At 36.2% G+C, this 124268-nt stretch overlaps 8 protein-coding genes and 1 long non-coding RNA gene across 19 annotated transcripts; 2 read left to right on the top strand and 7 right to left on the bottom strand.

Moving 5' to 3' along the window:
* Positions 1-5851: 5851 nt before the first annotated feature.
* On the bottom strand, positions 5852-8087 carry LOC113110504 (interleukin-1 beta-like). The gene is made up of 7 exons (XM_026274666.1): positions 8003-8087; positions 7859-7897; positions 7548-7623; positions 7274-7454; positions 6660-6833; positions 6431-6567; positions 5852-6341 (listed from the first exon to the last, which is right to left on the bottom strand). The coding sequence occupies exons 2-7, from the start codon at positions 7894-7896 to the stop codon at positions 6126-6128; spliced, it is 822 nt and encodes a 273-aa protein (XP_026130451.1). The 5' UTR covers position 7897; positions 8003-8087; the 3' UTR covers positions 5852-6125.
* Positions 8088-18861: 10774 nt separating this feature from the next.
* cnnm3 (cyclin and CBS domain divalent metal cation transport mediator 3) lies at positions 18862-32295 on the bottom strand. Of its 3 annotated transcripts, XM_026274457.1 has the most exons (10): positions 28972-32295; positions 27911-28054; positions 27670-27828; positions 26085-26254; positions 25231-25327; positions 24533-24663; positions 23366-23492; positions 23045-23109; positions 22761-22779; positions 18862-21935 (listed from the first exon to the last, which is right to left on the bottom strand). In XM_026274457.1, exons 1-8 carry the CDS (start codon positions 30353-30355, stop codon positions 23060-23062), a joined length of 2262 nt encoding a protein of 753 aa, XP_026130242.1. In that variant the 5' UTR covers positions 30356-32295; the 3' UTR covers positions 18862-21935; positions 22761-22779; positions 23045-23059. The 3 variants fall into 3 exon arrangements, with proteins under 3 accessions (XP_026130242.1, XP_026130241.1, XP_026130240.1); XM_026274456.1 differs by lacking the exon at positions 22761-22779; XM_026274455.1 differs by lacking the exons at positions 22761-22779; positions 23045-23109 and having other exon boundaries at positions 28972-32293.
* Positions 32296-32365: 70 nt separating this feature from the next.
* LOC113110333 (metal transporter CNNM4) lies at positions 32366-54340 on the bottom strand. 4 transcript variants are annotated; one of them, XM_026274454.1, is made up of 9 exons: positions 53959-54073; positions 52950-53389; positions 50010-50153; positions 49727-49861; positions 49466-49635; positions 43668-43764; positions 41061-41150; positions 38359-38534; positions 32366-34354 (listed from the first exon to the last, which is right to left on the bottom strand). In XM_026274454.1, exons 2-9 carry the CDS (start codon positions 53320-53322, stop codon positions 34001-34003), a joined length of 1539 nt encoding a protein of 512 aa, XP_026130239.1. In that variant the 5' UTR covers positions 53323-53389; positions 53959-54073; the 3' UTR covers positions 32366-34000. The 4 variants fall into 4 exon arrangements, with proteins under 4 accessions (XP_026130239.1, XP_026130236.1, XP_026130237.1 ...); XM_026274451.1 differs by having other exon boundaries at positions 52950-54340; XM_026274452.1 differs by lacking the exon at positions 41061-41150 and having other exon boundaries at positions 52950-54340.
* Positions 54341-54989: 649 nt separating this feature from the next.
* sec14l7 (SEC14-like lipid binding 7) lies at positions 54990-62858 on the bottom strand. The gene is made up of 12 exons (XM_026274450.1): positions 62725-62858; positions 62004-62079; positions 61031-61074; positions 60740-60802; positions 60463-60651; positions 59329-59424; positions 57182-57242; positions 57001-57084; positions 56782-56888; positions 56221-56360; positions 55910-56079; positions 54990-55643 (listed from the first exon to the last, which is right to left on the bottom strand). Exons 1-12 carry the CDS (start codon positions 62776-62778, stop codon positions 55540-55542), a joined length of 1188 nt encoding a protein of 395 aa, XP_026130235.1. The 5' UTR covers positions 62779-62858; the 3' UTR covers positions 54990-55539.
* A 704-nt stretch (positions 62859-63562) lies between these two features.
* On the top strand, positions 63563-66190 carry LOC113110331 (tubulin alpha chain-like). The gene has a single exon (XM_026274449.1). The coding sequence runs from the start codon at positions 64670-64672 to the stop codon at positions 65054-65056; it is 387 nt and encodes a 128-aa protein (XP_026130234.1). The 5' UTR covers positions 63563-64669; the 3' UTR covers positions 65057-66190.
* Positions 65111-69830, bottom strand: vps37bb (VPS37B subunit of ESCRT-I b). Its single transcript, XM_026274448.1, has 4 exons — positions 69642-69830; positions 68501-68672; positions 66847-66917; positions 65111-66767 (listed from the first exon to the last, which is right to left on the bottom strand). The coding sequence occupies exons 1-4, from the start codon at positions 69744-69746 to the stop codon at positions 66366-66368; spliced, it is 750 nt and encodes a 249-aa protein (XP_026130233.1). The 5' UTR covers positions 69747-69830; the 3' UTR covers positions 65111-66365.
* Positions 69831-70610: 780 nt separating this feature from the next.
* slc4a5b (solute carrier family 4 member 5b) lies at positions 70611-97569 on the bottom strand. 6 transcript variants are annotated; one of them, XM_026274443.1, is made up of 26 exons: positions 97484-97569; positions 95466-95530; positions 91082-91282; positions 86670-86796; positions 86301-86461; positions 85513-85662; positions 85242-85337; positions 84414-84469; positions 82797-82954; positions 82065-82152; positions 81817-81971; positions 81137-81265; positions 80875-81049; positions 79836-79969; positions 79471-79742; positions 78357-78421; positions 78042-78233; positions 77273-77386; positions 76941-77102; positions 74658-74836; positions 74496-74568; positions 74337-74405; positions 73312-73485; positions 72843-73019; positions 71463-71566; positions 70611-71365 (listed from the first exon to the last, which is right to left on the bottom strand). In XM_026274443.1, exons 2-25 carry the CDS (start codon positions 95527-95529, stop codon positions 71465-71467), a joined length of 3273 nt encoding a protein of 1090 aa, XP_026130228.1. In that variant the 5' UTR covers position 95530; positions 97484-97569; the 3' UTR covers positions 70611-71365; positions 71463-71464. The 6 variants fall into 6 exon arrangements, with proteins under 6 accessions (XP_026130228.1, XP_026130227.1, XP_026130229.1 ...); XM_026274442.1 differs by lacking the exon at positions 77273-77386 and adding an exon at positions 77798-77911 and having other exon boundaries at positions 97484-97568; XM_026274444.1 differs by lacking the exon at positions 77273-77386 and adding an exon at positions 77798-77911 and having other exon boundaries at positions 78357-78385; positions 97484-97568.
* Positions 97570-105754: 8185 nt separating this feature from the next.
* Positions 105755-113929, top strand: tacr1b (tachykinin receptor 1b). The gene is made up of 5 exons (XM_026274441.1): positions 105755-106542; positions 107658-107852; positions 109970-110120; positions 110997-111193; positions 111262-113929. Exons 1-5 carry the CDS (start codon positions 106136-106138, stop codon positions 111548-111550), a joined length of 1239 nt encoding a protein of 412 aa, XP_026130226.1. The 5' UTR covers positions 105755-106135; the 3' UTR covers positions 111551-113929.
* Positions 107766-108793, bottom strand: LOC113110327 (uncharacterized). Its single transcript, XR_003293118.1, has 3 exons — positions 108450-108793; positions 108178-108254; positions 107766-107887 (listed from the first exon to the last, which is right to left on the bottom strand). It is a non-coding gene; the product is annotated as an uncharacterized LOC113110327 (long non-coding RNA).
* Positions 113930-124268: the final 10339 nt, after the last annotated feature.

The raw sequence follows: 124268 nt of genomic DNA, 5'->3' as shown, positions 1-124268 counted from the left end.
ATTCAAGTGAAACGTTTAATGAATGTCACAAATTTCTGACTTTAAATGTCCCAAAAAAATGGAAAATGGTCTTTGTTTACAATTTTGCGCGGTGTTCTGCGCGCAGTCCGCGTGAATCCAAAAACTGAACTGAACAGAGTGCTGAAATTTATGTCATGGGGACATTTGTTAATTTGATTTTTTTTTTAAGCTAAAGAATGTAGCTAAGTGGTTGAAATGGGTACTGCAGTCCAAGTTTTAATTACATTTTCAATGAAAACTCAAGATCTTTCCAATTTACCCTCACAAAGGGTTTTAGATTACCCTGATCAAATTTGGTTCAAAGAACCCAGCAGATGCCGTCTGGCGGCTCCCTCACAAAGAGCAGTAGCTGCTGTATACAGCAATTATGACAGAAGGCAACATGTTCATATAGCATTGTAATCCATATTTATATTAATTTAAACCCAAGGTTCTTCAGAGATGGTCTATCAAAGTACATGTCAAAAATCACCTCAACAACACTGTAATAGCACAGTACGTTTTTATCAGTATCTTACATGTTGGATATCATTATTTGTGGTGTTTAATTCACCCAGTGATGATATAATCAGTAAGTCATCATGGCAACCCATCAAAATAGATGAACCAATTTCAACTTACGTTCTTAAGTCTGTCTAGTGACAATGAAAATACATGCTAAAAGAAAATACTGTTTAAACGTTGCTTATTTAGATTTGCTTTATTGTGAACAAGGCCTTAAAGGGTTAGTTCACCCAGATAGCAAAATTATGTAATTAATAACTTACCCATGTTGTTTCAAACCCGTAAAACCTCCGTTTTATCTTTGGAATACAGTTTAAGATATTTTAGATTTAATCCGAGAGCTCTCAGTCCCTCCATTGAAGCTGTGTGTACGGTATACAGTCCATGTCCAGAAAGGTAAGAAACACATAATCAAAGTAGTCCATTTTGGTCCAAAAATAGCAAAAACGACGACTTTATTCAGCATTGTCTTCTCTTCCGTATCTGTTGTGAGAAAAAGTTCAAATCAAAGCAGTCTGGATATCCGGTTCGCGAACGAAACATTCAGTTCACCAAATCGAACTGAATCGTTTTAAATGGTTCGCATCTCTTATACGCATTAATCCACAAATGACTTAAGCTGTTAACTTTTTTAATGTGGCTGACACTCTCTCTGAGTTCAAACAAACCAATATCCCGGAGTAATGCATGCACTCAAACAGTACACTGACTGAACTGCTGTGAAGAGAGAACTGAAGATGAACACTGAGCCGAGCCAGATAACGAATGAAAGATTCACTGGTTCTTTTGCGCTCGACGTAATGGCGTCATTTGCGATGATTCAAGCCTTCGGTTTACCCGCGCTCATAACACTAGCACAGAATGAGTTCAGAATCAATCACCAAAAGAATCAGTTCAGTTCAGACGCTCTGTGTGTCGGTCTGCTTCACGCTGAATCACACATGCGCAGTATCATCAGCTCCTCAGTTCACGAATTGGACGCGTCTGACAGAAATGGTTCTTGACTCGTGAATAAGTCAATGTTTTGTTGGCAGTGTTGTGCAAGTTACTTCCAAACTGTAATACATTATATATTACTTGTTACTGTCATTTAAAAGTAATTACATACATTACAATATTACTGTCTCAGAATTGTAATGCGTTACATTACCCCTGTATTACCTTTTAGTTACTCTCAGCAAACAGTTTACGGTTTGCAGTTTACCATACCTGTTCATTTATTTATTTATTTATTTATTTTTGCTATTTATTTGTTTTTATGCTATTTAAAAAAGGGAAAAATATACTTGAAATAAAACTCCACACTTCTGTATAGGGCTGGGCGATCTGAGGAAAAATTCATATCTCTCTATTTTTTGTCTGATATATATATTAAAGCAGAAGTTAAAAATGAAAATTATTAAAAAGCACAGACTGAGTAAAAAGGCTATTTTGATTACCCCATTACACTTTACAGTTAGTGCTATCATACAAATACACTTACTTATAGGTTTAAAATTCTACATGTCACATTTAATGTCCAACTATAAATATTTCAGCAAAATGTATACATTAGAATTATTGCGCTCCTGTTTCATGGAGCTCATCTGTTAGGCGCGCATGCGCGGCTGCGCTCGACTAGCGGAGAATCGCTGAAGCAAAAGCTCATGCACTTCTGCAATGTAAGTTAGGCATTAAGGAAAACAGCACATCTCAAACACGTCTCTCAGTCTCTGTCAGCCTCAGGCAGCCTTTCTGTCAGAGCTTCTAACGGGGCGAGCGCGAGCCGCTTTGAACTGAAACTACTAGGAAAGAAATAAAACGCAGAAATTATTTAAATGCAAAACAAACAACACAAGCAGCTATTGACTGACCACGAACAGGAAATATGACTTATTTGCTTCATATTTCGATTCGTTAATGTCTTGCGGTCTTCAGTCTTTTTTTTCTTCTTTTCTTTGAAAAATTAAATTTTGGGCTAAATGTGCATTGTGACGCAAATATTACTGAACATGTACCGAGTAAAATATTACTGAAAATTGATTAGTAATGCCTTACACTACTGCGTTACAGCAAAAAGTAATATTTTACTGTAATGCATTAATTTTGTAATGCGTTACTCCCAACACTGTTTGTTGGTTATCTGGCTCGGCTCGGTGTTCATCTTCAGTTCTCTCTTCACAGCAGTTCAGTCAGTTTACTGTTTGAGTAAATGAATTACTCCGGGATATTGGTTTGTTTGAACTCAGAGGGAGTGTCAGCCACATTAAAAAAGTTAACAGCTTAAGTCATTTGTGGATTAATGCGTATTAGAGATGCGAACCATTTAAAATGATTCAGTTCAATTTGGTGAACTCAATGATTCGTTCGCGAACCGGATATCCAGACTGCTTTGTTTTGAACTCTCTCACAACAGACACGGAAGAGAAGACAATGCTGAATAAAGTCGTCGTTTTTGCTATTTTTTGGCCAAAATGTATTTTTGATGCTTCAAAAAATTCTAACTGACCCTCTGATGTCACATGGACTACTTTGATGATGTTTTTCTTACCTTTCTGGACATGGACAGTATACCGTACACACAGTTTCAATGGAGGGACTGAGAGCTCTCGGATTAAATCTAAAATATCTTAAGCTGTGTTCCAAAGATAAACGGAGGTCTTATGGGTTTGAAACAACATGAGGGTAAGTTTTTAATTACATAAATTTGCTATTTGGGTGAACTAACCCTTTAAGCCTACACGTGACTTGCCAAATATATAATGAAATAAGTTGACATTTGATGTGCTCTATTTGAAAGACAAGTCTGATATCAAGAGTTTACAGATGGGGTGCCGCCATCTTGTAGCAGAACTTCACTTGCGTTAGCATCCCATTGACCTCTCATTCATTTTGGCGTCACTTTGACAGCGAATAACTTTACATCTGAGGCGTTTAAAGACTCCATTTGTCCATAATTTATTTCTAAAAATACACGACAATGTATAAAGGGCTCCATTAACTTCTATGTTACATTATGGCCCCGTAGAAACAGTTTTTGTAAAAATAGGCTAACGATTGCGTCATAACCACTCGACTCTCTGTCGCACAGTAGAGATATTACCTTACAGACAGGAGGAGAAGCTCGCAGGCAATTAACTTAATATGGCGTACTGGCGTTACATTTTAAAATACTATACAAAATAATTAATCAGAATACTTACTCCTGCTCACTCACCCCAAAGAACTCCCCGCTCAAGCTCGCCGTCTCTGCAAGATTAAAGGAGCATTGCGTAGGTTCTGAAATTTCTAGCCGTTACTGACACCAGTGGCTGTTAGAGGAACTGCAGCCAGTCTCATGCTCGTTCTCAATGCGCACGCTCGTACGAGCATGACCACATCAACCAGGGTTGCCGCAGCAAACACTGACGGCTCATCGAGATTCATCAGCATGTTTGAGGTAAGAAAAGTTATAGTACTTAGTATAGTATAGTACTTAGTATAGTATAGTAAGGTTATTGTTTGACAGACCATATTTTAGTAGAATGTTGCAGTGCTACTTTATATTATCAACTAAAGTCTATTTCTAAAAGTATTTTAACACTTTAACACACACACTCCCAACACTCACAGACCTCTTATTTTGACTATTGTAGAGTGACGCTAAATTATATAACTGAGTTGAAGACTTTATGCTTATTTTTAGATGCAGTACAATTACTATTCTAGTTGTACTACTATACTATTTGTAGAATAGCAATACCATGATGGTAAGGTAAAGGAACTCTAACCTTTATGTATGTGCTTGTCATGCTTTATTTTCATTCAGAATACCACATGAAATGTTGCACTAAAAACACTTGTCATTGTAAATAATTAGTTTTTTTCCCCTGTCAGGACAGCTCAGAAGACTTTCAAATTCCCGTGGAGGAGAGTACTGAGGAGAGCAGTGACACTGGAAGGGGGAGGGGGGGAACCAGAGGTAGAGCAAGAGGGAGAGGAAGGGGGCGAGGCAGAGGTGCAAGTAGAGAAAGAGGCAGGGGAAGAGGACGGAGGAGGGGCAGGTTTTTATACCCAGCGCTGACCGGAGCTCCCGCCAAGAATCAAATGCCGCTCCGATGTTGACTCTTGACTTTGCCCGACGCCGGTCTCTCTCTTTTTGAAACACTATATACGTTTTTTTTTTTTTTTTTTTTTTTTTTTTACGAGGAGTGTCCGTGAGTGTCTGAATTGTGCTGCCGGAGGCTGGTCGCTTCTTTCCATCCACAGAGTCCATCTGAAAACACTATTGCCGCTGCTTACTATAATGGCTATACTATAACATGCCGTATGGTTGTAAGCCCAAGTAGATGAGAACGCGCATGACGTCACATTTTGTGAATTTTCGCGCCAATTCGGGCCCGACTCCTCCACACACAATTGGCTGATAGAGGCAACCGTGGTGGACAGTCGAGGTGTCATTCTTTTTTTTACATCATGGTTGGCTCATACATGTACAAATGAAAACTCTATCTTAAAGATTTTTTTAAGTAAAAACCTCCACATAGCTCATTTAATGATGGTATTTTGCAGGCACAGCAACTAGAAGATTTACTTCTGTCAGACAGGTTGCTGACATCATCAAGCGTAGTTTGAGTCTGCGCGTCAGAAACGGAAGTGCTAAAAATAGCTAAAAATGGGCTTCACTTGTCTCAATTGAGTTCCAATGGGGTCGCTGTGTCCATTTCTTTTACTGTCTATGGTCAGGACAAGAGAAAGTACCGCAGAGGGAGTTGTGACCTGATATATAAAACTAACAATTATAACAAAACGTAATTTTTAAGTTTAGCTTAAGTTTTTACTTCTCCATGTTTCAGTGTAAAATTTCTAAGTTTATTTTGTCTCGTTTAATAAACGTAAAAAATGTCTCATTGTTAAATGAAAAAGTTCCAAGTTCAAGATCCATTGAAAAGTAACATTTTACTTATTAAGATTATCAATAAAGTGACGTCAATGCACAAAAATAAATAAATAAACAATCAATGCTTCAAGCATAAATTAATTGCATTTAAGTGTAGGATGAATGCAAGTAAATTATCTATTAACTGTAGAATTTATTAATTAGTGTTTCTGTCAATTGCATTATTTTGGTGTCTCCTTAAAATGCATGAATGCAGTTTATTTAAGCTGATAAGAGTTTGCATTTTCTTTTTGATATTCTGTTGTCACTTTATTTAATAATCTTAATGGCAATCTTGTAACAATAATAATCTTTGTATTATTAGCTAATCAAAGTTAATCAACTACACAACACCAAGTAACATGCATATTATAGGTTAATTTTAATAGAAGATACAATCAATACAGTTTTAAATAATCTTGATTTAAAAATAATTTAAAATAAATATTAAATATAATTAAATTAAGCACATAGGCAAAATTGTTTCCTCATACTTCAGGAAAATTCAACATGAATTTACCGTTCCCAACACAAACCTTATAAATTGCAAATTTTTTTAAAAGATTATAAAAAGCCAGACAGATGCATAAAATCATTCAGGTTTGCAACGTTTGAACAAATCCAGATTATAAACTGTACATGGTACATACTCTCTGGAAATGTGTTTTTGGATCGAATCTGATTCTTAACTCAGGATTGCTTGTTAATCTTCAAGTGTGAAGTTTGTGGTTCGGTCAGTTGGCACCTGGATCATTTCCACCCTCTCCCAGTCATCAAAAGCGGTGGAAATATACCATCCAGGATATTTAACAGATTCAAAAGTATTGTAAGCTGTGCCCGTCTCTTTCCTGAAGAAGAGGAGACTGTCGTACCCGTTCGGGTCACCGACTTTAATGGTGTTCAAGGGGCCACTGACCTCCTAAAAAAATAAAAAGCACTTTAAATTCCTTAATTTTATAATGTGGAAACATTTCTTGGGGAAGGTTAATGTATTTGTGGTGCACGGACCTTCAAGATCAGGATGGGGGAAGACCCATCAGACTCGGTACAAGCAATGTAGAGGTTGCTGTTGGAGATCGCCAGGCACACAGGCTGGCCCTTATTTTGTGGAGCACTGGATAAGTACGTCGACATGCTGAATCGAACTGAAAGGAGCAAAAAATGTGTAGGGGGTAATGTTAAAAGGACATTTCTGAAGTCATGCAGTTACATGTGAAAGCTTGTGTTGAAGATTTACCTTTGTATTGAATGTTTCCTGCACTCAGCGTCACTGCCTTCAAATGAAGATCTTCGTTGTTCAGTTTGTTGCTCTGCACCAGGGTCTTTTTGTACTTATCACAAATGGTGCACTGCAGGGTCCGGCTGGACTTACTGTAAGTCTGTGACACATTAAGCGGCTTCACCAGACGCTCTGTGGAAATAAAAAGACAGTGAAGACCAATCAAAAGAGAGCAAATTCTTAAACGTTATTGTAGTCAGATTTCCTTTTTAAATCAATTAATTTAAAATTTAATTTAATTTAAAACTTAAGTGTCAATTTTTTTTTCGAAATTGAGAATTATACATCATCTGAAAGCTGAATAAATAAGCTTTTTATTAGGATCAGACAATATTTGGCAGAGATGCAACTATTTGAAAATCTGGAATCTGAGAATGCAAAAAAATCCAAACACTGAGAAAATCACATTAGAAGTTGTCCAAATGAATTCTTAGCAATGCATATTACTAATCAAAAATGAAGTTTGGATAAATTTACAGGTTTGTTGCTGGTGCTTCCAGCTTTAATCATCTCGATCAACTATCAAACCACCTGATGTTAGTTTAAGCTGCTTAAAAGTTTGCTAACTGTACCTTCGATCACATTCTCCAAGATGAAGCTGAGCAGCGCATCTTCACAAAACTTGCCAGAAGACATTTCTTTGATGTGCTTCAACCTTTCCACAGCAATGATGATGTTCACCACCTTCTTCATGCTGTGAGGATGAGGAGACGGTTCCAGTTTGATGTCTTCATGCATGTCGCATTGGCACATCTGGAGAAAAACAACAACAAAAAGTAATTTTTAAGAAGCCTTAATATTAATCAGACCATATCCACGAGCATATTTAACAGCCCACCAACTCACCATGCCGTGTAGATCTGGGCAGTCCGGTTCATCAAAGCCAGCACTGTCAGGGTAAGTTATGTCTTTCTTGAGTGCACTGTTTAGGAAATTAACGAAATGTATCATTAAAGGAGTTTTAGGCAGATTATTCCAATGCAAAGCAAAGCTAATTAAAAATATAGAAAGGCATAACTTACAGATTTTATTTTAAATTCATCATCAGACAAGAGCTATTTGATAATACATTAATAAAAAAAAAATTAAAAAAAAATAATATATATATATATATATATATATATATATATAATTATAAAAAACAAGCGGGTACTTACTCTGAATGCAAAATATAGTGTCCAATGCATTCCATCATTCTAAAATAAAGCATAAAACTAGTGAGAAAACAGTGAGAAAAACTTTATCTTTAAATCTGACTTTCAAACAAGAGCCATCTGAAAAGAACATTGTACACTACATACCAGTAATTTAGTTCAGTTCCCTGTCTGGAGTTACTGAGCTGGTTAAATCGTTGTTTCTCTTGGGAGAGTCTTCAGCTGCATGTGTTTCTGACAGTGGAAGTGTGCTTTTTATACACTTCAGCCTGAATTTCCCCTTTTTAAGAATCACGTAATCAACTCCATCAGAGTAAAATTTTTTACGTTTCCACATAACATTTTTATAGTTGCACGTGTTCCTTTGGAATTGTAAAGAATCTTCCCTATTTTCCTTTGTTACATGTCACGATAGAGAACTGTAAAGCTAATTATTTACATTTTATCTTAAGAAAATTAAAGCACGAGCTTGCATGCACTAACGATGGTAAAATTATAATTTAATCCGAATCTAAACATTTATTTCATTGAAGTTTTATGATTCTGCATTCATGAAATTAAGAGTCACTTTGAAATGTTTTGACTGTCTTAAATGATTAGATATTAAAAAGGAAAGTATACAGATACAAAGTTTCTTTAAAAGTTCAAGTTCATTGAAAAATATTGCCATTGGTATTATATTTTATGACTAATTCTTAAAAAAAAAAGCAGAGAAGCATTTGTTTTTTATGATAAAGCTATTAAAAGGCGTTAGTTTGAGGAAGTACCAACAAGAAAACCAAGATAAGCATGACATAATTTTTGTATTTTTGGTAAGTATTTTTGCACAAGGCATCCAGTAACAAAAATGGTTTTGTAAAAATTAACTGTGAAACATTTTTGTGACTTTTTCCTCAGTATCTTGACTACTAAAAATGTATAAGGCTTGTTCAAATGAAAATTATGAAATTAAACAGCCTATTACAGGCTTCAATAAATTTTATTATTTTGTTTGTGTGTTCATATTTTGTGGTTTCCAACTGCTTTTCAATACTATGTGATGCAACTTAAGTTTTCGTTTGTAGGAAGAAATAATCCTAATTTTCAACAGTTTTGAACTACACATGATAAAATTCATGAAACTAAAAACATTAAATTTACTTTTATGTAACCCATGTGAGAACTAGCCCCTGTCTCCACTGGCACCAATTTTTAGCAAAATGTACACACAGCTTGTACACTCATCTTTGAGATGTACCTGTGCTTGAAAGAAATGTAAGAGAGTTTCTTACCTACAACGTTTTCTTGTTGAGTCTCAGTCCTCCATGCAGTCTTACTGTTTGTGTTGTGAGGAGCCGTAAATCTTTTCGGGTGCATACAGTAACTCACTCTAGACTGATCTGAGACATGATCCCTGAAACAGCAGTGACTCGTTCAAGCCCCACTGCAAGGACCAGATAACAGCCCATAATATTACATTCAGGGGTCAGAGAGGTCAACAGCAGGGGCTGCAAAAAGTGTCCACATGAGATCGAGAAAGAAGATGGTTATTTAAGTCATTACTGTGTTTGTGATATTCTTATTCAGTGGGGTGCAAAATTATGTTTCAGTTTGAATACATTGTAAAATTATACCATTTGCGTAACAATTCAAGTGAAACAATTCACTCACTCACTCACTTAATGAATGTCACAAATTTCTGACTTTAAATGTCCCAAAAAAATTGAAAACAGTCTTTGTTTACAATTTTGTTCTGCTCGCAATCTGCATGAATCCAAAAACTGAACTGAACAGAGTGCTGAAATTTATGTCATTGGGACATTTGTTCATTTTAATTTTTTTTAAGCTAAAGAATGTTGCTAAGTGGTTGAAATGGGTACTGCAGTCCAAATTTTAATTACATTTTCAATGAAAACAAGATCTTTCCAATTTACCCTCACAAAGGGCTTAGATTACCCTGATCAAATTTGGAATTAATCTGATTTAATCTCGAAGAGGAGAACATAGCTTGATTGGCACGTCGTTGAAATATTGAAGATGGTGCTATTGAGCCATTTTGCCACACACATTTCAGAAACCCAATTCAGGTGTGAATTTTTCACTTCTGGTGCGTGTGCAAAACTTCACGAGTTTAACAAGCATGGTTAGGCCCTCAAAAATGCAATTCATTCTGGAGAAGAAGATGAAATAGAAACTAGGAAATTCCAATAGGGTCCTCGCACCACCAGTGAGAGTTGTTTCTCATGTGGGTTGCCAGATTGAGGAAACACAGCAGTAACAAGCAAAGTTTACAATGTAAGGTGATTTATCCACATTTTAATATGTCTCTGGTCATAGAAGTTTTCAGATGGCAAGGCTTTTAAAGTTGGTGGCTGGGAAATGGGAAGTCTTGGCCTAGTGGTTAGAGAGCTTGACGCCTAACCCTAAGGTTGTGGGTTCTTATCTCAGGCCAGCAATACTACGACTTAGGTGCCCTTGAGCAAGGCATCGAACCCCCAACTGCTCCTCGGGCACCGCAGCATAAATGGCTGCCCACTGCTCCGGGTGTGTGTTCACGGTGTGTGCTTGTGTTCACTGCTGTGTGTGTGCTTTGGATGTGTTAAATGCAGATCATGAATTCTGAGTATGGGTCACCATACATGGCTGAATGTCACTTCACTTTCATTTTAGTACCCTGTGCTTTTTTTTTGCCAGCTGACAACCTGGGGTGCCATAGTACTATTGAACTTACCAGTGTGTGGAATCACACGGACCAAGTAAAAAAACAGAAAGAAAAATTTGTATGTGAACTTAGTACGTTTCATAAATATCTGCAAACATTTTATGCTATTTCTATGCTTTAGATTAGAGCATTCAAATATATAACATACAGTAACTATACAATGAGATTTTGTCAAGTCACAAAAATACAAAACACCTTTTTCGTTTTTTAAGCACTGCCTAAAAAAAAACAAAAAAAAACAAATAACTATAAATAAATACATAAATAACACCACTGGCTCTGCACCCTTTACCTAAATTCATTACTTCAGACTAAAGTGCCCTCTAGAAGCTTCTGACGTCAAACATAAAAAGTTCTGGATTAATTAATTTCACTATTTCCGTCTATGGAAGAATGTCCACAATTGGGTCATTCTGAAAATAAATTCTTCCACAAAGAGGGTTTTTAGGAGTTTTGTCTAGTTAGGCAATCCCTATTCACCCATTTAAACAAATATTGGGAGAATTTCTGCATTTATGAAACTTCCTCATTTAGCTTCTGCAAAATGCTGATATAAAATGTTAAACTCCGCTGCACTGACACTTTTTGTCAGGAGAACACAAAAAAAAACTGCTCATATGCAGATTTACCATTTTAAGACAATATTATTGTATTCTCATGAGGTTTCTGATAGGTCAAACATACACAATCAGTCAGGATTTAAAGTTTACTGGAAATTGTGACACAAAACAATCCAAACCCTTACTCTTACTATCTTATCCTGCAATCCTGTGACTCAGTCTTTCTAGGTGTGTTCTATAAGGATGTGTGTAAATGTTGTTGCATCATTAGGGATACTATCTTAAATTACAGGTGCATCTCAATAAATAAGAATTTTGTGGAAAAGTTCATTTATTTTAGTAATTCAACTCAAATTGTGAAACTTGTGAATTAAAGAAATTAAATGCACAAAGACTTAAGTAGTTTAAGTCTTTGGTTCTTTTAATTGTGATGATTTGGCTCAGATTTAACAAACAAACAAAAAAACTAAACACTAATTCATTATCTCAACAAATTTGAATATGGTCACATGTCAATCAGCTAATCAACTCAAAACACCTGCAAAGGTTTCCTGATCTTTCAAAATGGTCTCTCAGTTTGGTTCACTAGGTTACACAATCATGGGGAAGACTGTTGATTTGACAGTTGTCCAGAAGACAATCATTGACACCCTTCACAGGGAGGGTAAGCCACAAACATTCACTGGCAAAGAGGCTGGCTGTTCACAGAGTGCTGTATCCAAGCATGTTAACAGAAAGTTGAGTTGAAGGAAAAAGTGTGGAAGAAAAAGATGCACAACCAACTGAGAGAACCAGAGCATTGTGAGGATTGTCAAGCAAAATTGATTGCTTCAATCGAATCGAGACTGGGGTCAAAACATCAAGAGAAGTGTCACCACACAAAGACGTGTTGAGGAATTTGTCTACAGTTGTCGTATTCTTCTTGTTAAGCCACTCCTGAACCACAGACAACATCAGAGGCGTCTTACCTGGGCTAAGGAGAAAAAGAAGTGGTCTTTTGCACATTGGTCCAATGTCCTCTTTTCAGATGAGAGCAAGTTTTGTATTTTATTTGGAAACCAAGGTCCTAGAGTCTAGAGGAAGGGTGGAGAAGCTCATAGGCCAAGTTGCTTGAAGTCCAGTGTTAAGTTTCCACAGTCTGTGATGATTTGGGGTGCAATGTCATCTGCTGGTATTGGTCCATTGGGTTTAAAACAAAACAAAAAAAAAAACCCGGAAAAAAACAAATTCAATGCACTGTGAATTGGTGGGTTTTTGTTAAATGTGACCCAAAATCATTACAATTAAAAGAACCAAAGACTACTTCAGTCTGTGTGCATTGAATTTATTCATTACACGAGTTTCATAATTTGAGGTGAATTACTGAAACGAGTAATAGTGCTGAAAATTCAGCTTTGATTCAGGAATAAATTCACCTACATTTGAAAATATATTAAAATAAGAAACCTTTTAAACTGTAATAATATTTCATAATATTACTGATTTTAGCGTATTTTTGATGATATAAATGAAGCCTTGGTGGACATTTGAATGGTACTGTATGCATGTAGCCTTCACACAGAAGCATGATGTAACCTTGTATGTACTTCCACTTCCAAATATGGTCTTCAGTGTTTTTGTGACATGACGTGACTAATAAAAGGAAATTGGTCATAAGTTTATAAAAAGAAAATACCAAAACTATACTCATATGTAAATAATGAGTATTTAATGAGTATATAGATAAGCTATAATACATCCCTAAAGTAGACAACATTAAAAATGAAAGATTTTAGAAATCTAAGAAAAAATTCAAACAGTCAAATAATCCTGTTGTTTTCATATTATTTCTTTTTATAATTTAATATATATTATGTTTTTGGCTGAATCTGCCTCAAGTACAAGATATTATACTAAGGGGCTGTTGAATGTTTGAATCTGATTGGCTGATGAACATTGCAGGGGTTTCTAACCCTGTTCCTGGAGACCTACCTTCCTGTAGAGTTCAGCTCCAACCCTGATCAAACGCAACTGAACCAAGTAATTAGGATCTGAAGGAGCACTTGATTCCAGACAGGTGTGTTTGATTAGGGTTGGATCTCCAGTAACAGGGTTGGGCACACTGATGCAATTATTTTCAGGGAAACACACAGCAAACGTGGTTCCAGGCAGCTCTGGACCACATTTCATCACTTAGCCAAATTATTTCAGTAATTTCAAAGGTCTTACAACAGCAAAATAACCAAAACCCACAAGAACACTGGCCAAACAAATAAATATGATAAAAATGAAAGATCATTTCAATGGTTTTGGCACAAAATTACGTTTTATTATGTACGGATAGCACATACTCTATTTCTCCTGCTCTAGATTTCCCTATCGTGTGCACACACTTTATGTTTACACTTTTAACATGTACATGACATCACTGATGACGTGCAGAATGCAGCTGGAGGGCAGGAAGTGATTTTGAATCAAATGAATCACTAGCAGAAGTGGTTACGTTACGTTGTTTATGGATGATCAAATCGGCCAAACCAAAAAATTACAAGGAGCTTTTATTGTGTATGAAAATGTGTTGTTCATAAGCGGGAAAAAGTCAAGAAATTGATTGAAAAACGCAGGAAACAGTGGCTTGTAAACCTGCGTCGGGAGGAGCGAAGCTGGATAATACTACTTTGTGTAAATGGTTAATAATACTAATTATATATATATATATATATATATATATATATATATATATATATATATATATCTTTAATCAAAATCTGAACATTTGCTTCTGCTCTGGAATGGAATGGCATTCCTTTTCTTGTGACGTCAGACTGACGGTTTGGGCTGAATATCCAAACATATCAGAATCAGAAAGAGCTTTATTGCCAAGTATTCTTGCGCATACAAGGTGTTTGTTTTAGTGACACAAGCTTCCAGTACACAGAGACAACAACAACATACTGATTTTTATTTTTATATAAATAGACAAATATCGCAAAAAAAAAAAAGAAAAAGGAAATTGTATAAACAGTTGTGGTACAGATGATAATGGAATAGAATAGAGTGAGATGCAGGGATGTACTAGGATGGAGGTGGTTAAAAAATAAATATAAGGATATTGCACATATTTATTGCATAATTGGGAAACATTTACCTGTTCATGATTTAGATTGCCTGGGGGAAGAAACTGTTCTTGTGAACCCTGTTCTGGTATTTGCGGCTCTAAAGTGCCAGCCAGATGGCAAAAGTTCGAAAAGGGGATAACTTGGATAAGAGGGATCCAGAGTGATTTTCTGAGCCCTTTTCCTCACTATGGATGTATACGGTTCTTGAAGTGTGGCCAGGGGAGCACCAATATAATACTTTCCTGGTCAAATAAAGGTGATAATACATATATACATATATGTTAAAACACTCATAAAACAGACAAACCTCCTGGGACTGGGTGGAAACCGGATTATCAGCACACAGGAGTACTGGAAAGTTTGCAGTCTTGCATCTTTTTGTTTGCTGAAATGAGCAAAAGACAGTTCATATAAATAAAAATTTTTGAAGTGACAAAGCACAAATAACTGAAAATCAATTATCAGTAGAATTAAAGCATTCATTCACCCCCCCAAAAAAATTATAATTCTGTCACCATTTACTTGTTTACCTTTGTTGTTCCAAACCCACATGACTTTTATTCATGGATGTCAAGAATAATAAGAAACTTGATTTGGCCGTATGTCTCATACTGCAGATTGTATGGCTGTTCTGTTCTGTTCTGTAGGGCAGTTCTTCATTACCATTTGAGTGTGTGGTCAAAACTAGCTTAGAGCACTATCTGCAGTTAAGCTTACGATCAGAAAACACAAAATTTAACAGTTTGCAACAAGCACAACAAGACTTACCGATGTAAGGTAACTTGTGCAAGAACCAACCAATCGAGGAATCAGCTTCATCCTTTCCCGTGACAACGTTGAAAGGTCAGCCAATATGAAGGAACAGCTGATCATAGCTACATATGTTCTAATTACGTTTTCCACGCGTGTTTAGGTGCGATATGTGAACAAATATTTTTGTTTTAATGATGTGCCTTTTAACGTCATCAAGTCTATTCAAAAACTAAACAAATCGTGCCTAAAAAGTGCACGCATCTAGGCTAATGTAAAGTTACATGATGAAGTCATACTAATGCGTGTGTTCTTTTTGAGTGCATTCTTTCACTGCATTATTCAGTGTATTCAAATGAATTTATGAATACATGTGAATGATCACAACATTCAAGATATGGGTGTTAGAAAATGTATATATTAAGAAGAGTGCCGTTTCAGTTTTTCTCCAAAAATCTGCATGATTAAAATGTGATATTAAGTTACTACAAAAAATAATTTAATTACAGATACAAAATTTTGGAGAATAATGTAATATATGAATGAATAATAGCCTAAAGAACCTTTGTGCCAAAAAGGTTCTTTTTTGTCATTAAAGAACCTTTTTATTATAAAAGTTTCTTTGGAGTTGAGTAAAGAACCCTATGGTTCAAAATAGAACCCCAATGAACCCTTTTTGCTAAGAGTGTGTTGTCATAACGTTCACCTTGGAGATTGAAAATGTTTCTTTTTTGAGACCCCAGGAACCCAAATTCAGACCCAGAACAATAAAACCCACAGAAGAGGTGTGAGTTCAAAGGAGGAATCTTTATATTACCAAATTGTGAACTTCAGATTGTGAATCATTTGAGTCAGTTTGGGAGTTCAGAGCGTGATTCATTTGAGTCAATTTGGGAGTTCAAAGCGTGTTTGCAAATCATTTGAGTCATTTTGAAAGTTCGTAGCGGGATCGCGAATCATTTGAGTCAGTTTGGGAATTCGTAGCGGGATCGCGAATCATTTGAGTCAGTTTGGGGATCGCGAATCATTTGAATCAGTTCGGGAGTTCGGAGCGGGATTGCGAATCTTATGAGTTAATTCGGGAGTTCAAAGTGGGTTCAGGAATCATTTGAGTTAGTACGGGAGTTCGTAGCGGGTTCGCGAATTATTTGAGTCAATTCGGGAGTTCAAAGCGGGTTCGCGAATCACTTGAGTCAGTTTGGGGATCGCGAATCATTTGAATCAGTTTGGGAGCTCGGAGCGGGTTCGCGAATCATTTGAGTCAATTCGGGTGTACAAAGTGGGTTCGCGAATCATTTGAGTCAGTTTGGGGATCGCGAATCATTTGAATCAGTTTGGGAGTTCGTAGCGGGATCGCGAATCATTTGAGTCATTTCTGGAGCTCAAAGCGGGTTCGTGAATCATTTGAGTCAGTTCGGGAGTTCGGAGCGGGTTAGAGAATCATTTGAGTCAGTTTGGGGATTGCGAATCATTTTAGTCAGTTCGGGAGTTCGTAGCGGGTTTGCGAATCATTTGAGTTAGTTTGGGGATCGCAAATTATTTGAATCAGTTCGGGAGTTCAAAGCGGGTTCGCGAATCATTTGAGTCAGTTTGGGGTTGGCGAATCATAGCTGTATATGGATAGACATTAACTAATTTAGTGGATAGTTCTAATTCCATTTTCCAAGCGTGTTTAGGTGTGATATATGGACTTGTATTTTTAGTTTTACTGATGTGCCTTTTAACAGTATTAAGTATATTCAAAAACTAAACAAATCGTGTCTAAAAAGTGCACGCATCTAGGCTAATGTACAGTTACATGATGAAGTCATACTAGTGCGCGTGCTCATTTTGTGCGTTCTTTCACTGAATTATTCGGTTTATTCAAATACATTTATGAATGCATGTGAATGATCACAAAATTCAAGATATGGGGGTTAGAAAATGTATATATTTATATCATTTTATGTAGTTAATCAATATCACACGAAGAGTGCCATTTCAGTTTTTCTCCAAAAATCTGCATGATTAAAATGTGATATTAAGTTACAACAAACAATAATTTAATTACGGATACAAAATGTTGGAGAATAATGTAATATATGAATGAATAATAGCCTAAAGAACCTTTTTGCCAAAAAGGTTATTTTTTGTCATTATAGAACCTTTTTAGCATAAAAGGTTCTTTGGAGTTGAGTAAAGAACCCTATGGTTCTATATAGAACCCCAAGAGTGTGGTGAACAGAGCGGTTCGGATTTTTCAGTGAACCGTCCCATCCCTAGTAAATATAAATGCAATTCTGACCGACCTGCTCACTTACTGGCGAACATGGCTGGGATTTTGCAGCAATTTGCTGCGTCTGTGGCCAGGGCTTTTCTCCTTTTTATTCGTTCCGTCTCTGCTCGATTTTGTGAGATAAAGCCTGCCTTTGGATATAGCCAATTAGGCAGTGCTTCGATGATGCTTGGTCATGTGGTAGTGTCATTTTCACTCCGCGATCGCCTGATCCGTAGATTCATAAAACCGTCAATTAATTTGCAGTTGCATAACAGCCTATTGCACGTCAGCCTTATCAGGCGGCAGGCCAGAATGACCGTCAGGCCACCGGGAAATGTCCCGGTGCTCCCGATGGCCAGTCCGCCCCTGGTTGCACGTTGCAGAAGCATACTATGGTTGTGTTTAGCAGCTATTAATATAGGCTGCAATAAAATGAATTTTCACTGCATGATTCAGTCTATTAAAATACATTCAGAATGATCACAAATTCAAGACATGTGGCAGTCTCATGTCATGCAGTCTCAACAGTTCAATAAACTTCTACCCATATTGCCTGTTTTTGCACAATTTAGACAACATAAATAATTTCAAACAAAGCCCCAGCCACACACTCTATAATAGGCATCAGTGGCCACAGGGCTTTTTACATCTCTGAACAACATGTTGGTGTTTGTTTTCTAAATAAATCAAAAATTTAAAAGGGTCATATGACGTAGCTAAAGAACATTATTTTGTGTATTTGGATTAATACTGTGTGTAAATTAATAAATGTGTCTATGTGGTTTAAGGTTCAAAAAACATTATTTTCCACACACTGTACATAATTGTTTCTCCTCTATGCCCCGCATTCTGACTTCGTCGTTTTTCACAAAGCTCATCGTTCTGAAAAGCGAGGTGTGCTCTGATTGGCCAGCTATCTAGTGCTTTGTGATTGGCACACCCGAGGTGCAATAGCATTATTTTTCGAATAATTCAGCGGCCTGTCGTCAATTATTCCTGACTTAATATTTAAAGGGATTATTTTTTATCAATATCTCGGCACATTCATTATTTTAAATGCTACAGATGTATGGCAACTCCTCTGGTAATATGTTTTAGACAATTATGTCACACATAAATACCCGAGTGTCATGGTATTAGATTAGTTGTCCTTATCTACTTAAAGCAACTAGTAGGAGCCACCTACAGTGCAATTCACTGTCGTTATTACAGTGGATGCACTTGCACATTTCTGCACCTTTTCACAGAATTTCGGACCCACTATGCTCACATAACACACGTTTGGGAAGAAAAGCATTTGCCTTATAAGAAGTCACTATACCATCAGAAAAATTTATGGCCGAGATGTCTGAACTGCCTAAAATGTCTGTTTTTTAGCTTTAATTTCCCTGTTGTATTTATAATGACTGACATGTATTCAACCAATAGCGTGCAGGCACTGTATAATCAACCAATCGTGGCATGCGAGAAGGCGGTATGAACAGATAACTATCAAAACAATGCAAACACGCATGCATATAATGTAGGAGGACTGTAAAAAGCACATCAATAGAAAAACAAAGCAAAAACCTGGACATTTTAAGCAAAATGTAGGCTACTAATGGCTAGCATACTGGTAACATAATACAAAACGAACAACAATCAGTTATGCACTGGGCTGTGTTTATTTCCTGTGAAAGAGTTGATATCAAGAGCATTCAACGGCTCAAGTACAATACAGAGAAGATTAGAATCTCAACCACCAAAAATGGCTGGTCAGAAGTAAAAGCGTGTTTGAATCCCTGGTAATATCTACGTTTGTACCTGAAGAATTGACATCTGCCAGCAACTGTTCCCACTTTACAACCTCAGAAATTAATTTACAGTCATCTCTAACCTACGCAAAAATCTCAGCATTTCTTTTGATAAATAGAGTAAACCAAGATAATTATTTTTAAGTATCTATCTATCTATCTATCTATATATATATATATATTGTACATTCGTTATTTTGTGACAATATAATTTGACTTTTACAACAGAACAAACAGTACAACTTTTTGAACAGCAGAAAAATATTTACTTGGATCACACACTGATCGGTGAAGTCAGTTTTTAGCGGATGGCCTATAATGTCAACATAAATAAGCACACATGTAAATAACTGCTTAAAATTGGTTATATGCATCAATAAAACAGAACAAATGAAGGCTTGAATTTCTTGAACATTAAGGCTATCCTGAAAGTTACTCAAATCACACCTTTGCACATCAAAACCCAAATTACACACTACCGTTCAAAAGTTTGGGGTCATGATTATTTTAAAATAAATTCATATTTTATTCCGAAATAATAAACTCAATCAATCGAAAGTTATAGTAGAGATTTAAGATTGCCATTTCAAATAAATGCTATTCTTGTTTGTGAACTTTTTATTCATCATTAAATACTTGAAAACAATTTATAATGGTTCCACAAAAATATGAAGCAGCACAATTGTTTTGAACATGGATAATATTAGGAATTTTTTCATGAGCAGCAAATCAGCATTAGAATGATTCGATTTCTGAAGGATCACATGACACTGAATGATGCTGAAAATTCAGCTTTGCAACACATTAATTAAATTACATTTTAAAATATATTCAAATGAAAAACTGTTGTTTTAAACTAATATTATTTCACAATTATTTCACAAACTGTAATCAAATAAACATTCTTGGTGTGCATAAGAAACTTGTTTAAAAACACATTCTCCAGACATCTGAATGGTAGTGTATGCTGGCATGCTATAGAAATCGAAAATAAACTTGAAATGTTTAAACCAAGCGTTTTCTCTAGGACAAGCGGATGGAACAGAACACCATGGAATGCCAGAAAATATTTTAGACTCATTAAGGAGTAAGTTTTAGGTTAATTACACAACATTTCTACATTTCAAAATATGATACAATCTCAAAAACACTGGGATTTTCAGAATTGCTAGAATCAAATTGCATGTTAATCCAATGGAACTGGAACTTAGTTTATACTGTTAGCTACACCTGCTACAGTCATGCATTTAGTCACCTAATATGCAATTGTTCTGAGATGCAGAATTGAATGGCAGCCGGATGTAGACATGCAGTGAAAAACTGGGTCAGGATCACGCAGAAGTTGTAACGTCGCTCTCGAATTTATGTTTTTCCAGCAAATAATCAATCTAACAATCTGAAGATTTGGAGGGAAATATATTAGGCAAAGGTAATGATAATTAAATGGACCAATCATAGGAATTTCTAAGACAGAGAAGGACCTATTCCCATACTAATTAGTGATACCTCTGCACTGAAGACCAATTTTAATGTGAAAAATCCAGCTTTTCACTTCTTGCAAGTTTTCTGTAGATAAACTTACATTGGCACTGACTTATCGGGACCTAAAAGGAATATTCTACCTAAGGACTCACCCTTAAACCTGTATTTGGAAAGCATTAATGCGATTATTACTGATTAATCTTTTCCTACACAAAAAAAAAATCAATGTTCCAAAAGGGGTTTTTCGCAATGAATGCAATACACTTTTAAAAATACGTATTTTTTAAACTAGCATTGGTGGTTCCATGTAGAACCTTACCATTGCACAAAAGGTTCTTGATAATGAAAAAAAGTTCTTTAGATTATTAAAATAATTCCTTTAACACACACACACACACTGCAACATTCTAAACGCCCCTTTTGGAATCTTTAATAAATGTAGAAGAGCCTTTTTTTGGCTCCAAAAAGAACCTTTCAATGAACAGTTCTTAAAAAGAAGCGCACTCTTTAAAATCCATGGAACCTTTTCATTCCATTGAAAGATTCTTTATATTTTTCAAACGTTCTTTACACGCACAAAATAGTAATTTTAAGAACTGCTCACTGAAAGGTTCTTTGAGGAACCCAAAAGTGCTTCTTCTATGGCAGGGCTGCCCAATCTACCTTCAGTTCAGCTCCAACCAAACATTTGAATATTCTACAACCTTTTCTAGAAAAGAACCTTTTGTAAAATGGAAAGATTCCATTGATGTTAACGGTTCTTTATGGAACCATAGATGCCAATATAGAACATTTCTTTTTAATAGTGTACTTCCCCAAAGGTCTAAAATCTTATTTGTGTTCAGATTTGATAGCACTTAAGCCATGGAGAATAACATTTGAGTGCTTCAGTGAAGCTGTTACAGAGGGACACTGACAGCTGTAGTCACTATTAATTGGAAAAGACAAGATTATGTGTTTGGAGTGGCATGAGGGTGAGTAAATGCCTATTTTCTGTGGCTCTGAACCCATTTTGGCACAGTAGGGCTGGATGATTCAGGGCTGTAATACTGCTTGTGTGTTAGGACAGGGGTGGTAAGATCTTGGCACAACATTTAATTTAGTAGCACATGCATACAACTTAAGGAAATAAGTGAAGTCGAACAGAGTGCAGAGGAAGTGACATCACAGGGAACAGCTGAATAAGCAGAACAGAGCGAACAGATCCCGTCTGACCAGAAAGACACGTCTTGAACATCACGTCTCTTGTTTTCCTCAACAGTCCTCCATCTGGCTCAATCGCTGCATTCCAGGAGTAAAAGATTCAAGATGACAAAAACAAATGAGTTGTCATAATAACATCCTTGTGAGTTCTGCAGGAAGGCTAGATAGAGGTCAAAACGCTCCTCTCTGGCTGTGAAGCCCCTCGTCTGGCCTGGATTCCTGGCTTTTGCTCGCACCTGCAGAGCCCGGGAAATCAGAATGAAACCATCCGTCAAAAACACTGAAACATGGTTCTCTGGTGACATATTCTCACATCATTCTGTGGACAGTGTCCAAAATGACCAGAAATACATTACAATTCAAGTTGAGGATTGAGACACATCTTCTCAGAATTATGACACCATCAGAATTGTTAGCTTATTAAGTAATTAATCGGTAGACGTGTGGTAAAAATTCATGTAAAGTTGACACACACATATAGCCTGTATTATCAGTATGTACGTATTTTTCTTTTTTTTCTCCTTTTCAATCTTTATTAGATTCTCATCCATTTTATTGTATTTTTAAAAATGGCACAACAAATACAAATACGATGTATACATATTTTAAATATTAAATATGTATATAATACTTGTTTTATTTCTTTATTTTTGCAGTAATGAGCATGACAAGATAATGTACATAATATTATTTCTTATTTATGTCTTTTGATTTTGGGTGAATTATGACCTGGACGTGCTCTTATATTGGTTTTGTGAGATTCAACCATTTACTATTTGTAAATATATATAAAATATTATTTTATAAATAAAATAATAAATAAACAAATATAAAATAATTATAAATAAATATATATATATATATATATATCCTAGTGATATACATTATAATATAGGGGCTATATATTTTGCAATATCAGACTATTATATTATTAAATTAAAGTATTTCTTGATCGAAGTTAATTTATTTATTGGCTGAAATAAATAAATGGAAAAATAACCTAACATTTGTGATAAGTAAGCAGTTTGGTAGAGTAAAGGGAAGTTCATAAGAAGACCTACCTGGACATTTAAATCCTGTCTGAGAGTTTAATGCGGAGGAGCCAACAGACAGCATTAATATAGAAGAGGGTTACTTTGCAAAACGGTGTCAATGAAAAAAATTAAAGGATAAAAGACTGACTTAAGCTGATATCAGTGATGCATTCAAATGTAAGCACTATGCGTATCATTTGACATGCGCTGATGTATCATACCAACCACCTGGTGGCGCTCTGTGAGGCATCGATGCACTGCTGGGATACATGTTTCAAACGTAAGGTACCATGCTTATCACTTGCATTTACCTCATGCAAAGCACACTAACAGAAGTTTTCAATTGTGTCAAAGAATGAAAAGTGGAGCTGAAAGTCTAATGGAAATAAAAACAGGGAGAAAATGGAGGGAAGGAGAGAAAAAGACAAAGAAAGAACACAGTCTTAGTTCAGCAGAAGAGAGCGATGAAGTTTCATAGAAATTCCCGGTCGACCTGTTCTTGCATGTTTAGACTCCACAACATTCCAACGCTAGCAAATTACAAAGAAACGCTAAATCAAAAGCAGAGTCGCACAGAGTATATTGTTATGTATTCGGTGTCATGCATCTGTGCCGGTGTTCATGCATCGTACCTTGAGTAGTGTTTTTCTCGTTCAGGAGTTTGGTTTGACTGTTGGGCAGGATCTTGATTTCAGGCGGCTCGGGGCTCTGGGCCACCCGCGACGCCATCACAGCGTTGAGGTACTGCAGACGGGTCACCTGTGGGACAAGCGCCCATTTTAACAGCAGAAAACACAAAGCTGACCTTTTCTGACGGTCACACAAGTACATTACTCACGTGAGACAAACAAACTCTATGATTATCCAAAAAAATCTTCAATAAGTTCCAAAATAAAAATGTATCACAACAATATAAAAAAAACTTTAAATTGTCGCAAAAATGTTGGAGAGACCAAAAGATACAACACTGTGCACGTCAATTCTTCCTTGAGGGAAATGAAGTTCAATTGTAAAAAACAAACTAAAAAAACCGTACGATATAAAGTTGACTTAGATTGGTCATTGCTCATTATCTATTACAAATAGGAAATAAATACTTATATTTTTCAGTACTTAAAATATAATTGTACATTTTAAGATAACTACAAAATGACAACAACAGCAATATATAAAATATGTAATACATATAGCAAATGATCAATGTTTAAACATTAAATACAATTTAAATATATTTTTTAAATGTTAAAATAATAATAATAATAATAATAATAGTAATACTCAAAATATTTGAATATACATATTTAATATATTTATAAATGTTAAAATAAAAAATATTATAAGGATGAAAAAATAATTATAAATGTTATAATAATACAAATATATAAAAATATTTTAAATGTTAAAATTATAAAACAAATTCATGTTAAAATAATAATAATATTTAATGTATCTTCAAATGTTATCAAATGTGTATTTATGTATAATATATATATATATATATATATATAGCAAACAAAAAGAGAAACAATCACTGACTGAAATTTAAATTTAACCTCAGCTGAAAAATAAAGTTGTTTCAGTTATGGAGCAGATATGTATGTTTTGATCAAAATGAACATGGGAAAAAAATGCATTGAGGAATCATGCACAAAAAGACCAGTCAATTCTGATTCAACAGCAATGATCCATGATCAAATATGAATGCATACATATAAAAAAAGTAATGGCAAAAAGTGTGGGGAAGAACAGAAGAAAAGCAGAGGTTGAGCCGAGAGCTGAGCGTGTTGTTCTGCGCTCACCTTGATGAACTGCAGGTCAGTGAGGGCTCGGACTGTGTAGTCGGGACAGTAGCTGGACGGGCTGGTGGCGTCTCCCAGCTCAAAGGGGTCTCTGGGGGTCTGATGCTGCGTGGACACCGGAGACTGATGGACTAAACACACAAACAATCATCACGGTCAATATACCTGAACACAGACTGCAATCATTCACAGCAATAACACTCTGATCTCAATCAGGCCTTGCGCAATAAAACAACAAGCGATAAATCTTATCTCTTCCTCAGATGTTTATCTAAATCAACCGCTACCGCGTAAAATGATCCGCTATGAGATACGGTGTCATTTGTTTGGATTGTGTGTTTGTTATTTTGCGGCGGGTAGCTCCGCCCACGGCGAAATCTCAGTGGTGTAAACTTACAATCCACTGAACTGTATAGTAAAAATCAAAAAAGTTCTAACTGGATGCAAACTTATCACTTCCTGCAGCATTTTACTCTCAGTGAGGACAGAAAAACTAAAGTTTGCAGCATGTGTGGTCATAAACATCTTAACAACAGCTCCGTATAGTCCTCATGCTCTCAAAACACAAGGCAGTTCACAAGCAGAACTCAAAGGAATGTCTTAGACGAATGACAACATTCACGAGTCGGCTGTGATTAAAATGACTGATTTGGATTGGATCTGGGATTATCATAATATCATATATCGTCAGGACAAACCTGAGGAGGGAGCAGTGAGCGCCGAAACACCATAGTATGTGAACGCACCATTCTCAAACTTCAAACCCTCTTTCCCGATCTCCACTTCCACACGTCCCTACACACACACACACACACACACACGCGATTGAAACATCACAAAAACACCCAAGAAATACACATTTAAAATATACATTTAAATTAATATAAAATATAGATTTACATTTTATAGCACACACACACAGACACACACATATATATATATATATATATATATATATATATACATATACATATACATATACATATATATATATATATATATATATATATATATATATACACACACACACACACATCCATATACACAGACATTTATGAAATAATCAATTTTAGAAATATTTTAAATAGATTTTTAATTTCTTAAAAATAGTTATTGTTAAATTAGCAATGTTAAGATAATGTTAAGTAAATTTAATATATATATATATATATATATATATATATATATATATATATATATATATATATATATATAAAATAATAATAGTCATTAATTGTATGAACTATTACTTGTCTAAATAATATTTATTAAATCAACTTATTAAATTAAATTGAACCAATGCTAAATTATCAAATACAGAACTATATTTGAAACGTTTTAAATATCAATATTTCAATAATGAAGACACTTACACTACGACTACTATCATATTTATCAAAACACTATTCAAACATTCTGATAGATTAATAATAACAAACAATTCAATTAGTTGTTATTATTATTAAGTGATCAATGTTATTACTCCAACTGATAATAATAATATCAGCTTCAGATAGAGTGTACAGTGTTTCTCTGCAGTGTTGACGTGCACCTGCAGCAGCAGGATGAAGTAATCCACCGGATGGTTTCGTGTGTACAGGTAGTGGTCAGGACTGAGCCGGACCGCGGGGTCAAACTTCACTTCTTGGTTGACGCTGGGGTGCCGCAGCAGATGAAACAGGACTCTCTCTGACACACGCTGAGGGCCGAAGTGTTCCACCTCTGAAACAGAGGAGTATGAAATCACATTAACCAGCACATAACGAGCACGAATCGTCCCGCTGCTGACCCGAGAGACGGGGAACGTCCTTTAAAAGTTGAGGCTTGTTCAGACAAACTGAAGTCAGGTGAACAGACATACACTGCTGTTTAGGGTCATGTTTGGAACAAGTCTCTGATGCTCACCCAAGCTGCATTTATTTGATCAAAAAAAAATAGTTGTTATATTTTAAAATGTAATTTAATCTTGTGGTCAAAGCTTACTCCAGTGTCACATGATCCTTCAGAAATATGACCCTGGAGCACAAAACCAGTCTTAAGTCGCCAGCAATAGCTAAAAAACAAACACTGTTTGGGTCAAAATTATCTATTTTTCTTTTATGCCAAAAATCATTAGGGTTTTAAGTAAAGATCATATTCCAGGAAGATATTTCACCTACCGTAAATATATCTAAACTTAATATTTGATTCGTTATATGCATTGCTAAAATTCAGTTGGACAACTTTAAAGGAGATTTTTTTTTTTTGCACTATCAGATTCCAGATTTTCAAATAGTTGCATCTCAGCAAAATATTGTCAGATCCTAATAAACCATACATTAATTGAAATCTTCTTTATTCTGTATAAATCTCAGACACTTAAGACTGGTGTTGTGGTCCAGGGTCACAAATCATTCCTATATGCTGATTTGGAAAGCTGAAAACAGTTGTGCTGCTTAATGTGTTTTTGTGGAAACTGATACTTTTTTTTTTTCAGAATTATTTTGTAACATCATAAATGCCTTTACTGTCACTTTTGATCTTTTCATCCTAGTTGAATAAAAATATTAAATGGAAAAAAAAACTTTTGTACCGACCCCAAACATTTGACCCCAAATATTGGTGTCTTTTATTATAACAATGAAGCCATGCACATGACAAAGAATAGAATAATCATGGTAACAAATAAAGAATTTGTTCTATAATTATAATAAAGTGTGGCCATGGTGAACTAATTTGTTCCCTTGCCCTGATTTACTAAACGAGGGAAGGAATTCTTCATTTCTGGCCGTGACAAATCTATCACGTCATGTACAAGGCTCCATATGTTTTATATGTTTAATCAAACTATTTTTAATTACATTTTACCCTGGAGAAGAATAAGTAACTCTAGACTGAGTACTAGTGATTTTAACATGGGTACAAGAGTTTTAGCATCCAGAAACACATGGGAGGTTCCTTCAGACCAGTGCATTTGCAACGATTATCAATGCTGCTTTTTGTTGTTCAAAAATACTGAATAGGGATTGTAAAAAATCATTTTAAAGAATGCAATTAAGAGAGAAAGAGAAAAACGATTGATTTTTTCAAGGCTGTGTGAACCTCTAGCCCTTAACCCATACTGTAAGACACATTGTTTCACGTTAAAGCAGGCAGACCTCGGGACAGGAATCGATGGGTGGCCAGCAACAGCTGAGGAGAGGTGCGGATCTTGGGTTCGCCCTCTGGAGGTTTGAAGATGGAGAACTCGTCGTGAACGCTGCGTGGCTCCAGAGGGATCTCCACCGGGGCCATCGGACGCTTCACCTTCATGTCCACTGTGGAATGAGACAAAACCCATTATAATTCAGTTCAAATGAGAGAAGCACAACTCAAGAAGCACATCCTGCAGCTGCTCACTGTAGCCATCAGACTCGTCCAGGATCTCAGATTTGATGATCTCCTCGATGACGTCCTCCAGCGTGACCAGACCCAGAACCTCGTAGAACGGATCTCCTTCGCCCTCATTATTCACCTTCTGAACGATGGCCAGGTGGGAGTTTCCTATGAAGACAGAGAGAGAACATGTGCTTTAGAAGAAGAAGCTTTTTAAGAACCTTGTTTGAATCAAATGTACATTCTTAAATCCATTAAAAAAAAATAGTGACTAAACAATCAGAATCATATGCAATAATAAACACTGTTTTAGATTTATTATAACAAAAAAATAAACAATTTGGGAAAAAGTATCAATTACTGAAGTATAAATAAAATAAATAAATAAATAAATAAATAAATATTTATTTATTTATTAAAATAAAAAATGTTTGGTAAAAATAAAATCTCAAATATTTATATACACTTAAAGGCAATAATTGGTCAAATATTGCATTGATAACTAGTTTGAAGCCGTCTGCTTAAAATAACACAATAACTTGATTAAATTAATAATAATGATAATAATTATTATTGCTAAATAATTTAGGATTTTAATTTAATTTAAAATGCTATTATTTTTAAAAAAAGGAGTGAAAAAAAACTAATAATTATGTAATTCAGTATTAGTCTCATCAGGGAAAAAACAATAATTATTCTGACAATAATAACAATAGTAATAGTAGTAATACTAGATTATAAAATACTAAATGTTTAAATATCGAAAGATGTTTCTATTACTTTCATGTTTTAAATTGTAAAAAAAAATAAAAAATAAAAAATAATAATAATATAAAAAAGTTGAAATAAAAGTCAAAATATTATATAAATTAAATTTCATAAACTGGATTTTCTTAGGATCATCAAGTTATGAAAACCCTTCTAACACAGATTAATAGTACAGATGAATTATACTAATATAACAGCCCAAATATTACATGATATTGGCCTAGTCAGGTAAGTAGGAATAACTGCAGATGATTGGTAAAATATCGGTTTAACATCGATACACATCATTTTTAGGCATCTGTTTAGGATTGGCATGCCTTTTTTGAATTCCTCCAGCATTGCATCCAGTTTGGTGTCATTAAAAACATAATGCAGAGGATGGTTGTAGAACTTGGTGATGGTGGTCATGGGAGTGCGGTCCTCCGGGTCAACCAGCGCCAGGTCTTTGACGTACAGGATTTCGATGATATTGGACCTCTCCTCTTCGTACACCGGGACGCGGGTGTAACCGCTCTGCATGATCTCAGACATGGTGTTGAAGTCCAGCACGGCCGTGGAGGGCAGCATGAAGCAGTCTTTCAGGGGCGTCAGGATGTCCTCCACGGTTTTGGTCCTGAGAGCGCCTTTACTGAACTCCACCTTGACGAACTCATTATACGGATCGTTCACACTAGTCCGAATCATTTCCATGGTTTTCTCACGGATGCCGACAGTGCTCACGTCCCGGTGCAGGATCAAGTCCAGCAGGAGGCCGAGAGGACAAGAAAGTGGACACGTCAGGATGAGACAGATCTGGGCCAGCCATATCAAACCCGGTGCCATCTGGAACCCATAACCCGAACATACAATATGAGGAACCAGCTCAGCCAGAAGGAATATGAGGAAGCCACTAGTAAACACTGCGGGCACGATGGACCCCAAGAGACGGTACAACAAGACGCCGAGCCCTGAGTGACCCAAAGCACAAATGAACAAGAGCGAACAAACTAGAACGTTTCCTCTCCTCCGGATGGGCTTGAGGCGCTTGGCTGCCCGCTTTTCATCCTCCGAACCGCAGCTGTGCAGAACATACAGCTCCAGTGGGTCCAGCCACAGCAAACTCAGATTCACACATCTGACCACAATGCAAACCAAAACCAGGAGCACAACCACCAAAATCAGACCCCATAATGGTATGTAATCTGATGGCACATCCGGGTTCTTAATAACCAACTTGTCCGACCCGAAAGACCCCCATGTCTGGCCCTTTAAGACGCAGAAATGATGGAGCACAGGCTCTGCATCTTTATTCTCCGGTTTGGATGCTGCAGATTCGGTTTGGACTTCTATAATCCCGCTGTTTTCGTCATCTGACGGGAACGCTCTTCGTAACCGGAACGCAGAAGAGTTGCGGAGTTCCTCCAGCCCGCACGGGTCAACCGAACCGCCTCCATCCGCGGCGAACGCGACCCACGGCCAGGTCTCATTGGACAGGTAGGACCCAAACAATCTGAGCTTGAAGGTGGTCCCGTGCGGAGCTACGATGACCCGCTCGCGCATGAACACCCGCTCGGTAACGTCCTCCAGGCGCAGTCCGTAAACCTGCGGCTCTTGAAGGCTGCAGGTTCCGAGCCCGAAGAGGAACGACATGATCAACGGGAGACGCAGCTCCGCCAAGCTGACCACCATATTGGAACAGGGCAGCCTGGCTTTATGAATCATGTGACGCTGATGTTGTTGTGTTACGCTACCCTCCTACTTTTTCAGTTGTTTTCATATAAAACGATGAAGGAAACTGCCTCGGTCCGGCCGCCATGTTGGCTCCGAGATTCTTGAGAAACATGCACGGACTTGCTCCCTGACTCTGGAGCCACAATGAACGCAGTTTCTTTCTTTTTTTTTTGCACTGCCGCCTACGTCGAGTCCATAATGGACCAATGATAGAAGAGGAAATCTTCGCTTGACCAATCGGAGAACGGACTGGCTTTGCAAACCACGCCCACAAGGGCACTGAAGAGTGAAGACCTTCAGCTTGTGAGATTAGCATCTTCTCAAGGCTCTTTGGAAAACAAACGGTTTTATCTGACTGAAAGCTGTTTTTTAAACATTCACAGCCTTTATACTAATCTAGCGAGTAGGTTAACAAAGAGAGAGAGTTAAAAACTAACCGTAATGTTTCACACCTTGCAAAAGTTTTACCTAAAGTTTGCAACTGGAATAAAAGCAGTATCACAGAATGAGCCAAAGAGGTGTTTTAATAGAGAAATATTTAGATTTAGCATTTACATCATCAGAACTCGACATAAATACAAAAAATTCTACACAGATTGCTTTAAATACGACCGTGTTCCTGGGAAGTACAGTACATAGGCCTATGCCTTTGCATTTCCCTTTGAAGAAAGCAACTTTAGTGAAAACGAAAAACACAGTTTGTTGTGATGTTTTAAAAAGTAAATATGACAAAAAATAACTAACCCCGCTTACAAACGAATCATAGAATCTTTTTTTTTCTGTATTTCACATGGCTTTTTAATGGAAGACAGTGTGTTTTCACTCTTTATAGTGAATCCAGAACAAAGTGTGCTTACTTAGTATGCAATACAATACCCTGAACTGTTTGAAAGGCCAGTATAGGACATGACCCTGACAAGTAAATAAATAAATGCAGACGCTTCCTGAAAACAGACATTTATAATCTTTAACTGTGGTCTAATGATCAAACAGGAGACCCGCACAGCATCTCTCCCGTTGAGTTCCTCAGAAGAAACTTCCATGAACATTAAAAGCAGATTAGTGAGCTGGATTGAAATCCAAGCGCCTCGCTCAAAGGAATTTAATTAGTTCCTCACAAACAGAGTCCCTGTGCAACACAGAGAGGAACATGGGATTTAAATGGACAAATCAAAGTGCAGAAGGCTTTGGCTGTTGTGTTCACTCACAAATTTAATTCCATGTAGTGTTGCAACTTTGGTCATGATGTAACACGTTACGCCTCAGTATAGTGTTTAAAGCGCAATGCCCACGTTTTGGTTGAAGTTGAAGTAAATACAACTCAAATTTCACATACGATAAATGTCAGTTGAGGTAAAATGCAACTAATTTCTTCTCTCACTGTGCAATTGTACATTAAACATCTTAAAAAAAGACAGACCCATTTATTGCTTCAGGTTTAAATCTCTCATAAAGGCAACAAAACATTTATAAATAACGATTAAATCATCCTACTCTAGTTGGACAAAGTCAAATTCATACTGTTCAATGAAAAAACATAAATAATCAATCAATCTAATGCTATTCTTCTCTGTAGTTATTTCTAATACTCTGTCACTTTAACACTGAAAGCTTCATGCATGCACTGCACGGCGTACTTACAGTATGAATATATCTGAATAAGTTTTAAATATGGTTTCTAATGTCAGCTCAGCATTAAGGGAACACAATGGAAAAATCACTGTGACTTCCGAAACGTGGTCTCTGTACAAAACCGGCTTTATGGTCACTGCAAGTAGATGTAGAATAGCCTATGTTTGGTAAAGGAGCAATTTGCTTGAACCTGAAATTTGCTGGAACAGAAAACAGATTTGGAGGAATGTAGCATTACGTCACTTGCTCAAACCAATGGATCCTTTACAGTGAATGGGTGCCGTCAGAAGAAGAGTCCAAACAGCTGATAAAAACATCATGGTAATCCACACCACTCCAGTCCATCAATTAATGTCTTGTAAAATGAAAAGCAACAGAAACAGTTTGGACTCTCATTCTGATGGCACCCATTCACTGCAAAGGATCCATTGGTTGAGCAAGTGATGCAATGCTAAATTTCTTCAAATCTGTTCTGATGAAGAAACAATGGATTGCTCGAGTAAATTTGACGTTTTTGGATGAACTATTCCTTTAAGTAACCTATAATCTGTTCACTTTCAACTCGCTGAACAGTTCTAACAAACTAAACAGTGCTAGTGACTTTACACTTCAGGAAGAGAAACTGAAGATTCGGTCACGTACAAACAACACAAGAATCAAAACCAGTTCACTCCAGTTTACAGTGAATTGTGTTGAAGCATCTGTTTGCGAGGATGGGAAAACCCAGACATAGCCTTTGAGATCAAGAACTGGGTGAATCTTACAAAACCTCAGCTCATATTTCACCTCAAAATGAAAATCAATATGTAATTAGGACCATTAAGATTTTTTGCATCGTGATATTATTTATAATTTTCATTAGTATAAAGCGATTTTTTAATATTTATATATATTGCGATATATTAGTGTATTTAAAACCTTTTTTATGATTAAAATGAACAAATAATTGTAGTACATTAATACATGTCTACTGAAGATCATGAGAATTATAAATGAGAATTTGTGAAGAAAACAAGCTTAATTCTCATTAAAATAATGCATAATATGATGCAAAAATTCTTAATGTTATAAACAGGATTTATTTTTTAAGATTAAATATTTTGTTGTGAAATATAACTAATATTTTTGTGAGATTCATCCATGGGGATGAATTATAGTTGTCAAAAAATTAAAATAAAATACAAAATATTAATCAAACATATATATATATACTACTTTAGACAAAAAAATAAATATATAAATATATGAATAAATTATTATATAATATTTTGAAATCCTATATCACAGATTTGGATTTGCAGTGGTCAATGCTCAATGCCTTTTTTTTGCTACAAATGTCTCAGTTTTGAGCACAAACTGAGCACGACTGGTTCTCCAAACCCTTCCTGCGTCAGCAAATTTCACGTCTCCAAACTATATTTACAGAGTTTCCCTTCACGTTTGTCACGCAGAGCTACGATTGCGTCACATACAGCTACATCACGTAGCCACACTTACCAAATAATCTTGTCTTGATGCTTTCGACTTCGAAAAAATTGTCAAAATCATACAGCACTACACAGCAGGAAAACTAGACCAGAACATGTGCTAAACGATAGTCCAACAATAGCTTATGAGACTCAAAGTGCTCTTATGCTTAAAATCTCAGGAAAACAGCACGCAGATGTTTGCAGCTGGGTCAGAGATATTATAAAAAGTGCATATCGTACAATAATTCTGTTAGTTACTGATGAAGTGTTGTATAATGCCTTTAAACGGTATTTGAGGCATACCGAACACACTTGTATGCCGAAAGCTTTGAGAGAGTATCTACAGGATCAGCATGCAATAGCAGACACCCAACAGTCTGCACCACGACACACTCGACGTCAGGCCGAACCCGCAGCCCCTAGAATCACAGTGAGATCACGTCCAATGCTGTAGACGACCTTTGTCCTCTGCATCGCTCAGTGTATTTGTGCTTGTGGTCAACTCTGGAGCTCTCGGAGCCCCAGGTCAGTGTGGTCAAATGGTGCTCTCGGTGTGTGCGTGCGTGAAGGTGTGTGTGCGATGCGACTGAGGGTTGGGGAGCGCCAGGCTGCTGTTGGAGTTGGCATTGGTGTTCAGGTGCGACTGGTTCTGAAGGTGGTTGTGGTGTTTGGACAGGCTGTTGTTGTCGTTGAGCAGCGAGGTGGTCTCGTCCGGCCCGTTCTCTCTGGGTGCCGGCGGCGCTGTGGTGTGGTTCGCGGTGGTGGACACGGGAGGGGTCAGGGGTGGAAGAGGGCCAGGATCCAGGCGGATATGGCTGCTCTCTGGGGACTGGGGCGTGCTGTCCAGTTTTGAAGCCAGGAGGCCGTTTTGGTACTGTGAACGAGTGACCTGAAGAAGAAAAAAAAGGTCATTTATCAAACTTACATATGCTACTGCTCAATTTATTTATTTATTTTTTGGAAAGAGATTAATTATTTTTTGAGTAAATATTTTTACGTTGTGAAAGATTCTGTAATAAGAAATGCTGTCATTTCGATTTCTAGTTTCCAAAAAAAACATTAAGCAGCACAACTGTTTTAAAAAAAATAATAATGCAAAATACACAGATATTACATTTGATCCCACTAATTTGGCACACCATTCTTAGTATATGCCTATACTACATTCCACTTCTTCTGAAAAAAAGAGGCAAAAATATTTAAAATGAAGTAAATAAATATTTGATTAAAATTATATATATATATATATATACAGTATTGTTCAAAATAATAGCAGTACAATGTGACTAACCAGAATAATCAAGGTTTTTAGTATATTTTTTATTGCTACGTGGCAAACAAGTTACCAGTAGGTTCAGTAGATTCTCAGAAAACAAACAAGACCCAGCATTCATGATATGCACGCTCTTAAGGCTGTGCAATTGGGCAATTAGTTGAAAGGGGTGTGTTCAAAAAAATAGCAGTGTCTACCTTTGACTGTACAAACTCAAAACTATTTTGTACAAACATTTTTTTTTTCTGGGATTTAGCAATCCTGTGAATCACTAAACTAATATTTAGTTGTATGACCACAGTTTTTTAAAACTGCTTGACATCTGTGTGGCATGGAGTCAACCAACTTGTGGCACCTCTCAGCTGTTATTCCACTCCATGATTCTTTAACAACATTCCACAATTCATTCACATTTCTTGGTTTTGCTTCAGAAACAGCATTTTTGATATCACCCCACAAGTTCTCAATTGGATTAAGGTCTGGAGATTGGGCTGGCCACTCCATAACATTAATTTTGTTGGTTTGGAACCAAGACTTTGCCCGTTTACTAGTGTGTTTTGGGTCGTTGTCTTGTTGAAACAACCATTTCAAGGGCATGTCCTCTTCAGCATAGGGCAACATGACCTCTTCAAGTATTTTAACATATGCAAACTGATCCATGATCCCTGGTATGCGATAAATAGGCCCAACACCATAGTAGGAGAAACATGCCCATATCATGATGCTTGCACCTCCATGCTTCACTGTCTTCACTGTGTACTGTGGCTTGAATTCAGAGTTTGGGGGTCGTCTCACAAACTGCCTGTGGCCCTTGGACCCAAAAAGAACAATTTTACTCTCATCAGTCCACAAAATGTTCCTCCATTTCTCTTTAGGCCAGTTGATGTGTTCTTTGGCAAATTGTAACCTCTTCTGCACATGCCTTTTTTTTAACAGAGGGACTTTGCGGGGGATTCTTGAAAATAGATTAGCTTCACACAGACGTCTTCTAACTGTCACAGTGCTTACAGGTAACTCCAGACTGTCTTTGATCATCCTGGAGGTGATCATTGGCTGAGCCTTTGCCATTCTGGTTATTCTTCTATCCATTTTGATGGTTGTCTTCCGTTTTCTTCCACGTCTCTCTGGTTTTGCTCTCCATTTTAAGGCATTGGAGATCATTTTAGCTGAACAGCCTATCATTTTTTGCACCTCTTTATAGGTTTTCCCCTCTCTAATCAACTTTTTAATCAAAGTACGCTGTTCTTCTGAACAATGTCTTGAACGACCCATTTTCCTCAGCTTTCAAATGCATGTTCAACAAGTGTTGGCTTCATCCTTAAATAGGGGCCACCTGATTCACACCTGTTTCTTCACAAAATTGATGACCTCAGTGATTGAATGCCACACTGCTATTTTTTTGAACACACCCCTTTCAACTAATTCAACTAATTGCCCAATTGCACAGCCTTAAGAGCGTGCATATCATGAATGCTGGGTCTCATTTGTTTTCTGAGAATCTACTGAACCTACTGGTAACTTGTTTGCCACGTAGCAATAAAAAAATATACGAAAATTAACTTGATTATTCTGGTTAGTCACATTGTACTGCTATTATTTTGAACAATACTGTATATATATATATATATATATATATATATATATTAGTGCTGTCAAAATTAGCGCGTTAACGCATTCGATTAATTTGAAATATTTAACGCGTTAAAAAAAAATAACGCAATTAACGCGGTTGCAGTTTTTTTTATTTCCAGTTGTGGCCTATGTGTGTTCAACGTGCAAAGAAATATGGATAAGACCAAGGAAGGACTTTTAGACGGAAAGTTTCAGTATAAAACTCTGCCGGATTACTCTTCAGTCTGCCACAAGAAACATTACTCTTCATTTAGTCTGCCACAAGAAACAGCAACATTAAAATCATGAACTCAAATGTCATTGTTTAAAAAAAAAAAAAAAAAAACAATGACTGTAACAGTGCGTAAATCAGACCTTTCTGTACCGCTAACGTTAATAAGCTTAAAGGAAAATAACGAAATAATTGTGTAGCGGAGTATTTTTTGTACACAGTGCCGCGAACTGTCAATCACTCCTGTACGCGTGCATCACTGTCCTCCTCAGCTGCAGCAACTTGCGCTCTCTCTCTTCATCAAGCTTTAAAACAAAAAGGGGACAAAAAGATCATATTGTCTTTGTGCATAGGCTATAGATTAATTAGATAAATGAATATCTAAATTTGTGCCTTGCCGTCTACGGTATTTTTTTAGAACTTAGAAAAAAGATGCTGCAGCCAATGAGCAGCCAGCGGGGGCTGCAGGACGACTCAACCTCCGCGGACAGTTTTTAATGTTTATCAGACAATAAATACTCAAGATTTTGCTTTAGTATAACTCACAACGAGTTTCACACACCTTCTCCGGCCACGTTGAGTTGTTGACACTTAACAGTGGGAAAAGCGACACATGCGCTATTCACTTTTATAACTTAAGGGTGAATGGGTAATGTAGTTTCTGCTCTGGGTGGGATGAATTAGGAAGCTTGCATTGTGAAGGGCGCTCTGAAAACCGGCAGTGCAGGTAAAAGATTAAAACCTCTATTAAAACAGATGTCCAAATGAGCGCTAAAAGCACGTTCTGGGCGCACGGAGAGGTGGCGGTACGCTCAAGAGCTATATTTGGAAGTGGCGGTACTGAGTACTGGTGTGTACTGGCCCACTTAAAGCACTGGCAATGACTATACTTTGGAATTTTTTTGCAGTCCACTTAGAATTCAACATGGAAATCATTTTTGTTTTTTATTGACATTGATTGTTTTGAAATTCAAATGGTACTTACATGCCTGTGTTTTTATTTCTGTAATAAATATGGCTTTCAAGCCAACAGTTAATTTGGAGGATATTGATGGTTTATTGCAGGTATGTTGTTTACATGAGAAAATCTGTGTTACAAGTTAAACAAAAATTCCAATAAACAATCATATTTTGAATTGAAATAGTTTCTTTGTCTTGAGTTTACATTAATTATTTACATTTTACATTTACATATCCAAAAAGTTTCAGTCTTTTAATTGCGATTAATCGCGATTAATTTTAAAAAATTGTGCGATTAATTAGTTATTTTTTTTTAATCGATTGACAGCACTAATATATATATATATATAGACATGTCAATTAAATATTAAAACAAAATAACAGCAATAATGTTTACATATATAATTTTAATCAAATATTTATTTACTTAAAAAAAAAAAAAAAAAAATATATATATATATATATATATATATATATATATATATATATTTATTAAATTGTTGCATTTGGGAGCATAATAAACCTTAAACTGTCTACTGTAGACACTCACTGTTCAGACATAACTACTGTATATATATATATATATATATATATATATATATATATATAGAGAGAGAGAGAGAGAGAGAGAGAGAGAGAGAGAGAGAGAGAGAGAGAGAGAGAGAGAGAGAGAGAGAGAGAGAGATATCCATCTATCTATCTGAAGTAATGTCAAGCTTCAAAAAGCATCATAAAAACAGCCCATATAACTTGTATTGTATTTTTCAAGTCGTCTGAAGTCATACACACACATGTGTAAAGACCAGACATAACATACCTTCACATACTGCAGGTCAGTGAGGGCCCGCACGTTAAAATCAGGGACGTACTGCGCCGAGGGGCTGGTATTGAGCTGACCGCTGCTGCCGCTGATGGACACCGAGTCGACTCTCTCTGTGCAGCTCAGAGACGCCGAGCGGTTCAGACCACTCACGTGAGACGGGGAGCGAAACTCTGCAACGCACAGGAAAACCATCACCTCATGTCACGGCACACCTGCTTCAAAACACTCACACAGAAACTGAGTAAAGGAGTCCATCGAATACACAGAATGAAAAAAACCACATCACCGATGAGAGGGACAGCACAACAATAAACAAGGAGCAAACAACAACTCATGATCACATTTGAAATGAATGGAAAGATTATTGCAAATGATTGGATGGTCATTTCAGACGTGCACTTACGTGTGTAAGCAGCATTAGTTTGGTTACACCGGAGAAGCACAGATTATAATATAGTGTTCTATTCATTATTATAATACTAGTATGTGACTATACAGACTAGATTATGTATATTTAAAAACCTCTATTACCTATACAATACAGTTCACTCAAAATATTCTAATTTAATACTCTAGCGCCCTCTACAGGTGCATCAGTCACTGCAGGCTCGTGCTTGGGATTTGACCGGTTTTAATGTGACATTATCAGACAATAATAAATGAATGCTGACTGATGTGGACAAAAACGCACAGCTGACTCAGAAGCACGTGATCACTGATACAACCATGAGAGATTTATCTCTGTTTACGAGCGACGCATTGCGATGAACTAGAACTCTCCGTGAAATCATTTACACTGCAAAACATGCAGAGATTGTTGATGATAACAGAAGTGATTCGTATTTTCATGTCGCTAGCGAGATATTAACCAAAAGTGAACGTGATTAAAATTCATGATTTGCTGACGAAACCAATCAATCATCACAGCGATATCAGATCATTTCGATGATATCGGAAAATTGCCTTAGTATTCGACTATACTGCATTGCACTAATGTCAAAAGGTTGGTGAAAATATCTCACAAAATTCGAATTCAAATGGACAACACGTTATTTTATGTAATTAATATTCATGACGCAAACAGGCACGTCGCTGACTGAAAACATATTTCCTGAAAACAAACCATAAAAGAAAACAAAAGGGAATTTTTGTATCTGTTTGTAAATATGTTTTAGCCCCAAACTAAAAAATAAAAAAGTATATACTGCTGTTTCTGAAACGTTTATGGTTTGGTAATTATGAGTGTTTTTGTCGTTTTAATTTTCAAAGTGTCTATTTACTTTTTATTAATTATTTCCGTTTTAATCATTTTCATAAAAATAGAATTCGACAAAAAAAAAAATTGTAACAAAGTTTATAATTCCTATTTTTTGTCTTCCTCTTTAAGTATTTTTTTTTTTTTAGAATTTAGAATTTTAGGGTTAATGATAACAACACTACACTTCAAGTAATATTACCATTTAAGCATATTTAATCTGATTGATAATATATAAATTATAGCAATAACATTTACATTGCATTTTTTCATTGAAACAATAACAACGCTCCTGTTTCATCAAGGCATCACTAACAGATAGCCTCACAAAGCTCATGACACATTTTCTAGTATATTCTGATACTAAGGCAATTTGGAGCAGGACTGAATCTTCAGGGTGGTGTGAATGTTATGTTCAGTTGCAGGAGGTCGGGTGTGATGGGCAGCAGGGTGAGTGTGTTAGTGGTTTAAGTAGAAGAGCTCTTCAAGACTGAGCTCAAGAGGACAACGCCAGAGCCAACCAGTCCAACAAGCTTCCATTTTACTAACATTGTCATTCAAATCTTTTTATATATTAAATATGCCACATCATTTTTAAGTTAATTTCAATTAGAGTTATAATGTTTGCTATAAACACACACACAATAAATACTTTTTTTTTAAAGATCAGACTGTATTCTACTTTTTGGTACTGAATAAATATTTCCTAAAAAACAGAAAAAATACACTTTGCATGTGCATTTTATTTATTCACTATAAATATTTTATGCGGTTATAAAATCTATTTTTTATAGATATTTTGGTTAAAATGTATAGGGTTTGAAACAGAGCTTTGAAAATCATTAAATAAATTATTTTTGTAACTTAGACCGACTTAAAAGAACCATAAACGTTGTATTCCATAGCCATATGCTATATTTCAGCTCTTACAACAATTTTGTGCGAGGGAAAATAATGTCACTATTTATCTAAAATTGTCTTTAAGTCTTATTTATGCTCACACACATTCAAACCAGGGGCCTAAAGACTAGTTGTGTTAACTTTGAAATCAACAATGTCAAAAATTTTTGCTTTTGCAACTCATGGCTAACTGGTATCAGGTTTGAATGTTTTGAATGAGCACAAGCACACATTTAGTGAGAAAATACTGAATATTTATATAAAAATGCATTTGCATTTTTAATCAGCTGGAAATATTTTCTATTGATATTCTATGCAGCACTTGTTTCTATGCATAATAAATGCCTAAAATTGCTGTCTAGGTTTTAAAACAGCTTTTAAATCACTGTAAATAATTAAACAAAATGAGAACTTGCTGGACAACGGATCACAGCGTGATAAAGGTTATTTTTTTCATTTTTAACTAGCTCCTATCCCACACCACCCCATGTTAGCTACCCCTCCATCCCATTAGTTAGCACCCAGCATGCAAGGCATTTACCTGGGAAACGCGAGAACAGAGAAAACCTCTTAAGCGAAAGGCGGCGCGGACGAGGCGACACCATTGAAGGAGAGAGAGGGGGGGTGACAGCTGAAGAGGAGGGGGAGAGCCAGAGCAGAGACAGAGAAGCTCTTTAAACACGCCTCACATCAACATCCTGCCGCTGAAGGTACAAATCGCTCATTATAGGACACTACAGGAACATCAGATTTTCTTTGAAGGGGAAATGCTATGTTACTAACCTTGCTTATGAAAGTAAAACATATTTTGGTCCCACAAATTGTCATTATCACTCCAAACCTGTATGACTTTCTTCCTTCAGTGGTACGTAAAATGTAGATATTTTGCAGAATGTCCAAGCTGTTCTTTTCCATACAAGGGAAGTGGCCTTCATATTGCCAACAGGCTTCAAAAATGAATAAAAAGCATGGTAAAAGTGGTACATATGCCTTACCTGAATCATAATTGTGAGTAAAAGACCAAAAATTAAATCATTTTTCAACAATAGGCTGAATTAGTTCATTCTATTTCCAGAACCAAATTAAATGATTAGGCTTATTGAAAAAGGTAGATTCAAAAGAATGATGTTTTAGGAATTCAGCATCTCCACTTCTCTGCCAAGGAAAGCATGTCAACGTTTTCAGTGAATGACAATATTATAGCAGTTTTTTATCACTTATATAGTGATATTTGCATCTTTCTTGTAATCTTAAAGCACTAAAAAGTAGTATAAAGTACCTTCAGCTCTTCTGGATGCAAGTAATAATTTTATGTGAGGAAAAAAAAACATGAAGTCATTATTCAATAAAAAATTCTCTACCATAGCTCTTAAATCTCAATACACTTGCACACATTCAAACCGGCTGCTTAAAGATCAGTTTGAAGTCGACATCAAATATTGTTGGTTTATACTCAGCTAATTACATCAATAAATCAATTTTATTCTGTGAAATACTGTAAAATGATTCAATGGAAAATTGCCTGTTGTAGCTCTCAAATCTCATTTACACTTGCAAACATTCATATTTGTGACAACTGTTTTTGTTACAAACGTTAACATTTTGTTAGTTCGTGTGAATGTAGGGGTGTGCAATACAGACAAACAATGATATCTCGACTTTTATAGGGATTTTTTTGATTACGATAACTAAATGATATATTGCAGAGTGTGTTTTGTGCTGGTATCTTGGCTGCTTTAGGCCTGTCAGGTGGCAGAAAGTCTCTGTGTTAATGAGTGATTTAATGAATCGTTCATTCAAATGATTCATTCAAAAGAGCCGATTCATCTAGAACTGAAGCAGCGGCTGTCTTTAAGAATGGGTTTTTGAATCATGGACTTCAAAAACAGATTCATTCAGGAATGAAACACCGCAGTGTTGCTCTGAGATGCAAAAATTGAAGCTTCGGTTTTGTTTGTAACTATTTCATTGGCAAAACATAAAAAAAAACAATTATGTCTAAAATGTAACTCACGCAATATTAACTTGATGTTTGTTGAACTGTTGCTTTAAGATAATATCATTCGCGACCATATTCTTTAAAAAAAACGGCACTATTGCTTGTGCGATATTACTTTATGTAAATATAAAAAACAAATCAATGGCTAAATGAATGGCATACTCAATAATGTCAGCTTACATATTATTAAAACAACAATTATGATATCACAGACGATAAATATCGCACACCCCTATTTAAATGTTTTGAATAAATGCAAGCTTAAATTTGATTTGGAAGCTATTTTTAGGTTTGTTCATTACAAACAAATAAACAAAAAAAACTATTAACTGGCTTCAAAAGACTTGTAATATACAGACTTTTAAGATGTATTTTTTAAATGTGCGAATGAATCCCCATCCATTAGGGATGTGTGGGGAAAAAAGCAGCTTGGACATTCTTCTAAGCATCTTCTTTTGGGTTTCAAGATTGAAAGAAAATACGAGCTTTGAGGCCAGTGGATCAGTTACATGAACCCTCGTCTCTTACGCAGTGTTTCTAAAAGCACACGTAGCCACACATTTAGATGCTAAGAACATAAATGTGATGTTTGGTACATGGATGAACTGCAACACAGCTGGAAGTGAAGAACACAGTCAAAGAGCATCATTAAACACAGTGACGCTCAGCCAGCAGATCTCCCTGCAGTCAAATGTGTCCCGTTAAGCCCCCTACCGGCAGCCCCAGTGTTATTATGTAATACAGAAGACTACACTTACAATGACAGATCGTGACAAAGTGCACTGGGAGACTCTAAAAAAACACGGTGTGGACAAGATCCATCACTTAAACTAAGGCTGGGAAGCAAACATATCAACAGACACATCACAAATCAACCTGGTTCAGAAAACAGATTCATTCAGAAATCATATGATTAATTCTATCAGCATTTACTGTGCTCTTTTTCATGCAGTTACAATGACTGAGAAGCTTTCTAGCCTCCATAAAAAGAAAACAGTTTTTGAACAACACACTGGTGAGTAAATGATGACAGAATTTGTATTTTCGGATGGACTGGCCCTTTAAATTAACTGTTCCTTTAAGGTGGGCTTGTTTCATACTCTTTGATTAGAGATAATAAGAGTTAAAAATGCAGGGTGAAACACTCACCCAGGCATGGTGCAGTCAGTGCCATAACTCCATAATAAGAGAAAGGACCCGTCTCAAACTTCATATTCTCATTTCCAGCCTCAACTTCCACCCGCCCCTGAAAGACAGGCGTGAGTTAATTAGTTTCATAAGTTACAAAAGTCAGTTGCGTAGGAGGTTTTATTGAATGTGTTTTAAATAATTTAGGAAACAAGCAGTAAGACAACAACCTAAATGAAAACTGCTCAATAAATCAAATCAAAATACATTGGCAATAAAATCTTTGTGGCTTTACGTGTTGTTCCTTAAGATACTGAAAGTTCTTAAATAACTGAACCACATTTTTAAAAACATTTAAGTCGAATGCATCTTATTTTGAACTCTTAACCACTTGCGTTTCCATAATTAAAGACGAATGACACCAAACCTAACAGAAACTCCCACAAGGAGCGTGAGGTCAGTACTTTTAGTAGTTTGAAACCAGTCTTGTGTTACACCACATTCGAGCGTACACACAAATTTTGCAATGTCTCAGACGTCATATTTGCCCCATTTTCCATCCCAGTGGAGAGTCAGCCTTTCCTCTCATTTTCAGAAAAAGGTAACTGGATCCGCGGCGCTCGGATTGCACGACACACAGATCCTGTAACTCTATCTCCTCTGAGTCTCCTCTGCTCTGGTGTCTATATTCAGGAACACACTCCAAACACAAACAAAGCTTGCCAACACTTTGCTGCTTTCTGCTACGCCAGCAAATCAGAGCTAATCGAGTTTCATAAAACAAAACAAAAGTTATGACACTTTTTTGTATACTAGAGTAAAATGTATTGACTTTACTACTATTACTACTACTAAATAAATCTTTACATTCGTGAAAAAGTAACCTATAAAAACTTATATATATATATATATTTTTTTTTTTTGCTAAACCAGAAAAAAAAAAACATTAAATTAAAATATTAAATGAATAAATTTTGTTCAGGGAATAGATTTAAACTATTTAAAAGTATAAATATGCATTTTCTAATAATTTTAAATGTATTTATTTTAATAATTAATTTTAATAATTTGTAAAAGCTTAATTTACTTAAATTAATAAAAAGTATAAATAAATTATTTTCTATAATTTTATTAAATATGCTTAATTAGAAGTATAAGAAATTATAAAAATAATTTAAATATAAAATGAACAAACAAACAAAAGGTCTTTGCTAGCTATCTACCTTACTGCAAAGTGATATTAACAAGTAAAAAAATCAATTACGAAAACATATTTATTAAAAATATTATTTAAATAAATGTAATATACTGAAAAGTATACAAAAGCAAAGTATATATTTAAGAAATCTATTTTTAATTTATTATACTTTCATTTAGTCTATGACATTATCAAATAAAGTTAAATATAATGCAAACAAAACAATACAATACAATACACCATTATTTGATCACATAGAAAATTCTGTTTAAATTATACATTTAAAATGGTTTTAAAACTCATTAAAATAAAGGAAGATTCAATCTGGAAATTAGTCGATGTAAACGAGTAGATTTAGGCAGCCATGTGGTTTGATGGCCAGCTTGACGTAACATCCCCTGACACATGGCGTTTGTGCTCCGCTGGGATAATTATGACTGCGCTAAACACTCTCACACTGGAAAGGGTTAACCTTGTCCTGGCTGACCCCCCGCGGGTCACACAGCAAATCCAGGATGTGATTTACTGATCCCCGGGGGCCCGAGTGCCACGTCCCTATGACCTGTCACAGCTCGTTCTACCTGGACCATCGTCAATCTTAAGCCGCGTTAAGTAAGCTGCCAAACATATTCAATTCAGATGACTGGAAAGTATGCCAGAGGTTAAAGGTCAGACTATTGTGTTGATCCCTGTACGAGTTCAAATACAAGTCAATATCTATGTATATGTATCATCTGTTTGCTGTAGTGTGGACTTCCAAAAGTCTTTCCATCAATCTCGCCTCTGATTGGACTGTTTCGCCAAAACAAGGGCACGGACATTGCACAGCTTTGATTGGTTGTGTATTCAATTGTGAGTTAGAGTGTGTGTGTGTTGCTGGCAGAAAAGGGGTGGGATTAGAGCTGCTATGCTCAGGATCCCTTTCTTATGTAAGAGGGATAAATTAGTGAAGGGCAGGCCTGTCCGATGCAGGGCCTCTTCTAGCTAAACCTACGCTCCCAACAGACCCGTCTGTGCAACTCTACACCAGGACAGCGGCAGGCGAGGGGCACCAACCAGCCGCCAATCTCAAAATACACCACTAATAAAGCTTGAAAATGTTAAAGGGTTAGTTCACCTAAAAATCAAAATTATGTTATTAATAACTTATCCTCATGTCGTTCCAAACCCGTAAGACCTCCGTTTATCTTCAGAACACAGTTTAAGATATTTTAGATTTAGTCTGAGAGCTCTCAGTCCCTCCATTGAAGCTGTGTGTACGGTATACTGTCCATGTCCAGAAAGGTAAGAAAAACATCATCAAAGTAGTCCATGTGACATCAGAGGGTCAATTAGAATTTGTTGAAGCATTGAAATTACATTTTGGTCCAAAAAAAAGCAAAAATTATGAAACGACTTTATTCAGCATTGTCTTCTCTTCCGTGTCTGTTGTGAGAGAGAGTTCAAAACACTGCAGTTTAGTGATATCCGGTTCGCGAACGAATCACTCGATGTAACCGGAGCTTCTTGATCCTTTTCAACTTTTTTAATGTGGCTGACACTCCCTCTGAAAACAAACCAATATCCCGGAGTAATTCATTTACTCAAACAGTACACTGACTGAACTGCTGTGAGGAGAGAACTGAACACCGACCCGAGCCAGATAATGACCAAAACACTGACTCGTTCTCGAGAGGGAGTGTCAGCCACATTAAAAAAGTGAACAGCTTAAGTAATTTGTGGATTAATGCGTATTAGAGATGCGAACCGTTTAAAATGATTCAGTTCGATTTGGTGAACTGAATGATTCGTTCGCGAACCGGATATTCAGACTGCTTTGTTTTGAACTCTCTCACAACAGACACGGAAGAGAAGACAATGCTGAATAAAGTCGTTTCATAATTTTTGCTATTTTTGGACCAAAATATATTTTCGATGATTCAAAGAAATTCTAACGGACCCTCTGATGTCACATGGACTACTTTGATGATGTTTTTCTTACCTTTCTGGACATGGACAGTATACCGTACACACAGTTTCAATGGAGGGACTGAGAGCTCTCGGAGTAAATCTAAAATATCTTAAACTGTATTCCGAAGATAAAAGAAGGTCTCACTGGTTTGGAACGACATGAGGGTCATGATGAGTCATTAATGACAAAATTTAGATTTTTGGGTGAACTAACCCTTTAACCAGTGGGACATGCTAAGGAAAGCATTGATTTTACTAATGCTCAAACTTCATATCTCTCGTAATAACCATAAAAAATCTGTATGTGTTTCATTATGTGCCACTTGTGCTACAGTCTCGATAAAAAAGGTACAAAGGTTGTCAATGGGGCAGTACCTTTTCAGTACCTTATTTACCACTAAAGGATATCTGTACCTAAAATGTAGATATTAGTACCTAAATGGTACATATTTCTACTTTTTAAAAGGTGCTACACCAATAACAGCTTTTGTACCTTTTTTCCGACAGTGTAAGAATAGGAACGATGTCTAAAATTGTGCAGAGAGTTGCACTGTAACTTCAAGTAATCAGACTGATCATTTTCAAACAATAACATACGAAAAAACAAAAAACAAAAAAACAACTGAATTTAATTAAAGGGGGGACCCAAGTCATATCTAAAGAAAGAAGAAGAAAGTACCTAGCAATGCCCCTAGAAATACCCTAAAAAAATCACAGCATTGGAAATGTAAGTGCTGCAAATTTAATCTTATTATTACTAAATAAAACCTTACTATTTTATTTTTTAGATGATATCAGCCTCATATTTGGAACACATATAATTTAAATATATATATTTTTTACTTCAGCAATAATCTGCCAAGAGTCATCTTACAAAAAGAGACCAAACTTAAGGATTCGCTCTGATGCATTCAAGATTTCTGAGATTTGAAAATTTAATTTTCAGTTCTTTCTTTTCTCAAAAAGTAGTAGTACATGGATCATTACTATTCGATAAATATATTTTAATACCATAAAATCCCTATAAATACAAAATATTTATTTTTTTATATTTAATTTTGTATATTTTAGTTTTGATTAATTTCACTGAAATTAAAATGTTTAATTTTTAACCACAACACGAGCAGGGCCAGAGGGTTAAAACACCCTTCTATGTGGTTGCCAAGGCATTGCTATGTGGTTGTTATGGTGTTCTAGGTTGCTAGGCTAGTTCTAGGCCTTGGTAAGAACCTATGCCCTGACAAAATCTCAAAACATCCTGCATCACAGAAAAGCACCACTCATGTTTTCTTCAGAAAAAAATGTCTCTATTTTTAGACACATCTAATCCTCCACTCAAAATTCTGGAGGAGGAGAGAGCTATTTGTGGAATGTTGTACAACTGGCATCCCTGGAGCAATGTCACGGGAGCGAGTCCCCTGCACAAGGTCAGATGGAGAGGGGTTAGATGGGACACAATGGGTGAATCACAGGGTAGCAGCCCTGAGGAACAGACAACTTCTCTGACCTTTTCTCCTTCTCTCAATCTCCCATACTCTCTGGTGCAGTAAAACCGTACCAGACAGTTCATTATTAAAAAGGTCATATTATTAATGTGAGACATGTCCAGGTCACCACAAGGATGATGAGGAGTTTTAAGGTGGTACTACACAGTTGTTAGGGTGTTCTGTTAATGCTAACTGGCTCAGATCAAAAGAGTACATCCTCAAGTCTCTGTAATTTTTTTTTTTTTACTTAATATGTATATATTATACTTTGATATTTATTTGATATTTAAAGATATAATAATTTTCAATTAATTAATTTAAATACATTATGAAATAAATCTAAAAATAAAATAAACCAGTAATCCTTGCAATTTATTTGATATCTAAAATGAATAAATAAATAAATAAATTACACACATACATACATATATATATTTATATATACAAACTCTGAAACACAGGCAGATTCAATATAAAGGTCTAATATATACTCTACTGTTCCAAAGTCTGGGATTTAATGTTTTTTTTTCAAGGCTGCATTTATTTGATAAAAACTGTAATATTGTGAAATATTATTACAATTTACAATAAAATAAAATGTATTCCTGTGATGTAAAGCTGAATCTCCAGTATCATTAATCCAGTCTTCAGTGTCACATGATCCTTCAGAAATCATTCTAGTATACTGAATAATTATCAATGTTGAAAACAGTTGGCATGCTTATATATATATATATATATACATATATATACACGTATATTACACCGTGTGTGTATATGTATATATATATATATTTTTTTTTTTTTTTTTTTTTACCTGTGATACATTTTTTAATGATTCTTTGATGAATAGAAAATGGAAAAGAACAGCATTTAGTCAAAATCAAAATCATTAACGATGCTGAAAATTCAGCTTTGCCACCACAGGAATAAATTATAAAAACCCATAAAAACATTACAAATCATACTGATCCCAAACTTCTGAATGTAAGTGTATCTTCTGTATCTTAAAATCATAAACCAGATCATTTAGAGAAAGTATTAGGACAGACATCCTCCACAAGCCACATGAACTTCTCAAGCACGACTAACATGACTGTTTTAGCTCTTTTACTGGTAGCTGAAAGCATTTTCAAACCAACCTAAATATTCTGCCGAAGTCTACAGTCTACAGTTTTACTAACCTGAAGGATAAGGACGAAAAAGTCGACAGGTTTCCCGCGCTGATATAAATAGTGCTGTTGCGATCGCTTGTCGTTCTCGTTGAACTTGATCTCCTGAATGACATCCGGGTGCTTGAGGATTCGCAGTAAGACCTTGTCTGAAATCTGGATCGGACTGAAAAGGCTCACCTCTACGGAAAGATGGGACACGACAAAAATCCTCCTTTATTTGCATCAGTAAATGCTCACAGACTGAGGGGTCTTCTGGACGTAACAGCTCACCAGTAGCGAGGAAACGATGCGCTGCCAGCATTAGTTGAGGCGATATCTTGACCTTGGATTCCCTCTCATGTTTGAAAGCAGAAAAGTCCCTCTTGTTTTTGTCGGGATCCACTTTCTTTCTGTTACGATTGTCAGCTAGAAAGCAAATAAATCGGTACTCAACTTGGGCTCAAAGCCTAGATCAATAAATAAATGCAATTGATTGGTCAGTTCTATTGGTTATATCTCATGCCTGGACGGGACATATCGAAGAGAAGTCAGAAAATCACTGGAATGTACATACTATAGAGATCAGACTCGTCCAGGATCTCAGATTTGATGATCTCCTCGATGACGTCCTCCAGCGTGACCAGACCCAGAACCTCGTAGAACGGATCTCCTTCGCCCTCATTATTCACCTTCTGAACGATGGCCAGGTGGGATTTACCTGTGCACAGAAAAACTTGAGTCACAAATCTCCCAATAACCATGGCGAACACTTGGAAAATGTGCTGTAATTGCAAACTGAACAGCTGCTTAACAGTTATTTGACAAAGATTTAGTTCACATCAGGCTAGGAAACCCACTGAGTGGGTGTAATAATTCACATCATATTCGTATGGAAGCACTGCATGGACGAGCATTTTAATGAGCTGTATTATTATCACTGCAGTCTGAAAACCTCATGAATTATTCATCATCTTGCTTTATCCAAGGGGCCGGATCAATCATAAACGTTTAAGCAATATGGGACCATTAGTGCTGCATGTTTAGAGCCAGAAGAGAGTCAGATAAGAAGTGCTACTAAACTTAGAGCTAAAAGAGCTTAGGAGCGGGAATGACCGAGATGTCTGGGGATTAGAAAAAGAAAGGAAAAAGGAAAGGATGGAACAAGACAGGAGCAGATGACAGGTTGATGGTATTTAAAGTATTTAAGAGGGAATCTCAAAATGCTGCTAAATCAACACGAAACTGTATAATAGTGAATTTATGCAACACTTAATGTTCAAATCCGAACCAAAATAAATACCCTAACCCGGAAAGGAATTAATTATTTTTTTTGTTATATGATAATGCATGTATTTTACCAATAAAGCTCTGAACTGTATTTAAAATACAAGTAAAATCAGGTATTTAACATGCATTTTAAAAACTGGCCAATTTAGATTCGTACTTCTATTAAAAAATAAAAAAAAGTTTACAAATGTTTTTTCAAATCACTAACTCTAAACATCAATATCTCTAATTAGTGATCTTAGAGGAAATACACAGATTATTTATATATACTGTATATATAGTACAAGACTAAGCCTTATTTAATAGTACACAAAGCAGCTAATATTTTCTCACCGAGATGCACTCCAGTGTTCTTGAGGGATTGGTATTTAAGGGGGGGGGGGGGGGGGTACAATGGTGTTTCGTGTATTCAGAGTTGTTGAGAGTGTTAAAGAGATGGATTCTCATGCTAAACATGGCCAAAGTTAAAAAAATTAATTGAAGAATGACTGAGAATTTCTGTGCCGAAAATCTTTCTTCTGCGCGCACATTAACGTGCTTCAAAAAGTCGGCAGCACTGCGTTGGATTTGTTCGAGAATGCCTCCAAATAAGTGCGTTTTTGGATGTGAGGGAAAGTTTACCATGTATAGCTTCCCCAAGAACCCAGCGTTACATGAACAGTGGATGCAGTCTGTTTTTCCGGGGCAGCAACGGAGTGTATCAAGTGTGTTTGTGTGTTCGGGTCATTTGAGTGACAAATTTGTCACGTTTGCTATTAAAACATGGACCCATCCCTGTGATAAAAGACCCCATTCATGTAAGTACAACTGCATCAGATTTCTGTATTTTGTTGGAAATCAGCACATAAGTGAATATATGTTAATGGAAACAACACAAAACATCAGTATTATAGCTCCAGGAACTCAGCTTTTTCCGGAAAGAATCGTAAAGCTGTATTTTTATTTTATAAATATGATACAACTAAAGACTTTTTGGATATATGAACGATGTAGTACTACTCTATAGGTACTCAAGATTAACATGAGATTAGGTGAAACTGTGTATGTTATGTACCCTTTAAGTAAACCACCAAAACATTTATTTGTTTGCATACGCATAAGCTTATTTACATGCACTCATTGGAGCTCATTTTAAACAAATACTGAAAACATGATTGAATAGGGTGTAGAGAGTTTCAACAAATTTATCATCAAATGCAATAAAATCTGTGTCCTAAGCTGATGTTTTGGACAATACAGTGCATGTCACATTGCTTTTGTCCCTCTGTGACACCTCTGCAGTGCTGCAGTGACTGGGAGATGAAAAATAGTGTGGGAGGAGCTTCAAACTGCCAATCATTTCAAAACACATCCACACAACTCATCTTTAATCTAACAATACTGCTCTGGGTAAAACTGTTTTCTCAAATGAGCTTCAGCAGCTTTTACAAAAATCATACCAACATAATCGTTATGATTAGTCAATAAAGTGTAGTAAAACATGCATTTTTTTTATTGATATCAATATCATATACACTATATATAATTTTTTTATTTAAAACTTTTTTTTTCATTGTTTTTTTTACTTTAATTTTTTGTCAGTTAACATTTATTTACAGAATTTACAAAAGTTTTACAAAGTATATATATATATATATATATATATATATATATATATATATATATATATATATATATATATAACATACATATAACAATAAGCTATATATTTTTTACACCATTTATTAATGATAAATAAATTACTAAGCTAGTTAACATTAATTCATAAATGCTGTAGAAGTATTGTTCATGGTTTAGTTCATGTTAACTGATGCAAATAAAACCTTTATGGAAAGTTTTACCAGAATCTTAAATTGATTGACTGATCTGAATATTGAAGGGAACATGTCTCCCTAAATTTGTTTGGTGGTTACAGCCCTAAATCTGAGGCTAAAATTGGTAATCACAGTGAGAAATTGAGCAAACTCTGGTGGACAGGATGACATTGTCAATTTTTTATGAGTGTCAGGTGCTTTTGGCAGCATGGGATTCCTCTGCCTTTTCTAGATGAGCTTTATATTGATCGGAAGCTGATACAGGGAGCAGATGGTTATTGATCCAGCTCTCATGGGGGAGTCTGAGCACCCATCATAATCAATAGGAGGATGAAAATAACTGCATGGAGCCAAAGCTTTTGCTTCGTTCTGTTCAAGACTCATGAGGATGCACATAAAACCAAACCACTAACCTTTCTTAAACTCCTCCAGCATGGCATCCAGCTTAGTGTCGTGGAAGACGAAATGCACCGGGTGGTTGTAGAACTTGGTGACCGTTTTAAGCGTGGTGCAGTCGTCGGGGTCGACGAAGGCCAGGTCTTTGACATACAGGATATCCACGATGTTGGAGCGCTCAGTGTCATACACGGGTATCCGCGTATAGCCGCTTTCCATGATCTCAGACATGGTGTTGAAGTCCAACACGGCGTCGGTGTGAATCAAGAAGCAGTTGCTCAGCGGCGTCATCACATCCTCAACCGTCTTGGTTCTGAGTTCCAGAGCACCTTGTATGATGTTCAGCTCTTCCTTGACCAGATCGTTGTAGGGTTCGGTGACCTTCAGCATCTCCACCAGCTTCTCACGGTTGTAGACGGTGCCAATTTCCTGCCCAAGAATGTAGTCCAAAAGCTTACTGACGGGGAACGACAAGGGGAAGGTCAGGAGCATGAAAAATTTGGTTAACATGATAGTGTTGGCGCCTACGGCCAAACCGTGGCGTGAGCACAGAGCTTGTGGCACGATTTCACCAAATATGACAATGCCAACAGTAGATGCCACCACGGCTCCCAACCCGGACCCAATCAAATCATCTAGCAGGATCGTCAAGGTTGTGTTGACCAGCACGTTACCCAACAATAAAGAGCAAAGTAGATAGTTGCCCTTTCTTCGAATGGGTTCAATTTTGCGTGCATATTTCTTTTCCTTATTAGTGCCACAGCTTTGTACAATGCGAAGCTCCATTGGATCCAATGCCATGAGCCCGAGGTTGAGCCCACTGAACATGCCAGACAGCACAAGCAAGCCTGAAACCAGGATGATTTGGAGCCAAAGCGGTAGAAGGGATTCTTTCTCCTCTACGACTAACAATCTACCATCATTTTCACCCAGGTGGACCCATTTGTCTCCTAAACCCTGCCTGACACATAGGCTGTAGGTCTTTTCTCGTTCACTCTTACGCAGTGGCTTCACATACACACTCACCAGACCTGATGTCCCTTTGCTGCTCACGTTCATGAAGGTGCTGATGCTCAAATCTTTGGTGAAATCCTCACAAGTCCTGTTTAACGCGTCGCTGTCCTCTGTGAACCTGATGTGTGATGCTGCGTCTGGGCTCAGGTGCACACCATAAAACCTGAGCAGGACGCTGCTCTCCTCCGTTACCTGGATGAGCCCGTCCTCCGTCGTGCTGGCCGCTTTGTCGCTCCTCTCCAGCCGCATACCCAGGATCTGACTGCTGGAGCCGGGGCTCGCCGTCTCCGTCCGCCCGCCGACAGAGCTCCAGAGGAACACGATGAAAGTTAGAAGACAGCCCTGTCCGCTCCGCTCTGTCGCCATGTTTGTTGCGCTCTCTCCGCAAGGCTGGACCTTACGTCACGTCATCGCTGCCACACGCGGACCCCGCCCCCTCATTTGCATAATGTAAAATTGCGCAACGCCCACTTTCAACATAGTGGAAATAATTCAGAATAATGTTGAATTAAATAAACTTTTATGTGTGTATATAGTGTTTATTTAAAATACAAATTGCTAGGGCTTTAAAGATAAACGCCTCAAGGTAGTAGTTGTTTATGATAAATTGTGGTAATACATTTAAATACACTAAAACCTTTTAACGATTAAAAATTATATTAGCCTATGTATTTTTTTTTTCTGCCGTTTTGATTTATTTTTATTTTTTGCTCGCGGCACTGTGCTATAGCGCGTGGAGCTGTTATGTAATAGCACGAGCCTTGTGCCCTTCCCTTCACCACACACAGTGATGAATTTCTTTAAATTGAAAACCAGTAGAATAAATAATGTCATTGTTTAAACCAAAAGTAATGATAAGTAAATAAATCAATTGCAGTAAGCTGCCATAATGTAATACATCTTTAGGTTTGTTGGTTGTGGAAGCGTGTAAACTCAATGTCATTGTGTTTATTGACCATCACTGCATTTTGTCATCTGTAAAATGCGATGCAAGTGCGTCCTCTAGTGATACAAATAAACATAAACTCATCAACAGTTTTTTCATGAAGTGTTTTCTTAAATGCATTTTATTCTTAAATTAGCGCGTAATTATGTGCACTTTAAAAACATTCTCCAAATTGAATATTACAAAGATTGATATAATCTTTCTATAACTGAAGCATTTACTCATTACAAACACTCACATGGGTAAGCTGCATTATAATTACTGATTCAATGTTATATATATTGAGAGATATTCTCAATAGCCTATATTCACAATTATTTCACATCTACTGATCAAATATTTAATACTTTATGAGTCCACACTGCTTTCATTTGTCATACACAATTATAAAAACAAAATCCTGGAAATGGTTCATACAACACCCTTAAGGAACTCCTTGTGTACAATCACTTTTCATAATTATCTATAGTAATTTGCTGATAGAGAGAATAATTATATAAAAACTTTGAAATAAACAAAAACACTTTATTTTTTCTCTCTCTTGTTGAACATAGTGTGTTCAAAGTCCATGATGTAAGGACTTGGGTAGGCCTAATCTTATCTTATGCTAATGGGTATATGATGTAAAGTCTAATTCCAGTCAAGTTTTATGCCTGTTTTTCTGTTTGTCCTTCAGGTAGAAGCACATCCACAGTGAAGCTGACCTTCTTTGAATGTAGCACACTGTAAGTGTTGTCAAACCAAACCACATCTACAGAGCAAAAGACATTGTTATCAGCATTAATAATAATAAATTATTAGAAAAGCACCAAAAAATAAGCTTGATTATGTAATAAAACCTTTTTATCTCACAAGTCAGATTTTTCTTCTCTTTTTTTCCAGAATTGGGATTTTTTTTCATCTCACAAGTCAGATTTTATATTTCGCAATTCTCAATATTTAGAGAAAAAAAGTCTTAATTGTAAGATAAAAAGACTTCCATGGTGGAAACAAGCTTCAAACTTAAAACAAACGTACAGATTCCCGGCTCCTCGCAGGTGTAGGACCCATCTTCTGGAACGAGGTGGGAATTGTAACGTTCGGTCGGCAGTATTGCCTGCATGGCTTCTACTTTTTTAGTCTCATTCCCTTTCGTCTTCAGGAAAAGTCCAAAACCGATATCAGACCCCTCGCTCGCAAACTGCCATCTAGATTAAGAAAAAACTGTGTGTTAACCACAAAAAAAAAAAAAAAAAAAAATTGAATAGTAGCGTATATATGGAATATATTGCATGCTGTTTTGCTAAACAATTATGCATAACAACTAGCACTTAACATGTGATACTTACCTTAGTACGCAGTTTGGAAAGAGCACCTCATAATCTAGCTGGTATGATGAGCCACGGCTAATAGTGATGCACTGGTCATACTTCATTTTGATAGAGTCGCGCACATAGTAAGACTTCGGCACTACACCACCATAACATAACTGAGAGGAAGATGTCAGACGAGTAAAGGCAACTAACAAAATATTGGTAGTTTGAATAGACTAGCATTCAAAAGTTTGGGGTCGGTAAGACTTTTGAATGTATTTGGAAACTATAATAAAATACAGTAAAAACAATAATATTGGGAAATGTTATTACTATTTAAAATAGCCGTTTTCTACTTGAAAATATTTCAAAATGAAATGTATTCCTATAATGCAAAGCTGAATTTCCAGCATCATTGCTGCACTCTTTAGTGTCAAATGATCCTTCAGAAATCATTCCAATATTCTGATTTGCTGCTTATTATCAATGTGGAAAACTTTTTTTCATGTAAACTATGATACACTTCAACTGTAATCTTACTGAGCCCAAACCAGAACAGTAAGGTATGTTATTCTCCTGTTCACTAGTAAACCGCACCATGGTTTTACAGAGAGGGTCTCCATCAGGATCAGTCATGGATCCCCCATATACCGCAGGTAACTGATCTGCATCCACATAGCTCCTCAGCACCTCTTTCCAGTTGGCTTGAAGGTGGAGAACACAAGAGAAACTGTCATTCATGCAGGTTGGTTACACACCAAAGTCAACAGAACTGTGATGTTATCCTTAACAAAGAGCCCCAATGAGACAACTTACAACCCAGCACAGCAATCTTCTGCCGTGTTTCCTCACGCAAGAAGTGTTTGACCAAGTTATATGCAATAGGGAAGAGTTTAGGGGCTGTAGAAAGAAGAATTTATCATTAAAAGCATTCAAAACTGGTTATTATCGAACAATATTATGCTGATGTGATTTCACTGGTGCAACGATTACTCACCTTTGATTAAAAGCACCTTTTTTAGGCTTTCTGGATAGTTCTCTTCAAACATGGTCAGAATCTGCAGGGGAAAAATACCATAATATAACAATCTTCAATGTCATATTTAAATTGAGATTTGAAGAAGGACTTTAAAAAATATGTTACAAATGAATATTTCACCCCAAAATTAAAACTTGCTGACAGTTTACTCACCCATGAATCATTCAAAATGTAGGTGAGTTTGTTTATTCCTCATATAAGATGTAAAGAAATGTAGCATTACATCACTTGCTCACCAATGGATGCTCTGTAGTGAATGGGTGCCGTCAGAATGAGAGTCACTCATCACAGACATCACAGTTATACACAAGTAATCCACACCACTCCAGTCCATCGATTAATATCTATTGAAGTGAAAGGCTTGCAAATTTATCATTATATAGATCAGTGGTTTTCAACCTGTGGTCCGCATTGCAGGTGGGCCGCCAATTATTTTCTGTTCATTTCCAGTCCATTCTAGGGCTGTGCGATTAAAAGAAAACGTCCTAAAATCACGATTTGAGCGTGCGCCTATGCCTAACTCCAGGTTCACACACTGCATGTGATGCGCCTTTTTTCTGAGCCAATGTTGACGGATCAGAGCGTTCTCACTGCGGTAAAAGGCTAGAAATAAAAACGTGCGAAAATAATTCATGTCTAACACATGAGCATAGAGTGAATTTGTTAGAGAACAGGATGCAGTTTAAGTGAGAGGAGACACGTTTTAAGTGTGCACACTCTCTCCTCGCAAAACAGCGTGTATCTGAGCAAGCAAGACCGGTTTTGTGACAGAGCAAAGGAAATCTGCTGCGAACAGAGAGATTCGCACTCGTGCATTATTTTAATGTGCTTTCGCGTTATATTTATGCACTCTCACTGCTGACCGCATACACATACTGTATACACACTGCAAACACCTGAGGCACCGCTACAATTAATGAGCTCTATGAACAATGCATGGCAAAAAAGAAAAAAAAAGTCCCTGTATACAGGATTTTTTTTATTTTTTATTTTTTTGCCACAAGTCTATACATTTTTTTTACATCTTCACTATAATGATAATTTTGACTTATGTCTGTTCTAGAGATGTTACAACTTTTTGATAAAGCTCTGATTGGTTTTCTTTTGGAAATATGTTTCAAATTAATCCTGAATGCATTTATGACTGTAAAAGCACAATTGTAAAATTGATCAAAAAAATCGCGATAGTTTTTTTTTTTTTTTTTTTTTTTGTCCATATCGCACAGCCCTAGTTTATTCAATAAATATAGTTTAAAATCTAGCTTCTGAGTACTAAGTTATTAACCCAACAATAGCGGGGTCAGTTAATTTTTTTTCAGTGGGCCGCGCAAACATATGTGTTTGGTTGTGTGGGCCGCGAGTTGAAAAAGGTTGGGAACCACTGATATAGATATTTTTTAACTGTAAACCATCAAATCTGGACAAAATATAAGTCCTTCCTCCAGTAAAAAAGTCCCCTGTAGTCCTCTCAGATCAAAATCCACTCTTCATTTGTTGAACTGTTCTGGAACATTTTTGCTTGTAAACTGTGCTTGATCTGTGCATATTTCTCTCCTGATTCAGATGAGATTATATTTTTTTTACTGGAGATAGCAACATTATAAATATCGGACTTGTAATTTAGTCAATAAAACACAGTTTTTCTCTTCGCAAGATGTTAATTGATGTACTGGAGAGGTGTGGATTGCTTGTGGATTATTGTGATGTTTTTATCAGCTGTTTGGACTCTCATTTTGACGGCACCCATTCACTGCAGAGGATCCACTGGTGAGCAAGTGATGAAATGCAACATTTCTCCAAATCTGTTACAATGAATAAACAAATTCAAGTCCATCCTGGATGTGCGAGTGAGTAAAATGTTCATTTTTGGGTGAACTATTTATAAAAGAAAATAACTTGTGATAAATTTCTTATTCATTTATATAATGTATTTACTGACTGGCAAATAAGAAGAAAGATTTAAGCTCACACACCAAAGCTTAATATGTATGAGCAAGTTGCTAGGTCACAGTAAAATACAAACAATTATACAAAATTATATTAAAAGTTGAATTATTATTGGACCTCAAAAGGACTAAGCTGTAGTAAAAGCATCATTTTCCTACCTCACCATACATCTCAACGGCAGGCTTCCAAAGATGCTTCATGCCAAGCCCCTCACAGTCATAAATGATGGTGATTGATTCAATATACTTGCCAAGCTGATGAATAAGATCACCCAAAAACAATAAAGAATAAAAAAACACAGACATGATCCTGAACACTGCAGATGAGAAGCAGATTTGAATGTTCAAATAATAAAATATCACATCACACTCATTACACTTTTAAAAATTAAGGTTCCAAAAGAGCAGCAATGCCATAAAAGAAACGTTTTTGTGAACCTTTCAGTGAACAGTTCTTAAATGAAATATATATATTTATGGATGGTAAATCTTCTTCCCACATGGAAAAAAACCTATATAAACATACAGTATATGTTTCAATATAGGTTTTGATATTGGTTTTTAATATATGTGACATATATAAAATTGGCCGTTTTCCTATATAATATATATATATATATATATATATATATATATATATATATATATATGCACCTATATGTGTATATATATGAATGTATATATGCACCTATATGTTCACCTATAATAGTAAAAATAAAATCCATAGCTGCTAGGCAATATAAATAAAAGTCCAAAATGTAGAAATGTACATTATTTATTTACTCAAGATCAATCAAATAGTACAAAAAATATATATATAGTACAAGAACAAAATAAGACAAAAACCTGCTAGGCAACATAAATAAAAGTCCAAAATATAGAAATGCACATTATGTATTTACAAGAACAATCAAATAGTACAAGAACAAAAATAAGACAAAAAACTGAACAGAAAAAAAAAAACATGATCTTGTTGCTCTTCTCAGCTCTGTGAGCTTTGAATTAATAGATGTGCCTATCTGTATAGGACTTATATGTATAGGGCTTATATGTGGATATGAAGAAGCAATATAGGAGACCTATATTTCCTGTATATGCACATATATGCACTTCACTTTTGCCTATATGTGGCATATATATGCATATAGGTTTCATATATGCGCATATATCCACATATAGGTTCTTTCCATGTGGGTTGATGGATCTACAGATGCCAGAACCTTTATTTTTTAGAGTGCAGAAAACAAAGTCTGTGTATTCTTAGTAATTTGGTCTTTATTTGACAGACTGTACCTTTTTAGACTGCTTCTCACACTCTCGTCGTAGAAGTTCAGCATCTCTGACTTTGGTCCTCAGGCAGTCTTGTTTGCTAGCTGACAGTAAAAGGCCCTTTGGATCAAGAGGGCCAATGATATCGTACCAGATAGGACTTCCTTCACGATCATAGCCACAGAATCCGCCTGCCACATAGCGCTCAATGACCTGGACGGAGAAAAACGACATAAGTTTGATAGCAAGGCAATTTTCACTTTGAGATCATGATAAAAACATGAAAACTGTCCTGACATACCTCAGGTGGCTTCCAGTCGTCAATGATGGTGTCTACTTTCATATGCTTGCGAAACTCCAGATGCTGGAGTACAAAGATGTTGATATATGTAAGGCAAATTCTGGTTTGCTACATGCATTATTCAAAGTGGCTGTATTACAGAAATCCTATCTTATATTATATTAAAAAAAATTCCTAAGTGAAATATTCATGGTAGCTATACAAATACGATAGGATTTTGAGTTAGATGTTTCTGTAATTCAGCCACAGGTGTTTAAAGCGCTTGTAAATTCATTTAAGCTGTGATATTACCTTTCTAATCATCGCCTCAGATTTTGGGACATTGAAGCTTCTAGCTGCGAACAAGATATAAAAGCAAACTTAAAATGCTTTTTATATAATTTACACTAAAACAATTAGAAACTTGTGCTACTTGTAGAAATTACTAGAAAATATCACAAATAATTACAAAGAACACTTTGAAATAAATATGACATTTTGAGCTAGAATGATGTTTATATATATATATATATATATATATATATATATATATATATATATATATAATTTTTCTTTCATTTACAACTTCTAAAAATCTTTTTTAAAGTAAACTGCACTACTCTACAGTCCTGATTCTTTTATTTAAATGCAAAATAGGAAAATGTCAGATTTCTCTGCTGCTCTTTCCCAGATGAATCACAATTAAAGGCTGAATGCAGATGAGGAGGACTTTAGGATATTATACAATAATGTAGTGCAAAGGGTGAGAGCAAATAATTCTGGAACGGTCAAAAATCACAGGTGAAGGGAGATAAACACTGACGCATACATTCACAAGAATGTCACCTTGAACTTCTCTCTCAAAACGTAAAGTCAACAGATGGTTGTGATGTTCTGCCTCAACATACAATATTGATTTCTAGATAAAACTGGTTAAGATGAAGCAATCGGACATGCAAAAGCTAAAAACATCTCAGAAATAACTTTTTTGTTTCGTGGAAGAGTACTTGCATATATTGTCCTCCCTATACACGCAAGTGTTTGCTTAGGATTACTGTAGATCTGGCAGTCTGTTAATCTACACACGGGTTCATGGGGTCAAAAGGTCACCCATAGATAGCCTTGACCATGCAGTCAGAGTCAGAGATAATTTAATGGCAAAAACTTTAGCAGGCTTCCACTACATTCATGCAAAAGTTACCTGAAATCAAATTCCCAGATAAGGACAGTTTCTGAGAACCATACTCTGATGTTTTTATTATTACAATTTTAAATCCATTCTCACCCCTGAGCCACCGGAGCAGATAATGGTCAGTCTGATTGGGCAGTTGATCCAACACATCTGCTATTTTCTCCCGAAACTAATTAAACAAATTGCATTAAAATATATCAACAAATCTTTGACAGGAATATGGTTAACTCTGAAGATTAGTTTTGCATGCTTTATTACATATTAATATAAGGTCATACCACCGTTCAAAGTCTGGGGTCTTTATGTTTTTGAGAAAGAAAAAAAAAGTCTCAGAGCTAAAGTTAAAACAGTGATGTGAAATATTATTATAATTTAACTTTCAGCACCGTTACTCAATCTTAAGTGTCACGTGATCCTTCAGAAATCATTCTAATGTGCTGATTTGCAGCTCAAGTATCATTTATTATTATTAGTTGTGATTCTTGCCATAATATTCTTGAATTCTTTAATGACCAGAACGACCAAAACAACAGCATGTATCTGAAATACAAATCTTATGTAATTTTATTTATATCTTTACTGTCACTTTTGATAAACTGAATAAATTTTTGCTGAATAAAATTATTCATTTCTATAAATAAATAAACTGACTGACCCCAAACCTCAGAACGGTCGTGTGTATCGTATTTTATATTAAAACTGATTTGTTAACAGTTATGAGTCTTAAACGAAACTATGAATGACACTCAGATTACATCAAGATATCCTGAAAAATCAGGAATAAAATAAAAAGAAATGTTCTGCATTTACTTGCCTGTGCTAAAGCCCCAGTTTGTTTGGGACTGAGGTCTCCTACTCGTCCGCTCATGTTGACAGCATCACACACACATCAGCTTGGAGTTCACGCGCTCATGCAGCTGATATTTATACTCGCTCACGAGAGCCGCGCGCGCTGATGTGAAGACCAGGCACGCGTAGCCAAGACAATGAATGAAACATACAGCGTCATTCTGAAACGATGCATGACAACGAATCTTTGATATTGTTCTGTAACCATGTACTACAATAGTTGTTTACATCCGTGAAATATCCTACAGACGATTAACGTACCCCCCTTTCTTTCTTGCATTTTATTTATAAACATATATCTACAATTTGTCAGTACTGGTAAACACATCTGCAAAATATTTCGATTTATATTAATCATAACTTAAATGTCCTTTATATTAGGATTATATTCAAACATTTAATATGTGTACAAATAATAATGCTCCAACAAGTGATTGCATTTACAATTATTTGCATGTCAAAATACCATAGTACAGTTAGTGTAACTATAAATCATAATTAAAATAGTGTAAGAATCGTATTTTTAATGTGTAATGACTAATATCAACTTACGAACGTAAAAGTAATGGTATTTTGAAAGAAACATACAATGAAGATTGATTAATTGACCATGTACTTTATTAATAAATGGTTTGGGTCTTTTTGAAAGACATGGTTGTGCAAATTACTCTATTGTATTAACCATTTTCTTGCTAGGCCTCTGAAAATGTTTCACTTTTCTGGTGACATCATCAAGCCCTCTCATTTTTCATTTTAACACTTCCTGTCATAAAAAAAAAACTCAAACAGAGACCCTTTTCGCCTTCTCAGAAATATTGTTTTATTTTTTATCTATGATTTTATTCCAGCTTTATTTCAGTTAACAAAACATGTATTAATAGTTTTAGTTGTGGACTGTAGCCCTGTGCCATGCGTGTGTGTGTTTTTTTTAGCATTATTTTTTCCCATTCAGATGAGGTTCGATCTGGAACATACAGACAGCTGTTTCACCTAAGATAGGAAAGTTTTCTTGCAATTATGTTTTTACAGATTTATTAATAGTTTGTACCTTTTTTTAAGTTTAGTGTATCCAGTGCACTGGACTACAAGGATTCCTCATCTTCCACAGCTTTGCTGGTGGAACTGGTTCGGGCTTAGCTTCACTGTTGATGGAGAGGCTGTACGTTGACCAAGGCAAGAAAGCCAAGCTTGAGTTTGCTCTCAGCCCTGCACCTCAGATACCACATTTTTATTCAGTTCCCTTCACTTTAAAATCGAGATGAAAAAGAAATAGCGAAATATGTTTTCTTGTGTGTTGTGATCTACAGCTAAGAAGAACTGATCATTGACAAGGGGAACATTTTGGGTGGTTAATTTGCATAATCCATTGGCACATGTGAATGTAAAGGGTGGAGTTCAAGCAAACTAAATGACTGGAAAAGACTGGCAGTACATTGCCAGAGAGAAGTCCGTTATTAGACCTGAGGACTGAGGTATGACAGTTTGATTCAAAGTTACAAGGATGACATTTAAAAAAAAAATCTAGCAAATGCACAAACAAAATTGATTAGAAAATAGATTTTCATGTCATGCTGACGTTAACAAGAATGTTTATAATCACTTGGTCCTTTCTGCTATCGTTCAGTCACTTTATACAGAGACATTTCTCATTTTGAAATCATAAATGAAAGATATTATAAAATGGGAAAGATCTTGGAAGCCACCTGTAACACACTCAAGATCCACTAAATTTCAGTCCAGTGGATTGCGAAAAACATTGCAAGTACTTCAAACTGTTTTCTGTTTTTTCAGGTTTCTACCAGAGTGGTAGAGCCCTACAATTCTATTCTGACCACACACACCACCCTCGAGGCCACCGATAAGGCCATCTATGATATCTGCCAAAATAACCTGGACATAGAGTGGCCTACATGCACCAACCTCATCCACCTCATTGGTCAGATCGTATCATCGATATTTGCCTCCCAGCATTCGACGGAGCTCTCAATGTTGATCTGACAGAGTTCCAAACCAACCGCTTTCGTTCTCAAGTTGGTATCAACTACCAGTTGCCGACTGTGGTTCCAGGAGGCAAGCTGGCCAAAGTTCAAAGGGCAGTCTGCATGTTGAGCAACACCACAGCCATCGCTGAGGCCTGGGCACGTCTGGATCACAAGTTTGATCCAATGGAGAAGGTATGGAGGAGGGTGAGTTTACAGAGGCCCGTGAAGATTAAGTTGCTCCACGAGAAAGATTACGAAGAGGTGGGAGTCGACACTCCCGAAGGAGAAGGTGAAGAGGGAGAAGAAGAAATATGAGATTACTTTTTTAGGTTCTTAATATGGCAATAAATATAGACATTTAACTTTTGGTAGTCTTTTAGGCATTTATTAATCAGCATTAAAAAAAAAAAAAAAGTCACAGAGAGTCACTAATCAAACAGCTACAATGTACAGTACTTTACATAAGGAGTGTTACAGGTTACCAATACTACAGATAAAACAGTTCAGAAGGATTCTGCACCATTAATGTCTTCAGAAACAGAAAGTTGTAGATGGCTTCGAAGATTTATCAAAGCACAGCGACGGTGTGATTAAATGCTTTCTTCATCACTTTTTTTGTTGCTTCTATTGCAAGGCACATTTGATTTCTTTTAACCTGTACTTACATCAGTATACAGTGAGTGACTTTACTCTCTAACTTCACAGATTTGCATAATAACATCCTTCATATAAAAGTGCACAAGAACGGTCACAACTCAGCATGACAGTTCTTACTTCAAAGTACCTGCACTTCTCTGCATCAGTGCCAAAATAGTTTGCTTTACGTATCTGTAATGTTGTAAACAGTGTTCTAATTGTTTTAATAATATATTTTTTTTATATTATTTTGAATATGGTAGCCGTTTAAGGATAGTTTGATTCAGTTTAGGATAATTAAACTGTTTACTAAAGTCTTTCTACAGCAGACTTACTGTCAGGCTGGTCTGTTAATGCCACATTTCATTTCATGTTTAAATGAAATCCAAATGAAGTCCAACAAAGCCACTATATTCAAAACCACTTGACGGAGCGCTCATGGAACAGTTGGAGTGCATCTTTGGTCAGTTTTTAACCCAGAAGTTCAAAATGCCAATATTGTCTGTTGTGGTTACAGGTTTCCACACGGAATATAAAAGTACACAGTAAAGTTGTCTTACATGTGCATAAGGACCTATCTGAACATTTTCAGTTCAACTAGGATATTTACGTAAGAAATGCAATACCCCCCATTGTTTAGAAGTCATTTACATTACTTTTCTGATTAAAACTTTTGATTCTGAATGCTAATCTTGATGCATCTAACAGCACTTTAGGTTATGCAAACAAACGGAAATTAATATGTTGTTAACCGACAGCCAGGTTCACAAGAGCTTTCTGCATTTTCTGCATTGAACATGTGAAAAAAAAAAAGTTCATGCCAAGATACAATACACATAAGTGTCACAGAATGAGCCAAAATCTGCTGAACATCTGAATTCTTCATGGACCTGCAGAAACCCAAACCTGTTACGATCAAAGTGCATCTAAAGAAAAAGGTGGAAAATGACATTTCACATTCTAGTGGAAATGTTGAGGCAGAAGAACATCATTGTATTATAAAACCTGCCCGCGGGGGAAGACCAGCACCGGGCTCTTGAGGAAGTGCTTGTGGGTGTGGACATGAATATGATGGCACCGTGTTGGGCAGAGGAGCACTGGTGCTCTGAGGGTTGTAAGGCATAGCTGATGCTTGAGATGTTGGTGCTGGTCTTACGTGAGCTGGAGATCCATTAGCTAGCCTTTGGAAAGGTGCGCTGGAGTTATGGGTCTCCTGAGGTTGTGAAGGATCAGTAGAGGAACCCTGAGGAAGATGAACCCCCTTCAGCACCATCTCCCGGAGCTTATCGATCTTCACACGCCTCAGATGTGCCAGCGTCCTCTTGCTCTGGTAGTCATCAATAAAGCTGTCCAGGGGCAAGGACCCGTCCAAGAATGAATCGGCCATGTTCTACAAAACACATGGGAGAATCTTAACATTGTGTAAAATGTGTCTTGTGGATTTCTGAAAATACGGAAAATGTTGTTACCTCTGTTTCTTCTTCGATCTTGGCTCCCTCGGTTTGCAAAAGAGCCAACAATGTGTCAAGTGAACTGTTACCTGAAAAAAAGATCCAATTTAAAAAAAAAACAATTACATGCAAAATAACTTCAATGTTTCATCAGCTGTACTACATTAGCAGTTAGAAAGACACGTTAATAGACATTAATTTCTAATTGGACAGTTGATGGGTCATCGAGGATAAGTTAAAGGAACAGTTCACCCAAAAATTTAAATTTGCTGGAAAAGTGCTCACCCTCAGGCCACTGAAGATGTAGATCAGATTGTTTCTTCATCAGAACACATTTGGAGAAATGTAGCATTACTTCACTTGCTCACCAATGGATCCTCTGCAGTGAATGGGTGCCGTCAGAATGAGAGCGAATGAAACATCACAATAATCCACACGACTCCAATCAGTTATTGTCTTAATGATGGAATGAATTTATAATGGATTTGTTTATTACAAATGCAAAGTTTTTTGTTTTACAAGACATCGATGGACTGGAGTGGTGTGGATTACTTGTGGATTATTTTGATGTTTTTATCAGCTGTTTGGACTCTCATTCTGACGGCACCCATTCACTGCAGAGGATCCATTGGTGAGCACGTGATGTACTGTCTGCTACATTTCTCCAAATCTGATAAAGAAACAAACTCATCTACATCTTGATCTTGGATTGTCTGATTGCAAGTAAATCTTATGAAAAGGTACATTTTGGGTGAATTATTTCTTTAAAAATGTGAGACAGTGCTGTGAGCATTTTGCATTGCTTTTATAAAAATGCTGTACCGGACAGTCACCAAACAGAGCCATGAAGAGCATAGGTCTGATAATAGAGGGAGTGTTTTACAGTGTGGATAACTTTACATCAGTGTAGAATTTCTTTGTGAAATTATTCAAGCAGTCTTTGTATCAGTGTAATTCTAAGCTGTCTGCTGTATCCTACTGACCCTGATAAACTCACTTTTAAAATCTAAATCATTACGCTGACAACACAAGATAAAAGGTGTCTTAAAATAAAACTGGATAAATATAGAGCACAAAATACAGCCCTTTAACACTGATATTTGTGTGCAGATTTGACCTGGGATGATCAGTACCAGCTGAAGCTGAAATAAAGAGGAAGCATTATGTGACCAAACAGGTTCACCAGGATGTGTTATTGTTTAGACCAAAGAAGGAAGGCAAAGAAGGTTTAGATAAAAGAAAGATGTGCTTTTTCGTGGTCCTGTTTACACTAGAATATTTACATAGTTTAAATAGTGCAAAGTATTTGGATACTCAGGTCATGCTTGTGTTTTAGTGATTTTATTTCCAGGCTGAATGGTTTCTAATGGTATTGTTTTCATGTTGATGTTCTCTCTACAGTCCTCATACCTTTCATACACAAGTATTTGCATTGCTTTGACTATCTCTGTAGATCCTGCCTTCTCGCATGCCACGATTGGTTGATTATGTACAATGCCTGCATGCTATTGGTCAAACTACTTTTCAGTCATTAGCTTCAGCAAGTATGAAACCAATAGAAAAACTAAGGCAAAACCCGGACACCGCTTGATCTATTGGTTTCTCATTTGAAAAGTCAACAAACATTTGTTGAATGGTTTGAGAGTGTGAGTGAGCGGAGTTCATATCTGACCTAGCGTGGACCTGCGGAGCTGGTAGGACTCGTGCAGATCTTGTAAACAGCAGTAGCGTTTGGTCAGCTGGATCTTCTGATGGTCCAGTTCAGGCTGCAGGTTGAGGTTCTGCTCCGCCAGGCTGCGGTTACTGGCGATCGTCAGCTCTTTATTCTGCTGCATGTCCTGCATCTGTGACAGCAACAGCGCAGAGTCACATCTTTTCGACTACTCAGCAATGCAAAGCAAGATTATATACAAAGCCCATGCACAATAAGACATGGAAATACCAATACTACGTACAGATAAAACAATTCAGAAGGATTCTGCACCATTAATGTTTTCAGAAACAGAAAGTTCTAGATGGCTTTGAAGATTTATCAAAGCACAGCGGCGGAGTGATTAAATGCTTTCTTCATTAATCATCACTTTTTACAAATTAACAAACAAAATAATCTAAAAGGACCTAAAATAATTTAATAAAATGTACTGTTTAAGATAGTAAAAAAATGTTATATATTTTATATATTGTTTTATATAACAATTATTTAATATATAACAATCATATATATATATATATATATATATATATAGGCCACAAATATTATATTTATATAGACAAAAAGTATAAATATAGCTAAAGAAAATCTATTCACTTAATATTAAATTAAATTATTTTATAAGAGAACAATATAACGTTTACACATATATGATTGATTGTAAATGTTTATCATTAAAATGAATACAATAAATAATTTTCATATTGTATAATAATTTGGATAATAATACAAACATTTTACACTTTGACATTTTTAGACAAAAAATGAAACGAAAGTCGTGGAAAAAAATACAAGAAACGCTAATAATAAGTCAGATTAAGGTATTATCAGCATTGTCATACCAAAGAAACGGAATGTTTGATTGACAGAAGCAGACCGTTCGTAATAACCAGTCTACATATCACTCTCTTTCTGTCTTTATTTTACAAGGTCAGTTCATACTGCCTTCATTCTTCACTCCTTCAGTCAACAACACTTCCCAAAAAATCAATACTGCTGTAGTCTCAGTCCCAGAATCCAACAAAATAACGCGAAACACGAAAGCTCGAGCAGTTGTAACTGATCATATGACCATAACATCATATTCCGGGATTAAACCCACCTCCTCCATCTCCCGGACCATTCCCCGGAGCTTGTCATCGTCCTCCAGCAGTTCGTTCAGCTGTGTGGAAGAGTACGACTGCAGTCTGTTCTCGAAGCCGGACATTTCTCCCGTGGCTTTGTTATTGTGTCTCTCCGCTCCGCCGCCGCAGGGAAGCCTCTTGAGTTGCTCCTCGACCGGAAGTCGAGTGATTCCTGTCAAATCAGCGCGTGTGAATGAACGTGACGTCACGTGCGTGGACGTGCGAGCGACGTCAATAGGACATTAATGGCGAAGGATTTAGGAAACAGTTTTTACGTAAACATATAATTTGATTAACATCTTTACAGTATATTTCGGTTAATATTAACGTTCCTATTATTTGTAATTAATGTATTAATAATTTATTATTTAGTATATGATTGTTTTTAATTAAAATAATCACTGGTGGTTTATTAAAAACACTATTTAGCTTTTATTTGCTTTATTTGTATTTCAGTAGAAAATAATGTAAATTTCTTATTTATTGCAAAGGCTACAATAAATCCATCACTGTAAATACAGTTTCCGCCACAAAAAACTGTAGTTACTAATAAACAAATATGAGATCACCATCTTAAAATATTTGTCATTGTATTAAATTCCCTTTTGATGTCAAGTGTGGCTAATATAATACTGTGATATTTTAATACATAGCATTCAGTGATATTTTAATGTCACTATTATAGCTTTTGTTAATATTTTGACCAGATTTATTTTAATATTTTCTGTTTTCACTGTAATTTTATTTAAAGTTCTAGAAATTTTATTGTGCTTTTCTATTTTTTAACTAATTATGTATTTAATGTTTTACACGGTACCAAGATACTGTAAAGAATACCATTCTGTTTGGCTAAAAGATTGTAATATCACCATGTGGTAGAATGCCCAAAAAGCTTGAAAATCATGGGAATTTAAGGGTTGACAATCAAAAATGACAATAAAAATATATTCATGCCTCTTTCATTCTTTATTTGACCAAAACACAGTTGAAAAGACAGAATCTGAATAAAATAAACCTGTTTGTTGTTCTCATACTCATTTATGGCAGTCTGGAAACATTTCAACATTACTCATACACATTTCTGATTTTTTCTATATATATAAAATGCTACAATATGAACTCAGAATCTATGTTTGGAATATATGTTTTAATTGTAATACAACAAATTTAATCCAACTGAATTTACTAGACACACTGTTTTTCTAACTATAATTGAATTTATTTGCGCTTTTGTTCCACTAGGTTCTATGAAATCTGTATTTAATATCATACAGTTCAAATATATTTATACAATATGATAATAAAATCACAAACTTGGGTTAAACCTCTTCCGCGTCTTATTTTAGTCTTCTCAGGTCTTCTCTGAATAGAGTTGAATCTGGTGAATTTCATGTGTTGATCTTAACACGCTTCACACTGGCACAGCTCAGCTAGATCTATCTGAAGGATCTTGAGTCCAGTCCAAGGTCTGAATGACTCACGCGCAATATGGTCGATGTGGGTTTGGAAACGTGCGTCACTCGCTGCGTTGGTCAAGTACGTAAAAATATCATACATCTGTGAGCCTGGTGTGTTTGGGAGAGCGCCAGTGAAGCTGTGCTTGTATCTCATCATGGTTTGTGTGTTCAATCAGCTTCAGGATGCTTCAGGTAAAGGATGTCAGGTCTGAGTCGCCAGGGGTACAAGAATAAGGGTGATGCTCCTACTCAAACACAAATAAGAAAGAAAAAATATAAAGATGAGTTAGAAATTCAGTCAATAGCTCACGGAACAGCACCCCTTTGGGCCCCAGTACTCACAGTTAGGCCGAGGGGTCAGAATTGGGAGGGTTTGGACAACATGACGGACTCATTGGCTTCAGAGGAATCTCCACTGACTGGAGGGAGTCTTTGGGACACTTTGACTGGGAGAAGACAACACCAGCAAAACAGATAATATGCATGCAGGTACTCCACTGTGTTTGTATTCATTTATGAAATTAATACTTTTACTCAGCAAGGAGACATTAAATTAAATTGATCAAAAGTGACTATAAAAATGTTTATAGTTTTACTTAAGATTTCTCTTTCAAATAAATGCTGTTCTTTTGAACTTTCTATTCATTGATGAAACCTGATTTTTTTTCTTCATATTTAATAATGTATTTTTTGTATTAATGTATGTAAATTTCTTTATTATGATATTCACAGTTATTAGACAGTTAGTGAAGTGGGAGGGGATTGGGAAATGTTCACAAGCCGGGACTAGCGCTATGGTGTTAAATATCGGCACGCTGCCCATATTAATATAATTATATTTAATTATATATACACACACCCACAATTTTATATTTCATTATAGTTTATAAGGTTAATAATAATAAAGTTTACTTTTTTTTTACACTTTTTATTATTGAATACTAATTATATATAATCAAATCTATAAAATATGTATATTTAAAATGTGTATTTATATATAATAATTAATAAATACAAATATAAATAAAGTTTGTTTTATATGATATATAATATATGTGTTAGCATTTATAATAGAATATCAAATATAAAAGAAAACAATTTTAAATTGAAATAATATTATAATATTTCACAATATTACTTTTATTTATTATTTATTTTATAATTTTTATTGTATATTTTTATTTATTCATTTAATAATTTTTGATCAAATAAATGAGCCTTGGTGAGCATAAAAGACTTTTGAAGAGTAGTGTATGTTTTGTAAGGGTAAGTACCCAGGGTCCAAAATTAACTTTAGTTGGTTGATTCTCAAAAAAAAAAAAAAAAAAACTTTGAGATTATAGTTACTTTGGCATAAATGAGAAATGTTGCAATTTAAACCATGCACTTTGGTGTAATTCCTACTCCCGGCCAAATGGCCACTGACAATTTAATTGATCCAAGGCCAAATGTTAATTCTGGACTCTGAATAAATAAATATTTCATGCAAACACATAATTCAACGCTGTACGAATGACTACACATTACACAATAAGGAAACAGAGACATTTCAAACAAGATGACAACTATGGATATTTAGAGGAACACATGAACAGTAGTAAGTGTTATACAGTGCCTTTTCAGCAACACTGTGGAATTAAAAGAAAACATATTAAGGATAAATCATAACACATCCTAATAAGATCTCCTGTATTCATAAGTGTATTAGTAATCTAACCTCACCTCTTCATCACTGTTGTTGTGTTCCTCCGACTTCCTGGCTTTCTTCTTCTCTTTCTTTTTCTTCTCATCCTCCTTCCTCTTCTTGTCCTTGTCGGGCAGGATGTCGTCCAGCCAGGCCAGATCATGCTGCGAGAAGATCAGGTCCAGCATCTTCCTCACGACCATCAGGCCCAGAATCTGACAACAGGGCAAGAGAACGCCATCCAAATGCAAAAAAGCAAATGAAATGCTTATAATGCTTTGTGAGTGACAAATGGGTGAAGGAAAATCCAGGTCAGATCTTATCACACAATACAGCATATATAACATTTTATATTTGGCATGAAGAAAATAAAGGCTATTTTAGGATATTTTAAGGATTTTGCACATTATTTTCCTGGAAATTAACTATATATTCAACATTTGTTTTATTTATTTATTTTCTTTAGATTCTGGGGTGAAATGTGACCAATAAACCCAGCACTCGCACCATGACAGGGAAAATGATGGCGGCCACAGTGGACTTGAGGATCCAGAGGACGGCCAAACAGGTGATCTGCACCAGAGTGAAGAGGTGCACACGCCGCAGGGGTACGTGCCGCAGGAACACAAAATCTGGCTGGTGCTTGGCTGGCATGAGGAACAGCTTCATCCTCTCCCAAAACTGAACAAAACAGAGAAACTCTGGTGAACTCCATTGAAGGAGTAGTTCACCTTGAAATGTCCTTGGGCCACACAAGATGTACTGTAGATGACCTTGTTTGTTCATCAGAACAGATTTTGAGTAGCATTACATCCCTCACCATTAGATCCTCTGCAGTGAATGGGTGCCTTCAGAAAGAGAGTCCAAACAGCTGATAAAAACATCACAATAATACACACTACTCCAGTCCATCAGTTAACATCCAGTGAACTGAAAAGCTGTGTGTTTGTTAGAAACATATCCACCATATAAGATATTTTAAACCACTTTAAACCATCGCTTCTGGTCAAAATATGAGTCCATAATTCATAATAACGCTTCCACCAGTGAGAAATTGCATCCCCTGTAGTCCTCTCACATCAACATATTAAGAACGGTGTTGGATTAACTGTACGTGTAAACGCTTCCTGTTCTGTGTATATTTCTGTCCTTTTCCACAGGAGAAAGCAATATTATGGATAGAGGACTCATATTTTAGCCAGAAGCATTGGTATGAATTTAAAAACCTCTTAATGATGGATTTGTTTCTTACAAACATGCAGCTTTTCAAGCGGTTCATTGATAGACTGGAGTGGTGTGGATTATTGTGATGTTTTAATCAGCTATTTGGACTCTCATTCTGACGGCACCCATTCACTGCAGAGGATCCATTGGTGAGGGATGTAATGCTGCATTTCTCCAAATCTGTTCTGATGAACAAACAAGCTCATTTACATCTTTTATGGCCTGAGGGAGAGCACGTTTTCAGTATTTTTTTCTCTTTTTGGATGAACTATTAAATCTGAACCACAGATTTACAGAGCCACATGTACCTGAATACCATGGAGAGAAGCAACGCCCATGTACAGGAAAACACCATACAGCACAGGCATAGGGATGTACTGCGTAAAAACACCCAAAATTATTTGTACAGCACTGAGAAAACAAATGAGCATGATTTCACTGAAGTACAATAAGAGTGTTTTGATTACCTGCAGTACTGGTGCAAGGAAGACAGAGACTCCGGTGAGGACAAACACCAGAACGCCTGTGAGTCTCTGTTCCCTGCAACAAACACAAACATAATGCTCCTCACAACTACATGACAAAATACTTGTGCTGGACTCTACACAAGAAGGCTGATTTTGACTTACCGCACACCGAGAAACTGTGGCTGCTCACCAGGAGCGCTGGACTCACTCTCCATCTTCAGAGAGTCGATGTGGGCGATGGAAATGACTGTGGCTGCTACGTACCACGGCAAACCCATGAAGGAGCAGACAGCCATAAGGATGCCCACCCAGAACAGGTCCAGATGATATCCACAACCTTTCTGCTCAGGTAAAATGGGAAGAAGACATTCAGCAATGCTTCATGGAACAACACCACTACTGTCAATGGACACACATGCAAATTAAACATTATGGTGCTGCAGTATTGTGAATTGGAGTTTCTTTAGAGTACCTACAGTGTTCTGAGTGGGTGCTCGCCCATGATAATTTAGTATTATTAATCTACAATTATAGCGTTTATAAAAATTTTTATTTAATTTCCATTTCTACGGAGCCCTGCACATGACATGCAAGAAAAAATAAATAAATTGTGCACACGATTTACTAATTCGTTCCCTCAATGTACTAAATTGTGCACATAATTACTATTGCGTTCGCTCGATTTACTATTGCGTTCGCTCGATTTACTATTGCGTTCGCTCGATTTACTATTACGTTTGCCTGATTTACTATTGCGTTCGCTTGTTTACTATTGCGTTCGCTCGATTTACTATTGCGTTCGCTCGATTTACTATTACGTTCGATTGATTTACTATTACGTTCACTCGATTTACTATTATGTTCGCTCGATTTACTATTGCGTTTGCTCGATTCACTATTACGTTCACTTGATTTACTATTGCGTTTGCTCGATTATTATTGCGTTCGCTCGATTACTATTGCGTTCTCTCGATTTACTATTACGTTCGCTCGTTTAACTATTACGTTCGCTCGATTTACTATTACGTTCACTCGATTTACTATTACGTTCACTCGATTTACTATTGCGTTCACTCGATTTACTATTACGTTCGCTCGATTAACTATTGCGTTTGCTCGATTACTATTGCGTTCGCTCGATTTACTATTCTGTTTGCTCGATTTACTATGACGTTCACTCGATTTACTATTACGTTCACTCGATTTACTATTATGTTCACTCGATTCACTATTGCGTTCGCTCGATTACTATTGCGTTCGCTCGATTACTATTGCGTTCGCTCGATTTACTATTGCGTTCGCTCGATTTACTATTATGTTCACTCGATTCACTATTGCGTTCGCTCGATTACTATTGCGTTCGCTCGATTTACTATTATGTTCTCTCGATTTACTATTATGTTCACTCGATTTACTATTACGTTCACTTGATTTACTATTGCGTTCACTCGATTTACTATTACGTTCACTCGATTTACTATTACGTTCACTCGATTTACTATTGCGTTCACTCGATTTACTATTACGTTCGCTCAATTAACTATTGCGTTTGCTCGATTACTATTGCGTTCGCTCGATTTACTATTCTGTTCGCTCGATTTACTATTACCTTCACTTGATTTACTATTACGTTCACTCGATTTACTATTACGTTCACTCGATTCACTATTGCGTTCGCTCGATTTGCTAAATCGTGTGCAGGATTTAGCAAATCGAGGGAACGAATTAGTAAATCAAGGGAACGAATTAATAAATCGTGCACACAATTTATAAATCGAGTGAACGCAATAGTAAATCGAGGGAAGGCTATAGAAATCATGTGCACATTTTAGTACATTGAGGGAACGAATTAGTAAATCGTGTACACGATTTAGCCTGATATCTTTTCCTGCATGTCATGTGTGGGGCTCCTTATATTTCTATATTTTAGGTTTAGTAATTTTGTTTTGTCCCCTCCATATTTTTATTTAGGTGTAGCTTACTTTAATTTTGAAATAATTTTTTTTTTTTTACATTTGAATCAGAATCTATTTATTGATTTAGTAATATAAGTACTCCAACTTTAAATGTAATAAATTATTTTGCATAGAGAAAACAAAGCTTATTCAAATTTTTTGTTTGAATTAGCCTATTTTTAATGTTTTTCAGAATAAAAATATTTAACCATTTTTAAAAATTAAGCTAGTATCACTGAGATGTCATATAAAATAAAATAATTTTAGCACAGACATAACAAAGCCTATTACATTTTTTTTCAGATTATTTTGCAGTATTTCAGAATCAAAATATTTAGCATATAAAAATAAAGCATATTTAAAGTGTAAAATAAGATATTTAGCATATCCAAAATGACGCAAATAAAGTTCTAAAATATGATTATAGTTATAGTTTATGCATGCTTGCTGGGGTGTGAAAATGGGATCTGCTAGGACGTTTCAAAGGTACCTTCAGTTTGTTTTCTTTTCGGTTGACGATGACAGCCGTGATCTGCTGGTCCATGAAGATGAGGATGGTGACCAGAAGAGCAGGAACAAAACTGGCCAAGCACATCCACCACGGGTTCTTCCCAAAGGGCATGACGATCCAGCCGCGATCCGGCCGCGTCGGCTGCACAGACACAACAACACTGATGAAAGCATCCCTGGCATCACGTTGTGATTAATGTGTGTGAAGCACAGTGGATTAATGTGATGTTAGTATAAAATCATTGTGTAAAGCTCCAACAGATGCAGTCGGGAGGTAAAGAAAGATACGAGCGTACTTGTAGCACAACGTACCTTGAATTCGGTTGGCACAATCAGTTTAGGTGTTTTAAGCCCCATTAACATATCAAGACCAACAAATGTCATGATTGACGTGAAGATTGCAAAATCACTGATGAGCTTCCGAAGCTGCATGTTTACAGAGGAAAAAAGAAAGATAAAGATGGAGAAAACTAAACCTAGAGACGGTCAGAGGCTTAGTAAGAGAAAAGGTCGGTAGATTTGAAAATGCAGCAGTAAGATGTTTGATGCCTTCAAGTCGTTCTGGGAGTTTGTTTTGAGTTTCAGCAGACATAAATACATAATGATTTAACTTTAAAAACAATCTGTTTTCAGATTAAACACAATTACTGAATTATTAAACATTATTTTTATTATTAATTGCATTCAGACACTTTATACAATCTTTTGGTGCCACTTGTGTGCTTTTCTCTTATATACACAATGATGACTTGAAAGCAGCATTTCATTCAAATATAAGCAGTTTTAAAAGGCAAGTCTTCTGTATAACAAATACTGAGAAGACAACACACGCTGGACCTTTATCTGGGTGGGTACATGCAGTTTGGGAGTGTCCAAGGACATCACATAATCCAGAGCACAGAAGACCAGGATGGATACAATTATGGCGAAATCTGCTATGAAGGTGCGACACTTGGAAAAAAACGAGAAACAACCAGAAGAAGTTGGGGGAGAGCAGTAAATACAACACAGACTGGGAGAAGGAATACCGTCTCCATGTGGTAGTGTCTTGACATGCTAGAGAAATACACAGTTTTCAAACCTTTGTGGGGAAGTAACGACTGGCCTTGAACTTTTTGAGCGAGATGGTCATGGAATAAGTGCCGAAGAACAAAATGAAAGACAGCATGGCCAGATCAGGGATGTATTTGCAGGATTTTCCCACCAGGGAACCACCGAACCACAAGCACTCTTTCTTACTCAGCTGATTCCAGTCCAGAGCGGAGAAGTTGAACTGAGCGGAGGAGTGAGGTCATGTGTGGACAAAGACAACGAGAGACAGAAACACAAAGTTATAGTGATACTTGTTTTGAAGAAACCAGGTGTTAAACACAGTTTTCTGCCTGCTGCAGCTCACCATAGAGTAATCAGAGAAGTTTTCCAGGCCTAATGGAGAGGAAGTGTTGAGAACCAATGGAGACACTGCAACAGGAAAACAAAAAGCGTTTTTATGTTAATTGACAAGAAATACTATCATTCCCAAAATAAGATACAGATATCCACATGATAGTAGCAATACTTACTCCAGTCAGCAGCCAAATGGAGTATGAGCGATAAAAACAAATATGATACACATAAGTTGCAGTGGTCAGATGTAACAAACCAATACGTCATCAAAAAAAACAAAACAAAAAAAAAACACAAAAAAAAACAATCCTACATTGTTCTTATATTTCTGAGTAAAACCAAATATTTTAAATAGTTTAAAATAGTTTAAGACGGGTCTTGATTATATCCAGAATGTGAACAGTGGCTAAATGCAGGATTGCAGTCATTTGTGGAGATTAAAATAAATGATTAATTGTAGTCATTTTAGTTTTAATTATTGCTTTGAAAAACTAAAAGAATTACTAATGAATTCAAATCAGAAGTCAGACAAGACAATAATGAGTACATTTAAAGGATATTCTCATCAAAAGACAAAAATTATGGGAAAAAAGGGTGCCAAATTATGCTCATCAATAATAATAAAAATAATAATAATCCTCTGAATTTTTACAAAAAATATAATTTAAATTCAGTCAATATTTTGTGTCATATCGCAGTCATCTGTAGAGATTAATAATTAAACAGCAACAGTAATTTTAGTTGACTAAAATAATTAAATATTAATATGACAAAATATGATGGATTACAAAGGATATTTGTCATCAAAGGTAGAAATATGACAAAATGAAAACTTACCTTGAAATTTTTATTTTTTTTAATTTAAAAACTTTTTATTAATAATAAATATATCTATTAAAGTTAATATTATTATTATAAAAAATAATTACATATTTTTATAGTTATGTTTAATGATTTACATAAAATTACATTTAAATAAAGCATGGTTTACTAATAACAAATGTTATTATTATGAATGTTAATTATAATAAAACAATAATATTAATGAAAACAAATCTCCAGACCAAGAGGCTGAGGCTCGTTGGGTCAGGGGTCAGGGGTCAAGGGTCAGGGGTCAGACTCACCTTGATCAGGAGGCTGGCAGTCACACCTGTAGCTGGTGATGTAATCTGGCTTGAAGTCTCGATTGATGGGGTAATAATTGAAGACACTCATCATTTTCTTAAGGGCGTCGGAGATGAAGATGAAGGAGATGAGGCTGGAGAAGCCCTCCTCGGTGAAGCGTGTCATGTACTTGATGATGTAGCTGGCGTCGGTGGCCACCAGGATCAGACACTGGAGGCAGGAGTGCAGACCGACCCAGAGTCGGATCTCCATGTAGTCTATGTTATTGTTTCTGAACACAGACGACAATGAAGAATCAAACTCTAATTCACTGAATTCTTTCCATGCATTTTGACTTCACTGAATCACAGGATGTCCTGCTCACATGCTGAACTCATACAGCAGCTTTTCAAAGATCAGTATCGGTCCTGTAGAGCTGAGGATGATGAGGGGTTGACCGCCGAAGAGGCAGAAGACCATGCCGGCCAAAGCCGTGCCCAAAAAGCTTTCCATCACACCCTGGAAGACAATGAGACACATCCAAAAAATGAAAGGACATCCAGACAGAAAACTGTAACTAAAAAAGAAAAAAAAGCAAATAAAGGAACAGAAAGACATTTTCAAATAAATTTTGAACACTTTTCAAATTTCAAATAAATTAAATTAATTTTAAGTGTATTAAACATACATTTTAAGAAGCCTGTTTATTGGTGACACCCATTTCTGCCACATAAGAAAAAAAATCATACTTTGTAAACCATAAAAGTCAATATGATGACATCATTATTATGATATATTATGACAATTAAGACATAAAACGTCAAAATTATGAGATGCCAAGTCATAAGTTTGAGGTAAAAAGATTATGACATCAAAATTATCATAAAATATTGAAATTATTAAAAAAGTCGAAATAACAAGATATTATAGTCTAAATAAAGTCTAAAGGATTAAATGATTGACATAGCAATAAATAGTTGATAGTATTACAAAAAGTCAACTGTGACATAAAAATTTCATGTTTCTGTGTTAACTTTAACTTTTGATCTCATAATTTTGTCCTTTTATCTTACAGTTTTGACTTGTGTCAAAATTTCGTTTTTGTGTGTCATTATTATGATTTATATGATTTAAATTGGGATTCCATATGTTTCTGTCTCAGAGTATATATGGAAAAATTTAACTGTTACTTTATGTCACAATATGATTTTTATATCACACAACTGCAACTTTATTTCTCATAGTTATCTTAATTTATTCCTTTTTTTAAATTTTTGATATAAAACAATAATAGAGCAGTATATTGGCCAGGCCAGTTAACTGCTTCATATTTGGCTGTTTTGAGCATTATGCTGAATCTAACTAAATATTGGTATTACATCAGCTCTTTAGATATCAGGATTAGTGGACACAAGGTACATTACTTGGTAGTTGTCGGTTGCGTCCCCCAGCAATCCTCCAAAGGTGATTGCATTGGTGATGCAGCCCAGGTAAATGAAGAGCACCGCAGAGACGGACTGGATGTGGAAGCCCTCATAGAAGTCACTGAAAACCCAGGGCACTTTACGCTTGATGTCCAGCCACAGTCCGCCACAAAATCTACCCAAACAGAAAGAGTCTCAGACATCGTGCACATCAAATATAAAACACTGTAACTAGAAGTCGAGGAGGTCCAGTGGACGCTACCGGCCAGTGAATTTCAGCTCCTCTCCAAGTTCATGTGGAGCCGGCATCTCCTCGTCTTCTGCAGACGCCGCTCCTCCTCCTGCATTCCCATTCGGCTGCCCCAGCTCATTCAGAGAGAAAACAGACTTCCTGCAAAAACAAAGAATAACATGTGCTACCGGCTACATCATTTAAAAAGCACTGCATAATCAATATTAATCATGTGTTTTATTTGAATAGAGCAAGTTAATTTAGATGCTACCACATGAAGTATGTTTTAGATTTTTCAGAGTTGCATTTTTATTAATGCAGCATATAAACATATCAATTATTTTGACAATATAATACTAAAGTTCAAATGTTTGCATATACTGTATTAAAGTTCGAGCATCATTACTCCAGTCTTCAGTGTCACGTGATCTTCAGAAATCATCCTAATATGCTGCTCAAGAAACATTTCTGATTGTTATCAGCTGTCCTGCTCAATATTTTTTTGGAAACCATGATACTTTTTTTTAGGATTCTTTGATGGATAGAAGTTCAGAAGAACAGCATTACTGTTTATTAAACGTTCTAAATGCTTTTAATGTAACCTTTGATCAGTGTAATGTATTCTTGATGAATTAAAAGTATTCTTTTTTTTTTTTTAAACCTACTGACCCTAATCTCTTGAATGCTATTGCAGATTTGTGATTTAATACCTCATCTCTGCTGAAGGCAGTTTCTTCGGGGGTTCGATGCGGATCTTGGGGTCCCATTCTCCAGGAGGAAGAACGATCACCTCATCCAAAAACTCATCTATCCCAGCAATCAAGTCCTCACGATCTCTGGCTTTATAGGCCACGTCACTGAACAGCTAAAGATGGTGACAGATACAGACAGATCTCTTCTCAAATCCTGTGATGATGCTTCATTTCAAGATTCAGAAATAGCTGATATATTCTCTTACGTCATCAACCATGAGCGTAGCCATGGCCCGACCGATCTCATTGTAGGATTTGGCTTTGCCATTGGGACCGAGCAGCACAAAGAGAAACCTGGAAAATTAACCACAGTATCTTTTCAAAAATTCAGACGAATATGCATTTACAATGCATTATTTTTCTTTCTGTGAAATGAATCAAAAATATTGAGTCAATCATAAATGCCACTTTACTCTGACCACTCTGCAAAGATATCTTGATTTCCTTTGTGTCTTGTTTTCCAGTAAAAATAGATATCCAGAAATAAAATGATTGTAATATAGTTGAAGTACAGTATATATAGTGTGCAAGCACATTTTTACCACACAAAATTTGAAATAAGATAAAAAAAAAAAATCATCATGATAAAAAAAAGGTCAAGTTTGCGACTTTGTGACTTCTCATAGTTATGATTTAGTAAATCATAATTTCGGCTTTTTATGTCATAGTTATGAAAACTTATGACATAATTTTGATTTTGTTATCATTGTCATGATTATGATTTACCAAATCATGTGACAAAATTGGCTTCCACAGGCTTAGAAACTTGATCTATCAATCTGGTAACACTTCATTTTGAGAGTCCAATGTAATCTACTAATTATAAGTAAGATATTCTATTAACTTTAAGCAACTTTGCAGCTACGTGCCAGCATCTAATATCTATTATCAGCTATTTGTAAAGCCAATAAACATGCAAACTGTTGTGGGAGGATCACCTTGTTGGCACAGGGACTTCAGTAAGGCCCCCTAGTGTTGCGGCTTGAGCCAGACGAACGAAGGCCACGAACGGCTTGTCTAAAAAATCCACCTCTCCAATCAACACATTAGACGCCTCGGCATCTCTGGGGATCTTCTTCATGAACTTATTCTTCAGCTGGTGGGTGGAATAACCATACAGTTAGGGATCACGGATGAGTGGGTTTAATTAGTCCATATGGTCTGAAGCACTGAGATGCGTAGGTCATGAAATTTCCATGTTGGAAAGAGTTAATGTTCACCAGTGTCAATATGAGCTCTATTATCAATGTCTGATGTGCATGCATGTGATGGAAATGGGAAGCAGCTCATTTTTTCCAATAGCAGATCAATAAAGTTATGCAATCACAGCGGGAAGACCGAGCATGCAAACGCACATAAATGAACCAATGAAAACAGCCACTTGGCAATTGTGGCCTCAAAGAACACGTGGATGTGGAATGGTCTGTGCATATGGGCAAAATCAGCTTTTAACCAATTCAATTTCTGCAATGAATAAACAAGCTCCTTTCTCATGTCCCGAACCCTCTTGTCAGTTCGTTCACTGCTGTTATATGTGTACCACATCAAATCTGTAGGTTCCACCGCTCTATTAGAATAAATCGAATTGTATCTAAAAGTATTCGGACACTCAAGTCTCACTTAAAAGTTGAAACTCTATCTTTTTCTAAGATTTTCTCAGAACTAATTTCACATCTTTACGATGACTTAACTACCAGGACCAATGTGATTTTTATTGGATGTGTGATGTCAGTTCCTCTGTAACTAAGTTAATTCAAAGTGACTTGCATGAAAAATGAAATCGCCATTTGATTTTGTTAATGCAATGACAATTCAGTCATTTTTAAAGGTCCTTTCTGGAGCCATTGCATTAACACATCAATTAATCCCACTACTCAGTTTAAATGCATGCACAAATGTATCTGTATATGAATCAAATTCTATAAATTAACTTTGCAATTATCTTTGCATGTGAAGCCTTTGACACCCTATAATTCCCGGGACCCTTGACTTCCAATCTCAGCATGCTCCTGTAAGGCATAAATGAAGCCTGTCGAAGGCAGTGAGCACATGAAAGTGAGCCACGGGTGTCACTTTAAGCAGAAAAACTCATTAAAGTGGACTCAGATCTGGCCTAATTTGAAGTCTAGTGATCTTAGAGCAGCGGCACCAACAATCCTCCTCACACAAACGCTGAAGCCCTGCAATCACCTCAAGTGCTTTGGTAAACTAAGTGCTTTACTGTGCATTTCAGACTTTGCTTTTCATTTTTGCGCCACATTAAAATAAAAGAACACACTACAAAATGACAAACGACTGCTGGCAGCAGTTGTGCGACTTATTTAGAATATTATCCGATGTAAATTATGAGATGCACAGTACAATATGTGTATCAAATCTGCCACATAAACGCACATACATAAGAAAAGACCCCAGATGTAGTGCTCCTGTTTCTACGGTATAATCATATTGTTTATTCTGTCCTAATGAATGAATTTATTTTCTGTGTATTTCAATATGTTCATGTGAAAAAAAAAGAACACAATATTAGGAATCCTAATGGAAAAATGTTGTACCTGGTCGGTGCTGGGTGTGACGGAAATATCATTCATACTGCGGCACTGAGAAGGATCTGAAAAGCACAAATGAAACACTTTGATGATTATTAATTGAATCAATGTTGTCACTGTTAACTAAAACTAACACTAGTAAAAAAAAAGGTAAATGTTACCAAATTAATAAAACGTAAATTAAAATAAAATTAAAAATGTAAACTATAAAATGAAAATTCTAAATGATAATAAATACTATAACAGAATATAAATAATACTAAAATAACACAAAATTAAATAAATTATTATGATGTAATTTCTGGGTTGATGTGATTACACTGTCAAAGGCAGAGCCAAAAAAAGCAACAGATTAATCACAAATTATAATGGTTATAGTTGTTACTTCGGTATATAAAACATTTAGACTCATACAAACTTCTAAATGTCACATTTTGTTTAGAAGTATCGCTCAGAATGGGCAAGGTACTTTTATGGTATACTTTTTAGTAACTCTTTCTTTAGAGAAAAAAAAAAAATCTGTCCAGAAGTACCCAGAGTACAGAAACAAATCATAACAAACAAGAATGAAAAGCTAAAGCCAAGACCTTTCTAATAATCTCTAATCCTCAGAACAATGGCAGAAATGCACCGCTGCATACTTACAGAAATGGTTCACCTTCTTGTGCAACTACAAGCAGTTATTGTGTGAATGATGCAATGTGAGGTTAGAGGGTGTTCAGATTTGGTGATTTCAAGCGACATAACTTGAATGCTTATTAGAAAATCCAGAGATCTGGAAGTAGTTGTAGATAAATCTATTGAAGGCTGGAAGAAACAGAAGGCCAGACTCACGCAGTTTGCTGAGGCCGGCGCTCTGACGAGCTCGCAGGTCCTCAGTGGAACGGTGGAAACCCGACCCAGAGCGAGGACTCGGGCTCGGACTGCGGACTGATGCAGACCCGAGATCAGACACAGAGAAAGACATGGTCAAGATGGCAGGACAGGTAGAAGAATAAGGTGGAAATGCAAGAAAAAGATGATTTGAAAAGACAAGTGCCGGAGAAAGACGGGGCATTCTGGGAACATCACTGACTGTGGCACAGGTCACTCAGGAGACACTCACTGGAGGGGCTTGGTTTTCCGATATCCGCTAGTGAGCGGTGGATCGGCTTCTTGGTCTGGTGTCGGTGCTTCCTCAAGAGGACAAAACTGATCTTCTCACGGATCTCTGGAGCTATAAGACCCTCCTGCACCTGCTTTTCAATGATGTCATCTGTGAAAGGCAGAAAAACACAGACAAAGAATTCAAATACATATTTACACAAATTACACATGATATGAGAAATTCACCTACGCACTTGACTTGTGTCTCCCGACGCTGAAATTATACTCAGGTGACCACAAACTGACCACAAACTGCAATTACCTGAGCAATACAGTTTTGATTAATGCATGCTGTTATTTTTTAATAGGTACTTTTTAATTTGGAAAATGTGTGTTACTGGACTCCTGTTAGTAGCTAGAAACAGAATCAAAGGTTCCAGTCTTCAGTGTCACATGATCCTTCAGAAATCATTCCGATATGCTCATCTGCTGCTTAAGTAACATTTCCTATTATTATCAATGTTGAAAAAAGTTTGTTGCTTCGTATTTTTGTGGAAACTTAATTTTAGTTCTTTTTTTTCAGCATTCTTTGATGGACCGAAAGTAACATTATAAATGCCACTTTTGATCAATTTAATACAGGCTTGCTGAATTATTTATTTCCAAAAAAACTATTTTGAAACATAGTGTATATTTATATAAATGAATATTAATAAGCAGCATTTTGGAACTTCTGTAGTCTAAGACTGAACTCATGTCTGTTCTTTGGTCTTTATGTAGTGTTTTCCGGGCAGACGGTGTACTGACCCACTATCTGTGGCAGTGAATACCCCTCCAGGTCCAGCATGATGCAGCCCGTCTGCAGGCAGGTGCGCAGCTCAAACAGACTGTGCAGAGACAGCGTGGACACATGCGGTTTGCTCCACCTCTCACCACCCTCCTCCACCTTCTCCTCAAACTTAACCCACCTGATGAAACACACCGAAGATGCAACTTTACAAGTTCTACTGTGGCAAATTTTTTTCCCACATATCAAAATATCGATTAAATGTTTCTGGGTTTGAAATGTGTAAATTAAATAGCTTGGAATCAATGCAACAATCAATAAATCTCCTTTACAATTTTTCATCATTTAGATGATGTCACAAGGGCTTCAGAAGTGAGTGTGTGTGTCACCTGGCAGACTCTTTCCACTCCATTTCTCCACCCTCATGCTGCAGCGTGTCCATCTCAGTGAAGAGGGTGGGTGTGGGCTCATCTTCCTCTCTGAGGATGTGACGTAGCCTCTCTGCAGCAGGGGACACTGTCATACACACACATACACACACACACAAATACAAAAGCAAAGTGTGACAAAATGCAAAGTGTGTTTCTGTGGCTCAATGGTAGAGCATTGCTAGCAGTGCAGAAGGTTGTAGGTTCAATTCCCAGGAAACACACATACTGATAAAAAAAAAAAGTATAGCCTGAATACACTGTTAGTCGCTTTGGATAAAAGCGTCTGCTAAATGCATATATTAATTAATATTAAAAGTCATGCATTTAATATATATATATATATATATATATGCAGCAAAGCAACTAAGCAAAACAAGCGCCAATGCACATGCTTCAATATAGTCTTGTGGGTATACGAAGTTTGTATTTTGCTTGCAACCATTCCTAATTCAACTAGTGTTATTTTGTTGCAGTGCTATTTTAATATCACTGAGGTACAAAAGTAGTTTATATTTATTTTATTCACTTTATATTTTCAATTTTTCATTATAATTTTAGTTTTGATTTGTATAGTTTTTTTTGTATTATGTATAAAGCATTTGGTTAATTTTTTTTTAAGTTTTAGATATTTTAGCATGTAGCTAAACTAAATAGAAATGAAACATTTTGCCTTGGCAACTGGCTGAAATAAAATCAGATAAAAAAAATTAAATGAAAATGAAAGTTTTCGTAAAAGAAACCATGACACATTTTCAGGATTTTTCAAGATGGTTTTAGAAATGAATAAACTTATTATAAAAATCTTTCCTGCTACTTACATCTTTGCTGGATAAATTTGCTTGCTTTTTGATCTAGTGTATGTTTTTCACCTGTTGTATAAACTGCAATGTGAAAACCATAACTTTGAAAATAAACTGATTTTATTTTATTACTCTGCACGCAATTAAGCATGAAGAAGTAAGCAAATAAACACTGTGTCCATGTAAAAGTAGTCAATAACCGCCTGTAGCTCAACACCTCCTAATTGTAAAAATGAGTTTGATTCTTTGCATCAAGCAGAAGTCTATTGGCCTGTATGACGTATAAGTCTGGGTGTTATGTTTAGCCTTCGGCTCTGTCTGAATTGACCCTCCGCTGACCCGCTTGAAATGAAATCTGAATGTGACAGAGCAGGTTCATTACGATGCACGACTTCCAAGGCCATCAACCATCCCATCATCATGTAATCAGAGTGAGAATTTGATTTCAAAAGCCTGAGCTGTCAGATCTGCGACCAGACTGAATTCAGCTCGACTTGAGTCATGCACCAGTCATTAACATGACGTATAAAGTCAGAAGCAAATCAATGGCATTGTTTAAAGATAAGTATCTTAACAATCTTCCTTTGAAGATAAATATGCATAAATCTCTTCATAAATCAGGCTGATATCTGAAAGCATATTAAATGAATTTGTTCGGTAGATTAACTTAGAACAACAACCATGTGACAATGGCTTACTGTAATCTGATGCATGATGCCAGAATCAATATCTAATGTCATCAGACCTGTAGTGATTTAATCAAATTTATCGACTCTATATATAAGTTAAAGACAAATTACATAAGCTCCATTGTGGGCTACTAAAACCTGTTCTCAGTCTAATGTCATGTGCATTAAATCTAATGTTCAGACCAATGGTGCGAGTTGGTGCTTGTGAGCCCATGCATGACGATCTTGTTGTGACCTTCCTCTCAATCTCTGGCTTTTCCTCGGGATTGCTAGCGCGTGGGTGTTTTTCTCCGTGTAATCCTTCTAATCCTGAAGTAACAATCACAAATACGTGTGGTTGTAGAATGCCAATGCAGAGTAGAGTACAATGCACCGGGATATTTACAGCTCACGCATATGAATCACTGGCTAATCAATTGACATGGAGTCACTAGATATTAAATGTTGGTTGTTTGTACACGTTTTGTCGTAGTATTAATCAACAATGCAGTCATTACTTTAGTTGCTGACATTCAAAAAAGCACTGAATAGAGAGGAAAGGTGGGTTTTCACTTCAGAATCAACACTGATGATCTTTTTTTTAAATCCTGAGATTTTTACTTTAAAAAAAAAAAATCATTTCCAAAAGAGTTAAATGCATTTACAATTAAATTTGATGTTTCACCAATTAAATTGTTGCATATAATGCACAATTATGATAACATGAACATTTAAACAAGGGTTAATGAAAATCATTATTGGAAGTTGTCGAATCAGGCCTATCTGGTCTCAGAAATTCGTCTTCATTAAATCTGATGTGTGACTCATATTGCATATAAAAAAATGAAAGGAAAAAGTAAATAATAACTTAATCTTACTTTAAAAATAGACCTATTTTAGGACCATTAAATGTTTTGCACTGTGTGATTATTAACACTTAAGGACATTTTCCCTTAAATTATTGTTATGCAAATATTTGACTTCTGAATTTGTCTGTAATTGCCATTATTTTCAAATATTTTTTGTTATTGTTTTATAGATTTTTTGTTGCACAGCACAATATTATGATCATTTATTTTATTTTTATTTTTATTTTTTTTGCATTACAGATTTTACAGAATTTTGTGGGGAAAATGTCATTAAATATCATGGACAATTAAGTTAATTTTTTTGAAATTGCGTCATTATTTTTTATGATAATTGATAATATTTCCCCTCAAATTCTCATTAATGTAATGCAGACATTTTACTTCCAAATTTGTCTCATTGTTCACATTTTTTGTGTTGTTATAAAGATTTTTAAATATATATATATAACAATTAACAAATTACAATTATATATTTTTTTAAGACAGAAATCAAAAATACACTAAAACACACAAAAAATGTAATACAATTAATGCTATTCAGACGTAGTTTACCTTTATTTGTATTTATTTTTTTATTATAGAAAAGTGAACTTTGTGAGTAAATGTGTTCAGATGTCACGAAAATAAAGTCACAATACAAGATATTTTTGACCGTCCTTAAACTTACAATCATCAACCAACCTTGTGACTTCAATGATGGTTGATCAGCAGAAAACTTGCCAATAGATTAATAGACTCAGCAAAATCATGATCTAGCAGTGTCAAACTCCAAACCAAATGAGCTCTGACCAAAAGTCCAGAAAGAAACTCTCCAGAACAAACCTAATAAGAAGAACTGGCAGCAATAGTAAGGCAATAAGACGATATTGAGATCTGTGACTGTACCTGTGCAGCTGCTCTGAGAGGCCAGACTGGACGTCAACGACTGTATCGAGTCATGAATACTAAAGACCCCCGTCACCCTACGCTGTTCCTGCTCCATCCTTCAGAAAGCCTAGCGTTTAATGTTTCATCGATGGAAAAAGATCTACTAATACAAGTCTGAAATGTCCACTTGCACTTCCTTATGATTTCAGCCTTTTCGTGATGAACCTGTTAACTGTGCTCGTCCCTCATTTTAGATGCACCTTCCCTATGAGCGTGTCCTCTGGCTCTTAATCTTTTCTTCTCAGCAATTTTGCTCTTTTCTGAAAACTAAAGCAGGGCAAAGTGCCACACGCATGAAAGACCCAACAAGTGTTTTTCTCCTCCTCTAGCTTTGCTGATCCCTCCCTTTCTCGCCCTCTCTCTCTCTCTCTCTCTCTTCAGAATTTAAGTCTGAAATCTCAATCACTCAATCATAATTCACAAAGATGCACCTTATTTTTAAAAAAAAACCTAAAGCAGTAACTATTATAGTTATTTAAACCAAAAAATGCAATTGTTACTCGAAATAAAATATAGGTTAAATGTTAACTGAAATAAAATCTACAAAAAATTATTAATTAACATTTCTCATTTACTAAAATAAAAACTAAAACTGACATTTTCTTTTATACTTTTTATACTTGTTACACTTGTGGTGTTCCCGGTCAGAAATGACTGGCCTACAAAAAAAAAAAGAAAAAAAAAAAAAAATACTTCTAAATCTCTCATTATGCAGCTTGTTTTCTTTCAGATAGCACAGCTTTTGTATTTCATTTTGAACTAACTGACCGTATGCCTCATTGATCCAAGCTTATGTTTCTGAATGAACATGGCCAAATTATCAATCCAAAATACATAAGCTTAGATCAATGAGAGAAATATCAAAACCTGTGCTAAGAGGAAGAAAACAAGCTGATAAAAAGAATTTCATGGTTTATATACAGTAGCTGAATGGGATTTACAAGCAATCTTTCTAAACAGTTGGTCATTTAAAAATTTAAACCCCAAAATAGAATTTTCAGCACAACACTAATAAACTAAACTCATGTAACTTAACTAACAGGATCTCAGTGCTACTTGTATTTTTGTTAGGTTGCGGTGATAAGAAGAGGTTCAGAGCAGCTCACTGATGGAGTTGATGTCAGAGAGCTCGTTTGAATCCTGCTCGCCCTCATCTGGGTCACATGGGTCCTCTCGGTCGTGGTGTTCAGGGCGGTTGTGGTGTCTCTCCCGACTGTCCCGATCGTGGGAATGACGTGATGTATGTCTGCGATGTCTGCGCTTCCTTCTGTAGCTCCGTGGCACTGGAACACCAATGTAGACAGACTCTAAAAACAGAGAAACAAAGAGCGATGAGTTTCTGTTTGATAGTGTTTATGGCATAATTCACACTCCAGTATGTTTCTTTTATTTTCTTTGAAGTAATTGTATTTTAATCAGTTCTATTTTAATATAAATGAAATACCATTATATATATATATATATATATATAGATAGATAGATAGATAGATAGATAGATAGATAGATAGATAGATAGATAGATAGATAGATAGATAGATAGATAGATAGAAAGGGGTGGCACGGTTCAACTTTTTCACTGTTCGGTTTGTTTCATGGTTGTAGAGTCACGGTTTTCGGTGTGCTATGTTTATGGAAAAACTATACTTTCTAATAAAAAAAGAAGAAGAATATTATATCCAACTACAAGCAGCAGCACATAAATACAACAGAGTAAAGATACAAACAATGAACAGTGATTTTCAGGTTTTTTTTTCCTTTGGCATAAGTTTTTAGGTACAGAAATTGATTAAAGTCAATAAGATCAAATGTAAGATCAAATGTAAAACAGCATTGCATATTGAACTATATAAATTAAAGATAATTCTTTATGAAAGTTATAAAAGCTTTTTAATCAAGAGCAGTGAGTGACTTCTTAGTTGTTGCTGTTCAATTAATATAAAGACTGTCACTTTAAGAGAATGCACTGATACAGTGGCCTGCATTCTGCCGGCTATGTCTGCTGTAGGACAGGGGCGGACTGGCCATCGGGAGCACCGGGACATTTCCTGGTGGCCTGACGGTCATTCTGGCCTGCCAGCTGCCGCTGTGCAGTCGATCAAGCTGACGTGCAATAGGCTGTTATGCAACTGCGAATTAATTGACGGTTTTATGAATCTACGAATCAGGCGATAGCAGAGTGAAAAACTGAAATGGCACCCTTCGTGTGATATTGATTAACTACATAAAATGATATAAATATATACATTTTCTAACCTCCATATCTTGAATTTTGTGATCATTCACATCCATTCATAAATGTATTTGAATACACCGAATAATGCAAGAACACGCGCCACACGCACTAGTATTAGCCTACTTCATCATGTAACTTTACATTAGCCTATGCGTGCACTTTTTAGGCACGATTTGTTTACTTTTATAATATACTTAATACTGTTAAAAGGCACATCAGTAAAACAAAAAATACAAGTTCACATATCACACCTAAACACGCTTGGAAAACGGAATTAGAACTATAAACTAAATTAGATAAAAATGCCTATCCATATACAGCTATGATTCGCGAACCCCAAATTGACTCAAATGATTCGCAAACCCGCTTTGAACTCCTGAACTGACTCAAATGATTCGCGAAACTCCCGAACTGATTCAAATGATTTGCGATCCCCACACTGACTCAAATGATTCGCGAACCCGCTACGAAATCCCGAACTGATTCAAATGATTCGCGATCCCGCTCCGACCTCTCAAACTGATTCAAATGATTCACGATCCCCAAACTGACTCAAATGATTCGCGAACCCGCTCCGAACTCCCGAACTGACTCAAAAGATTCGCGAACCCGCTTTGAACTCCCGAACTGACTGAAATGATTCGCGATCCCGCTACAAACTCCCAAACTGATTCAAATGATTTGCAATCCCCAAACTGACTCAAATGATTCGCGATCTCGCTACGAACTCCCGAACTGATTCAAATGATTCGCGATCCCCAGACTGACTCAAATGATTCGCGAACCCGCTACGAACTCCCGAACTGATTCAAATTATTCGCGAACCCGCTTTGAACTCCCAAATTGACTCAAATGATTCGCGATCCCGCTCCGAACTCCCGAACTGATTCAAATGATTTGCCATCCTGTTACGAACTCCTGAACTGACTCAAATCATTCGCGAACCCGCTCCGAACTCCCAAACTGACTCAAATGATTCACGATCCCGGTCCGAACTCTCAGACTGACTCAAATGATTCGCTATTCCTCTCTCTTACTTACTGATCACATCAGATTGTGGTTAATCTTGCAGATCATGACTTATATCTACTCTTCCTCTCACTGCTTGGTAATATAAAGATTCCTCATATGAACTCACACCTCTTCTGTGGGTTTTATTGTTCTGAGTCTGAATTTGGGTTCCTGGGATCTCAAAAAAGAAACATTTTCAATCTCAAAGGTGAACGTTATGACAACACACTCTTAGCAAAAAGGGTTCATTGGGGTTCTATATAGAACCATAGGGTTCTTTACTCAACTCCAAACAACTTTTTATGCTAAAAAGGTTCTATAATGACAAAAAAGAACCCTTTTGGCACAAAGGTTCTTCAGGCTTTTATTTATTCATATATTACTTTATTCTGCAACATTTTGTATTTGTAATTAAATTATTGTTTGTAGTAAAATAATATCACATTTTAATCAAGCTGATTTTTGGAGAAAAACTGAAATGGCACTCTTCGTGTGATATTACTACATAAAATGATATAAATATATACCTTTTCTAACCCCCATATCTTGAATTTTGTGATCATTCACATGTATTCATAAATTCATTTGAATACACCGAATAATGCCGTGAAAGAATGCACTCAAAATGAACACGTGCACTAGTATGACTTCATCATGTAACTTTACATTAGCCTAGATGCGTGCACTTTTTAGGCACGATTTGTTTAGTTTTGAAAATACTTGATGATGTTAAAAGGCACATCATTAAAACAAAAAATATGAGTTCACATATCGCACCTAAACACGCTTGGAAAACGTAATTAGAACTAGCTACTAAATTAGTTAAAAATGCCTATCCATATACAGCTATGATCAGCTGTTCCTTCATATTGGCTGAGCTTTCAGCGTTGTCACGGGAAAGGATGAAGCTGATTCCTCGATTGGTTGTTTCTTGCACAAAATGCCTTACATCGGTAAGTTTTGTTGTGCTTGTTGCAAACTGTAAAATTTTGTGTTTTCTGATCCTAAGCTTAGTTTTTAACTCCAGATAGTGCTCTAAGCTAGTTTTGACCACACACTCAAATGGTAATGAAGAACAGCCCTACAGAACAGAACAGAACAGCCATACAATCTGCAGTATGAGACATACGGCCAAAATCAAGTTTTTTATTATTCTTGACATCCATGAATAAGACATGTGGGTTTGGAACAACAAAGGTAAACAAGTAAATGGTGACAGACTACTTCATAGAGATCTTATATTTGCGCGCGTGAGGCGCGGGTTTGCGCGAGTTTCAGCACCCAGATGCTGACAGAATAAATGACTGCTCATATTCATTCACATTGATCAAGAGTGAATGGTTTATCCAGGTTTTTTTTCCTTATCGCTATTGTTGTAATGTCTGGGAATCTAGAATGTGCATCCATCAACATAAACATATATTAGCTAACTGCTATTTATAGCAAACCATACTACAGATGCTTTGGATTTAAAGCTGCAGTAGGTAACTTTTGTAAAAATATATTTTTTACATATTTGTTAAACCTTTCATTATGTCCTGACAGTAGAATATGAGACCAAGATCAAGCTCCTCTGGCTCCTTCCAGTGTCCTATTGCCATTTGCAGGAATACATCGCTCCAGTTAAGAAACAACCAATCAGAGCTGCGGTCCGTAACTTTGTTTGTGTTCAAAATTTACAAAATGTATATAATAAGCGAGTACACCATGAATCCATTTTCCAAACCGTGTTTTTAGCCTGTCCTGAATCACTAGGGTACACCTATAATAAGTGTTTATATTCAGACTATTTTAGATTGCTTCGGGGGTACCGCGGCGGAGTAACACAGTACCTTTGTGATTCTTCATAGACATAAACAGAGAGAAGTAGTTCCGGCTTCAATGTTCTTCCGCAAGACGCAAGCAGTTCTGTTTATTAACCGCTAGAGCGTCAAAAGTTACCGACTACAGCTTTAAGTTGAACCGCGGTCCCAGCGCGTACCGAACCGTGTGTGGTGTACGGTTTTTTTTTTTCATGTATATATGTCCATATGTGTTTCTGTGATATATTAATATTGGCTATATTAATATTAATTTAAATATTGTAAACATAATTGCAAGTGGAAAAACCTTTCAACTGTAAATATGATTAACCTTTTATTAACCTCTTTATGCTTTTCAACGTCCTAATCCAAAAAGTGGTTTGTAGGTCAGGTGCATTTGCCAAATATTGTAAAAAAAAAAAAAAAAAAAGACCATCCTCTCACCGTCCTCCTCCTCGTTGTGTCTGCTGCGGTGACTTCTCCTGCTGCCATGCAAGTCATGGTCCATCCTGATGGGAAAAGGCAGAAGAAAAGACTTTGTGTCTGCTTTAGTAGAACATACAACTAGTTTTATTTCTATCTATATTCTATAATATAATATTGTTTTGCTAAAACCATCCTGAATTCCTTTTTTAAAAAACTTAAATATATCAACAAAGTCAAGAAAAATCCTGAACCCGAAATGTATGCAATAGATAATGCCGCACTTGCATCTTTAAACATAACATTTCAGAAAACTTGGGGAAACGTGCTAATATTTATTATTTAACGCTTCAGAGGCTTTGCATATATTTCCCTCTGCAGATTACATCACCTTAGTGTATTTACACAAATCTAATGAGTGTTCATCAGTTTCATTTTGTAGGGAGTTCTTGCTGGCAGTGGTTTTAAAGCCTCCAGCTCGGTCACAGGACCTGAAAGAACCCCGTGTGATGTGGCACATGGACCTGCAGCTTCATTAGATCAATATCCCTTTCGCCGACAGGAAAGGAAAACCCAATGCATTGGTATGATTATGGGAGGATGTTCACTGTCAGCGCACACACACACACACACACACACACACACACAGTTCTCTTATGTCACACACTTGATTGATTCATTCAGGAGCAGTAGCTGTGGCACAGTGGGGAGTACTTGCACTAAAACTGTTTATTAACTGAAATTAAGCTCCAATAAAATAAAATATGAATATTAGATGAAAAGGTAAATTAAATTAACAACACACATCACATATAGGTCCAAATCCAGGCCTCATGCCTCAATCTCCTTCAAATTAGAGAAAAAGTCTTTAAGTTAACTAAACAGCTTTTATATATATATATATATATATATATATATATATATATATATATATATATATATATATATAAATTGACCCATACATGTTTTTATTTCAAAGATTATTACTAAAATGTGTCCAATATCCTTTTAAATTACACTGAATTAAATGTTGCAGTTTATTGTAAGATTACTAATTGATTTATAAACAATTTACACAGAATTACTTTTTATGCTTGTGTTTCCCAAACCAGTTTTTATTTTAATTTAATTTGTTTATATAGTTTAATATGTAATAATTTTATCATGTTCTTTTGGCATTTTTCCATGAGTTTAAATACTACCATTTAAGTTCAATTTATTTTTCTTTCTGTTTTATTTCAGTTCCAGTTTATAATTATTTCTAGTTAGCAATTTTAGAGCTTTAACCTTAAGTTATTTTAATTTTCGCATTTTATTACACGTTTAAACATTTTTAAATATATTTTTTAAGCTTTTATTCAAATCATTTAATAGTTTTGGTTTCATTTTCATTACCGATGATAACCCCAACTCAATCTATTTGAACAAATGAAATGAATTCAACACTGTCAGTAATATAATGGCATTTTAACTACACAATCATTCTGTTGGCCACTGTAATGTAAGAAGAGATTTAATACAGTAATTAAGAGTCAGTGTCCTTCACACCAGACGGAGAATAACTCCAGGATAAACAGATAATCAGGACTGACAGCGTCATTGATCCATCCGCGGGGAACGCCTCTGTGACTCATGGGAAAACACATCCACAGATTTACCCATTTACAGTTATGAATGTTTTTACATTTGTGTCATTTTTTACAATGTTTAAATACTTTATCCTTGCTTTAGCATAGACATAACAAGTACTGTATAAGACTATATTGCTTGTTGAGCCATGGCAGAAATGTTCTGGAAACCTGTTTGAAAACAATTACTTTTTTTTTTTTGCAATTCCCCTGGGTGGCACCAAAGGCTCAGAAGATACACACTTTATATGTATTTTATATGTACACTTTAGAGACAGTTTAAATAATATATATATATTTTATTTTATTTTTCAAAAATCAATCACTATATATTTATAACATTTTTCGACAAGACCTACTTTAATATAACTTTATAATAGAACTCTACAATGAAAAACCCTCAGCTCTTACCTTGTTACAGAAGTGGCGCTGAGATGAGCGGTGCGATGAGCATCTGTCTGTATCAGATGATATCAGGCTTGTTTCTCTGTACAGTATCAGACACATAGAGACAGCCAGTCACAATGATTACCCATCACTGTCTGTCTGTCTTGTGATTGGCTGAAGAGTCAAACGCTCCGGGTCATAAGTACAGCACTCAGCACAGTATGGTGGCAAAAAACGTGACATGAAGTTCATTAAATGACACACACACAGCATGCTCACTCTGAACACCCCGCTGGCTGTTTTGTAATTGACCATGCTATTGTCTGAGCGTTCAACATGAATCTAGATTCACAGTGATGCAGTACTTTATCCGTAGGCCTACTTGTTAAATGCATGTTGTAAGAAAACCATGTTGCACTATACTGAACATGCACAGAACACTCAAATGTATATGGACCCCTAAACATTTCTGAATTTCAGTGCATCAGCCTCCTCCAACTTGAACATATGGCTTGAGTTTCATCAGAATCAGTCAATGCATGCTGAAGTTCAAACTGGAATCAACACCAATATATCCCAAGCACAAAATCTCAATCAATTTTTTATTATTTAAAAATCATTTTAAACACTTTGTAAACTGTTTTGCTAGAAAAGCATGATTGTTCAAGTGTGATTTTTGATCTACTGTAAATGGACAAGCAAACTAAATTAATAATTTTGTAATAAGCAATCAATTAATTAATAAAATTAGTAATTCAATCAATTAAAAAAACTAGAAAATCATATTTGTGATATTTTCTAACTTGTATTTAAAAGTACATATTATTTTACATTCTTTTTTAAATAAACAATTTAAATAAATAAATCATAGTCATGTGTGGGATCTGTATTAATTCTTGCAAATAAAACACTAGCAAGAACATTGATCTTTGATTAGAGAAAATAAAGTATGGTAAAACTATTTCTGGTCTTCATTTTTATGATGATCTAATTTATGTTTAATGAACAATGAGGGAACATATCTGTGTGGAAATTAAACAATGCAAGTTGTGTCTCATCTGGCTCATATACATATACATACTTTTGATGCAGCAAATTGCTGTTTTGCATAACATTTAAATCCATTTTTATTAACCACCTCACCTTTGAGTGCAAGTTATCCACAAGATGGCACCACAAACTCATCTTATTGCTATACAAGCGTGTCTTAAACTAGGTTTCTGGCCATTTCAGATCATAATATCACATGTATCACATGTATGATGAAATCGTTTTACTTGTCATGCTACCTATTGTTTTTGCAGTCAATTTGAGACATGAGGACTTATTTCTTAATTTCAGAAAACAGACAGGAAAAATTAAAGAATCGATATCCTTCATTTGAAAATATGTGGCATTTCTCATGTGCAAATGACTTTTAAATGGGTGTGAAATGTAAATATAATAATCAACATAATGATTTACTTCCTTAAAATCTATATACTAATGAATATTTCATATATGATGAGGGGAGTTTAACGACTGACGTCTGAAGGAATATTACTCAAATGGATAACAAGCAGATATCAGAGCATAATATAAACTCGACAGATGATTGACAGCCTAATGCTGGAGATATTTACACATAAATAACTAGATTTTAAATGATCTACAGCATTAGGTTTTCTAGTTAACAAAATTGTCCCTGTAATTTTTGGCTGACATTTCCATTCAGTTCTAGAAACTGAATTTCTAAATCTTCCCCAAACATTTAAGACATCTTTATTTTTATTTATTTATTTATTTCTGTTAAGGGAACATTCCATTTTATCATTCTGCAAACATTATGGGAATGTTACTTTTTAAAACATTCTTTGAACATTCTGAAACTGGTAACATATATAAAAAAAAAACATTTATTCATAAGTTTGAAAGAGTCTGAGAATGTTGCCTGTTAGCTGTGTTGTCACTTAAGCAAAATAAGCATGTAGCGTATCAAGATTACTAACAGTGATGCATGAGTAATAATCTTCAATGATTCTTCACATAATTAAAATAGAGATTTACGCAGACATGCACTGTGAAGACGGAAGACTTGTATTCTTGCTGTGCTGTAGACAAACTTTTGCTTTGACGGATCACAATAAATTAAAAACGTGTAAGCCTGAGATGTCCTTGTGGATAAGCGGAGGATAAGACTTCTCATCCAAATGGAAGTGAGCTAGTTCTACACTTCTTCAGAGAAGGAAGTCTCCATAAAATCCCCTCACTTGAGACATAATAATCAGGGATTTAGAGGTGAACTTAAGCCAGAGTCAGATTCACTGCATGATGAGTGTAGGATAATGAGTACTGGGCCGTTTCAATGGTGTCTGTGAACACACTAGAGATACTTCAGAAGGATTTTTATTCTGTCAGCACACATGCATTCTCACATCTCAGTTGTCCACAGTTCAAACTGGATCAATTAAGACATACTGCCACATTTCACAATCCATGAGCCTTGTATTAACTTTGCATTTGTGTGTACTATCTATTTAGGCTAATTCAATCCTGCTTTCATTTACCAGTAAGAGTGAAGCAGTCTGAAATATTGTAATGTATTTAAATCCATTTCACCTAGAATCAGTTTTGCGGCATACCTGACGTCGCATCATTCGGCAAGCCAAGGGATGATAGAAACGTTGTCGTGAAATCTTGTTGGCACATTAAATCAACCATCTTTTATCAGATCTGAAGACTTCTCATTTCATCCACGATCAGTGAACTGAAAGAAAGCTTGGACCTGTTTTGGAGGGATCTGCCAGACCGCCAGAAGAGCTCCATAATGAAAGCTCAATGGAAGTGCTACATGGAGTCCAAAATCTGGGAACACTAATGAAAATGCATCTGTTTTGCATTTTTATTTGAAATGTAATACAATTATGTTTTCATTACAAATTATATTTGAGAATGTTCCAAAGAGCATGTACAAAGAGCAACACGATTAATGGTACTAATTTACTTGCTATAAGTTTGGGGTTAGCAAGAGTTTTTGAAAGTCACTTGCATAATATTCAGAAATAATATTACTTTAAACAATTGTTTTCTTTTTAAATATATTTTAATGCAAAGCTGAATTTCCAGAATCATGACTCCACAGTGTCACATGATCCTTCAGAAATCATTATAATATGCTGATTTGCTGCTGAAGAAACATTAATTATTATTATCAATGTTAAAAACGGTATTGATGCTTAAAGCTGCGGTAGGGAACTTTTGACGCTCTAGCGGTTAATAAACAGAACTGCTTGCGTCATGCGGAAGAACATCGTAGCCGGAACTACTTCTCTCTGTTCATGTCTATGAAGAATCACAAAGGTACTGGGTTACTCTGCCGCTGTACCCCCGAAGCAATCTAAAATAGTCCGAATATAAACACTTATTATAGGTGCACCCTAGTGATTCAGGACAAGGTAAAAACACGGTTTGGAAAATGGATTCATGGTGTACTCGCTTATTATATACATTTTGAACACATAAAAAAGTTACGGACCGCAGCTCTGATTGGTTGTTTCTTACCGGGAGCGATGTATTCCTGCAAATGGCAGTAGGAGCACTGGGAGGAGCCAGAGGAGCTTTATTTTTTTCACAGATTATCTGTCTCATATTCTACTGTCAGGACATAATGACAGGTTTAACAAATATGTAAAAAAATATATATTTACAAAAGTAACCTACTGCTGCTTTAATATTTTTGTGGAAACTATAATACATTTTTTCAAGATTCTCTGATCAACAAATGTTCTAAAGAACAGCATTTATTTGAAATATCAAAAATATTTTGTGACATTATAATCTTTCACTTTTGATCAATTTAACGAGTCCTTGCTGAATAAAATGATTCCCAAACTTTTGAATGGTATTGTATTTCTTCTTTATTTTACATCACATTTCTTTGCTTTAAACTTTCCAAGATCCTAAAACTAGATGTTGAATCCCAGGGTTTCAACATGATTTCAGACTTTTAAACTCAACTATATTATCTCAGGCGCTGTCAAAGTGGGAGGGGATATTCATTTAATTATTCAGATTCATTAAAAGTGACAATAAAAGGTGCAATAACTTGTGAAATGAAACGATATTTTATTAATGAAAATCTTACTTTTAACACCTTCATCAAAAATTTAGATCTTTTCAGTTTCTTTCAGATTGTTTTTGCTCTTCTTTCCGCATTTCTACAGAAATAACTGATTACTGAAATGAATAAGTCAACAAAACCATGGCTGACTAAACAGCATCATTACCCAAGTCTAATTTACATCTCGTTTACCATAAAAGTTCCCTGCTTCTCCTCCTAGCAAGTGTTGAGAACTGCCTGTACACTGTGCTTATTCAGTATGTTTAATTAGGAATCAAATGGCAACTTGATGCTAATGTTATTAATATTAATATAAAACTATTTCCTAGCATTGTTTAGCAGGTCATTATGAAGAAACTATTAAAATACTTTTGCTTTTTAACAGCACAGTTAGAACATCCCAAAACATATAAAACACATGGTAAGCCACCATACGTTTCTGCAGCTAAGCTGAAGAACGCTTTAACAAACCCCAGAGAACAGCCTCTCTGATCATTTATTTATTTATTGCGTATTTATGTGAGAGGAATGCCAGTAATTGTTTCTGTTTGTTCACTCATTGAAACTGACATGATTGCATGGCTCCATTCTTCAAGAGATCACTCTTCAAATCCAATTTAATTCGTATGAACCCTGATATGGAGCATGTACATCCAATTTCTGACTGAAATTGGAATTGACATTTCATTTCTGAAAATCACGTGTGCATGGCGGCCTTTTTGATGCTCACCTGGTCCTGCTCCGTCGCATGTTCCCCTTGCTTGTCATGGGCTCATCAGAGATCATCCTAAAAATGAATGAATAAATAATTTTGCTAGATAAATACAGCAGCTGAGCTCTTGACATGGCCCTTCATGTGATTGAAATTTATGATGTTTGGGTCCTTTCTTCCTCGACCCAAACAAGATTCGGATGCATGTATATTAGGTATTGTTTTTATTACACTCTCCGTCTTTGATTAAAAAAACTCCACATTTCCAGGGGTTTTTCTGTCACCTGATGGTTTCTTGCCACTGGTGCCTTTGGCTTGCTTAGTTGTGGTTTAAAAGATATTAAATATTTAGTAATATTGTCAATTTGAGAGCACTGATGCCATCAGACACGAACAATTAATGAACTGAATTGAGCTGATAATGACAAGTCTTCTGCTTCATAGCTGAATTGAATGTGTTTCGTTTATTATATTTAGCAGATTCAACTAAACTGAATCAACAGTGAACTGATTCCAGTTAAATAATGATAGGTCATTATTTTTTAGAGCTGCCTAACAGCAGAATTTGGATTTGTATAATTTTGCAATATAATTGATTCTGTTACCTTCATGTTTAATAATGTGAAGCTGCTTTGAAATAGTCTGTATTGTATAAAGCACCACAAAAAAACAAAAATGACTTTACTTGACCTGATGGTTTGCAACCAAAGATCCTGCAGCAGAGAAAATATAAAGCAGATATGTATTTTAAAACATGACTGATTAAATGCATTTCATTACATTTCATGAAACAAGGTTTTACACATGGAACAAGTCCAAAATATAGATTTTTTTGTGGTTATGACTGAATTTCAAGAGACAAATTCATGTATTCTAGTTTAATGATGCTGGACGGTATGGGCTGTATTGATTATCAGTCACTCGCCGCTGAAAACAATTCCTCAGCATGCATCGCTTTTCTATTTGGTGCATGCCTTCAAGGCAATTCTACCATGTGAATGGGTTTACTGCAAAGCAGCCTCTCTGAAACTCAATTACCCTTCATGACTCCAGGGTCAAGCAGTTTCCAAGCCAAAACATTTACATATTCATGCAGCTTCAGGTTTTAATTCTAAGACTACAGAATTATCAAAAAACACTAGGTTGAAATCAAAAATCAAGTGTCTCACGTTTGGTGATGAAGATACCCATTTCTCTTCCTCATCCCTTCATTCTAGTGGATTACATTCTAGCGAGCAGCAGGTGACGTGTGAAATTGAATTTCCATTTCCCTGCTGTCAATTCTGATCGCTCACATTCGGCTGGACACTTGCAGCCACCAGGGAGGGACTGGACAGGTGCACAGAGTGAGACCAAAACAAAACAAATCAATGGATCAAACCTCGCTGCTGATCTGGTCGAGATCATTCACCCAATCAAAACACCATTTGACCATTTCAAAAGATCCCTGAACGCTTCTGACAGCACAGCATATGTTCCTGTTCCTGTAACAACGGTTTTATTCAATTGGTTTTATTTCTACTGTTATTTTTTGGGCCACTTTCTTAAAAATAAAACCTTTTGGCCTTCAGAAATGGGAATACTATTTTAGTGAAATGCAGTTACAGAATGAATAAAAAGTTATGTTTGAGACACAAAAAGGATAGTTTGGCAGTAGAGCATGGAATTATGGTGAATTGCTTTTATTCTGCACTCAGTAATATATATATATATAAAATGTCCCCTTTGCTGTCAAGTTCTTCTTAACCTCAGGATAACCCTGTGTGCTTGACTGCATATTTCATTTGCAATGAACTGAAGCCTACATTTAAGTGATGGAATACAATAAAAAAGTCAAAAGACATACTGTGAGAGAATGCATCACCCTCTTGAAGAATAAAAGGACCTCTAAATTCGCATAGGTCTGTCAAAAGCTTATTTGTTGGCATGTGCAGAGGTCACTTACTAATAGGCCACTTTACTAATTGAACTTCTGTCCTTGTGTCATTCATGCTGATGAATTGAAACAATTTCATTTGGTCTTTTTAAAAAAAACAACCATCATTTTTCGTCACCATTTTTCTGATGATGATTTATGACCTTCCGCGCAAAACAATTTCAGATGTTATGATGTTTCTCAATGAAAAAAAAAAAAAACACAGCTCAAGTAATGGTAGAGTCAGCAGCCGGTCAAGGATTATGCATTGATCCAGTCGTCACATTTCCCACCTGTGGACGTCTTGATATATGCATGCACTGACCTTGCTGTTGGGCTAAAGGTTAGTTGTTAATGGAATCAGAAAATGCCACATTCAGGGTGAAAACTAACATTTTTCTCAAGTGGATGAAAATAAAAGTAATCAATTTAGCCATCAGCCGATATCATCCTGGTGCTTAAAAGACATAAAGAAGAGAAATGATGTAAATTGTTGTTGGTTTTCTTTTAAAGAAATTCTATACCAGATTGCTGGTTTTAATCCTAACACTGTAACATTATTTAAAATATAAACAGTATAAGAAGCTTTCATTATTCAAGTTTTTTTGTTATTACAATGGTGGCTAATAACAAATGAACACAGTTTTAGTGCAGCGATAACTCTTATTTGATCAAACTGGTTTACATGTTTTAGAGAGACAAACTAACACCTTAAAACATCACAGAATACATTGCTAATACTTTCCCTCCAAAATAAGCTCAAATCCTGGAGGATGATATTCTGAGGAACAGGTATTTTACAATAGACTGGAAAGTGACTTTTTTTAAAAAAAAGTTTTCAAATGACTCAAACATAAAGTGCACACTCCGAGCTTTTATCTGAGGGTATTCTAATCAAGATTGGAGGGTAGGTTAAGGAATTACAGCTTATGGAACAATTGACTCAAATGCTGTTCCAAGGACAGGCAGGGGCTATTCCTTCATTATTTCTACATCAATTAATCAGGTAAAAGGTCTGGAGTTTATCCCAAGAGTGAAATTTACATCTGGAAGATGTCGCTGTGAACTCACATCATGTCCAAGTGAAGAGACGTGTCACTGTCAAATCTGCAATCAAGAGAAGACTTCACGAGAGCAAATACAGAGGGTTCACCACAAGGTGCAAACAAGGTCAGATTAGATTTTCAAAAACATCACTGGGTTACTGACATTTAGTCATGACGTGACAGAAGACAGAAGCAGCTGGATGAATTCTGAAGTGTATAAGGATATACTACTATCGGCCCAGATTCAGCCAAATGGAGCAAAGTTGATTGGACTGTGCTTCATAGTACAAATAGATGAAGACTTATAATAACATAAAGCACAAGAAACAAGTCTTTTAAGGTAAAAAAAATGGAATATTCTGCAATGGCCAAGTCAATCTCCTGATTTCAACCCGAATTGAGCATGCATTTCACTTGCTGAAGACAAAACTAAAGTCAGAAAGATCCACAAACAATCAACTCAAATCAGCTGCAGTAAAGTCCTGGCAAAGCATCACAACGAAGGAAACCCAGTCTTTTTAAGTTTTCAAATTACTCGAACTGCAGCCTGTAATTTTTATTCGGCGTTTTGTTCTCAAAACACGTTTGAAAGTCAAACAGTGCTAAGTGACAGTGAGGAGGATGCGCGTGTTCACTGGCGCGTGACTGGAAAGATGCAGCGCGCGGAGTCAAGACTGGTTCGACACTGCGCGGACACGCGAGCCACAGGAGCGCGTCTGGTGAAGCGCGCCGAGTACGCGCTCGCGATTCAGCCTGCAGCGTGTCCTGAAGACCCTGGGACAAGAACACTGACATTTCATTTGCTCATTTGGACCTATTTTTTCCCCAACCCAATATTACAACATCAAAACAAACTTTTTCGCTTCTTCGCTGAAATGCTTTTTCCTCTGCTTATTTATTGATCATGGATCCTCTATACATCGCCTCACAGAACTCAAGCGGGAACGGGACCAGCGGTTCTTCGGTCAATGACACGGACGTGTTCTCGAACCAGTTTGTTCAGCCGGTGTGGCAGATAGTTCTGTGGGCCATCGCGTACTGCTGTATAGTTCTGGTGTCGGTTGTTGGAAATGTCACTGTCATCTGGATCATTTTAGCCCATAAGCGCATGAGAACTGTGACCAACTATTTTCTAGTCAATCTTGCGTTCGCAGAGGCTTCAATGTCGGCTTTCAATACCGTTATTAACTTTGTGTATGCAGTGCATAACGAGTGGTACTTCGGACTTGTGTACTGCAGATTTCATAACTTCTTTCCAATAGCTGCTGTGTTTGCTAGTATTTACTCCATGACAGCAATAGCCCTGGACAGGTGAGATATTTATCTTTCTCGGTACATGTATTATGGTAAGCAATTCTTTCTTTGAAGGACCTTGGAGGTCATGTAAATATAATAGTATATGAATATCAATGGTATATATCGAACAGCATTGTATTACCATCACTTTACAAGCATGGTCCTACCACAGCAGTGTAGGGTGTAATGTATTACCATATAATTAGCTACTGTAAGTTACTTCTGATGTAGCCAATTAAAGTGTAGACTATTACAATTCTATATACTGTAAAACAGTAGTGAATTTAACATTAAAATGTTACATGTTATGTTAAAATGTATATTTAAATGTAACCTGGACTCTTTAAATACTTTGGTCAGTCAAAAATAATTTCTGGAATTTTATATTATTTATTTGAAAGAATTAAAGAGCAGTTTCTTGTCTGTCAGTGCACTGTTCAACTAGTCTAGGCAGATGTAGAATTTATAAAGTAATTAATAAGTAATGCTTGCAGTCATTTTTAGAGAGTAATTAGTACAGTAATCTAATTAGACTGCTGAAGATCTAATTAGTAGCTAATTAATTGCTTTCTTTGAGTAATTTACCCAACTCTGTAGGCTACCACAGTAATATTTTGTGATCCTAGCTGGGTATAAAACATATGTTCCTTCATCTGTGTTCCGTGTGAATGCTACAGATGGATGCTGAAAAATACATCTCTTTTGAGGCATTTCTGATTTATAGTATGCTGGGTTTGTTTTGTACTGTGGTATTTTTATTTTAAGTAACAGGCAGTCTTACCTTCAGTTCTGTAGAGTACCAAGTAAATGCCATAGTACATGAATAATGCCACGATTCACTAGTGGCATCTGATACCATCACTGTACTATACCACCACTTTTTGGGGAGGATGGAATTGGTGCAATTCAGACCAGTGTAGGAAAACTGTTAAAACTCAAAACAAAGCCACATCCTTTCTATTCCATCTGAGAGAACCCTGGGTTGCAGGAAAAACAAAAAAGACAAACTCAACTAGTAATCTCATTCACTCCCCAAATCAAATCAGCAGGACTAGGCAAATAAGATAGGGGCAATTTGAGTGGATTTGCATAAATAGCAGTTCATTGCCTTTGTTAAACTCCCCCTGCAGGTACATGGCTATCATCCACCCACTCCAGCAGCGCCTGTCGTCCTCTGAGACCAAGCTGGTGGTGGGGGTGATCTGGGCCCTTGCGCTGCTCCTGGCTTTCCCCCAGTACTATTTTTCCAGCACTGCACAGCTGCCAGGACGTGTCGTGTGCTACATCAACTGGCCAGAGTACAGCGTGTGGGATTTCCAAAAGACGTGAGTCTGCTCTGTCAAATTCAGTGATGATGTTTCTGTAAAATGAAAAATCAAAAGTGTCACATGTGGCAAACAGTCTGAGATGAACTTTGTTTTGAACAAGCTAAAATGCATATTTGTTGGACAGCCTGCCTGAAGTATGACATTTGAAAATGTCGAAATACGCTGGAAACTGGATATGAACTAGAGTCAAACTCAACGCTTGAGTGGCACTTCAAAACTCTTGAAAGGAATACTTATGCCATTAAAAAAAACTAATATTAAAAAGACAACAATAATTAAAATCCCTCATGGAGCTCTAAATTGCCTAAAAATGCATCCTCACCTCCTCCTCTTTTCCTTCCATTCTGGCACCTTTGGAGTTTGTGCAGTGTTGTATCTCCTCCTGTAAGGCAGCATTGCCTATTTTACCAAAACACCAACAACAAAACAATAAAACAATCTGACAATGCATTTGAAAACAACATTAGGGACACCATAGGGTGCACTCTCAAGAGTATTCAGTAGGTTCTGTACCAAGTGTGTGGTACGGTCTGATTTATGATATGAATATTTAAACTGTAAATAGCACTAAACACCACCTTGCATCTTACTCACATATTTATCAGCTACTGAATGAGTTTTGATAGATCTTCACACATGGCCAGTGCTCTAATTGCTACCAACTCCAATCCAATTCTCCAATATCCTGCCAGTCTCCTGCAATAGGTGACAGGTGCCACAGCATGAGGTTATTTCCATAAAAGCTTAGTCATTCACCCAGGCGTACAGTCAATCTTCCTGCAGGATTCCCTCTGTCACTCCAATGCAGTGAGCATGTCTACCTCCATCAAGTGACAAAACCTGTCAGACCTCACCAACCTGGCTTTGCAAGAATCATTTCTCGAGGTTGTTCTGTAGCTTTTGTCCGCCCAAATTTTCTTTTGAGGTACAGATGGTCACAAAAAAAGACCAAATCTTGGTAACACTCACAGTCGAGTGTTATCAGTGAACTCTGTTTAACTGGCTGGTAGGTCTTTGAGTGTGAATGATGGATAGCCAGGGAGGGACAGAAAATGGTAAACAGAGAGAACGGGATAAGTTAATGTTTTCTTTCACACACATATTTTTGTATCTAGCAACTGAAATATGGAGGATTTTGGCAACTGCACTGCAGACTTTTGTTTTTGGGCAATCTCCCGTCATGTTAGCATGGTCGTCTTATTTAATAATCACAAAAGGCAAGAAGCATTTTTGAAATGAATCAGCTGGACAACATTCAATTACCTCTCACTCATTGAGATAGTTATGGATGCTTGAAAAGACCCAAAACTCATATGACTCATCCTAAATGGCATGTTTGTAGGATGTTCAGCCCTTACGAAAGGAAAATATATTTACCAATATATTTCTGAAAATATCTTGTGATATATTATAATATATTATTTTCCTTATTTTTCTAATATTTTATATATTTGAATACATTTAATAATATATCGACGATACATATATAATATAATATATTGCAATATATACAAATGATTGCCACTTTCAATATATTGCAATATATTGGAAAAAATAAATATATATAAGAATATATGCCTAATATATTACATTATATTTTCCAATATACTGCAATATATTTTTGTTTCATAAGGGAGTTTAAAACAAAAAAAACGGTAAAAGGCATTTATATAGCTTTTTTTGGACAGTCTTGTGGGACAGGGATTTTAGAACCTTTGTGGTAATGTGTGAAAGGCCTGTGTATATTTTCCCTCCATACCTCTCTGGAGAGGCGAGTGTCTTTCTAGATAAGCCTCAAGCTAATTAGCATGTTGAATTGTACAGCGCTCCAAAAGAAAAGAGAGGCACTGTCACAGCACCCGAATCCTGCGAGCATTCAGAGTTCACAATTCAAAAGTTTTTCCAGCGTTATTTTTAAGTGGCACTTAATGCGAGAAAACACTCGGGACTCTGAGGTGTTGGTGTGTGGCATCGTTTTGTGTAAAAATGTTCACTGAAAATGTGTCTCAACAACTTTGGGTCTAATTTCACCCTAGGTTTCTTGTCTTGTTGTTTGGCTGCCTCCCAATTCCATTTCTCCATCTGGCTGTTTTCTGTCTCGTCCTCTCTCACAGGTATTACGTCTGTGTGGTTGTGCTTATCTACTTTCTGCCTTTGCTCATCATGGGTTGTGCTTACCTGGTGGTGGGGTGTACTCTCTGGGCGAGTGAGATTCCTGGAGACTCTTCAGACCGCTATCGAGAGCAGCTAACCGCCAAACGGAAGGTTATCAACTGTAGAGCAACTCACATAAAAGCTTAAATGTCAGATGCCTTGCTAAAAGACCAGCTTGGATGGATAATAACCTACGAACATTTACCAGTTGAAGTTGACCATCTTTGCTGGTCTTTTAAACAAGACCATGTAGGAACATGATTATTGTTTGCTTTAGGTCACTAGGGAAGCAACGAAATCAGGTTTTTAACTTGCTTCAGCCCCTTCTACTTTAAAGGGTTATTTCACCCCAAAATGAAAATCCTGTCATTAGTTACTCACCCTCATGTCGTTCCAAACTTGTGAGACCGAACACAAATTAAGATATTTTTGATGAAATCCGAGAGCTTTCTGACCCTCCATAGACAGCAATGAAACGGAAATTTCATGATGTCCAGGTGACATCACAGGTACAACCACAATTTTGCGAAGCTGCAATTTTTTGCATTGAGGCTTCGCAAAATTGTAGTTGAAGCTCTGATGTGTTGTCCATCATCAGCAGCACCACATGCATGCGTTGTTTACAGAGGAAAGCAAAGCACATACATCTCTCCATAATGGCAGAATATGTGATTTGGAGGAGAAAAATTGTTGAATAAAGTTATTTTTGTTTTCTTTGTGCACAAAATGTATTCCCGTAGCTTCACAAAATTGTGGTTGAACGTCTGATGTCACATGGCCTGTTTTACAGATGTCCTTACTACGTTTCTTGACCTGAGAATATTACTGTTACGTTGCTGTCTATGGAGTGTCAAAGAGTTCTCGGATTTCATCAAAAAATCCCTTCATTTGTGTTCCGAAGATAAACAAAGGTCTTACTGGTTTTGAACAACATTAAAGTGAGTAATTAATAATTAATTTGGGTTACTATCCCTTTAACTTCTGTAGGTGGTGAAGATGATGATTGTCGTTGTGTGCACCTTCGCCATCTGCTGGCTGCCCTACCATGTCTACTTCCTGCTGCATCAGTTCCTTCCCCACTTGTTTGAGGAATGGTACATCCAGCAGGTGTACTTAGGAATTATGTGGCTTGCCATGAGCTCCACCATGTACAATCCCATTATCTACTGTCTTCTCAATGACAGGTAAGAGTTGGTTTAGAGACAAACATTTCAGGTTTAGGGGCAAGCTTCTCATGCAATCCTCTGTGCAGGTTTCGAGCTGGATTCCAGCAGGCATTCTCCTGGTGCCCTTGTGTCCCTCAAGGCTCATATGAAGGTCTGGAGCTCAAGTCAACTCGCTATCTTCAGACGCAGGCCAGCATTTACCGTGCAAGCCGAATGGAGACCACAGTATCCACAGTGATGCCGGTTATCGAGGGGGACCTTCAGGAGAATACAAATCGATGTTCAATAGATCTCACGTCTAATGGTTCTTCACAAAGCGCCTCCAAGACTGTATCAGAGTCATCCAGCTTCTATTCTAGCAACAATTTAGCCTAGAAAGGAATTTAGAAATTACTTTCAGTGTTAAAATACCAATCTTTTGGGGAGAAGGGCAAATGATACACGTTCCAGGGAAGGTCGTAATGTGAGATACACAACAAACCAAAACAGGTTTTTAGGTTTTCTTGGGGATGAAAGGCTAATGTGTGAAAACTTCATTGTATACTGGTCAACGTGATATCTAAAGACTGTGGAGCATTAATACTGTCTTTGTGTTTAGCGAAATTGTACTATTTGACAGAGCCGGCTAGAAATCATTCCTTGTGTTCACCCCAATCAGCATTTGCTCCTGGACCTAGGATGTTTGTTTAGGAAAGCTTGACCAGCTGATCCTCTAGGCAACGATCTGTCTGTGGTTACTGCTGGTTATTGATGATACGATAGCCAGCGTGACCACGTGGAAAGGTCTGCACCTGTCGTTGCATATTACTGGACTACGAAGGCGACAATGTAAAGGATTTGTCTGGAAGGCAGAGGGTCATGATAATTATAGCTCAGCGAGAGACAGAAAAATGGACTTTGTACTTACACAGCTACTTCCATTTATATCACCATAATTCTCTGTTAACTCCAGAGTTTATTATTAGCATGCAGTTGAGTATCGGTTGCAGCTATACTGCCTTTACAAAGAAGACCATGTTAAATACATTTTACCGAAGTTATATTTCTTTTTATTATTTTAAGTCCATAATATTTTTGTATCTTTCAATAACAGTGTTTTGTAAATAAAAACCAAGCTTTTGTTTTGTGGCAACCGATTGCATTATCTTGATAAAAAAGAAAGTGTATAAACAGATAAAGATATTCATAGAGGTTGTGCACTGTAAATATAAGGGCATAATGTCTGGTTTGACATTTTCTCTAGTTTGTACAGAAATTCCTGTGACAACTTCTCAACATTACACAAATCTAGATACCAGTTAAGTGCTAGTTTTATGTGAGGTCCATTTTCTTGCACAGTGGTTTGCTGTACATCGGTGTATAATATCATGATGTTGTGTGGTATGGCTTGTGCTCGCTTTACGTGCCTTTTCAGCCCAAATTGTAGAGGTTCTTGCTTTGTTGGGCAGGTGTGAGAGCTGCTTTGATGCTTGCAGAGGAACAAAAGAGCAGCGATGTTGCACCTTTTGAACTGCTGTGCAGCTGCATGCACTAGCATCTCCTCTTTCATCAGATTTCAGCCCTCTTAATGGACACATGCTAAAACTGACAGAAACACAGTACTGGTTAGACTTGCTTTTACTTGCGACAAACCACCAGCTGCATGATCTTTTTTAAATATTTTTTATCTGTTTGGTTTGTGTTGTATTCATTGTCCCAACCAGATTTTTGAACGACATATATTTTACCATGAACACATTTTTTAGGACCATAATATAAAGGTTATGCATCATGTGAGGACATATATGAGATTGAATGGGTCCATGTCTGTTGGATTTGAGATCTAGAAGGTAATATGCTCTAAAAGTTAAGTTGATTTCATTTTTAGCAGACACACATTTCAAATCTACAGTATTCCTTTTCTCTAGAATATGGACCAACACTGTTAATTCAGGTTGTCAACAAGGACATAAACAATTTCTGTCCAACAAAATGCTCTCTCCAGTCTTTTGCAATTGTAAGCAAAAATCTTGGTTTTAAGAAAGACATTACCAATATGCCAAAAAGATGTTGTATTTCTCATCCCAACTTCCTGTTACAATATTACACTCTTAAAAATAAAGATGCTTTAAAAAGGTTCTCCATAGAGATGCCATGGAAGAATCATTTTTGGTTCTAAAAAGAACCATTCAGTCAGTAATTTAAAATGGATAATTTAAAGAACCTTCTTTCACCACAAATAACCTTTTGTGAAACAGAAAGGTTCTTCAGATGTTAAAGGTTCTTTATGGAAACATTTGAACAAAACGGTTCTTCTATGGCATCATAAGGCAGCTTTATTTTTAAGAGTATAAGTATATCATCAATGGACAGAAAATTGTCTGTTAAAATCATTTCATGGGATTTATAAACCAACTACTTGTTCAGAAAAGCTGCCGACACCGGAAACATAAGTGAACACAAAATCAACTTTTGGCTGAGCCAGAAAGTGCTGTCCAAGCAGTCAAACAATAAAGTTTTTAAAGTACCACATGACTGCATATATTACACTCAGCATTCAAATTATTCTGATTTATGTACATATGATGTATGTAATTTTTTTATGTAAATCTATTGCTGTCTGTATAAAATACCTGAGAGTGTAAGAGCTTTAAATGTATAGCCCTACACTGTTAATATTAGACTGAAACGGAGGAAACATTACTGTGTATTTTGAAGCTTGGCATTGTTTGATTATGTTCTGCAAATGTGAAATTAAAATGGTTCTCGTTCGTCTCTCTGCGTCACTCAACATACAATTACCATATTCTGGTTGCATATTTTTTTAAAGGAAGAATTCATTGCAATCTTAACAAAATAACATCTGTATGTATTTTCTGTCTTGGTGATGTAGCCAAGAATATATATATATTTAAACTTCCAACTTAAATTAAAATCCAGTCATTACTCATGTTAGAGAAAGAAGCTGATAGCACAAAGCTGAGACAAATGGACTGATATTATGGTCATTCGTCTCACATTTGTCTCACAGCCCTGAATGAACCAGTGTGAAAGGGTCTGAGGAAATGTAGAGGAGACAAATGAATTGTTCAAGGCTGTGTGTGAGAATATCTGAGGCAGTAACTGTTTTAGCACCAGAACTATAATCTCTCTGAGAGTTGTGACAAATCCCTGTCATTCCCCTTAGAATTAGTTAAATTATCTGAGCACTGCAATGAGAATGCTTTAACTGTGTCAGTTAAATCAAAGTTCCTTCCATTTTTCCTCTTTAAATGCTCCCTGTCCAGAGACAAACTGCAACTGTGCAATACTTCAGACAGACACTATTTCTAAAACCATTACTACCAATACATCAGGCTGTTCAGACAACAATAAGATCACTGTGCCAAGTTTTAGCAGTGCTCTCAGATGTTCTATTCACTGGGGAGAAAACTAAATCTGTTGGGTTTAATAGCATCGAGGTATATGCTGCATGCTTTGACAAGAAGTCTGGCATCGCCCTCCATCAACAGTCTCTAATTCTATATAAAGCAATGTTCTGGTAGTGGATTGCATCAAACTCTAATTTCATTTAATTAACTTTTTCATTAGCCTTGGGTTTATACTTCTATAGAGAAGCAATATATAGCTGCCGCTGTGCAGTCGACCAGGCTGACGTACAATAGGCTGTTATGCAACTGCGAATTAATTTATGGTTTTATGAATCTACAAATCAGGGGATCGCAGAATGAAAAACTGAAATGGCACTCTTCGTGTGATATTGATTAACTACATAAAATGATATAAATATATACATTTTCTAACCCCCATATCTTGAATTTTGTGATCATTCACATGTATTCATAAATGTATTTGAATACACCGAATAATGCAAGAACACGCGCCAGGCACGCACTAGTTTGACTTCATCATGTATCTTTACATTAGCCTATGCATGCACTTTTTAGGCACGATTTGTTTAGTTTTTGAATATACTTAATACTGTTAAAAGGCACATCAGTAAAACAAAAAATACAAGTCCACATATCACACCTAAACACGCTTGGAAAATGGAATTAGAACTATTCACTAAATTAGATAAAAATGCCTATCCATATAAAGCTATGATTCGCGAACCCCAAATTGACTCAAATGATTCGCGAACCAGCTTTGAACTCCCGAACTGACTCAAATGATTCGCGAAACTCCCGAGCTGACTCAAATGATTCGCGAACCCGCTACAAACTCTCGAACTGATTCAAATGATTTGCGATACCCACACTGACTCAAATGATTCGTGAACCCACTACGAACTCCCGAACTGATTCAAATGATTCGCGATCCCGCTCTGACCTCTCAAACTGATTCAAATGATTTGCGATCCCCAAACTGACTGAAATGATTCGCGATCCCGCTCCGAACTCTCAAACTGACTCAAATGATTCGCGAACCCGCTCCGAACTCCCGATCTGATTCAAATGATTTGCAATCCCCAGACTGACTCAAATGATTCGCGAACCCGCTACGAACTCCCGAACTGATTCAAATTACTCGCGAACCCACTTTGAACTCCCGAATTGACTTAAATGATTCCCGAACCCAATACGAACTCCCGAACTGATTCAAATGATTTGCGATCCCCAAATTGACTCAAATGATTCGCGATCCCGCTCCGGACTCCCTAACTGATTCAAATGATTTGCGATCCCGCTACGAACTCCTGAACTGACTCAAATGATTTGTGAACCTGCTCCGAACTCTCAAACTGATTCAAATGATCCGCAAAGCCGCTCCGAACTCTGACTCAAATGATTCACGATCCCGGTCCGAATTCTCAGACTGACTCAAATGATCCGCTATTCCACTCCGAACTCGCGAACCCGCTACGAACTCTCAAACTGACTCAAGTGATTCGAGAACCCTCTCCAAACTCCCAAACTGACTCAAATGAATCACGCTCTGAACTCCCGAACTGACTCAAATGATTCACAATCTGAAGTTGTTAACAAATAAAATATCAATATTTCCATTCAGAACTGCTTTGCACGTCGAAATATCCACGAACATAACCAGGTGAGCAGATCAATCTCTTACTATTCTCTTACTTACTGATCACATCAGATTGTGGTTAATCTTGCAGATGACTTATATCTACTCTTCCTCTCCCTGCAGTTTGGTAATATAAAGATTCCTCCTATGAACTCAGACCTCTTCTGTGGGTTTTATTGTTCTGGGTCTGAATTTGGGTTCCTGGGGTCTCAAAAAAGAAACATTTTCAATCTCAAAGGTGAACGTTATGACAACACACTCTTAGCAAAAAGGGTTCATTGGGGTTCTATATAGAACCATAGGGTTCTTTACTTAACTCCAAAGAACCTTTTATTCTAAAAAGGTTCTATAATGACAAAAAAGAACCCTTTTGTCACAGGTTCTTTAGGCATTTATTTATTCATATATTACTTTATTCTGCAATATTTTGTATTTGTAATTAAATTATTGTTTGTAGTAACATAATATCACATTTTAATCATGCTGATTTTTGGAGAAAAACTGAAATGGCACTCTTCGTGTGATACTGATTAACTACATAAAATGATATAAATATATACCTTTTCTAACCCCCATATCTTGAATTTTGTGATCATTTGAATACACCGAATAATGCAGTGGAAGAATGCACTTAAAAAGAACACATGCACTAGTATGACTTCATAATGTAACTTTACATTAGCCTAGATGCATGCACTTTTTAGGCACGATTTGTTTAGTTTTGAATATACTTGATGTTAAAAGGCACATCATTAAAACAAAAAATATGAGTTCACATATCGCACCTAAACACGCGTGGAAAACGTAATTAGAACATATACAGCTATGATCAGCTGTTCCTTCATACTGGCTGAGCTTTCAACGTTGTCACGGGAAAGGATGAAGCTGATTCCTCGATTGGTTGGTTCTTGCACAAAATGCCTTACATCGGTAAGTTTTGTTGTGCTTGTTGCAAACTGTAAAATTTTGTGTTTTCTGATCCTAAGCTTAACTGCAGATAGTGCTCTAAGCTAGTTTTTGACCACATACTCAAATGGTAATGAAGAACAGCCCTACAGAACAGAACAGAACAGAACAGCCATAGAATCTGCAGTATGAGACATACGGCCAAATCAAGTTTCTTATTATTCTTGACATCCATGAATAAGACATGTGGGTTTGGAACAACAAAGGTAAAAAAGTAATTGGTGACAGAATTTTTTCTTTTTTTTTGGGGTGGGGGGGCGGGGGGTGAATGAATGCTTTAATTCTACTGATAATTGATTTTCAGTTATTTGTGCTATGTCACTTCTAAATATTTTTCCTTATATGCACTGTCTTTTGCTCATTTCAGCAGACAAAAAGATGCAAGACTGCAAACTTTCCAAATAAATACATCTTATGTGTTTAACATTGGCTAGATTTGCTGAAAAACTGAAAGACGTGAGATTGATAGTTTAGGAGGCCAAAAAAAAACAAAAAAAAAACAAAAACTTTAAGTTACTGTATAATAATTATTATTGCAAATCAAAAATAATTTATATGTGTTTTGTATGCACATAAAATATGTTCTTTGGAATATAATAGAAATACGATACAAGAGCATGAATCAGCATGAGCATTGATTTATGATTCAAACGCTGCAAAAGCAGAGCTGTTAAAATCATTAAGGACTCCATCTACCCCAATTACCATCTTTTCACTTTGCTGCCATCTGGGTAAGTGCTTCCGTAGCCTGATGGCAAAAACTGAGAGACTTAAGAGGAGTTTCTTCCCCCAGGGCATCAGGCTCCTAAACTCAAAACCAGCCTCTAAACATCTTCATGTATCCACTTAATATTAACTTTATCAGTAAGATATTCATCATTCACTGTCTTACATTGACACACTGACAGTGTCAACCTGTTTGCACATTTTCCTCTTGTACATTACTGTGTATCTTAATATTTAAGACTACAGTTTACTTTCATGCACATTTCATATAATTAATAAATTAATATAATTACAGAATTATATACTATTTTTCTATATTAAATATATTTATTTATGATATAAATTATATTAATATAAATATAGACATAAGTACATAGATGTAAATATTTTCACAATATATACTGTATGTGTGTGTATTTATAAAATTTAATAAATATGCACAGAACACACGTTATTCAAACAAAAACTTATTTTGTATGTGATTAATCGCTATTAAACATTTTACAGCACAAATACAAATATATATTTTATTATTAATTTTAATATATACCTTAAATTATATATTGTTTTTATATTTTTTTATACATTTTTAAATTATTATTTATTTTATTCTAATATTAAAAAATATATAAATTTATAATCTTCCTCACAAAAAACTTTTATTAATTTAATGTTCACAGATATTTAATTATCTGCTTTTTAATTTGCATTAAAAGCTGGATATTACTATAAAAATAATAATTAAAAAAAACTTATCGCTGAGCCTTGCCATGTAAACAATATACTGTCAGAAAAAAAGAACAACTTTCTACCTCATTTAAACCTAAAATATTCTTATAATATGTACCCTTACTGCTATAAACATTTTAGGGGGAAATAAGATAAAAAAAAAATGTCCCTATGAAAGAGTATTGTATACATTTTGGCCCATTGTTCACCCAATGATGGCTCTGAATTCCACATGTTCTCATTTTCAGACCTGCTCTCCAACCCCGTATCAAAGGCCAGAATATGATTTACCTTGAAAGGATCTTTGAGCATCACTCACTCGAAGAGAGCGGCTCCCCGGGACCTGGTGCACACAGAGTTGTGTTAATTTAAGTCTTGATATAATCAGATGCTACAGTAACATCTCCAGCTGAAGTGCGAGGCGGGACTGTGCTTGTCTTTGATAACCTGTCATTCAATCTATTGAATGGCTAAATGGGTTTTAATGATATGCTTCATGGAGTCCAAGCAGACATATCAAAGAATGCCTCTTTAACAAATGATTAATCACAGCACCCCAAGCCATCTACATAGAATAATTATAATTATACATAGCCTTGATATTCCTTGATTGATGAGGCCTAGCAGTCTGTATTTACAATACTCAGTTATTAATAGTGAATCATGAAGCAGATAGAGGCAAAACAGGTAAGAGAAGTGCATTAAACTGCTTCGACTTCCCTTTCATCATCCAAATCAAATGGCCTAAACACAGTAATGGACAAAAGAGCAGGTATGCTCAATGCACTAAATAATCTCATCGTCGTGTTATACTCAATTTTAGTGAGCTGTGAATTATATCTATGGCCTCGAGTATCTAAAATGCCTAGGAGACAATAAAGCAGTTACTAAAGTAAAAATCCCATTAATTTTCTCCATAGAGAAATTAATTTTTCCCAGTAAATTATGAACCTTTCAAGGTAGACTGACGTTGTTAAAGAAATTAAATATGCTTCTGTCAATGGGATTTCAACTTTAATAGAAACTAAATACATTAATAAAAACAATACCCATTATTATGAAACGAAACCACTGAAAAGCCACTCAACCTCATATACCACCAGCTCATATGAAGCATTACAAATGAGTCAATCAAGTGATAGTTACGTTTTGAATATGGATATTTTTCTTACAAAATTATCTTATTTTTCTTTTAGGATATGGATCAGCATTAATATTCTGTGTCGACTCCTTGCATTAATTTCACACCAGACTCCAGTCATGCATGGGTTTCATACATCAAAGATTTTGGAAGGGTGGCCACAATTACATCTAGGTTTGATGTTTATTGAAGGTATGACCTACACCCACCCTTTGGTGGTCAAAGTCACTCACTCCAGCACAGGTGGTGAACAGGAGCCAAACTATCGTCAGAAACAACAGGAATACAAACACCAAATTACTCAGGTCAATAATGATTATATTGACTCCAAGAGACATGAAAAGCATGAAAACAAATTAAACGGAGACAAACCAATTGTCTCAACAGGCAGTGCATGCATGTTAACCTCCCATTACGTTTGATGGACACAAACAACTGGTGTCCACAGATAGAACAATCTATGGACTGCCTAGAACCCAACAGAGCTCATGAGATATCTGAAGTATGTATTTTTCTTTTCATTCAGCACTTAAAGAACTGCTGCCTGGGTAAGCAAATCTAGTTCAGTGTTGTTCTGGCTGATTCCTAATTACCTCGTCAACACTGAGGTCAAATCCAAGGTTAAATCGCTATACCACCCACATATGGCAGATCACATAAATACATTAGTGGGGTTTGATTAAAGGAACTTTAAAATGAAAAACTTGTACTAAAAATGTACTCATTATCAGGACATCCAAGATGCAGAGGAGTTTGCTTATTCATCAAAACAGATTTGGAGAAATTTAGCATTACTTCACTTGCTCACCAATGGATCCTCTGCAGTGAATGGGTGCCGTCAGAATGAGAGTCCAAACAGCTGATAAAAACATCACAATAATCCACAAGTAATCCACACCACTCCAGTCCAGCAATTAATACGTGGACCTCTTGAACAAATGTTGAAATATTGAAAAGCGGTGAGTTTTTAAGAAACATATCCATCGTTAAGGTATTTTAACTTTAAATGGTCGCCTCCAGCCAAAATATGAGTCAATATCTATATTAATGTTTCTTCCAGTGAAAAAGCCCATCCATTGTCCTCTCACATCAAAGTCCAGGAAGATATTTTGCAAAATATTTTTTGGCTGTTTTCATTTTTAAATAGGGCTTGAATTGTGCATATTTCTCTCCTGATTCAGACAAGACAGCCTTTTCACTGAAGGAAGCAATATTATGGATTATCCACTGAAGTGGATTACTTGTGAATTATTTGAATATTTTTATCAGTTGTTTGAACATTCTGAGGCAAACCCATTCACTGCAGAGGATCCTCTGGTGAGCATCTTGGATGGTCTGATTTACAGCAAATTTTCATTTTTGGGTGAACCATTTAATTCTAAATTTGAAATATGGTTAATTTAAATGTCTCTAAAGTGCCATATTTTACATGCAAGACCATAACATCAGGCTACCATAATCAGCAGCAATGGTAAAAGAAACACAGAGACGCAAGTCCCCTCGGGATGTGATTGAAGCGCAGTAAAGGTCATGTCTACACGTTTGCCAACTTCATCGATTGAATCGCTGTCAAACAGACAGCCTTTTTTTTCTTTCTGCATGTTTCGTTGAAGGAGTCCAGATGACCTTCATTGATAAAGTGTTAACCCTCATGTTCTGTTTGGGATCTGGGAGACTACAAGAACATTTACATACATCAAAACACATACTTAAAATCGATGCTTTAGGTTGACACTTATCAACATCTGCTAATTTTATGAGACCTGATTCTAAACTTCTCTGCTTGTATTTGCTCTTTTTACATTGACTTTCACTCTATATAGACTGATACAATAAAATAATAATAATTATAATGTATCAAATACTTATTTCAATATATAGTGATTTTAACATTCACTTCAATGGTAGCAGCTGTGATAGCATCCACAATAAAGACTCCAGTTTGACACGGCCCGGTCCTTTGAACAACCTCTGTAGCACACGAAAGCTGGTCAGATCACACGAAAGCTGTAGGTACAGTCAATGTAAATCCTCAAAGGCCTAAAGGGGCACACTGTAGTGAAGTCTGAGCGTTCACACCACACTTTGTCGATGACTCAGAAGCCAGGTCAGACAGCGAAAAAGACTGTTCTGTGCGGGGGTAGATAGTGATTTACTCATGTAACCCAGTCTTGGCTGGAGAGTTACGCTACAGTCACTGGGTCAGAAGCAAATACAATCACTGTTCACAGAAAATGCATATAAATCCAAATAAATTTAAGAAATAGCTCAAATGCAAAAAGCTTGAATGGTGGTTGTGAAAAAGCTCTTAACACCACCTTTAGGTTCCATTGCGGAACTAAGGGTGGATTGGGGGATGCAATCTCACGGAGGGCACCCGTGCCTCTGACAGCATGTCGAGCACACGAGAATACAGGGTGCTCAGCTCCTCTAAAATCCCTGAAGCAGCCACGCATGAAGGCTCTAAAACTCTGGGTTGGGGTGCCACTCCGAGCCACTTGTTTGAGACAGCAGATCCTTTTGATGGGGATCACCAGCAGTTTTGTCAGGTCCGAGAACAAAGGCTGGTTCAGCCAGTTCAGGGCGATTAGTGTCACCGAAGCCTCCTCCTCCCCAATCTTGATCAGAGGAGCCTGGCTGTTGGCCAGTGTGATGTCAGAGGGTCCCTTCCAGCGGGGAGTGAGACAGGGCATTCTCAGGGCAACATAGTATTTCCGACCTAGCTTAACACCATTTCCTCTGTTCATAGCAGGTCAATGCACTGAAGCAGGGGTTGCATATCGCCTTGAATGAGTGAGAGAGTGGAGTCCTCTACACACGGAAGGCCGCTAATGTGGGGCTGGTATCATGTGAATAAGAGAGCAGTGTCTTCCAAACACAGCAACCTATGATGAGGGGCTGGTATTGTGTGAATGAGTGAGGAGCCAAAGTGGCAGAACTCCACTCTGAGGCGGGGGCTGCACGCTTAGTGTGTGGTACGGCGTCTGTGACGACATGAGAACCCTTAGTTTCAGTATCTGCACTCGGCTCTCCACCATGGAAGTGGGAAGTAAGAGAGAAATGGGGACATTTTGTCGGCATGAGCTCACCACCAGAGTCCTTAAGGTCCATCTGGCATTTGAAGAAAAATGTCATGCTCACCTGAACGCTGCAGAGGAGCGGCACTGCCCTCTGATGAGCAAAACCTCAACTGTGAACTGTGAGCTCAATTGGAAGGATCCTTGGAGGGCAGCCTTCATTTCGCGTCCTTCCTTCAGCTGAATTTGAAGGATGCATGGTATGTATCCTCCATGATCTTCAATCACCCACAATCCTTTGTACCCATTCCATTTCATGAAAATAAATTGACATAAAACGAGTCAGTAATTACTTAATTTATTAAGAAATGTAAGACAAAAATAATGGTATTGGACATGAAAGGTTAGATGCAATCTTTTGTTTTGGTTTAAATTACTTATCAAATGCTAAACTGCCAATAATTAAAAAAAAGCAAGCAAGCAACTTTATTTATATAGCACATTTTTTAAACAACAGACGCTGCCCCAAAGTGCTTTACAAAATTAATAACATTAAAATCATACAATAAAATAAACATAACATATCAGGCCTTGTAGACAAACAAGAGAATTTTTCAATGCTTTACTTTAGCAATTGATCTCAGGTAAAAAAAAAAAAAAAAAAAAAAAGCTACCTTTAACGACGGCACCAATCTGTTTCTTGAAGTTAAGTGATGAGTCCATAATAAACTCTTTACATGATTCTCAGTCTTTAGGGATAAGGATCCTAAAAGATCAGGAAAGGTAGGTGAGACGGAAGGGCCAAGACGACTGTGATTCAATGTATTGCTTTAATAAAAAACTAAATAATATAAAGATTTATAATACATAGTTTTTTTCCAAAACAAAGTTTTATTAGTGTTTTTTTTGCCATGATGGTGAGGGTGGAAACATATTTGACATAGTCAGGCACACTTACTAGGAAGTATGTAGCTTCAGTAGGATGCAGCCTTCCATTTGAGAAGCACCATACATTGGCTGTACACTTGAAATCTGAATGCATTGTGGGTAAAAAGTATAAAAAGTCTTTCAGAATTCGGACAACACTACAAAATTGCTGACACAAATGCCAGAATCAAACCTATGCCCTTGCAGTCTACATAGACAAAATGTTTTAACTTTATCTCAATCATATCCGGAGGAGAAACATAGGCTACTGCAATGCAATGATGACTGGGAGATGAAACAAATAAACGCGTTATTATATTTTTAATGTAGAACTCGTTTCAACACAACTGCGGTGACCCATTTACCAGGATTTGTGTATTTCTTTATCACGGTTTCGTTCTGCAAGCATTACCCAAACGGTGTTCAAAAAAGAAAGTAAACAAACGATTAGCAACAAGCCCAAAGAAAGATCGAGCTCAACATAAACCCTGCGTCTCCTCGCGTTGTACTGTTTGTTTCTCGCTGCCATCTTGCGGCGGTAAAAAGAACCGCGATCTTAAAAATGGCGGCAAAACAACCT

This window comes from Carassius auratus, chromosome 10 (genome assembly GCF_003368295.1).
Source record: "Carassius auratus strain Wakin chromosome 10, ASM336829v1, whole genome shotgun sequence".
NCBI lineage: Eukaryota > Metazoa > Chordata > Actinopteri > Cypriniformes > Cyprinidae > Carassius > Carassius auratus.
Note: the sequence above shows the minus strand (reverse complement) of the source record. Positions and strands in the feature narration are given on the sequence as shown.

Excerpts from the sequence above, each read along its gene's own strand:
- LOC113110504 (XM_026274666.1), bottom strand. The coding sequence starts at position 7,896 with ATGATGGAATGCATTGGACACTATATTTTGCATTCAGA. Across the intron at positions 6,568-6,659 it reads AGGAAACATTCAATACAAAG|TTCGATTCAGCATGTCGACG; the intron begins GTAAATCTTCAA and ends TGCTCCTTTCAG. Across the intron at positions 6,342-6,430 it reads CCCCCATCCTGATCTTGAAG|GAGGTCAGTGGCCCCTTGAA; the intron begins GTCCGTGCACCA and ends TTATTTTTTTAG.
- cnnm3 (XM_026274455.1), bottom strand. The coding sequence starts at position 30,355 with ATGATTCATAAAGCCAGGCTGCCCTGTTCCAATATGGTGGTCAGCTTG. Across the intron at positions 28,055-28,971 it reads GCTGGAGGAATTCAAAAAAG|GAAACTCCCACCTGGCCATC; the intron begins GCATGCCAATCC and ends CTGTCTTCATAG. Across the intron at positions 24,664-25,230 it reads GCTCACTGCTCCCTCCTCAG|TCCATCAGTCTCCGGTGTCC; the intron begins GTTTGTCCTGAC and ends TTGTGTGTTTAG.
- LOC113110333 (XM_026274451.1), bottom strand. The coding sequence starts at position 54,312 with ATGGCGACAGAGCGGAGCGGACAGGGCTGTCTTCTAACTTTCATCGTG. Across the intron at positions 43,765-49,465 it reads TTTTCGTCCTTATCCTTCAG|GGGCGGGTGGAAGTTGAGGC; the intron begins GTTAGTAAAACT and ends CCTGTCTTTCAG. Across the intron at positions 34,355-38,358 it reads CTGACCTGCAGTATGTGAAG|GTCACTCGTTCACAGTACCA; the intron begins GTATGTTATGTC and ends TTTCTTCTTCAG.
- sec14l7 (XM_026274450.1), bottom strand. The coding sequence starts at position 62,778 with ATGAGCGGACGAGTAGGAGACCTCAGTCCCAAACAAACTGGGGCTTTA. Across the intron at positions 57,243-59,328 it reads CCGTTGAGATGTATGGTGAG|ATTCTGACCATGTTTGAAGA; the intron begins GTAGGAAAATGA and ends TTTCCCCTGCAG. Across the intron at positions 56,889-57,000 it reads GAAGATTGCTGTGCTGGGTT|CCAACTGGAAAGAGGTGCTG; the intron begins GTAAGTTGTCTC and ends TCCACCTTCAAG.
- LOC113110331 (XM_026274449.1), top strand. The coding sequence starts at position 64,670 with ATGCACCAACCTCATCCACCTCATTGGTCAGATCGTATCATCGATATT.
- vps37bb (XM_026274448.1), bottom strand. The coding sequence starts at position 69,746 with ATGTCCGGCTTCGAGAACAGACTGCAGTCGTACTCTTCCACACAGCTG. Across the intron at positions 66,918-68,500 it reads GCTCCGCAGGTCCACGCTAG|GTAACAGTTCACTTGACACA; the intron begins GTCAGATATGAA and ends TCTTTTTTTCAG. Across the intron at positions 66,768-66,846 it reads AGATCGAAGAAGAAACAGAG|AACATGGCCGATTCATTCTT; the intron begins GTAACAACATTT and ends TGTGTTTTGTAG.
- slc4a5b (XM_026274443.1), bottom strand. The coding sequence starts at position 95,529 with ATGGACCATGACTTGCATGGCAGCAGGAGAAGTCACCGCAGCAGACAC. Across the intron at positions 86,462-86,669 it reads GAGTGGAAAGAGTCTGCCAG|GTGGGTTAAGTTTGAGGAGA; the intron begins GTGACACACACA and ends GTGTTTCATCAG. Across the intron at positions 71,567-72,842 it reads ACAACAACAGTGATGAAGAG|TCAAAGTGTCCCAAAGACTC; the intron begins GTGAGGTTAGAT and ends GTCTTCTCCCAG.
- tacr1b (XM_026274441.1), top strand. The coding sequence starts at position 106,136 with ATGGATCCTCTATACATCGCCTCACAGAACTCAAGCGGGAACGGGACC. Across the intron at positions 106,543-107,657 it reads ACAGCAATAGCCCTGGACAG|GTACATGGCTATCATCCACC; the intron begins GTGAGATATTTA and ends CTCCCCCTGCAG. Across the intron at positions 111,194-111,261 it reads TACTGTCTTCTCAATGACAG|GTTTCGAGCTGGATTCCAGC; the intron begins GTAAGAGTTGGT and ends TCCTCTGTGCAG.